Consider the following 134,683-nt stretch of genomic DNA (forward strand, 5'->3'; position numbering starts at 1 on the left):
CTCCGAGCTCCGTGTTGAGACGCCGGCCGTGGCTCGCCGTTGGTGCTCGTGTCATCCTTTGAAGCTTTGCATACGGCTAAGCTCTTCAGCATCCACTAAAAACACAGACTCTTACTTGCTCGCCCCCGTTGTGGACTCGACTGCTGCACTTTAGGCGAGGAGAGGGACCACAATCAGCTTCAAAAAGCTAAACCGCTGCAGCTGGCAAAGAAGAGCAATGCTCGCCAAGAGAAATGTCTGCCTGCCTCCAATCATCATCATCATCCTCTTGAATTTGAATGTTGGTTCACACATTCAAAAACAAGGAAGCCGAAAAGGCACGAGGTTCACTCACAGAGTGTCCATTTACGTAAACCAGAATGACCCAACTCGACAGGAATAAGATTATCATCTTACGCCGTGACCACGGAACGCAGCTCATCTGAGGCGACACTGAAGTTTGGGACGCCAAACATCACCATGAGCACATTTGTAGGTTTTCCTTTTCATTTCCGGGACATATTCTGCAGATATACGTCGCTGATGGAATATACATCAATGTCTCCGCCAAGGAAGGCAAGTTTTTGATGTCGTTTGTTTGCAGGATTAAGAAGAAACTGCTGGATCTGCTTGGTCTAATGTAGATCCATCATATTTTGAGAGCGATCCAGATACCCGTCTGGATACAAAATAAAAATCTGGTCTTTCTAGTAAAATGTGCATTCAATTCATTCACTAAAAATCTGTCATAAAGGGGTTCGATGTGAACCATCATGCAAAATGTCAGGATAAAATATTACATTTTTAACATTAAAACTCCATTTATGGATTCAAAAATGGGTTAAAAATACACAAACTCCGATTAACTTTTACTTTTCATGTTTGCTGTATAAAGATATCAAAAACTTTTTAGAACCTTTTGATCCAGATCACCATGTGGAGCCGGGTTATTTCTTATTTAATCACCCTTTTTTGTGCCTTGGTAGTGTTTTTGTAGTTTTTAGATCTCTACGTGAGGCGACCTGCCGCTGCTCCAGCCCGTTAGCAGGAGAGCCGCAGTGACGAGCAGCAGGTTCCGTTTGAGGCACTCTGTTCACGCAGCCTCGTTGTCTTCGCAGTTTGAACCGGCTGACTCTTCAGACAAATAACTTTATGTCAGCTGCTGGTATTTGGACGAGGAGCTTTGCACGCTAATGAGGTAAGGAGGATAATGAGGTAAGGAGGACATGACTAGAGGGAAACCGGTGCAATATTAGCTCAGGGAAATAAATTAGCAAATGAAGTCACAAGATTAATGGATTCAGTCAGACGATTATTGATCGCTGGCACTGAAAATTAAATTCTGCAGAAGTCCCACCTTGCAGCCATTTTTACAGGAACAAAGCAACACAAACATCGGGCGGGGCCGAAATATGAGCTTGTTGAAGTCGAGCTGTTTAAAGAAGGCAGAAGTTCCTGATTGATCGCTCATTATATAATCCTCTTGAAGTTCTGAACAATTTAAACATTAATTTTAAGAGCTGAACAAAACCCAAAATAAACCCCAAGGACATTTTAATTGTAAAATAGGGCTGCGCAAGTCATCTGACTTTATTTGGAATTATAATTTTGGCTTCCAACCGTGAGAACAAGCCGATCACAAGATAAAGTTACTAAATGTGCCAAATGCAGTTTGACATGATCGTTTTGAATATCTTAAAATCCACAGCAGGAGCCCCCCCCCCCCCCCCCCCCCCCGACCCAAATCTGTTTCCAAAGTGATTAATCGCATTAAATTTATCATGTTCTCATTAAACAGGATTCCAATTTGTCAAAATGAAGCAGCTCTAATCAAGCGTTCGATTGATGACCTATGGCCAAGCTGTAAAACTAAAACTCAAAGCATTTATGCACAGAAATGACCAGACAGTGTTTGGAAATCAGAATATTTACAATGTTACGCAAGATCATAAGACTCATTTGCTCGAAACTACTTTAAACCCACATGCAGTGTTTCACATAGGTTTAAGGTGAAATATAAGCTTCAGAATAAGCAGAGAACGTTTGCAGCGCGCAGAGACCACATACTAAAGCCGTGCGCCTTAATCTGTGCAGGAGAAATTACAACCTTGAAATCCAAACAGCCCCTGAGCGCCGAGTTGTATTATTATTATTATTATTATTACAGAGCTGAGCTAACGCACAGGTGAGAGGTGGAAGTGGCTTTTCCACACACCAGCCCTGGGACCGGCAGAGGAACGATGGGGGGGGCACGCGAAGCAAAAGGCAATTGTTTACTACAGGCCGTCTCCTAGCAACAGCTCAGGCACGCGCCGCATAAGGTGAGGCCAACCACGGCATCTTGGCTTCAGTCTTTGGTTCCGCGAGCGCGTGTCCATAGACCTCCAGCATTAAGCCGGCTGCAGTTGACGAATCGGTATCTTTATAAAGAAGCAAGATGGTGAGACGGGCGGCGACGTTCCAGTAGCGCGTTGCATACGGGAACACAAGCCATTAGAGCTCGAAGAGGAAAATCAAGATGAAAGCTCTTCATACGTGGCGGGTGATGCCCAGTCTAAACTCTTCACCTGCCTACAAGACAAGTAAAAGGGATGAGAAATGATGGGCTTCGACAATAAGAGAATATATTCTCCACAGAAGTGCGATCAAGAGCAACGTCATGAGAACACCCTTCAATTTTCTGAATTGGCACTTAAATTATCTCTCAAAGGGAAGGACTCATCTTCCAGTCAAGTGCAGCGAAGCTCCAATAGTAAAAACGTAGCCCACTTATTGAGGAAGCGCTTCTTCCGTGGAGACGCCGCCAACTCATCATTACGCCAGTGTGACGTAACCCCGGACGGCTGATTAAACCCGCATCGCGTGATGCTGAAAGGCTTCCAGCGATTCTCCAGCTCAGTAAAGTGACTATTGACCCCGACGCCACCCACGGCGCTCAGCCTGCGCTCGGCGTTCCCCTGCAGGCGCGACATCTTACCTGAAACTGACCTGAGGCCTACGCCCACGCCAACGGGACCGCGAGACCTGCATAGCTGTCACATTAGCATAGCTAAATTTAAACACAGCCTATATTTCCCTGAAGAAGCACACATTTCTGTTTTTAAATGTCAACTTGTGTCGCATGAAGCAAAATAAAGACACAAACTACCGCGATATGTTATGTCCTGCCGCCACAGAGGACATTCCCGGAGGACATGGCTGTCCTATGGAAGCTACAGACGAGCGTCCATGCCGTTCCTCTATGAAATTACCACCAATTTCTTCCAGCAGTCAGCTGACTAAGCCGAGGCCTAGTTCATCCACTTAAGGGGCGGGAAGGACACGTCTCACTTCCATTTGACCACTAATTAAATTCCCCCCCCAGATCAGCCGGACTTCCGTCTCATGTGAACCTGTAACTGAATCTGCAGCAGACCTCCCTCGGCTAGTAAATACATGCAGGTAGTCGGACCTGTAGCCGACGGCAACCACATCAGGAATCTTACCTGAGAAGCTCGAGCGGCCTTTGTCCAACTGGAAACTGACGTCTCATTATTCCATTGGGCATTCAAGACAATCTTAACCCCCCCCGATGAAGTGCGTGTGGCAGGTTTGTTTGAACCGGCGCCGCTGTTGGATCTGGATGATCTCATCATTGACATTTAGATGATGCATTTATGTGCACAGACCTGCTCGAGATCGTTTCTCTTGGAACTCTCATGCAGCTCTGGGCACGTTTCAGTCAAAGGTACCGTGTTGCTGCTGTCCTCTTATTGTTTTGTTGTGTGCTGCTAATGGTTCCGCAGGTCTCGTCCCTCTCGGACAGGTCTCCAAGTCCGGGTCTTAAACTTTAGCTTAGCAAAATGCGGAACGCTTGGGACAAGCCTGAAGCCGGAAATATTTAGAGCTGAAGGATTGAATGAAATGATTGGGTTCAGAACGCCGGGACAACGGCGGTTTCCACGTGGCTTAACAGCCAATAATACGCTGCTTTTGTTTATCCATCGATGGAAGTGACAACGCCACTGCAGCGCGGTCTCGTCACATCTGGAATAGTTATCGGTTATCGCGTAACAGAGAGGCAACGCACCAGAATAGCCCCCCGCCACCTCCCGGTGTCAGGCAAAAAAGGGTCTCGGAGTGGGACAGCAAACTTTAACCACGTCACATTTTACATTCAAGTATCCTCCGAGGCCAGACTTTGATGGTTTGGACATGTCCAGAGGAGAGACGGGGACTATATTGGTATTAGGATGCTGAGGATGGCACTGCCAGGGGGACGGAGGCTAGAGGACGACCTCGGAGACGTAGTGAGGGAGGACATGAGAGTGGCTGGTGTTGGGGAGGACGCTGCAAAGGACAGGGTGAAGTGGAGAAGGGTGCCTTTCTGTGGTGCCCCCCGGATGGGATGAACCAAAAGTACAGCAGTAGATCAACATGCTTCTGGAAGTGGGAGGAAACCGGAAAAAACTGATGAGGCATTTTATCTTTACTCGAAGGTGAGGCTCACCAAACAATTGTAGAAGATAGGATTTAGAAGGTTGAATCCTAATCCAGGGGCAGCTCCCTTTTCTTTACATGGTGCAAATCAACAAAAAAAACAACAACAACAACAACAAAAGGGTTCATTCACGAACTACAGGTTCCTCGTAACACAATCGCCTTCAAGCGTTGCTAGTGCTGTAGAACTAGTTTTTGAAATGGCATGCACACCCTTAATCCGGCAACTAGCCCATCAACTATTACTCATCCGCAGGCAGGAGAGTTTAATTGCCCCGGCGGCGCCACAAGGGGCCACCTGGCACCCACAGCAGGAGTGGGGGGGGGGGGTCAAAACCAGCCAGCGCTGAACCACTGCCATTGGAGAATCCCCCCCCCCTAATTGCCCCATCATGGCCTTGGCAGGTGCATGCTGGTGGAACTGGAACAAAGCCAAAACCTCGTGCACATCAGGACAACTTTTAAAAGATGGCCCAGATGACGAATGTCTAGAGCCTTGGGATGGATGCAAGCATTTATCCATGATGAGTTCCAAGAACCATAAAGAGAGGGGCCTGCTCAGAGCCCCCCCCCCCCAAGATAACCTTATTCTGAAGGTGTAAACTTCTATCCAGACGAGGACTGAAGTGGCAGAATCTCACATCAATATTTGATTTTTATTACCCACATTTCAATGACCTCAGCTGGGAAAAGAGAAAAGAGAAAAGAGAAAAGAGAAAAGTGAAAAGCGAACTCACCGGCCAGGCGAACTGGAAGGGGATCAGCATCCTGCCGGCGGCGGTGATTCTATTCGGGTTATTCGCGCTCTTAAAATAAATCGTATTCCCACCCAGGACTCGTGTCGACCCGGCTCCGAACGTGCAGGTGCCGGTGGGGGCGACCTCGTTCTGGTACTCCTTCAGGCAGATCTTGAAGTAAGTGTCGCACTCGTTGGTGCAGCTGGGGGGGTCCCGGGGGCCCCCGGAGCCCCCGTCGCAGCAGCGCCCGTCCGCCAGCTCGCCGTTCACGTTCTCCACGGAGATCAGCTGCAGCTCGAAATAGCCGGTTGACCGGGACACCTGGAGAAGAGCGTTTTAACAAAAGACCGGAATTATTATAGAGGGGGCTGAATTAAGAGGCTGCGCAGTGGGGTGGGTGGGGGGGGGGGGGGGTAGCCGCTCAATTAGAATCCTCTATAAATAAAAAGCCTGAATCTGATTGGGTGAAAATACCCAGAAAATAATCGCCGCACCATGCGGGGAAGCGCGTGCGCGGCGCGGCGTTTGGGCAAATTAAGCGCCGCAGTCGCTAATTGACGCAACGCAAGTTGCAACTTCTCGAATCAGGCCTAATTGTGCCCCCCCCCCCCCCAAAAAAAACACGAGACACGCACGGAATTCTCGGCATTGCAGCCAAAATGGAGAGTATCAATTCCTCAATCTTCCCCATCCACGACGCCTGAAGACGCTACGTCATTTCAATTATCGATTAATGTGACGCGAATATGTAACCCAGGGTGGGGGGGAGCAAATTATGCAACCCCCCCCCACGCCCACCAACTTTTGACATAGGTCAATTTCTTTTCCTTTTGTAACACGGACCGAAATAAAATACCTAAAAAGAGAAAAAATATATATATATTTTAAATATAAGAGCCGCCTTACCTGCGTCCACAAGGCCAACAACAGGCACGCGATTTGGAAGCGATTCCGAATCCTGGTGCGATTCCACATGCCTCCGATCAATTAGAGTGACATGAGAGAGAAGCGACGTGGAAAAGACAAAACAGCCGCGGAGCCGGCGAGCAGCTGCACCTCTCCTGACATGCACAAAAAAAAAATACTAAATAAAAATAAAAAATATTCACACGCGTGTTCGCTCCGGCGTGTGCATCCACATTTCTCCGACGTACATGTGCGTGAGCGGGCGGTGGTGATGGTCCATGAACAGGAGTGTGCGTGTGTGTGTGTTTCCACCTCCCCCCCCCTTCGCCAAATCTCTCCACGCAGCAACTGAGACGCTCCGCGCGGCCGCGGCCGGAGGAGAGGACGCGCGCTTTGATTGGCAGCTCCACAAACCACTGACAAATTGGCCTGCGGGCAGTCTCCGAGCCAACCCGAGTGAAGAAGGCGGACAATAGTATAATACCCTCCTCCTCCTCCTCCTCCTCCTCCTCCTCCTCCGAAAACTTGGATTATAGCAGGGTTTGTGTTGAGCTTCATTACAGCATGGGAACAAAGCTGAGGACGACTTTAATTAAATGCACCCGCAAGGATTTTTTTTTTTTTTTATATAAAGAGCAGGGCCATTAAACGTGGCGCTGTCTTCAATTTGACTCTCTTTATATGGAATACATTTAATTAGATTGTTTGCTTTGATTTCATTCCAAGCATTGAGAAGAATTTCGAACCGAAAGTTTAAAAAAAAGAAATAAAATAGCCCAGCACATGGGTTACATTTCCGGGATTAATGTAATTTCATCATGATAGCAGTTTATATAACAATATCTCTATTAGTATATTTTATTTTATTATGATTTATTATTTTATCTTTTAATCTAGTTGTCATTTATAATGATATGTGGAAAAAAAACATTTGCGTCGGCCTCGTTTGTCCTTTTGTTTGAAAGTGGCCAAAAATTAAAATTACCCCAGAACAAATAGCTTCTGGGGGCATTAAACCCTGCAGACCCCCCCCCCCACCCCCACCCCCACGTTAACCCCATACAGGGCATTGCAGCAGGTTAGAGCGCCCTCTACCGTCCAAAATGTACGAAAAATAGGTTTCATAATAATATTCAGGTGACCAGAACCCTGAAGCACAATTCTGACATCCAAATTATGATAAAGGAGAGAAATATAAAGTTGCGTAAAATATTCAAATGAAGAAGAAATAGGTCAGAACTGTTCTTCAGTGGAGGACATGAGAGAACAAACCTTTTTTACACCCTCATCAGTTCCACCTGCGTTACCTGCACCCATCTCGGGTTCCTATTAGTAAAGAACATGCAGCACATTTCATTAATGGCGTGCCAGTTTATCTCCGTACTGTATTTGTTTTGACAAGTGCCTTACTTCCTTCAATCTGGTCACGCCCCCCCCACATAGCACACACAAATACCGTTCACGCTGCACTGTGTGCGTGTCATCATCGCACACAGAAACAAACATTTACATGAGGAGCCACGTTTGTCTACAATTTAGGATATCTGCTTCACCTGACATAGAGGTCAGGTGACCTGATCCCTCTGGACAGATGGTGCAATGGTCACCGGGGGTCGTCCTACTTTAAAGGACCATCCCAGCTAATGTTTAAATAAGTGATAACAATTGCTGCAAAGCACCTTTATAGTCATCAATACTTATAATACACGCAGCAGAATATGTAACCGTGACAGCTGCGCTACGCATGGCTTGTTTTAAGGGCTTTAGTTAGTATGGTGACAAAGGACTTTTTTTTTGTCTCCTTCTAGGACTGGACTTCTTTCTTTTCCGTGCAGTGAGGAGATCATCTGTTGTTGGATCTTTTTACACAGGGCCTAGCAGCACACTGTGTCAGTGTCGCCATGGTGACTCTGCTACAATACCACCTAAAAGCATGGAACAATGAAACCTGCTTCATCAATGAGAATCCATTTGACTTGAAGCAAATCTGCGTCTTCTCCTCCCCCCCACCTCACGGCCGACCTATTGTGACCTGAAAACATTGGACCCGATGTCAAATTTATGTATTTGAATCCCCCATATTTAAACATTTTTCATTTTTAATTTGCTAAATATATATATTTAAAAAAAAGGCCTCATTTCACAATCCTGAAGAATGAAAGGCGATCCAGAAACTACATCAATCAGTCGATTCCTGGACCAATGAGCTGCCTTGAAACCAGATAAACAAACAAATATGAGTGATCCTATAACCTCCACATTTTGTTCCCATGAATGAAGCTTCGGTGTTAGCTACACACGCCATGCTAACGTCAAAGTTACACAGGACAACAAGAAGCTGCCAATCAGTCTGCATATGAACCCCCCCCCCCGTGCATCCACCCCCCTCTCATCAGGCAACTGCCAGCCTGTCAGATAGGCCTTAAAGGAGGCCGCCGATAGCCTGAGCAGCTGCAGCCGCTCTGACTGGAACACTTCACACGCTGTCACGAGTGTGTGAGTGCCTTAAGTCGAATGACACCTTGTAAAGAGCCTCGGGTGGTGAAGCAGCCGTGTGTCACACAGTGTGTGTGTGTGTTGTTTGACCACTACGGGGTCTTAGAGATGCTGATTGGTCAGCAGGTCTTATATACAAAGGTGGATTGTAAAAATAGCCCAGAAACTCACATCCCCCTTGGTTATGAAGTGCATAATTTACTTCTGATAGCAACAGCATTTTGTGGCACCACCGGCTTAAAATGCATGAAAAAATGCATTAAAAAAAAGTAATTAAATACAATTAAAAACGAATCCAAGCAACAAGAGGATGTGGTGCAAAATGCTAACAGTTTTAGCTTCCAGGCTGTTTTAAAAAGCTGCGTCTCCACACATCAGCCATGAATACCGTGTCCCGTCATTTGCATACATCACCTAAGTGTGTGAGGGACGGAGCGAGGAGTGTGTGTGCAGGAGGAGAGAGGATTATGAGTAGGCGCACTGTGGGGGGTTTGTTGGCCTCCAGGGGGGAGGTGAAGTGGATTTCTTCTCTCATCCATTTTTCATGGCTTTTCCCCTTTCAGATCTCCAGTCTCTGTACATACGGCTAACCGGTCGATTCTCTTTTATCTCTAAAGCATCTTTTTGGGACTCAGTGTGTGCGTTTTTGTGTGTGTCTGTAATGACAGCAGGGGTCAAGGTTGTGGCATGCTGTTTTTCATCATGCCTTAATGACGATCTCACCGCTTCGCTTCGACGCTCATTTGCCGGAGTCCTGTGTTTTCTTTTTAACTCCCTAGCAGGTGTATTTATGCAGTGCATATATATGAAAGAATCAGCTCTCACATAATATGGAGATCAGTTCACATAAACCACACATCACCGGTAGTGTTCAATAGCAATTTATTTCCCTAGAGAATTCATTCAAGCTCCTTTGTCATTGGCCAAACTTCAATCTAAGAAAGCCTTGAACTGCCAACATTGAAAGTTCTTCAGCATAAAGCGGAAACAGAAATAGCTAATGTTTGTTTGTTTTGCTAAAACAACAAAAGCAGCTAATTTATTAGTATTCTTGTGTGGAGTGGTAGCTACCTGTGGACAGGTGGTACACTTAGTCTCATCTCCACTGATAACCATTATGTTTTATCTTAATTATTTACAAGAAGGGCTTTCATACTGGAATGCTCTGTAGTTCAAGACCGTGCATAGAGCATTGAATGCTCTACTACATAACGCGCGTCTTCAAATGCAGTTGTTAGGCACCTGTAGGGCAAATAAAACCATGCCTTCCCCAACACATTCAAAATGTTGCCGCTAAAGATTTATTTGTGCAGCTTTAGAAAGAATGGGGAAACTACAATACGCCCTGCACCGAGGCCAGGAGAGGAATGCAGCTTTTCCTGCAGATAACCAGACAATAGCCGACCCTTAGTTAATACTGTATGGCAGTTATGCAAATCCTGGTGAGCACTGCCTCGCAAATTATTAAAATGAGTAGACAGCTGTCATAAGATGCTGGCATTAGCAGAAGAGGCCCAGATTGAAGTCCCAGCAGAAAGGAGATATTTAGCGAGCTAGCTAAAAAAAAGATGGTTTTAATATTGTGTATCTTTGATACTTCAAGACTAGAATGAGCTAACTTGTCCGATATTTAAGATAACTATCTAGAAATAGTTATCTTGGGACGCACATGATATAGTACTACAAACACCCGACTGCAAGAAGATGAAGACGCATATTCCCACGGTTGGGTGAGCTATGGAGTGCGTGGATGCATTTCCGCCGCGATAAGACGGGACACGTATTCACCCGGCGCAGTGGTAAGCACTGTTGCCTCACAGCGAGATGGTCGCAGGTTCGTCTCCGGCTTGTGGCCATTCTGTGAGGAGTTTGCATGTTCTCCCCGTGTCTGCGTGGGTTCTCTCCGGGTTCTCCGGCTTCCTCCCACCACCAAAAACATGCAGCCTAGGCTGATTGGTGACACTAAATTGCCCGTAGGTGTGAGTGTGTGTGTGGCTGATTGTCTGTCTCTGTGTTGCCCTGCGATGAACTGGCGGCTTGTCCAGGGTGTCCCCTGCCTCTCGCCCATTGACTGCTGGGATTGGCTCCAGCTTGGCCCGCGACCCGATTACGGAATAAGCGGTTAGAAAATGAAATGAAATGAAACGTATTCACCCCTGATGCTGGAGTGCAACCCTCTCATGCCCTCATGTTCTGCTCTGCTGATAGAGCTGCATGCAGAGAGCTCGGTCTGACACGTTACTGCTCCGAGGAGCGATGAAGTGACATTTCCAAACTGACTGGAAAAGCACAAAGTAGTTTCAATACCACTGGGCAAAACAGGGAACAGTCCATATGAACGCACAAACACACACACTTTTTTGTGAATGATCTATTGTGCAGCAAAAAACACAGTTCCGATGCTAACCAGTTCAGCAAGTTAATGCCACTTTCTTCTGTGTCTTGCTCTTCCTGTTTAAAGTTTGGAACGGATTTTTTTTTTTGTAACGGCAGTTCCAGCTTAAGCTTTTAAATCTCAAATGACAATAGAATTGAAAGGTAGCACCCTTTAGGTTTTTTTTTACTTCCTCTGATGGACTTTTGATTATTGTTTTGCTCGCTTCCTCTCGTCTGTCATCTCCCTGCTGTAGGAGATGAAAGGTTTTCTGTCTGATGATGAATCGCTGATTCATAAAATAATCAGCATTGATTAATTCTTTCCCCCCATTTTCTGCATTTTTTATGGAGGTCAGGTATTTAAACAATCTTGTATGTTGATTATTAGTTATCGCAAAACCCTTAATATGTTTTACAATAGAGGAAAGCTTGATAATTTGATTTAAACTATCAAAAAACTGTCAATTCAAAGTTATAAACTTTTGCCCAGAAATGCAGCATGTATTGTGGGTTTGTTGTGTGTCTGTGTGTCTGTATAACACTGCAAATTGTATTCACATTTCTTTATTTAAACCATAGGGAAATAATTTCAGTGAGTTAAGCAGAACATTAACAATACTGAGTAATGTCTAAATTGTTAGACTATAATCTGATTTTCAAACTAATAACTACCAGGACGTGCAGGAGATTTGTTATGACACAGGTTAGCAGAGGTTAGAAAAACATATTTTCTTTTGTGCGAGATCTAATTTGCATACAAATGGAGAGCGTGCTGGAAACAGTCGGGCCGGGCGTAGAGCACTTTAGCGTGTCCGAGCTCAAACTTCGGTGACGGATCTCGTCTTGTCCTCTGAATGAATGGACTGCATTCAAAAAGAGGGGTGGCGATCCATCTGCTGCAGTAACACAGATGGTCTCTGGAGGACAGGGACGTCCCATGTGTCCAGTTACAACATGAAAGCAATAGGGATGCAATTTAAGCACCCGTCCCATCCACCCAGGCTCACCACCCTCTCACAGATGAATGGATGGGGTGTGGGTGCATTTAGAGAATAGACCTTCATACACACAGTTTCTGTCGGAGAATTCTTAAAAACATTTCTGAGGCTAGAAGGAAAAAAAAGCAGCAAGCATCTATTGTCGGTTTCAGTTTCTTGCAGACTACTCGGTAGCCAATTAGCTGAATATGTTAGCCTGAAATGTTGCGTTTTTGATTATTATCGGACAAAAAAAAAAGAAGTCATTTTTGGGATCAAACCCATTTATTTCAACTTAATGCAATTAAATCCAATACAGATAGTGCACATGCAAAGTATCATGTTTCTTTGTACCAAGTGTTTCAAAAGTTAAATATTTTAACATTTAGGTAATAAATAAATAAAATAAAAAACTTAAACATTACTGAAAACACTGCCCACAATATGTATACACTTAATAAAGCAGATAATACATGATAAAGTTGTGAAACTGCAACGTTCGAGCATGTACGCCCCCCCCCCACCCAAAGAATATATTTGTAAACACAAATTTAAAAAAAACGAAAACATTTTTTTTGTCTCGACCATATCTTCTATCACATACCGGCTTTATGTGCAGTATTTTCAGTACATATTACACTTGCTAACAGAATATAATATGTGCTATACTTTAAAGTCACCATGAAGCAGCTAATCCGAGTACTCAGCTGCTGCTGCTAGCAACTTTACCCGAAATAATAATTCCTTTTTTCCCAGGCTTAAATGTTTAATGAAACCAAAGGAATTCTGGGCAGATCAGCGGCGGTGATGCGTGATCCATCACAACAGCGATTCTGGTTATAATTGGTCAATAATACATCTTTGATTTGAGAATACTACACACATTTCCCCCTGATAATCAAACATACAAACCATGAACAGAAGACAAAAAAATAAAAACACAACCACAGTTGAAGAAGCAATCACAGCATAGCTATGGGAGTATCTATAATAATAAAAAGAAAATGTAAATCCCGGACCTATGGATCAAATATTCTGCTGTAGAGAAGTTTTGACATTTCTGACATGTTGCAGAGGAGCTGATGTGTCCTCGTCTTAGAAGCAAACACACACGCACACACACACACAATGTTTTTCCTTATGTGCCTGAGTGATGGAGGTAGAAATGTCCAATGCTGAGCTAATTGGAAAAAATCTCCAGCAGAGGCAAGCACAAAACACACAGCCGTTTAAAAACCTTGAACATTTGTGTCAGTATTCAGTAGAAGTAGCATATGGCTAACCGGAGGCACAGTCTGCAACCTCACTCCGGACTGTCAAAGTGCATTTACCTTGTCATCGAGGACAAGATCAGGCATGTTACGCTGGAGACTTAAAGGACTAGTACAAAACATCAGGACATATTTTTGAGCCAGATTTTCAGGATTGATGACATTCTAACGGCCGTACAGCAAAAAGAAGAAAAAAAAAAAAAAGGAGGATCTCACCTGCAGCCATTAGGATATCTTAACGGACAGGGATCGCGTTGAAAGCTGGTAGCTAAACGTAGCCGCTAACAGCTAAAGAGCATCGATTATCCCATTGTTATTGCTTGTTTCGCGGCTTCTCAGAGGATTATTTTCCTGATTGTATTTTATTAATCAAACCAAACGGAGCAGAATATAATTATTAGCTGCAGTTTAAATATAATCTGGTAAGAAACCCGAATAAAAATGTACCTTTTAAAGGTAAGATGTAACTTAATGATGAATAGAAGCGCAATCCGTTGCCCCGGTTTTAAGCAACAATGCTAAGCTAACCGTCAACACTACGAGGGCGAAAGCTTAAACTGTAGCATTTAAAGCACGAAAAACGCACACTGGATTTGAACAGAGTTTATAAAAACAGAGCTGCTAAACCTGAATAGCCTATTAAAGTAATAAGAAAGGGTTGAATATAAAAAGACAGGAGATCTGACAATAGATCAACTTTTGTGTTTCGACTTCACAGGGCTGAACGAAGGTGAAACGCAGGTCTCGCATATTTCATTTCCCTTCAGACGCTCCAACTGCCTATATATAAAGACGGTGATCGACCAGCCGAACCTGAAGGGCTTGTGTCCCTATTGGCACTTCTATTTTCCTCATGTCAATCATTTAAGGCATCTGTTTGCCCTGTGTGATGCTCGCTAAATGAACTCCACTCTCAGATAATTGAGAAGTCGAGGGGAATTGTGTGCTGGTGGTTTGGCTTGCCGGTTGACGAAGCCTACGGGCGAGGAGAAGAAAAAAAAACCCAGTTCTTTTAGAATAGCGCCTACAAGAAAAATAAATCCAGCCAATAGAGAAGTCACATGGTCGTTCTCCACATTTGACAGGCACATAAAGTTACAGACTGGCCTTAAACCTTAAAAAGGGCTCGACGCACATCATCGGACCGACGCCGACAGGCGGTCCAGTGCTCGTTTCATAGCTGAAAATCTTGCATCCATAATTTAGGCTCAATGAGTTCTATTCATCAGGTTTCATTTCTTCCTTTAAGAGAACAATTACTAAATCAAATCAATAAAATAACCCCGCCTTCAAGCAGCGATCAATACAATCCCGCATCGAGGATAAGAGCTTTGATGACGAGGACAATGAATGGGTGTAAATATGGCTTAAAAGGTTCTGCATATATTCCTACAGTCCGCGTGGAAATCCTTCCACACTCCAAGTGTGAGAAGCCAAACGTTTCAGATTCTGTCTACTTGATTTAATGCGAAAAAAGGGAGACAAATGCTCACATTTGATTGTCTGGCTCAGAAAGCCAAAGACTGGGAGTGATGCTCATGTTTACTAGGCTGCAGCTCGGACGTTCGGGATTTGTGTAAAATAAATGACTTTACAAAACAGCTTATTCCATTTCATTTTTCTGTCAGCAAAAGATCAAATTGCGACGACAGCGTAACCGTTAAATTCCACCCCGCCGTACCCGTTCGACTTGTCGCGTTGCGCCTCTCGAGGGCTGAACTCTGGCACGCAGAGTCGTCGCAGCTGCACACCTGCGGTGCACTTCCTCCTCACCTGGTTTTAAATTGGGTGGGGGGGGGGGTTCTGCAGACAACAATGCTCATCATCCGGCGAGGGAGTTAATTAACAATAGAAGTACCAGCCCTTTTCAGAATAAAACAACAAACAACCTAAAATATAGAACAAAGGTGTTCCTTGAAGTGTGATTTTTAAATGTGACACTATTACTACACACTGTCGTCGTCACATCCAGAGATCCGGCCTGATTCCACCTGAGATCTGGGTGAACTGCTGCAGAGACTCGCCTCGTGCAAACGGGTTTGTTTGTTGATGTCCAGCTAAGATTTACTACAATGAGCCTCCAGAATGAATTATGATTAAAAAATAAATTAAAAAAACATTATTTAAAGTTGCTTTAAATAATCTAATTTATGCCCAAAACTGCAACCTGAACATGCCAGGTATCTTATGAACTACCTATGGATGTTAGGATTATGAGGATCAAAAAAAAGTTTTTTAAATGAATTAAATCAACTCCATGTCAATCGCTTGTCCTCCAAAATGACATATTAAATAAAATCCAATTCATATCGTCTGCTAATAGAATAAAGAATCATGTCGACTTGGGGGGGGGGGGGGGGATATTTTGGGTGTACTATGATGGTGTCGAACTCAAGTGAGGCATTCTTGAACTGGTGGCAGTTGAAACGCATCCAATACGAGGCCCCTCCATTTACTAGCGTCGTTTTTGCATTACTGGATCTTAGATTAAATGAATATTCCACTTTTTAGCGTCGTCTCTAATGGTTGAAGTGATGATTGACAGGTAAAAACTAAAATGGTGCCGATGGAAAAAGAATACTCCGGATTGGGCTGGCAGATATGTTTGCATAAAGGGAAGCCCGGTGTTAGCACGCTAGGTGGGCAATTAAATGAGACTGCACAGGCTACATCCTGATGCTACGCTAACAGCAGTGGAGTATTCCTTTAATCGAGGGCAGGCAAGTGAAATCGGTGAGGAGCAGCCGTTTGAAACAGATGGCACGTAAATAAATGACGAGATAATTCAAGAACAAACAAAAAAAAAAATGCCAGAAGCTGCGGCAAAATGTGTTTTTGAGACCACATTGTATTTTTGTTAAGACCACATATAATGAAAAAGGAGGTAAAACATGGACGAAACTTAAGGGTAACCTGTTCATCGTGTACCAATAAGCAAAAGAAAAGGCAATACAGGATGACGCGCCGCTGGGTGGACGTGTTGGGCCAGTGCTTGACTCCATTTGGACTAAACGGTATAAAGAGGGTCGCCTGACGTCAGTTACACATTGGTGGAGATCTTGTACTTGGGAGACATGTTATTATGGAACCAGATAAAACTAAAGATGACGCCCACGGTTTTGGGCACGCGCTCGTTGTACGCAAAAGTCATGGCCTCGTGCAGCGGGACTTTCACCACCTCGATGAGCTCGCCCTCGCGTGGCTCACCTCCGCCGGCGCTCACGCAGTTGTCGTCGGACACCTCGGCGTAGAACATGGTCTGCTTGCAGCCCGTGACGCCTACGCCCGACCTGCGCGTGGGGAAAGTGGACAGAAATGATCATCACCACAGTCATTCTTCAAGTTAGGAAGTTAGCATTGAGCACAATGTGACTCAAACTAATGCCTCCCCCCCCCCTCAGGAGGTTATTAGATTAGCTTAGCTTAAGGACCAAAATATAGAGACCAAAAGCTTTTTATGCTAAGCTAGGCTAACTTCTCAACACATCCTTAAATGGCCTTCCTTTCCAGAATTTTTTTTCCCCCCCTGAGGTTCAAAACTACACCACCATCGATACAAATCCAGAACTACATTAGGAATCTCCTGTGCCTTGTTAGTTAAATACTTATTTTATATATATATATATATAGCTTTAAAGTAAATGCAAACACACACACAAAGCTTAACATGACATGCAGGACTTTGTGCAGTCTTTTCCAGTGCCACCAACACAGAAAATATACAGTAGACACAGAACACGCCGGCTATTTGTGAGGGAATTCTTTGTAATTGAAACCTCAAGCTGCCACTAACGACGCAGAAATCCGCCAGACGGTTAAACTACATCCTCATAGGGGTCATGAGGGTTAAGACGATACCTGGTGCATTTAATGGAAGCAAGCCCACACATAACAACAGTGCATAGACGACACTAACAAATCTGGAGGATGTGTCCAAGTCAAATCAAATGCAGCCTCATCAGTCATAGCGGCCCAGGTGCTGCTCCGCGTTAGCCACGCTAATTTAAAGAAGTCTCACCTGTAAGAAGTGATCCTCTTCAGTTTGGAGGCGGGCACGTCGTAGCCGCATTCCTCCAGCACCTCCTGCCGGGCGATCTCCTCCAGGGAGAGGCCGGGCTTGTCCACCAGTCCGGCGCAGAGCTCGTAGGTGACCCCCGCTGACGCCGGGGGCCACTGAGACGAGCTGCCCCCCTCTAAGGCCGGCTGGCCCTCCTGGGACTCGGGCCCGGCGGCCTCGGCGGCGCCCTCCTCGGCCTTCTCGACGGACTGGGACGGCTGCGTTTTGGCCCTTTCCCACTCACACATGAATACAGCTGGCGGAAGCGAAGGACAGAGACGTGAGATTTTCGGTCAGTGTCGCAGACGATCAACCAATCAGGTCTCATCTTTCAGATGTTAAACGTATTTACACTGGCGTGAACCCGCCGAAGGATCCCTTAACTTTATTGTTCGTCACAAATGAGCCGACTCCACAACGGTCCACTCCCTGTATGAAAACAAATGTCTCATGTCTCGTTCGGTTGCCTACCAACAAGATTCCTTTTCAAGATAAGGGACAACAGCAATGAAGGAGGAGAGGAAATAAATATATCAATGCCCAGACTTCCTCCAATTTAGCTCAGCGCGGTGTGGAACGGTCCCAGGAGCGTCGGACAAAGGGGCTTAAGGGCTGCTTCGCAACCGCGGCTCTATTTAGGAGTCTGCATTGTTACTCAGATCCAGTTGAAAGAACAGGGATTGCAATCGACTGGTTTCCTTTCTTGAAGCAGAATAAACACTTCTCTCGAGCCACGTTAGCGGCGCGCGTAGCTGTACGCTACGGACCCATACATTCCAAACATAGCTGGAATTCCACCGAGCCAGCCTTGTGTGTTTCGTACGGTGAAAACTCACCAGGACGGAATTGCTTGACGAGAACAAAACAGTGCGAGGTCGTGTTGAAGATCAGCACCGATACACTGAAAAGAAAAAGAACCTTCGTTAACTCAGACAGCTTCTTCTGCTTCCCGTGATGCCCCCCCCCCCACCCCCAATCCGACCCCAAAGGTGGACACGAGGCAGAAACTAGCTCTAAAAACAACCAGGTGTCCGGGGGTCAATTAAATAAAAATAAAAAACAAGGTCGGGGAGGATTTTGAATTTTTTGTGTTTTGCTTGTGAATCTGAAACAGAATCTTTAAAAAAAACTAAAGATCCTTCCTTCCATCATTAATAATGAGATGGAATAGAAAACCCTTATAGAATAGAAAGCCTTTATTGTCATTGCATAGTGGATATACAACGAGATTAGGAGTCATTAGGACACATTGACAAGTCAATCCTCTCATTTAACCGACGACTGCTCCGCTCAAACACTCAGATTATCTGCAGCCAATCGTTTCTCCATATCGATTTACGCCTCGATCTTATTTCCAAGCGACGCCACAGAGGAGGACGCCATCCCAGCGACCCCAGCGCAACAGCAAGTCCAGAGTGCGCTAAGGACACGGAAATGATGCTGGTTTGAGCTCAAAAAAACGAGAGACCATTTGGATATAAAAGGATTGGATTACTCCAGATTCAAACGACGGACTCCAGAGCACCGGCGTCGGGTGTGATGTCCTGCACGTGGGAGACTGGAGACCCGGGAAAGCGGATGCATAAGAGGCAGCAGGAAACCCTGCCCTGCCTTTCCCATGGGGAGAGGGAACAAGGACATCGCCGATAGAACTTGCCTCCCAATGGCGCCGGGACCGACGCCAATTTAATATCACAGATATTTCAAGTGGAAGTCCAACATCTATTCTAAAAAAAAAAAAAGCAGGGCAATGTAAGAGCAGCAGGGATATTTGTGACAGGATGAAAATGTCCCACTGGAGTGAACGAGTGTGGATCGGTCTAAAAGTGGGACGCTCGGGGGGGGGCAGTAGATGGGAAACTGTCCCCTAAGGCCGGTCCAGGTCTTGTGGTGCTGTTCCACATCATTACTGCTACTCTAAAGCTTCCCGCTGAAAAAAGAAAACCTTTAATGGTTAAACCGAGAAGCTAAACGGGCACTCAGGAATGTTCACGCACCGTTAAGCCTCCCCTCTGCGGGGGCTTGTGAGCCGGACGGCGGGGACAACCGAGTTACCGGAGACGGAAGAGGAGCAGGGCGAAGGTGACTAATGATTGGAGTATGAAAACATCATCATCATCATCATCACCAGGCGTGAGGAGGACAGAAACAGGTTCTGCTGTGTGGAATGTGTCCTCCATTATCGGGAATAAAACGTCTTCTTGTAGATTCAGTAGGAATTAAGCATCACTGTCCAAGACGCTTGGGACGCTACTTGGTTACTATAGGACAGTTCTGCAACCACCTTCTTCAAATTCCACCGGAGATCTTCTATGAGTCAATCAGACGACTGTGATGGACTCCAGAATTGAGCCGGGACTTCTGAAGTCTGAGGGGGTCGTTGCCCGAAAAGGAACGTCCCACTGATGCCCAAGATTTACCTTCCTCACTTCTAGGCTTTCCTGATTCTTGATGGAATCCATCGAAGCCGGTCCAGAATGTAGAAACAGCTTGCACGGAATTTACATTTATTCGCTTCAGGAGGAGGAAAAAGGACCAAAACTGCACATTTACATATTTTACAGGACATTACCCACAGACCCGTCTCTCGTGTTTTTCCACAGGGCACCTGAAACGTGACGATAGTCCCACCGAGAAGAGAATGTTCTGCCCGCTTTAACAAAAATTCAAAACAACACTCGGTCTTGGTTTGAGGTTTACCGCCGGCGTCTCAGTGGGACCATTTCTCACAAGGACCTCTCTTTGGGTAAAGAGTGGAGGAAAGGAGGTTTAAATGACCCAGGACTTCCCTCAGGGCATTACCCTAAAACAGGAAGTAGGAGCTGGGTGGGTGAGGGGGGGGGGGGTTATCACAAAGGTGTGACATTTCTTTACAGTGGCCCCGTGGAGCTCAGACATTTAGAAACAGTAGAATAACACGTCACAAAAAAAAAAAACAGGTCTGCTTTGGTTTGTCCGGGACACAAAAAGCAGAGGCAGAAACGCTTAGATGAACGATTCAGAGACGGAAAAGGTCAGAACCGGAGCAAACCGAGCGCCTTACCGCTCGGATCGTGTGTGTCCAGAAATGAATGGTCTTTTTACCTGTCATGGGTTCGCATGAAGTCCCAGGATTTCTTTGTGCCGTTCTGTGAACAAATACAAAAAAACAGGGTAAACAAGCGCGTCAAAGGACGACGGCTCGCCTCGGATTCGTTTCAGCGCCGAAACAGACGCTCGCTCGGGCCCGTCGAAACACCCCGCGCGTGTGCAGACGCGAAGCATCACGCACGGCGCAGTTCAGCTTTATCACCCGGAAGTTATCAATCAACTGAATTAAAAACATTATCTGATGATTAACGGCCACACAAACAGTTGGGGTTGAAGAGTTACTTGTGCTTTATCACATAATTATAGCAGACGTGTAATAACAGTGTAACAACACAAATACACAACATGGCGTGTGGACAGGGATGTCCGCCATAAACTGGTCGGGGGGGGCTTCAGCCTCTCTGCAACAAACTCAGGGAACAGAAACACAAAGAGAATGACCCGGAGACCAGTGCGTGACCTCGCGGGCCGCAGCCCCCGGGCCTCGGTGTGAAGCCAAGCCCGCATAATGCACCATCACGCACCGTTAGCCATCGCGCTGTGGCGTTAAAGTACATTTAGACGTTGCCGTGGCGTCCCCTGCACAACAGCGGTCGTGTCACGTCCTTCCTGTGCACGCATGAGACATTCGAGCAGGGAAAGACGCTCTGGGAAGGCCGTCCCCGCGACTCCTCAGCGGCTCGAGCGCACCGCCTGTTTTCTCAGCATGCCCACGAACGCAGGAACCCGCGCGTCCGCTGCGAGTTCGTTTTTGGGCATCATCCAAGACTCTGAAGCCTCGTCACGGAAGGCGCGGCTTCCAGGTGTAATCGCTTCGCTCGTGTCAACAGAAGCGTGCGCGTCTCACATGCCTCCATTCCTCCCAGAGACCCACCCCGTGCGTGATGAATCACCTGTCGCGGCTCAGGTGGAGACACGCTTCTTATGTTGGTAATTGGATGAGACAAAAGACTTTTCCTCGTGGCGAATCTTCGGAGCTCGACTGTGAGCGGTTTGTTCGGGTCGGTGTCATTCAGACTCAGTCAGATCCAAAACAGGAAAAAAAACTAGAGCCGGCATATAAATGGGAATTTGCTGGTAATCCTGCTCCGAACAGGAAAACAGATCAAATAAATCATCGATTAATAACTTCCTGAATTGAGCAAGTTTGAAGAAATTCAAATCATCAAAATAAGTCAAGAGTGAGTCAGCTTGATTCCTTTTACAAACTCAATGCCCGGGCTGCGTGATTCTTGAAAAAAACCCAGGCGTCGAATGAATGGAAAAGACAAAACGGAGGACAAAAAGACGCCTTTTCAAATTTAGACTCCTTCGGCGTGATGTGAAATAGCTTTTCGGCGCAAATAGAAAAGGTGTGAAAATGAAGGGGGGGGGGGGGGGGGGTTTAAAAGCTGATGATAAACATCACTTCCAAGCTGGTCTTTCAGAGAAGGGAAGAGCAAGTCAGATCAAAGTCTCTTCGGGGTTAAGGAAGTGTGGAGCAGCGAGAGAAGAAGGAAGAAACATCTGGATTATGAGATCAGACAGGAAAAAGATGACACATCACCTTTCCAAACCAAATACTTTAAAACTGAACACACACACACACTTATATCCTGCCACCGCTCACAGATGGCAGGGTTCCCCTCATTACCCGGGCCACTTGCTGAGAAAAAGGGGGCGGGGACATCTTGAATGGCCCAGGGGAGACAGAGGATCATGGCCGACATGGATTACAACAGAGAGATTAGCCCGTTGGGAGGGAGCGACCCGAGGGGGGGCAAAAGACAGAGAGGAAGGAACGCAGGAACGGGCGACACCGGGCCTTGAAATGAATGTGGTGCCTCTGGCTATCGGCATCAGAAATGACAGACCCTCGTGTGAATGGCTATTGTAAGGAGGGATGTATGGTCTTGATCTTTTAGGTGCTTAAAGTCTAACGACTATCACACACACACACACACACACGCACACACACACCTCCTATGCACAGACTGCACTATAAAGCTGGCAGCTGCAGCAGGAAGAAAAAAAAAACTCCACTCCCACTCTCATGTACAAAAGCACGCTTAGAATCTCCACATGCGCTCGCCATTTATTTATTTTTTTAATCGTCTTGTCGCCAACCTCCACAAAAAGGTAGCAGAGCTGTCACACGCTCGCTGCCACAGGTGAACTAATGATCGGCACCTGCAACCACCGATTGGCTAATAATGAGTGAAACGATGGATCCACAGTGTTAAAACATTCTGGTTAGCAACGCCTAGCCGCAAGCGCCAAAAGCCAGGATCAGGCACGCACACTCTGCCAGGATATAAAGTTAGCTTAGCACTGAGTTGAGTCGAAGTTGAGTTACAATGAAACATAATAAATAATATTCCCTGAAGGTGTTTTGGGGGGGCCAGATGAATAATTCAAGTAATAATAATGAATGAATTGAAGGTAATTATCCTGCTTTGACTGAACGGGAGCACGAGGAAACGGGGACGAGAGGCGTCTCCTGGCGTCAGTGAGAGACGAATGAACAGAGCCTCTCATGTATGACGTGATCAACATGTCGAAGTCGTGTCTGTGAGGGTGACCAGGATGCAGGTTGGTGACCAGAGGCCGGCCCGCAGATGTACCGGTGAGCAATACAAAGGTTTTTTTTGGGGGGGGGGGTAGAGATGCTCCCCGAGTGCGATTGAAAAGCCTTTGTGTGGGAGTCCCAGAGCAGCCATTCCCCGGCTGCACCAGGAGCGGTGGTGAGGATGAAAGGGAGGACAGAACCGAGAGGGAGTCCACCACCGTCCCCCGTCCCCCCCCCCTCCCCCTTTGTTGTCCATCTGCTGTCTTAGCCGTTCCGCTATTCTCTTGATAAGATTAACTCCCACCTCTTCTGACAAAGGTGTGAACCCCGAATGGGGGAAAAACCCTCCTCAGTGACTCCTCTCCACACGAGGACTTGGGTTTTCTAAATTGAAGCGCAACACCACAAAAAAAAAGCCCCTTGGATTTTTAGAGCAATCAAATCTCTTTATGCAATATTTCAATTACCAAGATTGTTTTAATTTTTGCCAGGATCATTTAAAATGAGTTTTGCTTCAAACCCAGACTTAGTCAGACGAGCTACAACAGCCCGTTTTCATCTGCAGTTTACAGACATCATCGTTTTAGTCCGTTTGAATAACATCTACTCTGCACCACGGCGCCTATTTTAGATCCCCACATAGCAGCTGCCAGGAAGAGAGAAAGAATAGCACAAATATTTTTAAAATCTAAAAATACATCCATCCTGGAGTGAAGGCGATGTTTTGGGGGCGGGCGGTGGGGGGGGGGTCCTTTCAGAACACACAGAAGAGGAAGACTCGGATAAACAATAACAGAATGTCAGTCAAAGATGGATGGACATCATAACGGAGAAAATGTTCCCATTACTGATTCCACTTTCACTTCCACCGCCGCTTTCGAATGGCTTCATCCGGTCACGTTTATTTTGTGACGAGTGGAAAAATTAAACGTGTGCTTCAAGGCAGTCGAGGTTTTCGTGTTATCAGCAGACAGACGTGCAAAGTGATGCAAAAAAAGACTCGTCTGAAACCATTTTCCATTGAATTCTTTAAACAACAACGCATTTGTTAACATCAGGCGTTATGATCACCGCTGTGAGACAAAGAGACACGCTAAAACTGCACTTTTAAATTATTCGACAACTATTATTATGCCAAATAAGCTGTGCTGGCTTTATACACATTTCCCTGTAGTATTTCTGAAATACACAGACTTTTATAAAAAAAAAAATTCTATTTAAATAAAAGATTTAAATACAAATACCAAATAGTACTTGAACAATCTCCACAATGCAGCATTTAGCATTTAGCTAAACTGACACCACACACACACACACACACACACACACACACACACAACAAGCCTTGCGTTCACACGGCGGGATTCGATCTGAATATTAGCGCGATCAACGAGTCACGTGACCTGCCGCCCTCCGTCACGCACCGGCGCGTTATCTGCATCTCATTAAAGCTGATGCGAAGCATGGAGCTAACGAAAAGAGCGAGCGACCTAGCCTTAGCATGCTAGCTTTTAGCCGCTTTTGGCTAAAGAAAAAAAACAATCGAGCAACAACTGCCCGTCCGCGAAAACGCAGCGGACGCGTCGGTTTATTAAACCGCGTTCGATGCGGATCCGATTATTTGCTGTTGCCGTTTATGGCTTAAGTTTTAAATTAGCTTCTTGTTATGCTAGCATGTTTGAATAGGGAGGAGGGGGGGGTTGGGCTAGCCTGGAGCATCCCGCATCCTGTCAGCGGTTATTAGACAACAACTCACCTGGTTGTAGTTCACCCGGAACGGCTTTAAGTAGTTGGATTCTGTGCACGGAACGACTTCAATGTTATTGATCTCTTCCATAGTTTGCAGCTGGATTTCTTTTTTTGCGGCTCGGCGATGATCGTCTGTCACCGCGCACACTGACAGCGAAGGAATGTCTACGGAGTCCGGGAGAGGACATGTGACAAGAAAAGCGCGACAGCGGCCAGGAGCGCGTTTCCCTCATGATGACCATTAAAGCCTGAACGCTAATGGAAGTGGTCAAAAGTATTGCGTGTATGAACTATTAATAATTGAACTCTAATTAGAATTATAAAGAATCTTTATCTTTACATGAATTGAATCATTCAGGCAGAAGTGTACAATATAGAAAGTAAACATTGATTAGGGAACAGTGGAGTTGATGATGATGAATATATTTATTAGATAGAATGTTAGAGTACAAGTACAGTCAAAGAATAGTATGTATTACAGTATAAGTACAGTCAAACATCCTGTCTAAGAGGAGTATTTCAAAAAAGCCCTTGCGGTCTTGTTTCCGTTGAAAGTCCTTAGTACATAAATCATCGACATTTAACAATACCAATAAAACTAATATTAAATTACTCAATTGATGCAAAATAACAATAAATTAAAAAAGACACATAATATGTACAACGTAGGTGGACAAAAAAAGGGGGGGGGGGGGGGATTGAGCCGGAGAGAGTTGTGATGACTATCTCCGTTTCTGCCCCCCTCAAGGGATAGACGTAAAGAAGGGAGAGGACTTCCAAGTACTGAGGGTCAAAAGTGCAGAGTGATGGAGAATGTGGAAGTGAAGAATCTGGGACGGGCGGAGGAAAGGATCAGGCGCGCTCTGTGACAGGAGAGTGTCAGCGTTGGGGAGGGAAAGTACAAATCATGATGAGAAATCCAGCCTCCTCCACTGTGCAGAATAATCAATGAAAAGAATGGGTGTGGAGGCTTTTTCTCACCGGCCCCCGCCCTGATGCCAAGAGGCTGCATGATGTCACGCCTCACATCAACAACAGCCTCATAATGGCAAAACAATCTACGGCGCTCCAATCCCGGTGGGTTTGACTTCCTCCAGCAGCAGCACATGTCTCAGCCCACCGGCCGACCACACAAGGGCAGGACGTAACACTCGCTGCAAGCTGATTTACACCTAAATAAATACACGACCCAGACGAAACAATGCTCCAACCCAAAAGCGGAACCGGCCCGTCCCTCCTCTGGGGCAGGTCCCATTTATATTGCCCGATCCAGGCAAGCTGCAGGGTACGATAAGACGCTGGGCAAGTGGGTGGGGGGGGGGGCATCATTGAGCATCATCACCCTGCACTGGTTTGTTGCAACACTCAGAAGGAGCATGTAGAATCTATTACAGCAGACGGATGGAAATGAAATAATGAGGAGAAAATAATTATAAAGTCTGTACAGTTTTGTATTTGTCAGTATTCCCGACAACCTTTACGGTTATTTAAATCCAAAAGAAGGTGTATTATTAATCCGTTTGCTGAAGGAACATGGAGGAGCGTACTTCCTCGTGGAACAACTTTGAACACTTTTATAGCTCGATTAATTACCGTGTTTCATCAACGTAGAGGTCGTGAACTCTAGAAATGCATCTCTCAACTACTTCACAACCCAGTCGTGCTTAATCCTCTACGGGGGGCCTCATGCGAGCGTCACCCAACCAGAATGCCTCCCAAAAATCTAATCAACCGGTTCTGAGGCGCCCAGGATGTGTTAATCCCGTCCTTCCACAGACATGCTGGTCCAGGATCAGTCACGGCCGGTTGGTGTCTGAGGATGGGTGATGGAATCCAACCTTAACACCAAACCTGGAGCCTCATGACGCTGGCCAAACCTTCACTTCCTGTCTGTCTGTAGTTCTTGGGTTCGAACCCGTCGTACACAGTGCATGGGCTGGAGAAGTCCACCGGTTCAAGTCCCAGCCTGGGCGAAATGAGGGATGTGACTAGAGAGGGGCCAGTTTTACCCTCAGAGCACTGCTGAGGTGCCCTTGAGCAAATGCAATTTCATGAATACGTTTCAATGTGTTCTTGTCCAGTTTGAGAAGATACGATGATATTATTGGCTGATATAAATGTAGGATTCTGGTTACAGCACATGGGTCTTATGGGACTCCATAAACGCTTAGCCTCCACGTTAGCATCGTCCCCTGGAGGACCATTTGTGGCGGTGGAAAGTTCATATTAACCCTTATTTTGAGGGGGTCTATCCATAGCTTGGTTTATCAGCCAGGGTCAAGCGGGGATTTAGGACGACGGCTCGAGGAATGCTCTTAGTAAAGGCGGCTGCCGCACCTCTGTGAGCAGAATCAGGTGGGGGTCAAGATGGTCAGTATCCCCCCGACCGGGAGTCTGGACAAGGAGCCGCCGTATAAAGAATATTAATCTCTCAAGTTTAAAAAATAAATAAATCGACAAAAAGCAGCAGAGCAGCCACACACCAGTAATACTTAATGCATTGGAATACTGCATAAAATACACAACAGTGTAGCGATGCAGCAAGGTGTGTGTGTGTGGCACGGAGCTCATCCTCTGTCGGCCTCAGGATGAGCTCCACCAAACAAGGTCAGAATTATTGTCCCGGTCATTATTATTATTCTCTGAAAGAACAGGCAAGCTTACCCACAATGCCATCTGTCAGCTGGGATTCTTGGTGCTTGCTCATGGTTACAAATAGAACCTGGATGGAATGCGGCCGAAAGGAGGTGAAGCTCCTGTGGCAAAATGCGCCGGTCGTCTGAATTCAGATGGGAGTCACATCTCAGTCATTTGATAAAGATGAAGGAGTGATGCAACAATAATCACTTATTAATAACATTTCAGATGTTTTAGACATAAATGTTTTATAGGGGGGGGGGGTAGCGATAAGACTCAAACAGCACTAAATATATATATTTAATGCCAAAATCTCAGTTGATTGTTTTGAAGCCATCAACACAGATTTTAATTCATGTATTTTAAGGTGTCATCTAAGAAGTGTCTACAAGCTCTGGGGGGGGGGGGGGGGGGCGTCCTCGCTCAGAGATTAAGGGTTCAAAGCAGCACTTCTGCCGTATTCTGCTGCTAATGAGATGTAGACGTGTCCCGATGAGAGTTTAAAAAAGCTGGACTGGATGAGCGGCTTGGACCATTGAAGTCTGATACTATGGGACAGCTGCTGCCCCCCCCCCCCCCCCCCCCCTGCGGAGAGGGAGTCTATTTTAACAAGGCAGACACACCATTGTCTTTTGCTGGGGAGAATACCGCGACTCCTTGGACCACATGCAGCCTTTGCTTGGATCGGTGTGTATGTGCAGGTGTGTGTGTATGTGTGTGTGTGTGTGTGTGTTGGTGATTGGGGTGAGGGGGGGGCTGTGGCCCCGTCATTCGCATCTGTATAGGAGTACATGCCATCAGAGCTAATCACCTACCTGGAAGAACCAATTAAGATGCTACCTCGATGCCCCCAGCAAGGCTTACGATGGAGCGACATCTGAAGTGTGTGTGTGTGTGTGTGTGTGTGTGTGTGTGGACAGGGCTCATGTTTCACTATCAATACAAAATCAATATCCAGATATCCACCACCCAGCAGAAGAGTGGAAATAGGGGTATGAGAGCTTCTATTTTTAAATATCCACCCATGTGGAGAACTTTAAAAAGCACTTATTTACTGTTTCTGTAACTTTACAGGCTTAAATTTAATTCTCTCTTCTTGATCTTTCATTGTCTATTCGCTCCTGCAGCAGTTTAAGACACTAAATTAAGTGGACGCGTGTTTTTTTTGTTTTTTTTATCGCCCTATTTTCTATGTCACACAGTGGCTGATTCGGTGAACAATGGTGCTCAACACTTCCCCGAGTCCCGCCTACCACGGGATCCGTTTCATTCTTGTCCTCCAGCCACGTTGTGGTTCTGCGTGAACCTAACGCTTTAGGGATAAACCCATTGTGCGGCGGCTCAATGGGATCTCGTGGGATGGTCTGTAAAACGGCTTTTAACGACATTTCCCATTAACGTTTTGTTTTTTTATGGTGTCACTGTTCACGTAATTTTGGTTTTTGGAAACCTTCACCCTCTCATGACCTACAAACTCAGATCTAAGCTTAAATTAAATATGCATCTTTGATGGCGTCCGGGTTGATCCATGACTTCAATACATCAGGAAACACCTAAGGCATGTTTCCATCTTCCAAAACTAATCCTACCACCTTCAACCCCCCCCCCCCCCACTGATGGGTCATTAGGCTGAAATACTGCTCCTGGATCTGTGCCTAAACAGATTTGAACAAGGTTGCCTGAGGCCAAATGTTCCTCTTTACAGAATTAGACATTTGGAGCGTTGACAATAGGTGACCATTTAATTTCATCTAAATCCCAATTAACAGCCACGTTTGTCCAGAAGAGAAGGTTTTCATCGAGCCCCATCACACGAAAGCTCCGTTTTGTGTCAGTAGGAAATGGTCTTTATGTTATTGGTCAATACATTTTAAAGACAAAGCTAAACTGAAGCCTGCACACAAATATATTTTATGTTCATGCTTGCTTTGTAAAGATTTCTGCTTTAGTTTGTGAATTTTCCTTTGGACTATTATATTTATTGTATATTGGTGTTTACAAAAATGATAATATTACTAGGAAAATTAAATATTCAATAAACAATTCTCATGTCGTCATTCGTCATCTCTTTATAAAGCGTTTGACCTTGTTCATACCAGACCTACAATAAAAGTGTTTTTGATGACGGGATTTACAAGAGAAAAACATCAGACGAATTTCCGGTTTGTTTTTTCTCATTACAATTTAATGAAGGATTCATTTTTGGATGTGTGAATCGATTGAAATCAAATTGAGTTGACCCCCAGGCGAAGGTCAGGAGGCCCAAATGCAGATTCAACCAATCTTAACCCATCCTGAAATCTCTGGTGGAGGGGGGGGGGGGGGGGGGGGGTTGTCCTCATGTCCCCTGATGGCTCACTCAGGGGTGACGGTTTGGAAAAGTCCACTTTGACCTTTGACCTCCAGGACATTCAGGAGTGACATTTGTCACCCCCCCCCCCCCCCCACCCAGCGCATCTACCTTTTAAATGACCTCTGGATCCTTCTCATTCATCTCAGTTCAAGACAGCAAAAAGAAGCTACGCTAACGCTACAAAATGCTGTTAAGCAAACATAAAACCATCATTGTACGCGGCACAAATGTATTCGTCAATAATATGTCGATCCAGGCCAAAGTGCTCCAACATGAGCCCGTTGGGGGGGGGGGGTTTAGACACCCTAAACTCTATAGCAATAAAACTAATAGCTCTGTCCTCCATTTATATTTCATCATTACTAAAATAATGTGACGAGAATTTGACAAGGATACCAGTTTCTGTCACATGGTAGCTATTGCATTAGACCACAGCGCCCTCTAAAGGTTGAGTAGGGCACAGCAGGAACAAAGAAGAAACTGGTTTGTGGTCTATGACCAGCCTTTAAATTGGATTTTTATTGCGACATATTTGAACAAATAGTGATACAAACATAATGAAAAAAAGCCCCAAATCATTTATTTTTTACAATTGCTACTTTTTTCAAACATTCAAAAAAGCTGGAAAGACAGAGAAAAACACGTCCGCATATTAAACTGTGGCTATCACAACTGAGACACACAACTGTTGCTGTCAGACATTTAATGTAATGGATCAAAGCGTGTGTCTAAGTCCCTCAGCAGAGAACATCAATGAAACTACATTTTCTTATTAAATGATAACACAACTGATCACAGATCGAATAATCTCAAATGATCAAAAGAGCCATCACATATGCCAAAAAAACCCCAAATTGTTCGAGTTGTTCGGACATCTAATTGCAGATGTGCGACCTCTGGCTAGATCTGATGAAACCAAAGGCAATACTTTAACATGCTTTAGCAAGGTGAAAGACGAACACAATCGGCTGTCAACAGAGTAGCTTTTCATGAATCTTCTTGATCATCTTCGTCAAGACGTTCCTGCCGGGGCTAAACGATGCTACGATCTCTTCAACCTGTTGGCTCCTGCAAATATTTGAAAATGACAAGTGTTTTTAAAAGAGCAGTTCTCTCCAAACAAAAGCTGAAAGAGCGACGCCCTGCGTGTCTTAAGAATTTAGGCAAACTTACGTTGCATTTCCGATGATATTTTTGAAGTCCTCCAGCTGAAGGACACAGAGGAGGTTGGTCAAACTAACCGAGAGGGTCACTTCAAACTTGGAGAATTTCTCCAGGCTGCTGAAGACGATGTGCACTCTAAAAAAAAAAAAAAAAGAAGAAATGATTCCATTAAATGTGTCTTTGGAACAAACTAGCTACCCTTTAAATGACATCATCTCTCTCCATCACGCTACAATCGTTTATTTTATTCCTTTGGTCGGGTTTTCGATAAACATGTCAAGCACTTTGCTTTCTTTAGTGCAGAGGCGGTCTTACCGGGTGTCCGTGCAGCTCACGCTGAGAATGTCCAACTTCATGCATCCCCACATTTTCAGCAGACGCAACTCCTCCCCCAGCAGACGACAGCGACCGACCACCAGACCCACGTCATGAAGCAGCTGCGAGCAGGAGACAAAATGCAACGCGTATAAATCTGGGACGGAGCGCTTAAAACCATTCAGGATCGGAATATTCAGAATAAACGAAGAACATTTCGCTGGGGGTCTCCACCGGCACCGACCTTTGGAGCGTATCTGCTGGTCGGATACTTCTCCACCCAGGCGGCTTCCCCCTCTACGTACCGGGCGATCAGTTTGTGAACAAGGCGGGCCTGATCCTGAGACGTCTCTGCTGGTTAGACGGCGAGATGTGTAGAAATGAAATGCAAACGCACACTTTACAGACGACAACAAACGATTCAGCACTGCTGATGCGTTCCGTTTTCTCACCATCCAGTTGATGCTTGAACGTGATCTGCGATATTTTCCTCTCAGACTGACCGTCGGCATCTTTTCCTTCAAAAACAATACAAAAAGTAATAATTATTATTTACTGAATAAAGTCTTTCACCAAATAGAAGTTTTGTCAAAGTGTCGTTTTAAGTGCGAAGTTGCAGGTTCTGTGAATATTTAGCCGCTAGCTGCACGTAAGTCCTACAAAATCAAATCTTACCTTCCGATTCTTGGTAAAGCAACTGCAGATGGAAGGTATCATAGAGGAAGGTGTAGACCACGCAGTTGTTGACCTTCCCTCCAAACTTCCATTCATTCACTCTGAAATATAAGAGATTTATAAAAAATAAATTAAAGAAAATCGTGAACAATCAAGCAGGGCTCATGTCTGGGGATGTGAAACTGACAAATTCAGCGCGTCGACGTGGTTCTCCAGGTTCCTCGTCTCGGCTTTCAGTTGCTTCAGTCTTTGGGAATTCCGCTCATTCTGCACTTCCAGCTCGGATGTTTGTCTGTGGCAGGAACAAATAAACGAATAAGGAACAAACAGAAACCATTCTTTGTGTTTATCCGACTGAAGTGTCATCGGCACGCTCGGCTCACCGCTCTTGCTCTGCTAACGTCTCAGAGACCGTCTTCATTTCTGTCGGGGGGAAAAAAAAACAAAAACATAAGAGTGACTTTTTTTTTAATTTCAAGCACATAAAAAATAAATAAGTAGATTTGTATTTTTTTTAATTTCATGGGGGGATTTACCTTCCTGGAGGGATTTCAGGCTTGGTGCATCTTCGGAACCTTCTTCTTCGACTGCAGCAAGTTCTAAACAACGAGACAGACGTGTTTGACACAACGCGGTGCCTTCAGGCAGCGTCTGCCCCGAACCGTTACTGCATGCATGCAGAGGCGGCGGCGGCTTCATCGAGTGTAGCTCTCCCCCTCCGGCAGTCATACCTGCTTCTAATCCCTGAATGCAGTCGTCCAAACTCCGAAGCATCTCGTCGGCTTTTTCAACGGTTCCTCTCAACCTTTTCTGCTCGTCCTGCAAAAGGAAAAAAAAAAAAAAGGTCCGTTCATCCCGCTTGTGTTGAAAACATTCAAGTCCTATTATGTATTTCATTGTGTGAAAGTTACCAGATTAGCCTGCGCAAGTTTGGAGTACAACGCCTCCTTCAGTTCATGCGACTGAACTTTGCTGCTCTTTCTGAACAGGTTGTTTCGCTCTTTCAGTTTCGCACCGAAAGACTTGAGCTGTGAATGTTTCCCCAAACACAAACGGGGTGAAGGAATCATCTCGAGCCGACTGACACTCGTGAAGCCGTCTCTAAATACCTCCGTCTCCGATGAATTCCTCATGTCCTCCCACAAAGCTTTGTTGACCGTCTTCAGCGGTTTGTTCAAATCCCTCATTCGGAGCTTCAACCTAAGGAGGTAAAAAGGCATCTTTGATCTCCGCGGCACAGTTTTTATTGTCGTGAACGTCGTGTGAACGTGCAGCAGGCGTACTCCTCCACTCTTTCTGCCAGGGCCTGGACGTCCGTCTCGTACACCATCCGTTTGGGACGGTCGATGTGTCGGTCTCTCAATAAATCCATCGGTGTGAGATCCGTGTCCGACAGAAGCTGCGAAAAACAAAACACAAAGTGACCTTTTCGCAACATTTGGCCGCCGCGCAAACACGAGTTCGGATTTGAACTCACTTGATTGGGACGGACGCTTTGCCGAGGATTGAGGATGACGAAGTCTATGTTGAAGAGCTTGAAGAACTCCGACACCGTGACGGTGCCGTCGTTAAACTTCTGCAATCGGGAAATATTGACGGTAATGAATAACCGAGACAAACGAGCGAATGCGTCCGACGTGCCGCCCGGACGTCGACGTACCCTCCGCACATCGCTGGCGTAATCTTCGAGCATGGATTCCAGCTGGGACTCGAACAGGCTCTGTTTGCAAGCTGGATAACGAAAACCCGTCGTTTTAGGAATCCGGGGAAAAGCAATCACGAAATGTTCAGCTTCACTCTGAATCCGCGGCGACCTACTGGACTCGAACGCGGCGGCGCATCGGACGCTGGCGGCCTGGCCGCCGCTGGAGTCGTCTGTTCCCCGACTCGCCGTGCACGGAATGTCCTGGTCACGCTGCAGGAGACGAGGCGGGGATCCCTGGCGAACGACGGCGAGGACAAACACAGTTAAACTAAAACTAAAGCAAGGATTACTTTGCAAGACTTTGATGAACCTGCTTCCTCTTTCACCATTTCGAAGTCGGTCGTCTCAGTGGACGGTCGACTCCTCTTCTCGTTCTCCGTGTGGATTTCATCTTCTGGCCGCCGTCTCTTTCTTCCAGGCTCCTCGTCAGACACATTGCCCCCCGAAGACCCGTCCGTGCAGCACTCAGGCGGGGGGGTCCGCTTCTCAGCGGGGCTCTGAGGACTCGCATCCAGCATTTCTGAAATATCCTCGCAGCTGCCGAGCTCCTCGTCAAAGATGTCGCTCACGTCGGTGTCGAAGTCGCCCAGTTCCTTCGTGGCGCCGCCGATTATCGCCCTCGAACTTTCTCCTCCTGAATTCGCCGTCTTGCGAGAGTCGGCTTTGCCTCTTCCGGGGAGCTTCGGCTTAAACCCTCCGACCGAGAGTCTAGACATGAGTTGAACAGTTTTGGAGCTGAAGGCCGGCTGCCCCCCCGCGAGCGACTGGGCGTGCGTGTCATCAGCAGATGGTTGTTCTCTTTCTGGATTTATTTCAACGTTACCGCAAGCCGTTTCAGGTTCAGGCTCCGGCACAGGAGGAGAAGCGCTTTTGTCATCCGTGTCTCTGTCTACGGCGTGTTCTGGACCCGGTAACGGTGCCGTGCAGCTTTCTGCAACAACCGGATCGGGAGCTGCAGTTATCATGTGGCTCAAACGGCGTATTTTTGAATGCAGAACGGCTAAACTAGCTCGTCTGGATTTCCTTGAGGGTGAAGGCGCCGCTTCCACGTCGACAGCCTCCTTTTTGCCGGCTTCAGCCGAGTCAAGCTCATCGGCGTGGTTTGGGATTTCTACACCCGCAAGGACGGATGTTTCCAAAGCGACGCCGCTCTGTTGCGGCTCGTCCAGAGGTTGGCCTGTTTGTGCTTCAGCCGAAGCGTTTCTTTCATCCTCCAGGAGGCCGACCGTCGTGGCATTATCTGGATCCTCCGGGACAGCCGAAACCGAGCCTGGAGCTTCCTCTCTCGCATCGACATCACGCTCCCGTGTTGCTTTGGTAAAGACGGGATCTGTCCGGAGCTCGGTCACCCCGGAGAGAGAGATTCCCAAACCTGGATTTGCAGATGAAGATCGCTTCCCTTGTAGATGAAGAGCCTCACTTCGGTGCGCGGCGTGACTTTGGGTCACGTCCATGCAGGCCTCGCTCGCCGTCTTCTCTCCACAAACTGGTAAACAGTCCACATTATGGAGCGACTGCGGTCCCAACGCAGGGGCAGCGTTAGGGAGACGCTGACTCGCGTCCGTGGCCGCATCGTGACGGATGATGTTTACGGTGTGCGTCCGTGTCATGTCCATGCACGCCGCGTCAGCGGTGAAAGTCACCGTTTTATCCCTGCAGTCGTCTCCAGCGACAGCCGTGACCTGAGAGACACAGACACCGAGTTTATCAGAGCTTTTCTACTTGCTTCAGCAACAAAGCTCTGGAGAACACGAGACCTCCCCGCCAGCGCTGAGCAGCTAAACCCCCTTTTTGTCAGTCGACAGAGCTTTAATGTGAAAAACAAAAAGGCAGAATACATTTTAAACAGGCAGAAGGTTAACGCTCACCTTTCTTTGCAGCTTCTCTCCAGATGCCGCCTCTGCTCTCCCGAGCTTCTCAGGGAGGCGCTTTGTGTCCTGAATTAACTGAAAGGGGTCATCAGAGCCGCCGAGTCCAACGATGCGGCCTGTTTGACATTCCGTCATGTCCATGAACTCGTCGCCTGCTGTGAACAGTATAGTTTTCTCCCTGCGCTCGTCTTTTGCATCAAGGTTGACCTGAAATAAAGAGCCAAGCCGAAATTACACAGATGTCATAAACATGAGCTATAAAGGCTCATATTTTTAACATGTTGGCAAGAAAGGAAACGATCACAACAAAAATGAAAGAAATACATAAAGCTCACCGTGTGACTTTGACGCTGTTGCGTGGCCTTCACTGCCGGCTGGAACAGCCTGTTACCGGGGCGATAGGAGGCATCTAGTGTGGGATACAGGCTGTGCAAGGGAGCGCCGTCATTGGTGAATCCCTGAATGAGGCCTGTCTGACTTTCAGTCATATCCATGACCGTGTCTTCCTTTGGACAGAACGCACTTCCAGAAGACGGTCCTCCAACCTTTCCGGATGGATTTATTGACCTCTCTGTCCGAGCCGACAGAAAAGTCAGAGGCTGGTTTTCTTTATCCACGTCAGCCTCGTGTGTGTTAATGCGGGCCGAGGAGCCGTTTGATCCTTCAGCGGAAGCTCCAGCAGGAAGCGTCGTGGGATTCACGCTCGGACCGCTTGGCTTAAAGAACCTCGCAAGGACGTTTTCAAAATCGGGAAGCACGGGGGGCACCAAAGAGTTTGTGTCACTCTTCTCCACCTTTAAATCCTTGCTCCTGGGTAATGATACAGATCTACCGATGTTGGCAGTACGACTTGGACTTGTAGTACTTGCAGTAAACATCATAGATTTCGCTCCTCTGTTGGGTAAAGTGTTGTAGTTTTGAAGGGAACGTATTTCTTTATCGCTGGCGATGCGCGTCACGTCCATGCAGGCCTCGCTCGCCGTCTTCTCTCCACAAACTGGTAAACAGTCCACATGATGGAGCGACTGCGGTCCCAACGCAGGGGCAACGTTAGGGAGACGCTGACTCACGTCCGTGGCCGCATCGTGACGGATGATGTTTACGGTGTGCGTCCGTGTAATGTCCATGCACGCCGCGTCAGCGGTGAAAGTCACCGTTTTATCCCTGCAGTCGTCTCCAGCGACGGCCGTGACCTGAGAGACACAGACACCGAGTTTCAGAGCTTTTCTACTTGCTTCAGCAACGAAGCTCTGGAGAACACGAGACCTCCCCGCCAGCGCTGAGCAGCTAAACCCCCTTTTTGTCAGTCGACAGAGCTTTAATGTGAAAAACAAAAAGGCAGAATACATTTTAAACAGGCAGAAGGTTAATGCTCACCTTTCTTTGCAGCTTCTCTCCAGATGCCGCCTCTGCTCTCTCGAGCTTCTCAGGGAGGCGCTTTGTGTCCTGAATTAACTGAAAGGGGTCATCAGAGCCGCCGAGTCCAACGATGCGGCCTGTTTGACATTCCGTCATGTCCATGAACTCGTCGCCTGCTGTGAACAGTATAGTTTTCTCCCTGCGCTCGTCTTTTGCATCAAGGTTGACCTGAAATAAAGAGCCAAGCCGAAATTACACAGATGTCATAAACATGAGCTATAAAGGCTCATATTTTTAACATGTTGGCAAGAAAGGAAACGATCACAACAAAAATGAAAGAAATACATAAAGCTCACCGTGTGACTTTGACGCTGTTGCGTGGCCTTCACTGCCGGCTGGGACAGCCTGTTACCGGGGCGATAGGAGGCATCTAGTGTGGGATACAGGCTGTGCAAGGGAGCGCCGTCATTGGTGAATCCCTGAATGAGGCCTGTCTGACTTTCAGTCATATCCATGACCGTGTCTTCCTTTGGACAGAACGCACTTCCAGAAGACGGTCCTCCAACCTTTCCGGATGGATTTATTGACCTCTCTGTCCGAGCCGACAGAAAAGTCAGAGGCTGGTTTTCTTTATCCACGTCAGCCTCGTGTGTGTTAATGCGGGCCGAGGAGCCGTTTGATCCTTCAGCGGAAGCTCCAGCAGGAAGCGTCGTGGGATTCACGCTCGGACCGCCTGGCTTAAAGAACCTCGCAAGGACGTTTTCAAAATCGGGAAGCACGGGGGGCACCAAAGAGTTTGTGTTACTCTTCTCCACCTTTAAATCCTTGCTCCTGGGTAATGATACAGATCTACCGATGTTGGCAGTACGACTTGGACTTGTAGTACTTGCAGTAAACATCATAGATTTCGCTCCTCTGTTGGGTAAAGTGTCGTAGTTTTGAAGGGAACGTATTTCTTTATCGCTGGCGATGCGCGTCACGTCCATGCAGGCCTCGCTCGCCGTCTTCTCTCCACAAACTGGTAAACAGTCCACATTATGGAGCGACTGTTGTCCCAACGCAGGGGCAACGTTAGGGAGATGCTGACTCACGTCCGTGGCCGCATCGTGACGGATGATGTTTACGGTGTGCGTCCGTGTCATGTCCATGCACGCCGCGGCAGCGGTGAAAGTCACCGTTTTATCCCTGCAGTCGTCTCCAGCGACGGCCGTGACCTGAGAGACACAGACACCGAGTTTATCAGAGCTTTTCTACTTGCTTCAGCAACGAAGCTCTGGAGAACACGAGACCTCCCCGCCAGCGCTGAGGAGTTAAACCCCCTTTTCGTCAGTCGACAGAGCTTTAATGTGAAAAACAAAAAGGCAGAATACATTTTAAACAGGCAGAAGGTTAACGCTCACCTTTCTTTGCAGCTTCGTCTTTAAGGACGCAGGTTCCACACCTAAAGATGGACGCGGACGCGTTTTCTCTCCAGACGCCGCCTCTGCTCTCTCGAGCTTCTCAGGGTGGCGCTTTGTGTCCTGAATTAACTGAAAGGGGTCACCAGAGCCGCCGAGTCCAACGATGCGGCCTGTTTGACATTCCGTCATGTCCATGATCACGTCACTTTCTGGACAAATTGCGTCTCCGTGAAATAATTCCCCAAACGCCTCGGCTGCATTTTGCGAACGATGTTCGTTTCCCAAATCCGTTTCGCGCTGGGATCCACGGCGGCTTCCGTCGACAGCTTCCTGTGAAGAGGCTGCAGGAGGAGGCGGTGCCCCTCTGACACGCTCAGGATTACCACTTGTTCTGAAACGACCCGAAAGGACGTTTATACATGTTGGATCCAGATCCTTTCCTGACGAGACGGGAGGACCGCAAGTTTCACGTCGTCTCCCGTCCGGCGATGGAGCGCTGCTCATCTTCACAGACGTGCCCGACGCTCCGGAGACACTGGAAATGTTTGCCGTGTGACTCAGAGTCATGTCCATGAACTCGCCGCCTGCTGTGAACAGTATAGTTTTCTCTCTGCGCTCGTCTTTTGCATCAAAGTTGACCTGAAAAAAAGAGCCACGCCTATATATTACACAGATGTCATAAACATGAGCTAAAGGCTCATATTTTTTAACAAGAAAGGAAACGACCACAACAAAAAAGAAAGAAATACATAAAGCTCACCGTGTGACTTTGACGCTGTTGCGTGGCCTTCACTGCCGGCTGGGACAGCCTGTTACCGGGGCGATAGGAGGCGTCTAGTGTGGGATACAGGCTGTGCAAGGGAGCGCCGTCATTGGTGAATCCCTGAATGAGGCCTGTCTGACTTTCAGTCATATCCATGACCGTGTCTTCCTTTGGACAGAACGCACTTCCAGAAGACGGTCCTCCAACCTTTCCGGATGGATTTATTGACCTCTCCGTCCGAGCCGACAGAAAAGTCAGAGGCTGGTTTTCTTTATCCACGTCAGCCTCGTGTGTGTTAATGCGGGCCGAGGAGCCGTTTGATCCTTCAGCGGAAGCTCCAGCAGGAAGCGTCGTGGGATTCACGCTCGGACCGCCTGGCTTAAAGAGCCTTGCAAGGAAGTTTTCAAAATCGGGAAGCACGGGGGGCACCAAAGAGTTTGTGTTACTCTTCTCCACCTTTAAATCCTTGCTCCTGGGTAATGATACAGATCTACCGATGTTGGCAGTACGACTTGGACTTGTATTACTTGCAGTAAACATCATAGATTTCGCTCCTCTGTTGGGTAAAGTGTCGTAGTTTTGAAGGGAACGTATTTCTTTATCGTTGGCGATGTGCGTCATGTCCATGAAGCCATCGTCTGTAGAAAACATCACCGTTTTCTCCACAAAGTCACCGCCAATATCAAAGTTGACCTGGAGAAGAGGAGCATTCGTGTTAATGAACGGTCCCTAAATGTGCTGAGAACCTTTTACGTTACCTTTTCCCTTTGTTGAGAGGCGTGAAGAGGAGCACTGAACAGGGTTTCCATTCCTAGAGACGGGGAAACGTCAACTCAGTCAGAACGATCCGACAGTCATATTTCATCTGGACCCGTGGTCGTAGCTGAGTTGTGTCTAAAACGCATTCCTACCTGTCATTTGTTGAATTCCATCTTCAGCGAACCCCTCCTGGACCCTTGGGAAAGAAATAATTTTTATTAAGTGAAATTTGCCAAGTTAGTTTATCACAAAAGTTAAAGTTAAATTATCACGGGTGGCTCAGTCGGTTGGGACTCGGGCACCCTCACCCTGTGCCCTTTCTGCAGGTTACGTATTTACATATATGCAGAAAATAAGATCGCGTTCTTACCTATTTGTAGTCGGTCCCGCTGCTGTGAAAGGGAACAGGACAAGATTACAAAGCTGCGTAGAACAAAATAACAAAATGCAGCAGACACTGTAAAGCTTACTTGTCATTAAATCTTGTAAGGGACTTCGGGCTGGCAAAGTCTGTTTTACTTCACTGTAAAAATAAAATGAATGTAAAATATTGATGAATGGCGAGTGCCCCATGTGAAAAATGAAGAGATTTCTTTTTTCGTCGCTTCTCACTTTGACAGCAGGAATACGTCGTCGGCCGGAGCAAAACTGACTCTTCTTGAAGCCCTCTTTTCTACCGGTTTGACCGCTTCCACCTTAGCAGTATAAAAATAACACGTGGAATGAAATACGAAACCAAAAACAAACTTTTAAATCTATCCTCCTCAGGGTGAAAGTCGAGACAAGACTGACAAAACAGAAAGGTTAAGAATGATTTTAATAACGCCACAATAAAATGGAAGAAAATTAACTCACCACATTCTCCTGTTCCTCTGAATTCTGGAATATGATTGATTTTCGTGGTGCTTTTAAAATCTGTAAAGAATAAATAGCAGAGAATACGGCAGCTATTTATTTTGCTGATTGTCAAAAAGAAAAGAAAACTTTAATCAGCTTTTACCGGTGCTTGCAGCACTTACCGAAGAAATACGGCGCTTGGAGAATCCACCACATTCACTGTAATATAAAAAATATGAACAGGCAAAATTGAGCCACACATAGGAAGTGTTTTTGTGATGTAAAACAAACACAACTTCATGTCAACACCAAGTACAAGATGGCCTTTAGCTCAGTGTAATGCATAAGAACCCATTGCTTTTCTCTCTCTCGCTACATTAAATTCATTTTAAAGTTACACTCACGCAGGTTTGGCTGGATCCAGAGGCTCCATTTTCAACTGTGAGCAAATGAAAAACAATGTTTGTGTAAGTAAATGATAGCTTCTGCATTATTACACTTGAGCTGAAAAACCAATGAGCTTCATTTGTCATACAAGGGTGAGCTTTAAAATTACTAATAACTAAGAGAACATTACATATTTCTCGACATTTCCGATTAACATTAATTCGAGGGGGGGAAAGGGTGCTAACTTCGCTTACCGATGCTAGGAAGGACAAAATCATACATTGTAGCGCACGTATTTAGCTAACGAGGACATTACAGCATTATTCTTCGTGCGTCATCAACAAAATGGAGAAATGGCCTGAAAAACACAATAAAGCGCATACCTTGTTCGCTAATTCCTTAAATTCTGTTGCGGATACGGTCCCGTTGTTATTGTTAATCTGTTTTTATTTCCCGCTAGCTCTGCAACGCAAAGCTAACGCCGAACAAATCCCGACGATAACGTCGAGGTTTGAATTTAGCCGCCCACGCGCATGCGCAGTGCAGTTTATCGTGTGAGTTTTGTCGACCTTTTTTTTGGTCGCTTCCGGTGGTTATTTATATTGCTGTATTTAAATACATCAAACAATGTTCTTAAACAACAATTACCGTTTTCAATAAATAATACACATATAATAATAATAATAATAATAAAAAAATACTTATACCGGCATATACGCAATGTTTTGCCTATAAAGGAACTGACGTAGGCACCGGAATTGAACGTGAGGGCGGGACGGTTTTAAATTCGTCTGCGGAGTCTAGTTTTGAATGTTGACAAGTCTTACATTTGCGGTTCCACGAAGGTAGGCATAATGCGGTGTTGTTAATCCATCTCAGACATATTAGATTATGTTCAACGCTAAACGTTAAAAATTAAGAAGTAGACTGGATCTTTCGAAGTCCTGATATTTGGGAATTCAGTTTTAACTCCAATTAAAATCTGTCAAATTGTATGCTTCGCGTAATAGTTGAACCCCAAGCCATATGTGTAATAATACGTTTTTATGTGTTCGGCAAATTGTACGGGATTATAAATCCTACGGCAATACCCGCTCTCTGATTGGTTAAAATGTCCTTACTCTCACCCTAACTACCCATCGTGGCTTATTCTAACCAGGGCAACAATAACTAGTAGTAAGGTGGATCGTGCTTGCACCATGGCAGGAATGTTATTCTGTTGTTTGTATTTTATTTCGCAGGCATTACTTTCATCGCAGATTGATCAATGTGTTCTAAAATCCCAAGGAGTACCGGTAAGTATAATTGTTAGATTTGTTTGTTTTTATCATTCTTTGCTGGCTGATTAATAATTCTTTTCCAGGTGTGCGTTTACCTGCAGAAGCAAAGATGAGCCATAAAAATGAACCCAAAGAAACTGCGACGGCAAACGTTGTCCACAGGACTGATGGTGTTCTTAAATCTCAAAAAGAAAGTGTAACAAGGTAAGGGGGGAAATAAATCAGCAATTAATGCAGAATACTGCAGATTATTAGTTGTAATGTAGTAAATTGAAAGATTTAGAAGCGTTTTTAGAATTCATCTTACCTCCAGAATGTCTGGAGGATGAAAAAATGAGTGTCAAAGCCTAAAGTGAAATGGAAATTAAAATGATTCCATTCTCAGTCCAGAGACGCATGTACAACTCGACCTAAGAAACAAACCTCAGGCTCCACGTGTTTGCGTCACACCTCTCAAATTCCCTTTTTATTCAATTGTCTTCCAGAAAAAATGCTGCTGCTAAAGTTCACAAGGGGTAAGTCGTGTGTTTCTTATCCCCAACGAGCAGTGGGCTTCATTCCACAGCTTCACGTTGCACCTTTTCATAGGGTTTCCACCAGGTATGAACAACAGACGGAGCTCAAGGAGCAGAAGCAACATTTGATTGCTACTAATGTGGAGCTGCAGAAAAATCTTTCCGATGCACAGGTGAGGGAAAATAAAATTACCTTAATAAGGTTCTTGTGGGGCTATAATAGAACAAAGTACCGGTGCTCTAATTTATGGTCGGGTCTTATTTTGTGTAAAACACAAATTTTGTGTTTTTATATTGCAGCAAAAGGTAGCTGAGATGAAGTTGCAGTTCAGTGACCTTGAAAAGGAGAACACAGGGTTACACAAAACCCTGAAGGACTGTCATGTACTCCTGGTGGCAGCCAAAATAGACCCAGGTGAATATGAGTATTCCCATTTTTAAAATGTGTAAGAGTCTAATTTTTGTTGCTTGATTACTAAAAAAATAAGTAAAAATACAACAACCAGCCGATCTATCTTCATTCTTAGTCTCGGGTGAAAATGTTGGAGAGGCTGTACAACAAAAGGAAGATCAAAGAAAAGAAATTATGGTATCGTATTTTAATGAAGTTCATTTCTCATCACGTTTGTTCATCCCGTTTTTTTTTTTTTATCAAAATACAAATGAATGCATACAAATTTTCATACATCAAATTATAGTATTTGTTCAAATAGATAAAACATTGATTATGTTTGTATTCTATAGCCATCTAATAAAAACAATTCTCTACTTCAGAGCGTCTCTACAGAACTCCTGCAGGAATTAAAATCATTCGGAGATGTTGCATCACAGCAGCGTGCTCGGCTACAGGTGAATCAAACTAGAATCAAATGCAACTTTTCTTGTTATCGACCTTTTTGAACTTGTGGACTGTTTTACACGTCTACAGGACATCCAAGCCGCAATGACGGACCTCACTAAATCACGAGAAGCAATGTTGGAACAAAGGGAGAGCTTCACTCTGGAGGCTGCAGAAATGGAAAAGGCTCTGGAGGAAGCGGAGGCTCTGTTGATGTGAAAAGTGTTTGATAATTGCTCAGTTAAATTTTAAGCAAAAAGTCTGTTGATGCGTAAACTGTGTTTTATGATTGTTAATGTGTCTGAAACTTTATTAAAAATTCATATTTCCTCATTTCTTCTTGTACTCTGAACAATCTGAAGAAGCCTTTTCACACAACCTGGTGGTTCATTCACTGTAGAGAAGAACATTTCACATATATATTGGAATAAATATTTGATTCCTCTTTAAAGAAGGATACATGTATACATTCAACAAACGTGTATTAATTTGTAGATTGCAGATTAATCAACTAATAAAACTGATTTTCTCTTTTTAATCCGGTTATATGGAACATTTCATTGTGAAATGACATAAGTACGAATGCACAACAATTGCTGTATTGCTGTCAGTCGTTACTCACGCTCTCCAGGAGGGGCCGCCATCGTAATCTTTTGCATCTGTTCTGACGGAAATGAAAAATAAGACCGAAGAAGAAGACGGAACACTTCCGTTCGTGACGTAGGCAGAGGGAATGGACGGACGGCAGTGATGTAAAGTAAGTAAACAAGCACAACAGAAGACGAGAGGGTTTTATTAAGTAGCGCTCCTGTTTGATTATTTATGTCAGCGCGGGTGTTTCAATCAGAGGGATCAGATCGATTTGTGTGATTGGAAATCATTGGCGGATATTGAGGACAACCTGTGCAATGTGTCAATGTCAAGTTTTTAAAATCACACGCGATCCCTGCAACATGATGCCGTTCTGTCGGTCATTCTTGCACGGATGCACAGCTTTATATATATATATCTAAATATCTAATAATATCTAAATAAAAGCATGGGGTTTTACATTTAAAAATATATATTTTGATCTTTAAATAATAAATAAGTAGTTCTGAGAAGAAATGGGAATAAATGTGTGAACCAGATTGAATAGTTCCGTTTAAAAATCCTAAAACTCTCTTGAAGGACGACGTCCACGTAATCCGTATCTGACGGCACCATCTTCGCTCTTTTCGTCTAGATCATGTCTGCAGGTTTCGTGAGATGGTTGCTGAGTCGGACCGTGAGAACCGCGCGCGACGTGAACCCCGGACATTGGGCGCCAGCCTCGAGATCCGCCGCAAGGTGTAACATTTCTGCTCTCCCCTGGAGATGCTCTCCATTCACCACCGCTGAAGGCAACACAGAAGAAACAACTCCTGCACCCGAGAAGAAAAAGAAGGATCCCAGAGCGCAGGACACAATCAGCAACGCCGGCCGCATGATCCCACATCCCACGATTCACGTGTTCAGTGACGCAGGCGAGAACCTGGGCATCATGCGCCGGGCGCAAGCCGTTAAAATCATGGACCAGAAGAATCTCAAGTTGGTGTTGCTGGACAAAGACAAAGTTCCTCCCATCTATAAGCTGATGGACGGCAAGCGGATCCACGAAGAGCAGATGAAGCTGTTGGCGAAACGGAAAGCTAAACCAGGTTTGTGGTTTCCTGTTTCGGGTCGTTTATTCCAAAATATGAAATTACTTAAACCATTCTCGACTTGAAATGGTCTCATTTTATAAAAAGTCCACTCATGAGACCGACTTTCCTTTTCATGACAAGCTAAGACCTTCGGTAGTGACAGTTTTTCAAAAAAAATTGGAACGCATCCCCCCCCCCCCCCCAGTTCATAAATCTCCACAGGCTGAACGCTGCTTCAAATTAGTAGTTGAATTAGCTGCTGTTGTTTTTTGATGCCGTTCCTGTGTTGGTAACATCTGCCCGACCTTGCAGTGACCCTTTGACCCCCCCCCCCCCCCCCCCAGCTGTTGTGCAGGAGAAAGAAGTCACCCTTCTGTGTGGCATCGCGGCTCATGACGTCAACACCAAGATGAAGCAAGTGGAGAGCTGGCTGGAGAAGAAGTATCACGTCAGGATTACCTTGCGAGCCAAAAAAAAGGACCCTGCAGCCAACCTGGTGAGGAGGAGAACCTTTTTCTTCCTCTTTTTTTTTTTTATTTAGACGGGGCGGGTCGGGAGGTGAGGGGGGGGGGGCAGCCGGGGGCTTGTAACACAAAATGAACAACATGAAACGTACTTGTGTCTTTTGTGTTTTTTTGCGTCCGACATCACTGGGAGTTTCGCCGTGATGTTGTTGCACCTACAACCTTTTTTTACGCATTAACATTTCTGACTTTCCTTTCCTTAGGATCGAACTCTGGAGCAGATGGTGCAGCAAATGGACGTGATGGTGGGATACGTTTCCACGCCCAAGGTCATACGCGACGGCAAAGCGGCCATGTGCGTCCTCCGACAGCCGACGGCGAAGGACCTTTGTAAAAAGAACCACAGTAAAGCTGCGGCGCTGCCGTCCCCCGACAAGAGCGCCAACGCCACCCCGAAGGAGAGGGTGAACGCCTCGGACGCGACCCAAAGGTCGGCGGAGGAGTGAGACGGGAATTTGTTTTGATTTTATTGATTACATGAAGGGTTAACGTGACACTGGGTGGGCGGAACCGGACCATTTCCAAGCGGAACCGAATAAAGAGATAACTTTTGTTTTTTTTCTGATTTTATTCTTTCTTTCGTAGCTTCATTTTCATCAAAAACCTGTTGGGTCAGGATAATAACTGGAATGACACCGTTTATCCGCTGCTACAATGCGTTTGTCATCACACTGATGATCCAGACTCAATGAGGGTTGATTTCTGTCCACCTAGATTTGATTTTAGAACCTGAGGATCACGAAAAAGAAAAAAAAAAATCACCTGAAGAAGAGATTTTTCCCCGTGAAGACAACGGAGACATGGAACAAACACCGCCGAACTTCCTTCTCTGCTTTATTTGAGCTTCTCAATGTCGGTAAAAAATAAAAGCGATTTTGGCTTACAGATACATTCACTCGTCACAGATAAACGTGTTGGCATGACCGGAGTGTCCGTTTAACACCTTCCTCTAAACAACAGAGATACTTTGCCACTTTTTTTTTTTTTTGTTAAACTAGGGCCAAACTTTTCCTTTTTACATATAAAATGAATCAACAGAGAGAATTTAGGATCATAGAACCACCGAGCAAGAAAAATAAAATCTTTACTATATTTGTGTTAGAAAAAAAAAAAAAGAGTAGCTTAACTAACAAATGCAACGAACAGCATTTGTCAATAAGCCTCGAGTACTTTGTAGGAGGAGAACGGTTTAACAAAGTGATAGTCCAGGTTGCCGCAGTGAGGGCACTGCTGGACGTTGCTGTACTCGGAGAAATACTGCATCCCGACTCGGACGTCCACCACCGGCTTCCCGCAGTGTTTGCAGTTGAGACGGGCCTGAGGACACAGGAGACAAGAGGTCGGTCAGCGGGACGCCGGAGTGAAGCATGGAGGGAATGAAACGGGTTTCCCGAGTGGCTCTGAAGGCGTCATTCAGCTGCTAAATGTCACCCCTTGGTGAGTAGATATCGGAGGAATAAACTTTAATAGTTATTACAAGTGCATAATATAAGGTTTAGTGGTTACATTTATTTATTTTTAATCATCCCTGGTCCTCGGAAAAATGTGCCCGTCGTGAAAAGGTCGGGGACCGCTGGCGTTCAGCAGGTGCGTTACCTGTGCCCTAAAAGCTGCAGGCTGGAAAAACAGAAACTTGCTAAAGTGATCCCTAGTTCTGATTGGTTCACACGAACGGTTTCTACCTGGCAACAGGGCGACGCAGCCAGTATATCGTAGGTGTACATGGTGCCCAGCTGGTGCCAGCTCCCGTCCCAGCGCGACTTGCATTTGATGCAGACGATCTTGTGGACGCCTTCTAAACAGTCCACGCAGATGGCGTAGAGGTGCATCAGCCTGCCTGTGGAGACGGGGGAGGACAAGGGTCAGGGGTTCACGTCGATGACATCACGACCTCTGGAAAACGGGCCGTGAACCAAGAACAGAAACACAACAGTGCTTGGGAAACTAACGCAGCTAGTTTGGCTTCGGTATCAAGAATAAATAAATACAAATCAGCGCGGGACAACGTCTTAGAGAGACCTTGGAGGTGGCAGGGGACGTCGTACTCGATCTCGTCGTGGCGCGAGGGGCTGAGGAACAGCGTCCCGTCCACCAGGGGGAACTGCTCGAACACGGGCAGCACTCTGTGGCACAGCGCACAGTTGACCACGTTTCTCTGGCTCGCGCTGAGGGCCGACAGGATGAACCTACAGCGGGGGGGGGGGAGGAGACATCTTTGAACAACAGATATACGGTGACAGACTTTTCAGAACTGACCCTGAAAGTTTGTTTTCAAGCAGTTGAAGTTTTACGTCTAACGATACCGATTACTCCCAGGTGTATTTGAACTCGTCCTGCTTCAGGGACAGCCCACCTCTGACTTTAATAATAATAATAATAAAGCTAGTGCGCAACGCTGGAGCTTCATGCTAGCACCAGCTTGCGGCTGGGCGGAGTGAATGATCTCGCCCTCACGGCGAACTCTTTGACTCTCCGAGGCATCGGTCGGACCGCCTACCTGCGCAGCTCTTCTCCCTGGCCCGCCTGGGCGTCGTCCTCCATGCGGACGTGGTAGGTGTTGAGTTTGTGTCGGGGGACGTGGGTGAGGAGCTCCGAGAGGTCCAGCCTCCTCAGGAACTGCACAGGGTGGGGGTGGCCGCCGTCCCCCCCCGCGCTGCCGGCGGTCAGCCTGTGATGCAGCGGGAGGGCAAAGGAGAGCTGCAGGGGCAGAACGGCGCCGGGGTCGAGGTGCGCTCCTCCGCCGGAGGCGCCCAGGGGGCAGCCCCCGCCGCGGCCCAGCGCTCCTCCGATCAGGAGGTGCTTCCTCTGCGGGTCCATGTGGACGGCCGACTTGAAGAACTCCCCCAGCTGGCGCGAGCCTCGTAACGCCGCCCCGGCGCCCCCCGGTCCGAGGACGGCGGCGGGGGGGAATGGGAAGCCGGTCGGAGGAGACTGCCCTGGGGAGTCGCACGGAGACTTTTGAGGAGCCCCGAGACCGAAAGGCACCGCCGCAGCTGCCCCCCGCTCAAAAGAGTTCTGACGTTCCACCGATTGTCTCCGAGGGAACTCCTGACAAGACGCTCTGTTGGGAAGTTTGGCTCCTCCTACTGTGCCTCCCGTCTGCTTGCTCTTCTTGGGCTCCTCGAAAAGCCCGTCGCCAGGCCCCGCGGCCCCCCCGCCGGACCCGTTCCTGCCCGCGCTCCTCTCGGACGGCTTCTTCTTGCGCTCGTCGGGGACGCGTTTCACCTGATACCAGTCGGTGTCCTTCTTCAGGTGACCCTGGCCGCAGCGGCAGGAGCAGAACCTGAAGGCCAGGTCGTAGCCCTTCTTGGTCCACATGTTCTGCCGGCACTGCTTCTCGTTCCAGGAGCGGGCGCGGCCGATGCAGTTGAACTGGACCAGGATGGAGCTCTCCCACTCGTAGAAGCACTGCAGGTGCATCCAGTTGCCGTACGGGCAGAGCTCGTTGTTGCAGAGCACGCGCTGGTAGTCGTCCTTCTCCAGGTCGATGGGCCGGGCCAGGCTGCAGCAGAGGGGAGTCGCGCACTGGTCCTCTGGACGGAGGAGGAGGAGGAGAGAGGAGGAGGAGAGGAGGATCATTTGACTGATTCTAGGTCAGCAGCTAACATTGCATTTCTTTCTATTACCATTAGCTCATTCAAATTGCAATTTTTTTTTTACAGCTGTCGTCAAAGATCCAAATTTATTTTATTTTTGTATTTATTTATCATTCTATAGAATAATTAGTTTAGTATTGTGTTAAACAATTAGAAAACTTAAAGTTCAAAATAAATCCACAGTAATATGAGATGTAAAAAATATGTAAAACTACACGATGAACTTCATTGATTTTATAAAAAATAAAACATTTGACTGTTTGGAAGACAAATACATCAGGACGCAGCGACTGTATTATCCACTCAGCGCGTCTTGGACCGGATGTGACGCCAGAACGCAAAACTTTTTTCGCAGCTGTTTTACGCCTGGGATGAAGCTGAACTTGAGTCGCTGCGCAGACAAGCGGCGAGGAGGTGTTAGAATTACCCTGGAGGAAGGCCAGAGAGATAGATAGAGAGAGATAGAGACAGAGAGAGAGAGAGAAACAGAGACAGAGAGAGAGAGGGAGAGAGAGAGAGAAACACAGAGACAGAGAGAGAGATAGAAACAGAGACAGACAGAGAGAGAAACACAGAGAGATAGAAACAGAGAGAGAGAGAGAGAGAGAGAGAAACAAAGAGAGATAGAAACAGAGAGACAGAGAGAGAGAGAGAGAGAGAGAAACACAGAGACAGAGAGACAGAGAGAGAGAGAGAGAGAGAGAGAGAGGCCTGCTGCAGCCCACAGACCAAATGCAATCGATCAGTCACGTGCCTGTATCGATCACAAGGACCGGGCGGGCACGAGTGGCGCGAGGCTCCGTTTGACCACGAAGAAGAAATCGTATTTCATAGCTTTACTTTTTCGAAGAAGATCTCGAGGCACCAGCCTCAATTCGCAAATCTACCGATTTAAAAATGCATTGCTTGTCAGGCGCGCTAAAAACGAGCTGGGGCAATAAAAAACTATTTAGGGGTAAATATAAACACCCCTCTAACATTCGGCTAACACCCCACGGAGCAGGTCTCACGCGGAGCGGTGATATCCTAACATTCCCCCCCCCCCGCACGGGTCTTCCTGCGGCCGAGATTTCACCGCCGCTGGGCGCTGAGCTCCACGCTGCACGCGCCGGATCCACGCGGAGGCCTCGCGTCGTGACCGGCCCGCCGCAGCCCGTATTAGCCGATAATTAACGAGCTATTAAAATCGACGCGTCCTTAAAGTCTCGCTTTTCGCTCCGGAGAGACGCGATTTGCAACGTCGCGGCGCGTGCACGTCTCAGTCGCAATAGAAAGCGGCATCGCGAAACGTCCACATCCACGTCCACGTCTCTCCCCTTTCTTCTTACCGCTGGAGCGCTCGCGTCCGGGCGCCGCCGCCGCCGCCGCCGCCGTGGCCGCGGCCGCCGCGCCCCCCGTCGCCCCCGCGCAGGCTCCATTTTCCTGCTCGTCTCCGCTGCTGTTGTTGCGTCTGCTCTTCTTTCCCTTGCTGCTCTTCTGGTTGGGCATTTTACGGGATGTCGGTGCTGCTGCGTCGGCCTCTATCAGCGGCTGCTGTCGGTGCTAGCTGGCGTTTCTGCGGACTCCATTGCTGCGGCGCTTTTGCATTCTCTCACGGCGTCCTCGTGGACGTCCTCGTGGGCTGAAGTGTCCGCCGTGACAGCGCTAGTTAATGGCAATAAGCTGCTATAACCTTTAAGGGCGAAGGCGTGTCCGTTGCTTGTTTTGATTCCTGCTCCGCTGTTTTCTTTCACCCCTGACGTCACGAGGCCCCGCCCCTCGAATTGACCGTCGACTAATTATGCTGCATTCCCGGGCCGTGGGAATGTTTTTATCTCCCCCTCAGCCTGTCTCTCCTGAGAACCAAGGAAAATGGTACCTTGCAATTTAACGATATTTTGGAAAAATATATTTAATATTTAATTTCTCCCAGTCTTAAAACAAAATCTCGTTTCCCTGATGACTGTGATTAATCTTCGTCGTTATCTTCATCACATCAACAAATCAGATGCGGTTTAAACTTCGAGTTAATTCCTTCATGTAACCATTAAAGGCTTCTTTTTTTCCCAGCCGTGTGCATAGCAAGATATAGGTCATATAAAAACGACATTCTGGAGGTCTTTTTGCCTCTGAAACTCTTGGCAGGTTGAAATTTAGAAATGTCATTCTAACTTCACTGACTTCAGAATAGGATCACGGTGGCTGCCTCAGATGTGTCTCGGGAACAAGGTGAGCAATGTCTGTAACCTGCAACTGGTTCAGACCAGTTTCCAGACTGGATCAAAACATAATTATGAGCGCAAAGCCCGTGTGTCATTTCATTGTTCCGTAATGTTTACTATTTGCTCATATTTTTACTTTTCTCAGGCGAGAATGTTGTGGAGAAAAAGCATTAGAAGGCCGACATAAGGGCCCCCAGGGGCCAAAGCACCGCTGGGGCTTGTGATCTTTGTATTTGTGTACATATAATCTGGATGAATAAATATATTAATAAAACAAGTGTCCAACATTTCAAGTCTGCAGTCTGTACCTGCATGACATTTTATTTATGTCTCCTTATTCAACATGATGAATTTAACAGGGGATATTACTGGATGTTTAAAGCTCAACACGTAATGAACAAAACAAGGATGTGTGCTGCTTCTAGTAAAGGCAAACATTCTCAGCTAAATAATTAGAATATAGAAATCCATCACAAAATATTTGATGCAATAGACAACCATTAATGTTTCATTTGTCATGACTTGAACCTGCTCTTTTAGAAACTTTGGTAAAATAACCAAAGTTAAATCTGCTGTGTAAAATCTTTCTTTTCAGAACATATCCAGCATCCGCCACTTCTCCCTCCATGTTTACTACTGGAGCTACCATCATACCCCCATGATGCCTTGCGAGAACTGGACTTCCGGTTATTGAACGGAGCTGGCGTTTTCCGTGGTAGCGTGACGCTAAAGCTGAGTCCTGAAAAGAGGGGGAGATCACGGTTCTCCAAATATCCTTCCGTTGCTGAGGCACCGCTCATAAAATATTATCTTGCACTAACATCTTGCATTCCCCGGTTTGAGCATTTTTGTTGTTGCGCTTCACCTAATTCCGTCGTAGCAATACAAGCGATAGCAAACAAGGTTCCGGATGTACTCAAGATACGGGCTCGTGAACGCGCTATCGAAATAATTCATGAAAGAAAGATTGTATTTATTGCAAATGAATCAGAATAACACAATTAACTCTTAAGTAACATTTACAATATTATTAAACATTTAAATAGCACTTACAATAATTCTGACGGACGATTTACTGTTGAAATCAGGTCCAGCGGATGAGATTGCTGCGTTCACTGTCTGCTCAGAAACTTTTATTATAGAAAACGGGTTGGTCAAGCCACGAAGAGTAAAAACGAAGAATGAACTGGGATTGTGCAAGTTCGATTGAATAAGTTTCACTTCTCTTCTAATAGGCTTCTTCAGTTCTAAATGACTGGTAGAGGGTCCAGATACTTCTACTCCCGTTGGAACAGAAAACAAACAACGGTGAAGGTGTTTTAATTTGAAAACGGTAACCGGAAGTTGACTTTAGCTCTGCGGCGCTTGACACTTGTGGTAGGAATGGCGGCTAAGATTACTAGAGGAAGAAACCCCAAGACCATGAAACTTTACTTGTAACGACCCGGCAGAGGAATTTGTGTCCGGAGACACGGAGAGACGCCATCCTGTTGCGGATCAAAGGGAGAAGAAGCGCTACATCGCGAGATTAGCGCGATAGATGTCAAGGCTGAGGAGGTGGACGGCACTTTGCGACTTGCTAGTTAGCTTAGTGTCAATTGACTTTCAAGGTAGCTGTTAGCTCCGCTCGTAGCTAGCCAGCTGTTGGCTACTTGACTTGGCTGGCCCCAACAAGTTCACTAAGTCGTTGCTTGCATGAAAGCATTCATTGTTTGATTTTTTTTTTCATGGTTATTAACACTCTTTATCAGCAGATAGCATTTGAGATTCGTTACTAGTTTACATTTAACATTATTACTGCTATCCCCCAACGTTAGCTCAACGCTAGCTAACTTGGGAGCTGAAGTCTCGCCCAATCTCGGATCCAGTGGCTCAGAGTTAATCAACAGCTCGCTGTTCTGGATTTCAGGTTCGATCGGGTGCTACGATGGAGAGTCTGACGTTGAGTGACATCGAGCAGAAATATTACTCGGATCTGTTCGTCTATTGCGACACGGATAACACCAAAAAAGTGGCTTCCAATGGGAGAGTTCTCGACCTTTTCCGGGCGGCCCAGCTACCCAGCGAAGTTGTCCTGCAGGTAAGCTAGCGCTAAGCTAGTGCCGGTCCTAAAGTGTCCCCGTCGTGTTGGGTAGAGTACCGGTAGTCCACGAAATGTGTGTCCACTGTTTGATATTTCACGGACTTGTTGTGGTAGCGCCGGCTAGCCTTAGTGGAGTTAGCACTAGTGCTGCGCAGGAAAAAAACCAGACACACCTTCTTCTGGCTAATATTAGCCAGATAAAAGGGATCTCTGTTTTAGCTTTTAGCTGAGAGTTCTGTCTGTAATAAGCATGTAATAACATTTCTTATCTTAGAGCTGGAGGCTGGCATGTTTGCCCTCAAGCGTGTCTTCCAACGTTATGCCTCGCATTAATGCTGAATATGCTCTGTTTGCTCCCTCCATTACATCTTTCTCTGTGGTCGAGCTGAAGTGGAAATCCAGGTTTACGATCTGGATCTGAGATGATGCATATATGTATAATATATATAGCTCAAGCTACTGGTGTAGCGTGACTTAAAATGCCCGGAGTCTACGGTAGATGGATTAGATTTTTGTTACTACGGTATATTTATTGTCGTGCGCTGCGTTCAGGACATGATGGCATCTTATTTTCCCATTGTCCCGCGTTGACTGACAGTCGCTCTGAGTGCATTCTAACGCATTCACGTGGCAATCACTCCAACTGTCATTCATTCCATCGAGACCGCAGCTGCTCTGTCTGCTAGCTTTGAGCTACGAGCAGCCGGTTGGAACCTCTGCAAGCTCATTGTTGTGACCGCAGAGTATGACTTCTTCTCAAGGTCAACAAGGGGGGGAGGGGGGGGGGGGCAGGGTGGCGGTGGCGTACGCCTTCGACTCTCAAAATGTCCTCTGTCGTGGCGCGCGAGACGCGAGGGAATTCACCGAATTCACGTCAATGTTGCTAACTGTTCATCCTTTGCGTGCGCGCGTAGATCACGGAGTTATGCGGAGCCACTCGACTCGGCCACTTTGGCCGCAGCCAGTTCTACATCGCCCTGAAGCTTATTGCCGTCGCCCAGTCCGGGCTGCCCCTGAGGGTGGAGAGCCTCAACTCGGGTGAGTCCGCCTGTCCGAATCCCGGCTCGCACAGGGGAAGCGCAGATTCCAGGGCCCAGCGCTTCCTGTTCAAACCTAACAGCGATTAGAAGAAAGTTTGTGTTTGTGGTTCACCCATATGTGTTTGTAGGGGCAAATATGAGTGGAATACCCCCCCCCCCCCCCCTGCTGTGTGTGTGTGTTGCCACTGTAGATACAAATGCAGTATCATCAGAGGTGATCTGCATCGTTGGCGGCGGGAACAGCTGCTTGTGTTTACCCGACCTCGAACACAAGCGGCTCGTTCTCACTGGATCATTGCAACACGAATTCATCATTTATATATAGTTTAAAAAAAAAAGTAGAAGGAAGTTTAGGGGATGGTTCCTCTTAGCGAAAGACGGCTCCACGTGCGCGCGCGTGTGTGTGTGTGTGTGTGTGTGTTGTACGGCGGCAGCTGATTACTGGTTTACAATCACTTTCTTTATCATTGAGGATTTTACAAACACACACAACAATGGGTTCAGTATGTGGCAGCTACCCCCCCCCGCCCCCCACTCTAAAGGCTGCTTGCGCTAATCTGATGCCATGCGCTCCTTATTTATTTCTGTTCTGAGGATTTCGTTTTACACATTTCAATCTCTACACAAGCATGAAATAAGTGATTGTGTCCGGGGGGGGGGGGGGTGTCCGTCGTCCGTCGCCCCGTCGCCTCATGCTGTGGGCGGATTCCTCTCTCCAGTCAAAGACCTGCCGCTGCCCAGGTTTGTGGTGGGAAAGAACGAGGCGGAGGCGAGGCACGCCGCTCTGTACCAGGACACGGACAGCCAGGGGCTGTACCCGCCGACCGCCGCAGCAGTAATACCCCGACCGCCAGGCAGGGGGCTCCAGAACAAGAAAGCCCCCCCGGCATCCACCTCGCATCCCGTCCACGAGGTCGTCCAGCCCGCTGCGCCCAGCACAGAGCCTCAGGTCAGCAAATTGGAGCTCAGTTCTGACTTTTGTGCTGTTTATCTTAAAAGTATGTGTCACATAATATCATTAAAATATATATACACACACACACACAATAAATGCAGATGAAAGTACAAACTTTGTGCGACACTAAATGGATTAAATATGGACGTATTGATCAGGGCGTTTGATCTGTCGCGCCGTGTTTCATTTCCTCCCGCGGCTGAACCCGACCTTTGGCTACGCTGCTGGAGGAGGGACGTGCTTCCTGTGTTATTTCCCGCTGAATGTTTCCCCCTGAATGTTTCCAGCTGAAGGCAGCCATGTCGGATGTTCAGACGTCGCTCTCTGGTTTTTAATCTATAGGAATAAATCGTTTGCTGCTTGCGTGTGAAACTGCTGAAAAAAAAAAGGGTTTCCGAATGCGCGTCTCTCGTGTCTGATTGTATTTTCTGCCGACCTAGCCTGAGCCGACGTCCCCGGTCGTCTCCCCTCGCCAGTCTCCCCCGGCCTCCCCTCCCTCGTGGAGGAAACACAAGCGGCAGCACAGCGGGGGGAACGCAGACAGGCAGCCGGTGGCGACTGCACCCGGAGCCGTGTGGACGCAGTTCAGAGAACCGCAAGCGGGTAACGTCCGCCTTTAATAAAATGCATCAGCAACTCACCGATGAATCCGTCTTTGTGCCACTTCCTTTTTTTAATTTTATTATTAAACATTTGCTGAGAGTGACTCAAAGCTGCTGCCGGTTATTAGAGGAACGTAGAAGTCATGTGATCCACGCTGTGCTTTCATCAGCACAAAATGCGGCTCAAAATAAAAAGAATCCTCGCACATTATGGGATCTCTGTCCTCTCCTCCAGCTCCAGCTCCAGTTCCCGGGGAGGGAATGTGGTCTTCCCACTCGCCGCCGCCTCCGAGTCAGGAAAGCTGGGTCAGTTTCACAGCGGACACGCCACCATCCAGCACACTCCCAGCAATGCACCCCTCATCTGTCCAGGTAGGGGGCGCTGCTGCGACAAACGCCGCTAGTAGCGTTAACGTCTTCGATCTGACGACACAAAACTGCGCCTTCTGTACCCCAAAGACAAAGTGTTGTCATTGGAATCTGGTCTTCGAACCCTATTTTAAATCCGGATTCTGCGTTTGTCCCTCGCGGCTCCCCGTAGGAAAGCACGCCGGCTCAAACTGTGGCCTCGGCAGCGACGACCAACGAGATCCAGCGGCAGTCCAGCGGCTACGACGACCCGTGGAAGATCACGGACGAGCAGAGACAGTATTACGTTAACCAGTTTAAAACCATCCAGCCGGACCTCGGCGGCTTCATACCCGGTAAAGACGCGGCGGCGGCGCCGCTGCTGCTGGCGAAGTGGCTCCGTGACATCACCAGCGGCTGCTTCTTTGTCTTCCAGGTTCCGCCGCAAAAGAGTTCTTCACCAAATCCAAGCTACCCATTTTAGAGTTGTCGCATATTTGGTGAGTCGGCATCGTCGGGCTTTTTCCCCCCGAGTTGGGAGAGTTGTTTTATTTTTTTCGAGGAATAACTCGCCCTTCTGTCGTGTGTTTTTTTAAAAAAGGGAGCTGTCGGACTTCGATAAAGACGGCGCGCTGACCCTGGACGAGTTCTGCGCCGCCTTCCACTTGGTGGTGGCGAGGAAGAATGGCTACGACCTCCCCGAGAAGCTGCCCGAGAGCCTGATGCCGAAGCTGATTGACCTCGATGACTCAGCAGGTAGCGCGCTCTCTCTCTCTCTCGCTCTCTCTCTCTCTCTCGCGCTCTCTCTCCCTCCTTCGCTCTGACGAACCTCAGGTGTCGTAAAAACCCGATGCTAACCCGTGACCCAACGTTTCCCCCTCAGGGGTCCCAGAAACGGCCGTTGACGTGGGATACTCGGGATCCCCGGTGGAGGTGGCCCCCAACAAGTCCCCCTCCATGCCGTCGCTCAACCAGGCCTGGCCCGAGATCAACCAGAGCAACGAGGTTCCGACCCGCCATCTTGAATTGTATTGTCACCCGAAGCCGTGAGCTTTCGTGTTTGCGTTTCAGCAGCGTAAAAAAAACGCTCCGGGCCGGTTAGACGAAGTCTTTCTTCGTCCGTCCATCGTGACTGATTGTCACGCCGTCCTCTTCGTCATCCAGCATAATTGTCCAACGCCCGTCCTCCCACTACTCGGGACTCGTGGCGCTAGCTTGCCCCCATTCCCATCGGCGACGCCGGCTCGGCCCGATGATGTAAATGTGTGATGTCACTGCACTTGGGCTGACTGTCCTGTTTTTTTTTTTTTCTCACTTGTCTGTCTGTCTCCTGCAGCAGTGGGAGACGTTTAGCGAGCGCTCCTCCAGCTCACAAACTCTGACCCAATTTGACTCTAACATTGCACCAGCTGATCCTGTAAGTCAATCACGTAATCAATCACGCAGGGTTTCACATTAACCCTCGCTGGACTTCTGTCTCTTCCTGCATGGTGTTCCCTTTTAAAAACGCGCTCTGTTGCATCGGTTTGTGCTGTGATGTGGCTAGCTTAGCATCGATTGGGACACCCCCCCCCCCCGCCGCAGTAACATCCACCAATCACGAGCGCTTCCGCAAATGTGACGGATAACTTCCAAGTTGGAACCGCAAAACGATGATGTAGCGTTTGCGACACAGGTCGGCTCTTTGCTTGAGCTAATTTAGCTAGCAGTGTGTAAAAAAAACAAACCCCCAAAAAAACCCATACGCGTCTCCGTTTGTGAAGTTAGTCTATCTTTCGTCATAAATCCATCTCTGTTGTCCCCCCCCCCTTCAGGACACGGCCATCGTCCACCCGGTCCCCATCCGGATGACTCCCAGCAAGATCCACCTGCAGGAGATGGAGCTGAAGAGGACCGGCAGCGGTGAGGCTGAGGGACGGTTTAGTTTAGGGGGCGGGGTTTAAATCACTTAGGAATGTGGGACGTCTTGGTGCCGTGTCTCCAGGACGCTGTGTCCTTCCGCTCCTCGTCAGGGGCGAGGACGGTAATGACAACCCTCAAAAGCAGAACGCAAAGCGTGTCATTAAACACGCTCGGCGCCGGTTTGCTTTTGTCTTAGAGACGGCGGGGACGTAATCTATTCTCACGCTTTCAGACCACAACCACCCGGCCAGTCCGCTGGAACCGCCGGAACTGTCCGAAGAAGTCAAGCTACCTGCTTCCATGAAGTTTGTGGCCGTCGCCACCGCAGGTGAGTCGAGGCGCGCGACGGACGGACGAACGAGCGCTCACTTTAGTTTCTTTCCGTTTTTGTACTGTGAGCCGATAAGTTGATCTCATGGCGACCGTGTTTGTGTCCGCCGTCAAGGCGATGGCTACAGCAGCTCGGACTCCTTCACCTCCGATCAGGAGCCAATCACAAGACAGAGGTGGGTCTCGTTTGATTCGCCGCTCGCCGTCGCCCTTTCACGCTCACGCCGCGCGATGCTTCTGCTCAGGTCTCAGTCCGGTACGTCTCCAGAGGCCCTAAAGGTGGTAGCCCCGCCTCCACCTCCACCCCGCCCCCACCCGTCGCACTCTCGCTCCTCGTCTCTCGACATGAACCGCACCTTCGCCGCCACGTCTGCGGCGGGACAGCCCTCGCAGCCGTCTGCGATAGCGTTCCCGCCTGCCGTGCCCCCTCGGCCGCTGCCCACCCAGGTAAGAGCGGCGGCAATCGATGTGCGATGACATCATCATCATCATCATCATCATCAAACCTGCATTAAGCCGGCGTCCCTCTCCTCTAGTCGTCGGCGCCACACGCCAGCCATCGTGCCGAGGTGGAGTGCGCGCCGGGAGGAGCGGCGCTCAACGCCGCCTCCCCCCAGCAGCTTCCTCAGCAGCCCAATTTCGCCGACTTCAGTCAGTTCCAGGCCTTCGCCGCGTCCGAACAGCCGTCCAGTCTGCCGGAGGCGGACGTGCACAGCGAGCCGGGACAGGTAGGCTCCTCCCCCTGGAGCGACGTCGCTACTGAGCCGTTCGGAGTGCAGAGTCGACAGTTTGACCAGGCGCGTTTTCGATCTACAGGCGGAGAAGTCTTCGGAGGGAGCCGGCCCTTTAAGAACGGTGAAGAGCGACGGCCAATCCGACGAAAGGTCCTCGGCGGCCGTCAACTCCGTGAGTCGGCGTCCTCTGAAGGGCCGCTCTGAATCGAGTGTAATTATTATAATGTTTTCCTTCACGGTCTGTTTTGTTTACTCGTCTTCCCGTCAGGTCAAGGGTCAGTCCGGGCCCCTGGCTCCTCCCCCGAAGCCCGTACGACGAAGGTTGAAGTCTGAAGACGAGCTTCGGCCGGAGGACGAGCAACACGGTCTGCAGAAATCAAACATCACAGCCGCTGTTCTTGCGTCTCAGCCGTCCGTCCCCCGGTAGAAAAAGACTTTTTATAACGTGCTGGTTTTTGTTTTTTCTTTTCCTTTCGTGTGTTTTGAGTAAAAACGGTTATTTGTGACGCTTTCAGGTCGGTAGGAAAGGACAAAAAGTCGATTCAGGCTTCGATCAGAAGAAATAAAGAGACAAACACGGTGTTGGCGCGACTGAACAGTGAGCTGCAGCAGCAGCTGAAGGTATGCGGCCGCCATTTTAGATTTCTACTTTGACATATTTCACATTTCTCCTCTGACTCTGGAATATTCCTTTTTCCAGGACCTGCTGGAAGAGAGGATATCCCTGGAAGTCCAGCTGGAACAGCTCAGACCCTTCTCTCATCTTTAACCAGCGTGAGGAGAACGATTTGAGATGCTGTGGATCTCAGCGTGGCGTCCCCCCCCCCCCCCCCCTCGCTTCCTCCATCCGTCCTTCCACCGCCTCGGCTTTTCCCGGAGGCCTCGATCAGCTCCAGGGAGCGCTCTGTTAAAACGCTTAATCTCAATCGTACACTTACTAATCACAAACCGGAAGGAGCGGCGAGGCTTACCGAGAGGAGATGACGGGAGCGTTGGGGGGGGGGGGGGGCTGCTAGGATGGCGAGGACGGCAGCAGACCGGGAGGGGACTGGGGGGGACAAGATGCCAGAACTACTTGCGGTCTCGAGAGGAGCCGCTGGCGTCCGATGCGTCGCTCTGGGTGACTGAAGACAAGGCGAGGCGTGTTTGTTGCGCTCAACGAGCTACTTAAAGCTAGCGCCTTCATGTTGATATCAAGACCTCCCCCCCCCCCCCCCCCCCCAACTCCTGTCCAAGGAAACAGACGAAGTACATTCAGGAGAATTGGCGGATTAGCCCTTTATTAGCCGTTACTGTAATGTAGCATAAACGGCTAACTCTGTTGAAAGCTCAAAAACTACAAACGGGACGTTGTCTCTTCTTGTGAAGATTAAACAAGAGACAAAGTCCCGCCCGGTCTCCTGCCTCCGCCTGCTTTTTATCTGGATCCACTCCAGAATCCAGCGGGCTTCTTCCCCGTTTGGCGTTCCCACCTCCCAAATCTGTGAAAGTCCTGCTCAAACCTGAACACTTAATCTGCGGAGGGAGACAAGAATCCGTAAGAACGATGAGACAAAGACTGGGGACGAGTCGGAAGCTTTAAAGGGTCAAAGGGGACGTCCTTTCGATGGGAGTCGGTGCCGTCGGATTCTGCGTTGAACATAACGGGCTGCTCCTGGACGGGCCCACCTCGTGGCTGAATCATCCCGGTGACATGAATTGACTCGTCTTCTCTTCCTGCCCCTTGAAGTCGAAGTGTGTGCGTGTGTGTGTGTGTGTGTGTGAGTTTGAGCTGCAGTGATTGGTTAACGTCTGAGCCGTGACTCCTCTTTCCTGCAGGTTCCACCGGATTGTTTTTCTGCATCAACGTTTCTGCTTTCTTTGGTTAATTTCACCCGGTTTAAAAGCAACAACAAAAACAACAACGGCGGCTTCGCCTGAAGGAATTTGAATTTGAATTCCAGCTGCTGGACGGCGTGAAGCGGCAGATGTGAAGAATGGCGTCGCCTTTGGGGGGGGAGGGTTTGCTGTGATTTTTCCAGGGGATTCTGCACTATGCAAGTACGGCCGACTGGACTCAGCTGTTGCTATGGTAGCAGCGGCGTGTCTTAGATCTTCCAGAAACATCTGCTGTTACGTTTTCTGATCCATTTTTGCCTTTTCTGTTTGGTGCTGATGAGCAGCGTCTCTCCTGCTCCCGGACCGGATCAGTGTTTTATCAGGGTGCTGGCTGTAAACAGACGGAGACCAGTCAGGAGGCCTGAATGGCCCGAATGCACTTTGACCCCCACCACCATCTTTTATTTGTCATGTCCGTCTCTTATTATTTCTTTAAAGGATGCTTTAAGGTCACCTTGGAAACAGTCAGGTTTTTGTGCCATTACCCTAAAAGTCTTCTTTCTTTTATACGTGTTTTCTCTCGTGTGTGTGTGTGTGTTTGTGTGTGTGTGTGTGTGTGTGCGCGTGCGCGTGCGCTAAAGCCTTACTCCACTGGCGTTCAGGTTTCCACCGTGGCTGACTGACCTCTCCTCCTCCTTGTTCTACTCAAGGCTCGCCTTCTCTAAGTTTCTCTCACAATAAGTCTTTAAACCCAAAACGCGATCTTGGCAGACAGAAGCAATCAATCACAGATTCATCTTTGATGCCCCCCCCCCCCCCCCTCCCAGATTTGTGCTGTATATTGTATATGATACACACTTTTTGGACTCGTATGTAAATTTGCATTACTTGCTGACTAATTATTCTATTTAATTCCTTCTGGCTTGGCTGTGGGATCCTCGATGTTTAACTGCATGGATGTACCGTATCTCTGCAGAGTCGACTAGCAGCTGTGTGATTTTTACACAAAAGAATAAAAATGGCACAATATTTTAAACACCGGTGTTTCTTTTCAATGGGCTTAAAACACCTCCTGATCTTTGTTGCGAATCTCTAATTTTGATTATTACCGTTAGTTCAGGGGAAAATAAAAGGACGAAGCCTGAAAGGATTTGCGCAGATTTTTAATAGATCTTTAGAGTTATCGTCGACATTAATCAACTTTCAGAGCATTTTTCGTTTCCTGGATGATCGGCGAGTTTCAACTCCTGCAAATCGACCGCTTCGGTCTGAAGAAGCAGAACTTTGGTTTCCTACTCGTCAAATCTGACTGAACTATCGTGGATGAAGAACAAGTTAGATCCTGCTGCGTGAGGAAGCCTGGATGATCCAGCGTATATTGTTTCAGTGCAATGGTACCTTTTTTTTTTTTTTTAATGCTAAAGCTGCTATCTCTGGTCGGAGGTTCTACATCTACTGGACATCTCATGCAGCAGAGCCCAGAGCTCTGATCACAACACGGACGTCTGAGGTTAAACTGTCAGCTTGCAGAAGCAGGACTAACTAGATGATGCCTTCAGGTGCGCTTCGATGGATCCAGGTCAGGAGGTTTATTTGACGACGCTAGAGAAGCAAACGGAAGGTAATCAGATATTTGCGGCACTTTCTTTTTATCGCTCATCTTCCTCGACATGATAAATATTTCGAGGCATTTGTCGTTCCGTCACATTTTAAACATCTCGGCTACCGTTTCTTCCGTCGCGCTTACAGGCTGCTTTCCTTGTAGCGGTCCAGCGCCCGCTGAGCCACCACCTCGGAGAACTTGGGATCGGTCCATGGGATGTCGCCCGGCACGCTGAGGCTCATAGTCGGGGAGTTGAACAGCTGCACGGAGACGCTGGTGTCCGCAGGCGGCTTCTCCTCCCCGGCGGGATTCTGCTCCGTCTCCCCGAAGGTCACCTGGAGTACATTTACAACCACACGAAACCTCGTCAGTAGCCCCGGACGCCCACCAGGCGTGCAGGTCCGGCAGCCCGAGCGGGACGATGGGATCCGTACCGTCTGAACCTGGAAGAGCTTGTCCTCTGTGCCGTTGGCCAGAGACGACACCCAGCCGAACCGCCTGTCCAGCACGTCCAGGATGGAGGAGGTGTTGGACACGTGCTCCTCGAACTTCTTCAGGAGGCCGCTGTACCGTTGGGTGAAGCGTTCGGCCGAGGCCAGCGCCTCCTCCAGCGCCTCCTTCAGGGGGCCCTCCAGGGGTTTCTTGCCGGCGCAGTCTGCATAAAAAAAGGAAGGCGGGGCCGGAATGACAAAGTCAAGGCCGCAGCCGCTGAAGCGGGACGGGACACAAACGAAACGTCTCTCACCGACATGCTGGATGTCTCTGCATTTCTCACACGCTTCACGGAACTTGAGGCAACCGGCCGAGTTGCGGCGGATCTCCCGGCACGTCATCTCGCCGTTGCCGAAAGGTTTGGTGATGACGACGTCTTCGTTCACGGCGCCGTCTGCAAACCGGCGCAGTCCGTCCGAATGGCAAGCAAGGAAGGGGGGGGGGTGAAGTGTTGTGATTCGCTTACCCTCGTCGGGAGGCGTGTCCAGATCGAGGTCCATCACGGCATCCATGGAGCTGAAGAAGCTCGCGTCGCTCACGGGGGAGAACCAGTTGTGGATGTCGAGGAAAGGCGAGCGGAAGAGCGAGCCCAGGCTTCTGGTCCGGCGGCTGAACGGTCCCAGGAAGCTCGGCAGGAAGAACGCCGGCGGGCTGAAGTGAATGTGATCCGCCACCTGAGGAACACGGGGGAGAGACGCCGCGCCCGTCCGTATCCAAGCAACGACGCACCGGGATGATTTAAAATCCTCCACCCACACCTTCATGCTGTCGGCGAACATGCCGTCCACGCCGTCGGCCATCTCCACGTATTTCTCCTCCAGCTCCCTGAAATGTTGGCTCTGCCGCTGCGCCTCCCGCTGCAGGACGCCCGTGTTCTCGCCGTCGATCCAGATGGAGATGGGCGACGTTCTGTTCAGCACGTCCTCCAGCTGCAGACGCAAAGGACAAAAATGGGTGGGCCATCGACGCAGCCAAGAGGAGAGTTGGTGGGGGGGGGGGGGGGGGGGGGGCGGAGCTAAACTCTGACCTGGCGTCCCACCAATCCGGAGCCGCTGCTGCAGGTGCGGGAGTAGTATTTAACGCAGGTGTTCTTCAGGCACGGCTTGCACTCCTCCCACAGAGCCCTGACGGTCTCGTTGCAGACCTCCTCCTCCTGCTCCAGCTTCGCCTCCATCTCCCGCGCCGCGAGCATGGCGCCCTGCGGAACGACACGGGAGCCACCGTTAAGCCACCATCATCGGCGGCGCAGCGGAAGACGCCGCGTCGAAACGATTCCTCGTCCGACCTCCTTCTGCTCCTTGGTCTTCTCCAGGGCGTCCAAAAGCTTCTGGTGGTTTTCGGAAGATTTCTTCATCACGGTCTTCATCTCCTTCACGCCGCTGACGGCATTTTCAATATGCTTGTCCAGATACTTCTCCCCCTGGAGGGAGATCTCTGTAAAAAAAATAAATGAATAAAGACCACGTATTTACTGCATCGACCCTGAATGCGGTTCAGTTTTAACTTGACTAAAACTCACGGGTAAGATCCTCTTTCGTTGGTTGAAGGATGCAATCGACCGAGGCCAGAAGAAGGGCAATCACGGCTAGAGAGCCCTTCTTCTTCATCATCATCATCAGCATCCTCTCTGCCTCTTATGGGTCCAGCAGGCAATGATGAGGGGGAAAAAAAAAATCTGGACCAACACTCCTTAGTGGAGATGTTGTTGTAATGTCTCCTAGCGTCCGCTAGAGGGCGACAGAAGCAGTGACCACACCAGTTCAAATTACTGCACTGATCAATATTGATGAATCATTCAAAGTGAGGACTGATGGAGGGATCTTCGTCTCCATTTTAATCCACCGAACCAAAACTGGCCTCATGTAAGTGTTTCCTGTGACTTTGGTTATAAGTAAAGCGCGTCAGAGCTGGGATGTTTCTGGTATTAGAACATTTTCTAAAAAAGTGAAAAACGAAATGAGTCGAAATGCCTGGAAAAGATGAGCGAAACAGAGGAGGAGAAAAATGAAAGAAAAACAGCGGCTGGTGGGCAGGAAATCAGGAGGGATTGAAAAACGCATAAAAAGAAGGGTGTGAAATGAAATAATGGAGAAAGCAGAGAACTGGCTGAAGCGTTTGCCAAAGAGACGGCTGAAAGGAGCGACTGTTCCGGATTCAATAACCTTTATAAATAGAACTTTATAAAAACGCTTCCTTTATGCTAATTTAATGTGCAATAAAATAATTTCGTTCCAACCAACTGAAATGAGAATTAGAACCAATGAACCACCCTGCGTCATGAACACGCACGCCGCCGCGTGACCTCATTCTAAGGGTTTGGGGAGTTGCGCGCTCAAAGAGCTCGTTGTCACGTGGTCGGGAGGAATTCGGGTCACTTCTAATGAAATGAAATCTTTTGCTGCGTCCATCCTCCGTTCTCTCAGGCAACCGTAAACAAGGTCACCTTGGCTAACAAGCGCAGTCTGATTGGTCGGTCGCGTTTAAAGCAGTGTGAAGCTGAACCAACCGGACAATGACGTCATCTAGCATAATCCGGTTGTTTTGATCCCATAATAGAGGCCTCACCCTCCAGTAAGGAGGATGAGGTCAGCTTTTCTGCAAGTAAATATGAATAAACCAAATAAGATGAGATAAAAAAAAACGTAAATAAACTAATAAATAATATTAATAATTTAAAAAAAGGAGAAAAATAATTTCAACCTAAAATGACTTTCTCGTTTATTCCAATTAATTTATAATTATGAATAGAAATGTGGCAGAAATAGAAACTCTCACGTTTCTAATCTGAAATTAAATGTAAAAAACAACAACAACAACACACAAACAAACAAACAATTTTTTTTTGACTCACCCCCTTTTCCTTCCTGAGACTCCAGACCGCCTGAAGCTGCGTCAGTCTCTCCTGCTGCTCCTTTTTATACCAGCTGGGACGGAGGCGCTGCAGTCACGTGATCCGCTGATGAAGCACGCCGCCCTCCTCTAATGTCCGGTGACACACTTCAAAATAAACGCATCATTATAATTTTTTTCCAAGGCAGGAAACAAGCACAATATATCGGGGTAAAATATGACATCCCGATAGTTAATGTTACCATGGCAACAATCTGTCTCTCCGGGCTTTCTGGCTTCTTTCCAACAGAAACATGCAGCAGAGGTGAAATAGTGACTCCAAGTTGATTTTCCATGAATCAGCTGGTTGTTTTTTTTAGTAAGACTACAAAACAGTGCCATTTTATTTCTTATTTCTTAATTTCCAAGTATTATTTTTTTTAAATTAATTACTTAATTTATCACAAATATTTGCAGTCAAAGAGCAGCCGTTGCCTACACTTTGTTAGTGTCAGTCCTGACCAAATACATTACATCCTTTGGACAAATGCAAAAGAAAAATTTAAGTAAGTAAATGTTTTGTTTAAACTAATGCTCAGATATGAGCCTCCCGTGTGCTCTTATTTTGAAATCCCGGTGACTTTGCCCGGCTCTACTGCATTATAATCTCGGTGTCTTTATGCTTCAGAAGACTTTTCCAGAAGTTTTAAGGCAAATGTGACACTAGGTGGCAGGAATTCCATTCTTAAACAGTCAACTCTCCTTATTTCCCAGACATCCCAACACTGAATACACAAAAAAACAAACATATTTCTGTTCTGTTATCGTGTCCTCGTCTTTAAAAATCCAAATACCAGCATCCTGGATTTCATTATTTCAAAGAGTTTCTTCTGGAAGAAGGGATTCTACATCCGGTTCCCCTGACCTCGCTGTCGGGGAGGGAAGATGTATGGATGGATGGATGTAAGGATGGATGGATGGTCATTTTTAATTAATAGACACATCACGTACCTACATTAAGCATGCAGGCAATATTAAGCTCATTCGAATTCCAACTGAATGTTTTTATTTACATACTTTTATTTTAAATGTAAATTTTCAAATCATGTCTTGTAGAAAAATTGATTATTTTATCAGATTTCTAGAAAAGATCTCCTGGCCTCCACTTTGTGATTAAAATGTCATTTGTGTCCCAGAAAGTCCAAGTAAAATCACAACATAAAAAAAGGTGATTGAATGTTTTTCACTGAGATCCTCCGAGCTACTGAGAGGCTTAAACCACGTGGCTTTGAATGTTTAGAACTAGAAAAGTTGCTTTGTTTATTCCACACATTCCTTTCCTTGGGCTGGCGCCGGCACTGGGATCAGGCAGGCAATGAGAGCAACTGGCTAGGTTGCTAACTTTGAGCTACATTAACCTTTAGCCTGCCTCCCAGGGGCCAAGCAAGTTGGAGCCGGATTCAATCCGACTTCAGTCCAATTAAAGTTCTCACATTATTCGAAACACACATTTCCAGACATGAAAAACTTGAATTTTGTTTCCCCAACTATCAGACTGGTTGGAATTGTCCAACCAGTGAATTGAAACCATGAGGCTCTGCAGCCAGATCTCAACCTGAGGGATAAAGGGAGAGCAAAAGAGAGAGAGAGTGCTTTTATAAATGGATGGGTGGGAGAGCAGGAGTCTGTTGGACGGTGCACGAACCAAATGTACGAGGAAGATAAAACGTCCCTTTCAAAGGTCCCGGGATCAAAGACATTGGCCATCGGACACTCGTTTTGTAAAATGAGGCACACAAGCTTCCAATAACCTGTAAGGGGAAAAGAGGAAATCAAAGGATGCGGCTTCAAGATCATTCAGAACTCAACAACCAGCCATCGATCCTATAATCTAATCCTCGGGAGCCAGTTCTTCAGATTAACTTCGTCTAACTGCTGTCGTGATGTGGTACTATCACAGGACGGCAGGGAGGGGGTTCGAACCCCCCCAAGGGCGAGCTTCGGACACAGACCCCACATTCCTCATAAAAGCGAGAGAATTATAACTCAAACCATACCCGCCAAGCTCTGCGTCAGATGTCTTTGTGCCCCCCCCCCCCCCCCCGATGAGAAATGGAACGCTGGAACAGGGACGAGGAACGGGAACATGAAGAGGTGGAGGGCAAACGTGCTGCGTCAGCAGGATGGCAGGATGTGTGTTGAGTTACACCTGCCGGTGTGTGTGTGTGCGTGTGCGTGTGCGTGTGCATGTGCGTGTGAATGCATGTTCACAGAAACCCTTTTATGTCTCACAAGTCAAGGCCACAGATATTGAAGCTGCTCGCTCCACAATGTTCAAACATTTGTTAGCAATTAGCCTCAGCCACAAAACTGACTTTCAACAAAACACACGGACCCTCCCCCCCTCCCTCCTCTTCTTTTCTCCCCTCTGTCCCTTTTCCAGTCCCTCCCTCATTTTCCAGATTCTTTGTTCCCCTCCCTTCTCTCTCTCTCTCTCTCTCTCTCTAACGTTGCACATGGTTCCTGACCGAGGCGCTTCAGTCTCCTCAGACGGTGGATGGGCGAGGGATGATACCATGTGTGCACGCTCAGAGCCCGATGGGAGCTTTGACCCGTTTCCTTTAGCTCTGGCAGCGTTCTGGATCCCGGAGAAGTTTCACTTTGCACATGGAATAACATTCAATGTGTCCAAATCCTGAAAGTGTTCCCTTTGCCGGTCACCAATTTTCACAGATGTGGAAGAAAACACGTTTTGGGAAAATTTTCCTCTCCAAACTGGGAAGTATTCCAGAGTCCAGCAGCACCGCGGAGGTAAACGGCTGACTCCTCTTGTTGTTCCTGGACACTTGCATTGTGGGGGGTGGGACAAAAAAAAAAAGAAAAAGACAAGAGGACTGCGAAACTTCCACCATCGAGTTGAGAAATCATGAAAGGTAGAGTCGTTTCTCTGATCGTCTCCAGATGTTTTCATGAACCTTGTTTTGAGTGCATTTGCGAGTGTGAACATAACTTCTGTAGACACCTGCACAGGCGACATGACCTCCTCGTCAATAAGCCTGAGAAATTGCCGGTTTATTGACCTTTGATTCTTGGATGATCTTTTTTTTTTTTTTTGTGCATGCACCACATACATGTTTCTTGAAACATGAATTGCATTTCCTTCAAAAATGGGGAGAGTGAATAGAAAATATTTGAGCTGGAAGCTGTTTCAAAACCTCGCATGAGAGAGGAGCTGGCTTTGAGGAGGGCGATGGAGGGTGAGGAGTCAACGGCTGCCAGAGATGGAGGGATGCGGTGGGAAGGAGAGAATAACAGAAGGAGAGGGAGCCAGGAAAAGTGCAACAGTGGCGTTTAAAGATGTTGTTGCAAGCGTTCATGTATTTATTTACAGATATCATTCAAATGTCTTGCATTAGTTATTGTTGAAAGATTATTTCCTTCCGTTTAAAGCTTTTGACGGGTTTCGTTATCTTTGCATTTATATTTATGCAGCCCCGCTTCAATCGCTGGTAAGATCTTGGAATTCAGCCGAGCTGAAACAGGAAGTAGATTTTGGAATCCAATTAAAATCATGAATATAAAGATAAAGGCTTAAGATAAATAGATGTTCTATATTTGTGTCTTTGTTTTTGTCTAGAATCGTAGCATCTTTGAAACAAAAATGTCTCAGTAAAGTGACTGGACCTGGAAAAAAGTTGATAAAAGGACATAGAAAATGAAAGCAGCCAAAAGTGTTTAAATTAAATGATCAATTAAGGAAAGGACTTTTTTTAAGAGGCAACCTCGGAGCTCCTGCCGAGCCTGCGGGGCGATAATTTGACTCCATTTAGAACATTTACAGAACTCCTCTCAGCCGAACGGTGCAGGACGTCTGTTATGTGGTCCCGTTTCGCTGAGACCAGGTCCAGCACTGCCAGACCAGAACTAAACATGCTGCCTCATACATTCCTAATGGAGCCGGAGAGCAGGAGGGAGGGAGCGAGGAGGAGAAGGGAGAAAGGGAGGGGGAGGGCAGGAGACAGGTGGATGGTTGGCAGAGTAGAAGGAAAGACTGAGAGAGAAGGAGAGAGAACGGTTTCATTGTTTCATAAAGAAGACGAACAGATTTGCTTCTATCTTCTGTATCAATCCTCTTTTCTTTTTTGCTTACGGGCAGACAAACTCGAGAATAGTTGAAGAATTTAATCAAATAAAATAACAAAAATACTTTCTATACAGAATGAATGATAATAATTGATGGGGGGGGGGGGGGGGGGTACGGGATAGACTGAGGACCGAGGAGGCCTGAACGAAGCAGAGAGGACGTTCTGGTAACAGAACCGTAGAGAGTCGGGTCCAAAGAGGCCGGAGCTGATCGGGTGAGACGTGTAACGGGTGCGTCTCGTTCAGTGCCACGATGCCTCCGCACCTCTAAGCACCCAGAGACCTGCAAATGATGCACTGGAGAATATTGTGAACGCCCTTTGACCTCGACGGCCTGTAAAGTCGACCGGGCTCGAGCCTCTGCTTTGGCCTCACAGTCCAGATAAAAACCGGTGCGTTCCAAAAGCTCTGGAAGTCCGCATCTTCCTCTTCCACTGCCAAACCCCAATAAAAGAACAATCTCTTGTTTTGGCCCGCCTATAACTTCAGCAACACAGTCCATTCCAAGCATTCAGGGTTTTGTGAGGGGGGGGGGGGGGGGGGGGGGCACGCATTCCAGTCAGAGGGCCGCAAACGGCCCGGAGGCCAACGGCCGCTTGGAAGGACTCATTTGTGGGTGGAGGTCCACGATCTGCAGGAGCATCTTGGGATTTTCATTTCAGGCTGAGATTTTGCACTCAAATGAATAAAACGCCGGAAAGCATGTACGTTATCCTGCTGGTGGAATTGGGTATCGCAGCGATGCCATGAGGTCAAAGGACACTCGGCTCACATCACTGACCAAAGACAGCGTTCTGCATGGTCCCCCCCCGGCAGAGGGAAAGTCTAGAGAAGGAAAGAAGGAAGAGGGTGGCTGGGTTTGGAAAGTCCAAAACCTCTTCAGAGGAACCAGAGGAAGCCTCTCGAGGTGTGACCTGGGAGGATTCTGCTGAGCTGATTCGGTTCAGCTCTGTGAGTGTTGGACAGGTTGACGTCCTCCCATTGAGACCGGGGGGGGGGGGGGGGGGGACTAAAGGGAGAGAAGTTAAAGAGGAGAGTCATGCACCGGGAACCAGCAGATATTTTAGGGATGGGTACTGATTTTGATAGTTTGGTATTTCAGCCTTAATTTGGACCAATTTCCTGAGAAAAATGCCCCCCCCCGCCCCCCAAAAAAACAGATTTACCTCAGAAATGTGTTTTAACAGTGTCTCAGAAACAGGATTTAGGAATGAGACATCTCCACAAACCGAGGATAATAATAGCATCCGACGTTACCCCGTGTCCACGTTAATCAGCGACACGTCCGTGAAACACGGAGCAACGCCGGCGTCCATGTTGCTATATCAGGACACGACTCGGCGTAACCCCGGAGGAGCCCCTGCAGGCCGGGCCCTCCTTTTGTCCGGTGCAGAGCAACAAATGACTTTGCTAATATTTCTGCTACAGACAAACCTTCCTTTGCTTTTTCACTTTCTATCTTTAGCGTTCTGTCTTTATTCCCTCCCACACCTCTACTCCTGTTTTCCTCTCCTTCCACATGATGTCATCCACCCAGACCTGAGGTCAGCTGTTCCACCGCTGACTCGCATAAACATCCACCTCATCATGGCGTTAGCACACGGTCTGCAAATGCACGGCCATTTAGCATGCACCGAGTCCAGACAATGTATTGGCTTGTTTAAACCCGAACATTAAATTGTGTCACCACCACCACCACCTATCCCATAATGCTGACTGCTGTTTTCTTCTCATGAGCAGGACATGAACTCTTCTACCTTCGGAAACATTACAAATGTGCAGGTTTAATTTTAATATTTTCATTTAAATCAATTGTCGAAATCATATGAAACAAAAATATTTCAAGCGGTTAAAAAAGAATATTCAAATGTAGGTTTTTGACCCTTTGACATTAAACTGCTCCTGGTTTTATTCATTTTGCAGCATTTTTTTTCTCCTCCTGGTCTTTTGCAATTACAGTCCAGACTTGTCTTCATTTTGAGCCCATTATGTGGATAACCACAGAAAATGATCCAGAGCAAACACAGCAGAATTTAGAAATGGGCCGATATTCAGTAGAAAAATGAAATCTTTTTTTTTTGTTACTATTCAAAACAATCATCCTGGTTTCACCAAATTGGGCATGAATGACATGCCAATGTCACCGGTCGGAATGTTCTAAAAGGAAAATAAATAAATAATCATTTGACACAAAGGCATGCGTGAGGTGGCGGTGGTGGATGGTTCAAACAAACCAGTGTTAAGCCTATTTACACCAACATATAGCTGAATTGGCATCTTTAATTTATGGCTAGCATGCTATTATATAGTGAGATGTGTTTGTCAATAAGCATAAATAAAAGATAAATCGCGGCAGTGCAAACAATCCTTCAGCCCTGAGCTTCAGCTACTGCATTCATGTGCAGCAATCAGAAACATGACTACAAAGTCTTTTAGCTTAGCGCTGATTTATTCAAACGTCTGTTTTGTGTTTCTCTGTCTCTTTTCTCAGACAGCTATGGTGGATATGAGAACCAGCTTTTCAAAGGTAAGGTTCTGAGCTCACAAGCGTGAATCGGTTCATGACATTTCGCCACCAGCAAAAATAAATTTCTGATTTCTGCATTTATGCTTGTATAAGGAATAAACAAAATACGAAGCAGTTTGTGGTGTCAGAAAAAAAAAGGTTCTTTGCTAGCGGCCTCCTCGTGTGTCTAGGCTTCATGCTAAGCTAAGTGAATTATCTCCGGCTCCTAAAGGAGACATTTATTTAAGGCTACATAACATGAGGTTTTTGCTTCAACTTCTCAGAGGAGGATTTCACTGGAGAGGAGGAAATGCCTTCGTATAGAGGTGAGGGTCACACGCACGCACGTGCACACACACACACATGCACACACAATCTGTGTTGTGCCCTACATGCATGGCTTCTTGCTTAGTTACTTCTGCCAAGGAGGTTATGTTTGTTTGTTTGTTTGTTAGCAGGATTACGGAAAAACCACTGGATGGGTCTTGATGAAAAATAAATCTGAAGATGGGTTTTGGTCTAATTTAGATCCCATAAAGTTTTGAGAGCGATCCGGATACCTGTCTAGATTGGAGATGCAAGCCAGTGTTCCTTTACAGCATTTCAGAAATAAATGTCACCATTTCTACTCAATTGATTAGCTGGCCTGATTTATGGCCTCACATATTCATCCTCCTTTATGTTCCTGCAGGGCGTGGCAGAGGCGGCTGCGTCAGGTGTCAGCAGAGCCACTCCCTCCAGCTGGCCGTCAAAGTTCTCTTTGGATTTGTTGCGTTTCTCATCATCACCGTTGCAGTGCTGGCGTCACTCGGTGAGCGCCGTTTGGCATTTAAGTCCGATTTTATTTTATTAAACGTGTGTTTGTGTTCAATTCTATTTATTTATTGTATTATTATTATATATTATTCAGTTTATTATGCTATGAGAGCTGTGATTTTATTCAATTTTATGAACATTGTTATTTTATTTTACAATATAGTCCTACTCCATGAATCATGCTCGGTTTATTAGGGCCATAAATACTCCAGATATGATCCCTGAGCCCCCACCCACACACACACACACACACACACACACACACACACACACAGATGCTCTTCTCTCAGTGTGGGTGAAGTTAGTGGATAAAACAGCTGTTTTCAGCAGCTCTGTGATTTATCACACACTTCCACTGATGGCTGCCGACACTATGAGCGGGCCCGTTCTGGGTAAAGATCGGACCCATTGATCACTTGAAGCCGGTTCTGGGTCCTGCGGGTCGGGGTTTACCTGACAGCTGCTCAGCAGCAGCAGATGCTGTTCGCCTTAGCGTCACCGTTTATTGGGTCTGAAAGCCCGTAAATCTTCATCTTTCACTGCATCTTTGGAGTCTTCAGAACTGAGAGAGAAAGTGCGGCCTGGGACAGTGAAGTAAAATCCAACAACGCACGCGAGCTTTGGATTGGAATACGTTTTCATTTTGGGGTCTGCTGTGGGTTGTGGGTACTGGAAAAACATATTTTATACGTCCATTAAAGTTTGTGTTCGGTCACTGGCAGTGGTTTTCATTCCATATTGTTGTGCTCAGGGGTTTTTGCATGAGAAAAGAGTTGCAGCTCCCCCCGTGGATGGCGAGCGGACCCCCGTTGACACAGCCGCCATGCGTCAGCATTTTTCTTACCATCAGTTCACTAGTTTATGAAACTTAGTAGTTTTTGTTTCGGGGCTTTTCCTGTTTTCATTCATTTAAATCCTTCCGGTGTCTTGTCCAAGTTCTCATAATTGTTAATCACATCTTCTCCTCCAGCGCTCTGGACTGTCACTTATTTCCTCTTTCCTTTCCCAATAAATCATCCGGCAGTGTCGGAGCGTTTGTTTGTCCAAAGCTAACGGTTTAATTCCCTATTTTTCTGTCCTTTGCTGAGGAAATAATTCCTGAATTTGGATCAATTAAACTATTTTGTGTGTGTCTCCAGTGTTCAGGAGGGTTGACAGGCTGGCAGAGGAGGAGTCCGTCTACCACAAGAAGATATCCGTGATTCAGCAGGGAATGGAGGGTAAAGTAGCCCGAATGAAAAGGAATCTTTGTCTTTGTTATCCTGGTTTTCCTCGACATGATGCACGAGTTCGTCAAGATCTGACGGAATTTAAAGAACATTTTATCACATTCTGAGGGCTCCATGCATTTATTGTTATTTTATTTAAAAGAAAAGGGTGTTTTAAGGTTATTTCATAAAGGGTGGTATCAATGATTATTTATTTCTCTCTCTCCGCGTCTCAGATCTGAGCTCCACCTCTAACTGCACAGGATGTCTGGACCTGAATCTGTACAGCAAGGAGACCAGCAGGCTGAAGAGAGAGTTTGAAGACATCCAGAAATTGATCCTGGGCCAGGAGCAGGTGCTGACATCTTCAAGTCAAAGCCCAAAATGCTCATTTAAGATATAGATATTTAAGACATGAAAACTCCATCACCCTCCAGGTCCTGGACCAGGTCTCCCAGACCCAGGCCAGGCTAAAGGCCACCAGCAACCAGCTGACTCGTGACATGCAAAATCACCGGATGTCAATCAAGCTCCTCAACCAATCGCTGGAGAGGTACCTGGATCGGGTGGAGGGCTGGAAGGATGTGATCGAGGAGACGGAGGAAAGAATGACGACTCTGATGGAGGATCAGTATAACATCAAAGGAGCAGCGCAGCAAGTGAACACGACAGTGGCACTAAGGTGAACGGTCGGGTCAGGGAAGAGAAATGTATGTTCTGATGACCGGTAAAAGATGCATCAGAACTTTTACAATTTTGAAACAATCAGTAAAGGGATTTAACACGCAGCCATTCTTTCGGCTCGACCCCGTTAAAAGTAACGTGAACGCAGCCTGACGCTTCACACGTCTCCGATCTCCAGCACGGTGTGGATCGATGCCCTGCAGAGGAAAGCAGACGAGGAGACTCTGGTCCTCCAGAAGCTGACCACCGACTGGCAGAACTACAGCCAGAGCCTGAGCGTCATCAAGTCCAACCTGAGCAGCACGACGCAAAGCATGCGCGTCCTCCAGAACAGCATCGCAGCGGACCACCAGAGAATAGCCATGTCAAACGAGATCTACTACGACCTCACCCAGCAGGTGCGGTCGTGTCTGCGCTACAGTGCACCCACACACGGCTCACGTTCAATGATCAGGGCAGCGTCATTGATTTCTATTTTCTATGAAAAATGATTTCCCGGCCTGTTTTCCCAGGTGATGAACCTGCAGATGCAGCTTGACAACGCGACCTCGTTTATGGACGAGCATGAGGAGAACATGCATGACCTTAATTACCATTCCAGGTAACATTTGCGACACACGTGCACACATGGAGGACTTGCTGGCTCGATATCCAGCGCTAGCCAGGAGATGACCTAACCCTAACCCGCTTTCAGGTACTATGAGAACCGGACAAGTGAGCGTTTCTCCGCCCTGGACGGTCGTTTGAACTCGGTCTCCATGGAGATTGACACCATCTCCTCCAGCATCAATGCCACCGTTAGCCACGTTCAGAGCATGTACAAGTACATCAACGTCGAGAGCTCGTCCTGCCAGAGTCGCATGGGGAGACACACAGAAGACCTCCAGGTATTGACCTTTTCTCAAGCGTGTATCTAGCCACAAAGGCAGATACGCACGTGAAATGTGGCCGAGAGGCAAGTCCCTGCAGCTTACCTGACTTCTTCATCCCCTTCTCCGTCGCACCCTCCTCCTCTCCTTTGGTCCAGAACATGAACAACACGGTCCTGCTGCTCCTCCACTTGGCCGACACACTGAGACAACAAAGCGTGCTTTTGAACGTGCGACTGGACATGGACGTGAGGAACCTGTCCATGGTGATGGAGGAGATGAAACTTGTGGACGTTCACCACACACACCTTATAAAGAACTTCACCATAGTAAAAGGTTCATAACTTTAATATAAAAAAAATAGTTTAGCAATATCTATATAGACGTTTGTTAAAGCTTCGCTTCGATATCATCTCCTAACAGGTGCTCCTGGACCGCCAGGGCCGAAAGGCACTCGGGGCGATAGCGGCTCAAGAGGAGGCGCCGGACCGATCGGGAAAAAGGGCGAGCGAGGCCCCACGGGAAGCCGTGGCGCGTTGGGAGACAGGGGTTCTGTTGGGATTAAAGGAGCGGCAGGTCCAACAGGTTCTAGTGGCAACAGGGGGGCAGTCGGCATCAAAGGAAACAAAGGAGGCGTTGGAGTTCTGGGAATACGTGGTGAGAAAGGCCAGAAAGGTGACATGGGCCTCAGAGGTATGGACGGCATAATGGGACCTGCAGGTCCTCCAGGGATCCAGGGTCAGTCAGGACTACCGGGTATCATTGGGCCACCGGGACCCAAGGGAAAACCAGGACCAGGAGGGCCACCTGGACCACCTGGAACGCCTGGACCTCCAGGTTTGCCATATCCTCATGAGCGAATTAACACCCAGCAGCAAACTGCGACGCCTGCCGCTGGATCCAAGAGACACTAAAAAGAGGACTTGTCCAACAGGAGGACAGATCAGTGATCACAACTGGAGATACTATGTAGTCCCTGAGATGGAGCAGCACCCCCGTGTGCGCCACCACAACCACAAGAGGTGGGCTGCTGCGAACGTCCACCATTAATCCAGGGGAACATGATTTACTGATGGACATATTCTGAATGAGATGATTGGAGGTCACTTCAAACGAGATGGGACTGCAGTAAGGGAGCTCAGAAAGCCTCCGGTTGCATCATCGTCGGGTATGTTTGCCTCAAAATGCTCCATCGCTCGCATCGCTGCACGTTAGGCGCAAGGACAAAAGTCAGCATTGGATTCCATTGAGAGTGATATAGAAGAAATAGAACATTAAAACGCTAACATTTAGCCGTCGCCATTTCCAAAGGGAAGGGTTGACACTGTCCCGACTGGCATTGGAACGTGTTGCAAGGCATCAAATCCAGAGTGACCCAGTTGTTGCGCCGTTTTCAATTCTACAAAGGTCCAAAAAGATTTGGGAATGATTGAATTGAGGTTTTTCCATCTTCATTTCATCGGCCCGGTTATGACGAGGTTTTTTAACTTGCACCCGGAGGCCGACTTTTAGAGACGTTTCTAGAGATTTAGCTTTGAAGTTCATTGTTCAAAAGGAGCAGAGGAGCAGGTGAAGGCCGGAGTCCAGTTGAGGATCGAGCCGTCGGAAGGCAGCGGTTAATGAGACAGGAAGGAAGAGCCCAGACAGAGACGAGAAGACGACAAATCACAAACCAAAGCCTTGCTTCATTTCCACACATTCCATGCTGGACGGATCTTCTCCGGTTCCTGTAGTGCAAATAATAAATTTGCTTTTCTTTTTGGCATTTCAGAGCAGGTACTCTGAATATTTTTTACTTCATTTACTGCACAAAATCGTGATAGATAGTCCCCGTCTCTCCTCTGGACATGTCCAAACCATCAAAGGCTGGTCTCTCTGACCTTGTCTCCAGAACGTCTAACCTTCACTGTCCCTCTTGTTGTCTCATTTCTGGTCACTCCCAAGGAGAACCTCAGCATCTGCATCTCAGGCGAGCTAGTTTCCTGCCGGCAGCACTTCTGCTGGAATAAGTCAAACAAAACCAAGCTGAGAGCAGGACAAGTCGTCCCATGCAAGTATATGAAGTATATGTGAAGTATAAAGACGCCGATAAGCTCATCTAAAAGGTAAAGAGATCTTAAGTTGTGATGATAAAAATGATTGTTTTTCACGTGACATTTTCCACAGTTTCAACTATTGTGATGAGAGAAAGGTTTGGATCCTATAATACATAAATACTCATATATTTTATATATCTGGATTTAAAAAAAACGCACAAAAAAGGAAGCATACTATTTTTGTAAACCTCTATGTTGTAATGAAATGCGACTGGCTTGCATCGAACTTCAATAAAAGATTTTTTCCAACAGTCTCTGTCTTGTCGATATCCTCTGATGCTGTTTGCTGTTTTTCACCGTTATTATTGCCTCGTGGAGCAAAGGGAGCGGCGGCCTTAATTCCAAACACATGGCTTCCCTTAACGCCACATTTCTGAGGTTTGCTGCCACTGACTCGGAAGATATTAGATTATGGAGATTAACTGCGTTGTTTTGAAACAGGCCGAGTGTAGGGTACGTCTGCCCTGAAATAAGAGTTAAAAAAAATAAAAACAGGGTGGAAAACAGGCCTGATCTGCTGCAGAATGAGCTTGTTATAGTGTTGGCCACTCTTTTCAATGGGCCCTTTGGGATGTTAAGATCTTGATCTCCCACAAAAACACAAAAACGTAGTTCTCTAATCCATCCAAGACTTTTATTCATGCGATCCCTGCAGCTGTTACTTATGAGCATCGACCATCAGCTCTAAATCAGCGCTTTCATCTCAGAAACATGAAGCGACATTGGGAATTCTGTCCTGCTTCTGATCTGAAGTCAGCTTGCCCTGCAGACGACGATCTCTCGCAATATATATATCATCAGTTTGACCTTTAATTCTGGCAGACATGCCTTAAATCTCTCGTTCTGCTCTGTCGTGAGGACGGAGACATATTGAAACTATTCCCACATGTGGAGCCGTAAATCTCCAGGATTGTTGCTGCGTGGATGGAGAAGCATTTCGCAGGGAACGCTGTGTCATCACGTCCAGCCACACACACGCACACACACACACACACAAAAGTAGGGATGGCGGCGGTGCTTCTTCAACCTGGTTTGGATGTTTAACTATGACGCCTGTTACCATGACGATCTATTACGCAGGTTTATTTAGCTCGTTTGCTTGTTTAGCCAAAAAGCAAACAATGTCAACGTCACTTCAAAGTTTCTTTGTTCAAATGGAACTTTTCACCTCTGTGGTGTTTAAAACATTACATGAACATCGACAGAATGGAAATTCATTCTTTCTCTCTGGCGTTTGAGGTGGATAAGATTAAAATATAGTAAAAACAACAACGACAACAACATCTCGCAGTCATGTTAAACCCATTTACAATAATACTACACATGTGTGTGTGTTAGCTAATAGTTGATTTCACAGGTCCACCAACTCAGACAGCATTACCCAGACAGCTGTAAAAACACACTTCACCTTTCCGTCTGGCTCAAGTGTGTGTGTGTGTGTGTGTTTGTGTGAGTCTGAGAGAGAGAAAGAGAGAGAGAGAGTGAGAGAGAGAGAGAGAGAGAGAGAAGAAATGGGAGTCATAAGTGAGAAATGTGTGCAGAAGGTGAGCAACAAATTAATGACTCTTTGTACTGTGAAATGCCCAAATAAGGCAACAGGAAGAGCCAATGGGAGCTGAGAGCACAGGTGCACAGGTGTCACCGTTACCTCAGTCTACCTGCAGACGCTTGTTGTGGGGGAAATGTCCTGGACAGAGCTTATGAATTTGCCTTTGAGTTATTCAGTGTGAAGCTCTATTTCGGTTCAGGAGGGGGTCGCTCTGCGGCGGAGCATCGCTAAAGGCACAACAAGAAGTTTGGGAACTCTGTGTTCCCTGTCTTTGTCCCAACACAGAAGAGTTGGGAGTTGTTTTGTCACTTCAAAGCAATACAGATGCATTAAATCCACATGTGGGATACATTTCTTTGCTTAAGTGCATTTTTAGGAAATATGCTTTTTCACTCTCCTGCAGGGATTTAGATAATTGAGTTGGCTAAACATGCTACAGAGCTGAATAAACCATTTTGTGTGTGTGTGTTTTTATTTTATTTTATTGAAGCTAATTCTAATAAAATGCTTTGTCCCTATAATTAAAGTTGGGTAAAAGAGGCTGAATTCTCCTCCACGGCCCCCCCACATGGTGGACAGCTGTCGTGCGTGACCCATCGGCCAAATCTAGTCCTTTGATTACTGCAATAGAAACATTTCTCTTCTGCTTTGCCATCTCATCTCTGTTTTTATTATTAAAATACTCTCCTCCTTTCCCTCCCTGCGTTTAGAATAACCGGAGCGCAGCTGCTCCGAATGGAAACTGCTGCTTCCAGACCCTTTGCTCTTTGCACTTTCTACCTCTCTGCTTTATTTCAGGGGGGAAGCGGCGCCGTGTTGATTTGGCACAGCAGCTCCTCCATAGGAGGGATGCTAACTTAAGTGGCCTCTCCTCTGCGTTGCGCAATTCCTCTCTGTCCATCTGTGTTTTTCCATACATCCTACACACTCCTTACAAAAACATTAGCAGGGAGATATACTTTGTTTGTTTTTTTTGGGGGGGGGGGGGTTACATGTGGACATACTCTGGGGAGAAAAGACAGGATTTGAACATTTTATGCAAACAAATCCAGCCCAGTTTAATAATCTCTACGGGGAACATATTATAGTCCAGCTGTAAATGTGACGAGGCCTAAAATGCTCTTTTACTCTGTGCTCGTAGGAGTTGGGCTATCCCTAAATCAATCCTCGGTAATTATGGGATGTTAGGATGTCATTGCATGAAAAAGCAAACATGCACACATATGCAATCACACCCACACGGGGGGGGGGGGGTTGCACACTCATGTAAAAGTGTTGACATCCAGAAGACGCTTTCATTCCCTGCAGTGACAGTTTCCTTCACTAAAAAGGCACATTTCCTCCCACGCTCTACTTTCGCGTGCGCGGAATTCACATTTTCCTTCTTTATATTCGGACTTTTCCTGCAGCATTCCTCCTACAAGCGCAGGAGCCTCTCCTGTCAGGCGAGTCCTCTGCAGACCTGACTCTCGTTAAGAGTCTGGAAAGCATCCAGATATTTGTCGCTGCGATTGATCCAGACGGCCTGTTTACCCTGGAGCCTGCTGAGAAGTCACAAGTAGAAGCCGACATTTCCTCCAAGCTCCAAGGGGATTAACGGAGACGTTGGACAGACGCCGCCTGACCCACAGAGGCTTCTCGCCCGTGTTAAGAAGAGGAGGTAAAGAAGTCAAGTGTCACTCTTGTCATGTCAGAGGTGGCTGACATGATGCTCATTAGTGAGGCGTTCGAGTGCCAAAAACAAAAGGGGATAAATATGTCTTTTTAAAAACATCTCCTCCGACCTCCAAGCCTCTTTCATCCTGTTTGCGTGAATCTGTTGCCGGTCCGTGAGGTGAACGCGGGTTCAACAACGTCTCCTCGCACTTGTTCCGTAAACAACCAGGAATCACAAACATGTTGTGCAAAAAAAAAAAAAACTTGTTCATGCCGACAAACCGACGTAAAACACAAGCAGCTGTCGGCTGGAGCAGCAGGCGAGCAGCAGGCTAGCAGATGCTCGTTTCATCACCTGGCACGGGTTTTTCTGCACATTCCCGACGCGCCTCTCATCTGTGCATCGACAAAGAGGATCCGATCGAGATGCGGAGAACGGAGAACGCCGCTGACCCAGCGGTGCCTCTGCAGGGGAGCTGAAACGGAACAATGGTTTTTACAAGGATGATGTTCTCTGTGAAGGTTTAATGGAAATGGCAGATTCAACCCAAGTGCTGGAGAAAACGCTTTCATCCCGGTGTTTTACCTTGCAGGTCGTACATGTAGCTACGACGGGAGTTGATCCAGGTTAAGAGGAGTATTTGAGAACCCCCCCCCCCCTACTTGGCAGATTTTCATGCAACTTGATGGAAAAGAAAAATAGAGATCCAGAAACAACCTTGGATCCATTATTTATTTTTTTATGCTAATTTTGCTTTCACCATGCACAATTCAGTTGCAGACCCAATGCGTAGGATATCCATCCATTTTCTTCCATACACTTTTCCACCTTGCCGGTCACGGGTGTTGTTGGAGCTTATTCCAGCTTGCTATGGGCGAGAGGCGGGGTACACCTCGGACGTGTCGCCAGCGGGGGCCCACACAAAGACAGACAAGCACACTTTAGAGCGATCAATTCACCTAAATTCCTTCCTGCTCCTGGTTAACCTGACATAACAGCGGCGGAAGGAATTCCAACCTGAAGCAGTCGTCCTCCCGGTTGTTCCCTCCTCATAAGCTTCACTCTCAGGCCAGCTAATGAAATCAGACACATTTTGAAGCTCGTTTACAGAAACCTCTTTAGGCTCTGTAGAATCTCCGGTTGGCTGTTTATAACCCATCGTGGTAATTATTATTGTATCCTGGTTGCAGGTCTTTAATCTGCAACATCATTTGGGAAATGACCAAAACCACATCAAAACCAGAGACATTTTGGTCTTGGAAATGTTTGAATCAAATGAAGGTGATCCCTCTGGACTCGCGCGCACACACACACGCACACACACACACGATCATCCAACAAAAGCAAACACAGCTTGGTCAAATGTGAATACAAGAACATGTGACCTATGCCCCGGTGTGAGGTAGGCCAATATGGCCGACACGTGAGGTCGTACCACAATGAGACGCACCGAGATGGTTCACTCCACCTCCAATGTCCACATGCATCCATTGTGTGTGTGTGTGTGTGTGGTCCCATTCAACCACCAGCAGATGTCAGGGTGACCACCACGGGGGTGGCATCTGCTATTTCCCTCACGTGACCACCGCAAGGGTGGTGGAGGTTATTGTGACTGGAAGTCTAGCAGGTAAAACAACATGGCTAACTGACACCACGCACACACACACACACACACTGATTTAGAATTATTATTCTGTGTTTTCCAGTCAATTAATTACAATCAATGACTAAGAAGTTGAGTCCTTCAAGGTTAAATTATTTTGGAGCTTTCCAAAAATTATTAAAAAATGTCCCCACTGCTTTATGACACATGATCAACGTGGACCGAATTAACCGGCTGGAGAAAACAATCAAGGGCGGCACCAGTTAGCCACAGAAAAGCCTAAAAAGAATTATTCAAATCGAGACTGTCTATATTAGAACTTCTACTGGTGTAGGTGTTTGTTCTAATCCAGTATAATGGCAAAACAAGAACTAATTGAATGACTGACTAAGGGGCTGGCGGACTTCGGGTTCCAGTAAAAGCTTTAACAACACACCCACACATATTAGACAAGAATTATAGTAACACTGGGAGTTTGGCAGGACATTTTGTAATTTCCCCCCATAAATATGGAACTGAATGTCACTGACGGAGCTGGACCTGCTCCCTTGAGTTGAGTCTGAATTAAAGCCCGGGACCTTTATTTTATAGAGATGCGCTAATCCCACAGCTGCAGAGATTCAGGGTTAGGGTTATGCAGCTTTAATAACCTAGAAAATATATTTTTTTTACCATTTGTCATGGTCAGGCCCTGAACGTAAAGCGACTGTGTGACAGGAGGAGTTTCTTTCATGATTTCTTCTCCACATGAGGAACTTCTAATTGGCTGTTGGGCAGTTTCTCAAACTCCAGACTGATTTAAGTATCCTCAACAAGGCGACACATAATCTTCTACCATTTCGAGCATCAGAACAAAGGCCTTCTTCACAGCCAGACTAATTTGGTGAAAGCACTTGGTGAGAGACAAGACTCTTAGACTTTCGGTGGTTCTCCTAAAACCACAACTCTATTGTCTCTAACAGTAGACTATATGGCGCTCCTCTCGAGTTTAGAGTTATGCCTGCGCCCCCTGGTGTTCAAAAAGCAGATTGTAATAAACGATTCACGTGACATGAATTAAAAAGGCAATAGGAATAGAGTGAATCTTCTTCTTCTTTTTTTTTATAAATTTTAACGCTGTCACGCCTCCAAGTAAAGGACCCTTGGGCTAAGACTGTTGCGGTTTCGTGCTGCTGCACGGCGTAAGACCAGAATTGTCACGCTTCTTCCAGTAAGAGCTGACTTTACAAAAACAGTGGGAGCTGAGTCACAGAGCAAGTGGGTGGATCTGTAATGAGTGGAAACCAGTTCGGACCTAAATAAAAGGTGATTCAGCGACTGAAGTTACTTTAAAACCACAAACAAGGACTTTGAACCAGATGCTTTATTTACATAAACGCTCTAAACTGATATATAACAACACACTCATGTTGTAATAAGATGCTTTGATATTGACTTTGAGTGTGTAACACATCATTTCACAATCAGCTGCACGGTGACCTTTCCTCATCAGGCTGGTTCCTGGCTGTTCCTCAGGAGATATTCAGCCTGCAGAGACAGAACCAAACGACTCTATCGGTTCAGATTGGACAAAGCCTCAAATGTTCTTTAAGGAGGTCCGGGATTAAACTACCACGAAGTTGACGGGATCCTCAGGCTTGATCTTGCAGCAGTCCGATAAAGCCTGAGTGAGTGTCGGCATCACGTACGTCATCAGGAAGTTCCTCAAAGGAAGCGAGCGCGCCTCCAGCAGCTCGCGCTCCTGCCTCTTCAGCTCGGACAGATTCTCCCGCTAATGAACGGTAAAATGATTGAGCTGACTGTTAGTGTTGTTAAAGTTAAACATGTGTTTTCAACATGGTTTTTTTCCACCTCTACTCACCCACTCCTCATACTGAGCGGCCATCTCAGCAAGAGCAGCTTCTTTCCTCCGTTTCTTGTCAGCAGCCTCTGCAGCCAGGTTCTGCTTCCTCCTTTCTTCTCTCTTTCTGTCCTCCTCCTCCTCCTCCTCTGGGCTCAGGCCATAGTTCTTGGGAATCCCCACCGTCTCAGTGATCTTCTTCATGACATCTGTGTACTCTGGATCAGCAGTAGTGACCTCTGGAGAAGAATAATTCATATCATTTTTCTTTCTAAATTAGATTTTTGTGTCACTTCATGGTCAGGATCTTTGATAAATGTTCCCCTTTGGGATGATAATGTCACTTTTTTTGCTTTTTGTGTGTGTGATTGTACCGATGTGCTCCGGGTGAATCTCCAGCTCGTCGAAGTAGTCCAGCAGGGTTTCCTCTGCAGAGCTGAGCTGTCTGTATCTTGTCAGGCGAGGGATAAATTCCTCCTGGGTGCACCGCATGTTCTCCGCCTTGCGCTGCGGGAGTCCCTGAACTCTCTTTGTTAGGAAATCGTCTGCGGCGTTCAGTGCAAAAACGTGCTCTGCGATGCGTAAACCAAGAACCGTAAGAACACGCTGCAACCAGAATGTTGTGGCGCGACACACGTGCTGTTAAACTGAATAAGGAGTGACCTGGAGCGATGTTCTTGTTGCATTCGGGTTGTTTTAAGGTAAAATCCTGATTTTCTGTGTCGTCCTCTGTATAACAAAACCGTGAGATTAATCAGTGTAATAAATAGAAGAAACTGAATGGGGTGAAACTTACCAGAGAAAATCAGCTTTGCTTGCTCATAAGTCTCAGGGAAGCCGTCAAGGACAAATCCTTGGTTGCTGCAGGGCTTTGAATTCAGCTTCTCATGCAAAATGTCAGCGAGCAGACGGTCGTCCGGTCGAGCTGATGGAGCGACACGGCGGTTTAAATGTGGACCTAAATGAATACATGATGTTTAAATAGAGAAACTTGATGGCTCTCTCAGCCAGAGAAGAAGCCCGATGCGTGTCTGAGGTTCCTTTTACTAACCTGCATTCATCTCCATGACTTTGTTCAGGTCTTCCAGTTGTTTGTGGGCAGCAGACACTTCCTCAGCGCCAACATGTTCCAGCTGAGATCCACTCACGATCTCCTCCTAAAAAAAGGAAGAAACATGGGAAGAAGAAAGCCTCCACAAGGGGGCAGCATCAAGCACAACTCAAATCCAATGCTTGGATTCAACTGACCAGCTGTGTGACTTTTTCCTCCATGACCTCTTTGATCTTGATGTGGTGAATTCGATAATGACTGCAGAGCTTCTGTGCAACTGTGGTTTTACCCACTGCTGGAGGTCCAACCAGGAAGATTCTGATTGGCTAAGGAATTGGAAAAATAATCTCTATAAACACAAGAACAGTTTCAGCAAGTTGGATTTAAATGTCTTCATCTGAGGGACTTGAACACACACCAGTAGCTGCCTGGTGTCTTTATATTCATCCACAATTCTCTCCATGTTTTCCACCATCCCTGCATCGGACGTCCAGGAGAGACTGAAGGAGTCTCTTATGATGAAAGCATCCAGGCAGAGGTTGATACTCAGGTACTCCAGTTCCTCTGGCTGAAAAGAAAACATGGAATAAATGATATGGACAATTTTTATTTTTTAAATATTTGAATATTAGGCAAGTATATGAGACGCCCGACCTTGAAAGCCTTCATGACGCTGGCTTCCAGCTCTGGTAGCTTCTTCATTTTTCCTGGCCCGAGCGTATTGCTTATCGTCTGAAGGGTTAAGAGACAAAGAATGAGGATAATTATTTGTTTGTTTTTCTGCATTTTGTTCCACTTGTGTCATTTATCTTTGCAGCCCAAAGCAGAAACCTCAAACAAATGTTTTTAAAAGTGTAGAATATCCGGGTCATAATATAATTTACCTTTACAATGTCCTCTAAAGTGTTCTTGGAGTCATCAACAGCAAGAATGTACCTCGTCTTTGGCTTCAGTTCAATTATCTGTTGGAGCACACTGAGAAGGAAACAGAGTTCAGTCAAGCAGACGCGACGTCTCAAATGACGCAGAGCGACCTAAAACCCACCTTCCAAGGTCACACACGTGAATCACGGGGACGAAATTTGTGCCCTGTCCAAATAAAGGAACTTCTGGAAACTGCATCAACCAAGACGTCTGTTGAAAAATGATACAATTATTCACAAAACATAATAATGCAAATGATGCATCCAAGTACACCGTGTTCAGTCATCAAACCAATATCCACCTTGAAAAAGTAGTGAAAGAGGCTTTCTCCTTTTCCATACTGAAGCCCACAGGCGACAACGTAGCCTCGAAATGTGGATTTCTTCTGTAAGATTATGAGACCGAACAGAATGCATAAGACTTGCAGGTATTTTCCCAGTGTGTATTTTATTTTTTTTTATTGTTTTTCCGCATGCACAGCTTTATACCTACACCCAACCGAAGCACAAGTTTCTCTAGATCATAGTGGCTTTTGAAACTGGGATGCGGCCGTCTTCTTTTAAAGTCCTCCTCTCTAATCAGAACATCCGTTTTATCCTGAAAATAAAATACGATAATGTCTGCTGCATTGCTAAAAAAACGACTTAATAGTTTGCCTTTTCCTGCAGGCGAACCAGATTGTGTGGTTTGGTCATGGCCCACGTCATCACAGTGGAGACCAGGATGAACATTTTCTGTGACTTGTAGTTCTCCATCTCTGCATGAAGGGCTGATGGCAGAAGGGAGAAGGCATTAAGGCAATAATAATGGGTTTAGCTCGTTACATCCATCCGGTGCTCGGTCTCACCTGTGACTGCCCACGTTGCTTCTTCAATCTCGCGTTGTGTACATTTCTCCGAGATGTTGTACACGACGACGTCACACTCCAGAAGCTGCTTCAAAAGCTCATCCCGAGTTGGGGACTACAAAACGCAGCATTTTAGTCTCGTTAATTTTCTGTCGTCATCATTCTGACGTCATTTCTCTCGGACTCACCGGATGCCGTTCCAACAGGAAGCTTTCTTCATCACCGCTGGTGGACGCCGACGAAGTTCCCACTACGTGAAAAGCGGTTTCGCCTGGAGGGGAGGACGGCGGCTGTGCTTCGGCCTGCTCGGGCCTCCCTCCGGAACCACACGTCGATAAAAACTGTCACGTTAATGTAAAGTGTGAGCTAGCCGCTAGCGAATGTAGCACAACATCACAAAGCTGTTTGTTTATTTACCTTAGCGATGTGTCTGGAAGAATACCTATCGACGTCGTTGATAAAAATACGTTTGGGACGACTTTGTTGTTTTGTGTCCGCCATTTTAGGTCGTGCAGTTGGTAAGTCCTTGATTTTTATTAACAATTTTTCAAATATAAGGTTTTGAAACTAGTATAACTAGTTGTTTATTTATTGAGAATAGCTGATGCGTTGAGTTGCGACTACTTCCTTGTTTCCGTTGCTATGGACTGGCTGCTGTGGATTTCCATTGGTGGAAAAAAGTAAGTAGTTGCTATGGACTCTGGTTGCTGTGGCTCAGCCAATGGAAAGCCACAGCAACCAGAGTCCATAGCAACTACTTACTTTTTTCCACCAATGGAAAGCCACAGCAACCAGTCCATAGCAACTACTTACTTTTTTCCGTTGCTATGGACTCTGGTTGCTGTGGCCCAGCCAATGAAATGTTCCCATTGGGATGCGTAAGGGTTGCGTACGCGTTACGTCATCAAGTTCGCGCGACCGCCTGGCGGCATAAATAGATGTTGATAAATTATGGAAGCCCAAAAGATTGAAAATAAGTATTTATTAAATATTTCATAATGATTATTTTAACAATGTCATACTTTTTAAAAGATTGATTTTTTAAATTAATTTTACAAGATTTTATAACAAAAAAAGTTTTTACAAAGTACATTTTTTATTTTATAATGTCCTTTTCCACAAGTGCTCTTGTCTTGTTTCTTTGGAGCTTTTCACATGCCGTTGCTAATATTAATTCAATGCCGCTGTCGTTTTAGGGACAACAAACGTAAAGCCCATCCATACACATACCCACGGGCCCTAGATCATGGCAGAAGCTATGGCACAGGACAATGGAGTGCTGACATGGAAACTTGCAATGCGGCCCTTATATTTATAGTGCTGACATTATCTGAGAAGCTTCTGGCAGTGCTTGATGGTGTCTGCTCAACAGAGGTCTCAGCACTCAGTAAAACACACCCTAAGCACACTGGCACTTGGAGACGAATGGTTGCTTTTTGTTTATCAATTTGGAAAAAGGGAACTATTTCTTCCACTTCTTCTTCTCTTTCTTATTAGTATAGTCTGAGGTGTGGCGCTCGAGATTTTCCAGCTGGTGCATGCCTCCTGGCTCCCGTCTCCGCTCTCCACCTCTGCTCCATGTTCAATCTCAATAATATCCGCAATCCTGAGCCGATCTGATGAAATTCAGTGGTGAGATAGAAGTCCCTGCCCTACATGACTGTCTCAAATCCCATAAACAATAATCGGCCAATAATCAACCGAGATGTTGAAGAACAAATTTTGAAGCTCCAATTGACTGCAATGTTAAGTCATCGAGAATCAGAGCTCTTTTCTGGATCTTCACCAAAATTAAATTAATTCATTCCTGGCAAAAACATAACCTTGATTGCCGGCGGTAATAATGATTCTATCAGCAATACTGGACTGTGCTCAAACACCAATTGTTGCTAACAGCTGCAGAGGTTTAACCCTGTGTGTGTTGGGGGAGGTGGGCTGAATGACACAGGGGGGGCAGCTGTCAGGACAGGCTAACCGTCTGCTTCCTACATGCCCTTATAAGGACAAATGTCTTTCAGTGCCCGTTAAAGAGCGTTCTGCTTTACACTGATAAGGACTCGCCGATAACAACAGGTCTCTGCAGGGAGCCGCTGACAGAACGCAGCATCAGTCCTGCTGAGGAAACCTCGGACGCTGGGTTTTCCAGTCTGGCCTCATCGTTCGTCAGAATATTTCTCTTTTGTCAGGGGGGGGGGGTTGGTCCTTCAGATTTCAGGGTAACGCTGTTCCAGAACATCCTCAGAACTTTGTGTCTCTTATGTAAGGAATGCTATGATATAAATCCTGCGCTGACTTGTGATGAATTTCAGCCACAAATGATGACACGGCACATTCTGTTCTTCATCCACATTGTGTCGCTATTTAAAAAAGATGCAATAAAAAAACAGGGCCCCTCAGTGTTGGTCTCTATTTCATTCCTCACTAACTGTAACATAAATGCAATGAAGAATTCATCCTACAGTCTCATCTCATTTCACAGAATGCATTCACGTTTGTGCCTGGACATACACACTTTTTGTATGTAAAAAAAAACCCAAAAACATTGAAGTATTAAAATGTCTCAAAACAAATCAAACTATCATTTTATATATAGAACATCCCATGAAGTGTTTGCAGTAATATTTTATGCGTGAAAGCCCAACTACTAATAATCCACTGTAGCCAATAAAGGAATAAAATCGTCGCAGCATCTGTTCCGATGACTCGACAATAATTTCAAGTTTCCCGTGTGAAAATCATCATCGCAGCTTTTCTTCATCTTCTTCGGAAGCTTCCATGCTTAATATCTGACCTGGCTCTCAATGCCACTGAGATTGTTACATGAAAGCATGAATGAGTGAATATGAAACCCACTCAGGAGTCTCAGCTACGTAAACGCTCGGAATAGAAGCGGCTCGGTGGCGTTGCTCTCTGAGGTACGCTGCAGCACATGACTACAAATGGAATAGTTCACGCCGTCGATGTGCGGGGGGGTATTTACATTCTTCTTGCACTGATAGTGCTCCAGCAGGGGGGGGGGTGTATGGACTGGATGGGCGACGAATAAGGCGCCTGAGCTCTTGCTGCAGTTTGTGGCTGCTGCAAACCTGCTTGACTCCACTTCCCTAAAAGGAAAACACTGGAGCCAATCAGAGCTCAGAACCGCTGTTCCTCGCCGCCTGCACAGGACGTCCCAGGGATCTGTCGTCTGCTGGAGGTCCGGGTTCCCTCCCGCCTCTCAGCTGTCTGGCATGTGTTTGTTCGCCTTCCCTCGTCCTCCTGTGGGGGGGGGGGGGGGGGGGCACCGTCAAATAGTCGCGAGCCGGTTTCCTCAGACGGCTCCTTGACCAGATTGAGATCTTAGATGATTCCGATCGCCCCCCCCCCCCAGCGTGACCTGCTTGAGCTGTGTCATCTTAGCCCTGAAGAGCAGCTCCCCTCAGCCCGAGTGTAAGAAAGATGCTGCTGTGTAGGAATTCAAACTCATCAGTCCTCATGTCTTACAAATAAAACCCAATGAAACAAGCAGGTTGACCCCGACAACAATCTGAAATCTGGATTTAATTCAAATGTGAATCTTAGCGCACCAAAGCCACACTGAAATGAAATGAAATAAAACAACAACCACAACAAAATGTGTATTTTTCTCTCCTAAAGATGATTCTACTCCTTGCCTTTCATTTCTAAGGCCACATCCCTGACACAGGATCCACTTTAACAAACCATCCTGCCAACCAGCACTTAATTTGGGCTTGTGTGCACTCCTGAGCCCGCCCACCGGCCCCCCAGCCTCAGGATGCTGGGACATATTTAAGGACCCCCGTCCCACCATCGCCCTTTGTCCCAGTGGAAACTCCAGCCTTGTGATTACAACTTGGTGAGTCCCTTCACACGCTTCTTGAATTTTTTTCAGCTGTTAGTTTTTGCGGATCAGGGGGGGGACGAAAGGACACCGCTTCTGTCCCGACACGGCTAAAAGACACATGTATGTCCGCGTCTGTCTCTGTGATGAGCGCTGATGATGACTTGTTGCACAGGAGAACGGGAAGGAACAGAGAGACGGAATAGGAGAATAAGGAAAGATAGTTTAGGCTTCACTGAGAGGAGTCGCAGACAGGAAGTTGTAAGACCGATGAGACGTACATTAAAACGTTGGCGAAAAGATCAATTCAAATGTGAGTGAATTCCAAGCAGAGCCACGGAGGGTGAAAATCTGCTGCTAAAAAGTCACAAGGATTTTAGTTCAAATTATGATATTGATCATTTTGAGGATTGATTAAAACATTTCTACAAAGAAGAAGAAGGGACGCGTGTTTGGTTTTCAGCAGAATTTTTCCACTGAAGCTGATTTCCATGGAATGCCAGAGCAGCCGTGCACGCTAAACTGACAGCTGTCGGTTTGAAGCCCGGAGCCCATGTGAAGGACGGGACCCCAGAGCCGGGACGTATCCGAGCGCCTGGTCCTGCCCCAAAGCAAGCGGCCTAGCATGTGGTGACAGCCGGGGTGAGACACAGGCGTCTGGTGTCACCTGCTAAAAGACACACCGCCTCAGCTGTTAACTGGCTCTGGCTTAACAACGGGACCCAGATAGGGGGAGGGGGGGGGGGGGGCAGGACAGGGCCCCCGAGGCTGAAAATAGAACTGCGGGAGCGCGTGGCGGGGTCGAGACGTGTCCTCTTTGGGCTTTTCGGACAGCCTTGGGACTCAGAGGGGAGATTAGCGCCTTCATAGGTGTCTTCGTCCTCCCAAAAGTGGCACGATTGTTTCTCAGAACGGCGTCGTTTATTCCGAGTAGACATTACTGGATGACATTACTGTCCTGAATCTCTGACAGAAAACCCAGCCAGGAAAAGCCCAAACATGTGTGACGACGACGAGACCACCGCCCTCGTGTGCGACAACGGCTCTGGCCTGGTGAAGGCTGGCTTCGCCGGTGACGATGCCCCCCGCGCCGTCTTCCCGTCCATTGTTGGACGCCCCCGTCACCAGGTACGAAAACCGCCACATGGTGAAATTGTCTCTACAGGAATCAGCTTTCTGTCCTTTTTTTTCTTTGCAAAGACCCTGAGGCGTGTTTGTTTTCTCCTCAGGGTGTGATGGTGGGCATGGGTCAGAAGGACAGCTACGTGGGGGACGAGGCCCAGAGCAAGAGGGGCATCCTGACTCTGAAGTACCCCATCGAGCACGGCATCATCACCAACTGGGACGACATGGAGAAGGTGAGATTCTAAGACACGATGGAAAAACAGAAATGCGTCTCTGAAGCCGGCCCCTAACGCTCCGCACCCGTCGCTGCTGTCGCAGATCTGGCACCACACGTTCTACAACGAGCTCCGTGTGGCCCCGGAGGAGCACCCCACCCTGTTGACGGAGGCCCCCCTCAACCCCAAAGCCAACAGAGAGAAGATGACCCAGATCATGTTTGAGACCTTCAACGTCCCGGCCATGTACGTGGCTATCCAGGCTGTGCTGTCCCTCTACGCCTCCGGCCGTACCACCGGTGAGTCTCTGCCGGATTGAAAAATGCCTTCGCCGCGCATCATCGCGGGTTGACGGCGATACGACGCTGCCGTTCGTTCTGACCAGGCATCGTGCTGGATTCCGGTGACGGCGTGACCCACAACGTGCCCATCTACGAGGGCTACGCTCTGCCCCACGCCATCATGCGCCTGGACTTGGCTGGCCGTGATCTGACGGACTACTTGATGAAGATCCTGACAGAGCGTGGCTACTCCTTCGTCACCACCGGTAAGAAGCAACCCCGACGGCGTCATGGTTTCACGGTAGAAGTCAAAACTGGATGATCCGTTGGGAAAACAAAGGTATTACCGTAGGCGGTCGCCATGGCAACAGATGCAAGTTGGATAAATAACAACAGCGAAAATTGCCTGTAGGTCTTACATCTATCAAAGACTCGGCGTCTAACCTCTGACCTCTTCTCCTGCCAGCCGAGCGGGAGATCGTGCGCGACATCAAGGAGAAGCTGTGCTACGTCGCCCTGGACTTCGAGAACGAGATGGCCACCGCCGCCTCCTCCTCCTCCCTGGAGAAGAGCTACGAGTTGCCCGATGGCCAAGTCATCACCATCGGCAACGAGCGCTTCCGTTGCCCCGAGACCCTGTTCCAGCCCTCCTTCATCGGTGAGTCCTGGCAGCGGATCTGACCCTTCGGATTCGTCAGTGCTTTGAAACGACTATAAACGTTGGACACATGGACTGATCCCCCCCCCCTCCCCCCCTCACCTGTCCAGGTATGGAGTCTGCCGGCATCCACGAGACCGCATACAACAGCATCATGAAGTGCGACATCGACATCCGTAAGGACCTGTATGCTAACAACGTGCTCTCCGGCGGCACCACGATGTACCCTGGGATCGCTGACCGCATGCAGAAGGAGATCACCGCCCTGGCCCCCAGCACCATGAAGATCAAGGTGAGACCTCAGGGGGACGACGCAGAGCGTATACGGTAAAACTGTTCTCGCCACCAACACGCGCCTCCTTCCCTGCCTCCCCGCAGATCATCGCCCCCCCTGAGAGGAAGTACTCCGTCTGGATCGGCGGCTCCATCTTGGCCTCCTTGTCCACCTTCCAGCAGATGTGGATCAGCAAGCAGGAGTACGATGAGGCGGGCCCTTCCATCGTCCACAGGAAGTGCTTCTAAATCTCCACGCGCGCACACACACACGCACACACACACACACACACACAAAGAGAAAGCCGAGAAAGCAGCTTCACCAGCGCTCCTTCCAAACCTGTATTTCTAATGTGCCTTTTGTTGTATATACATGAATTGTTTTAATAAAAAAAGAGTTGCTTTTTACCAATGATGATGAGTGTTGGTTTCTCACTGACAGTGTGTACATAACTAGAAAACAACCATGACGTCATCCGATGACATCAAAAGGGCCAAAGACACAAGAGACTAATTTAAGTAGAAGTACCTTCGGAAGTAAAAGTACACAATCATCTCCCACCGTCCCCGTGCGACCTGAACACAACACGTGACGTCACGTCCGCCACACAGGTGACACCAATCAGCGTAATGAGGCCGCCCTCCTTCGCTCGCCTGTGAAGTTAAACCCGAGTCGTCGTCGCCCGGCGCGGCTCCTCCAGCCATGAAGGTGACCGACGGCAGCGTGATCCGGTTCCACCTGCACGTCCTCCACGGGATCACCGTGAGGAGCTCCGAGAAGAGGCGGGAGAGACTCTTCATCTGCGGGACGAAGACCTTCGGGGTTCCTCTGGAGAACGTCCCCAGGCGGTACATGCCGGAGTTCGGGCTGGTTCCGTGGTGCGTGAGGGCCGCGGGGGCGGCCTTTGATGTTTCTCAGCAGTCTAGAGATTAATTCTGGTTTTTATTTTATTTTATTTCACCTTTACGTCTCCCAGCTTTCTGGTGGATGCCTGCTCATTTCTGCTGGAGCGAGCTGCGACTGTCGGCCTGTTCAGAAAGCCAGGCTCCCTTCCCCGCATCAGGACCCTCAGGGTAAGACCTCGCTCGGGAGCAACGGCGCCACCTGGTGGAGCGAGAAAGAACTGGCGGGACAGAGCCTTTCAAATGCAACAAAGGTGTGTGTGGTGATTATCTTAACGTTCTGGTAAATAAAACTACCCCCCCCCCCCATCTGCTCCAGACTAAGCTGAACGGTGGAGAGGGATGTCTGTCCACGGCCTCTCCCTACGACGTGGCGACGCTCATCAAGCAGTTCTGCAGGGAGCTTCCAGAACCTTTGCTGCCCTCCGAGCTCCACATGGCTCTGCTCAAGGCCCAGAGGCTGCCCAGCCTGGAGGACAGGACCTCAGCCCTCCAGCTGCTGTCCTGTCTGGTGCCTGCAAGGAACGCCTCCTGTCTGCATTACTTGTTCGACTTCCTCTCCAAAGTATCCCGGAGGTTCGATTCGTCTCCGGATGTGGTTCCTTTGCTTTCGCTTCGCTCGCGGGATGTTGTTCTTGAAACGCGCCGTTTGTCTTTCCTTCTCTTCCCTCTTGGATCTGGCAGGTGTGCCGAGAACTTGATGCCCACCTCCAACATCGCCGTCGTCTTTGCTCCTTGTCTTTTACCGCCTCCCAACAAGGCGGAGATGTCTGAAGGGCGGCTGGAGCTCCGAGTTCTGGTCCTGCGGGCCTTCATCGAAAACCCTCACCTGTTCGGTGCGACGGGCTGACCGCCGAATTGGGTGCTGTGTCTTTTATTTAAGCATTTTACTGACATCTACTGATTTATATTTGCCAAAGGTGTGATTCCTAGAGCCGTCATGGACAGTACGGAGTTCCTGATGAACTTCCGTCTCGCGAAGAATGAAAAATGGCACCAGAAACGAAGACACAGCTTCAAAGGTGATTTATTTTGTGTGAATTTTGGTAATGTGACATAAAACGTTATAGATGGATCTTGATGGCATTTTCAGGGAATGACCCGTTTCTTATCTGGAGACCTTCAATGCACTCATAAATTTACTTTCCTCAAATGCATAAAGTAACGAGGCCCACAACGATGGTGCCTCAGATTCAAGAGAGGTCAAAGGTCATGCCGAAAGTCTGTGAGCCGGCGCGTGGATCCACTGCAGGAACTGGAAAGACCCTGAGGAGAAGCCTCGGCCTGGAGGCTTTCCCCAGCGTCCTGCTGTTCCGGACCTGCTTGCCCTACGCAGGTGAGCACATCGGGTTCAAAGGAATGTTTCTTTGTACAAAATGTAATTATATTTAAACTGCTGACAGACGAAGGTGTCAAAGCCGAGACGGCTTCGTCGGACGGTCCCAGACATGCTGTCAAAGAGGCGTTCAGGAGCCCACAGGAGAGGCTGAGAGGGTGAGTTTAGGACCAGCGGAGGATGGGGGGGGGGGGGGGTCAAAGAAAGGCTGAACGGTGGAAAATTATGTACTGCAGCAAAATTTCATGCTGATGTGCAAAAGCAACCAATTCAAGAAATGTGCATCACTTCCTGTTTTTCACTTCCAGAGGTCTACGATTGGGTCGTTGGTCCAGACTCGGCGGCGGTGAACGCAGCTCGCCTGCTTCCACTGGTGACGGGAAACGGCAGCGCACGCCTTGGAGGAGGAGTACATCGCTGTAAAGCGGCGCTTTCAGCTCGTATTCTCTAATTGACCTGTTTTTAGTGGTTTAAGTTATGTCACTCCATTTTAATTTCCTATTTGTCCTGATTTTTTAGTGTATTTATTTCATGTGTGAATAAAGCCGTTTCCTCGTCTTTTAAATTCTCTTCCCCAGATATTCCCTTCCTTCTGTTCTTCCTCTCTTTTCCAAATTTGCTCCCATGCCTCTGGAACCATGAAAGTAATTTACACAGGAGATGAACATAGTGATGATGAGGCCCGTCTTAAATAATTGGTAAGGTGTGGGCAGGGAGGCTTCTGGGGAAGCAGCTGCTTGTGAACCGTGAAATGAGGCGGATTCTGTCCTGCAAGGTTGTGTAACGAACAGCTCCCCGGTGACGATGGAAAGTACGAGTTCCCTTCAAAATAAAACTGAAGCAAAAAACGTCACACCTTCAGACAATTGTTCGAGAACGGCGGGAAAGCAATGACGTGAATATTTGCACTGAATCTATTTGAACTAGAACGAACGAACCAAAAAAGCATTTACGCGAGAGACTCGTTTGAGGCTCATTTCTCGTCGCGTTGATGAAGAAAGCTTTTATTTTGGTAACAGGAAATATGCATGTTATTGTGGCCGGTGGAACAGATCTGGCGCGTTCGGGCAGGTGTGAACGTCAGCGCTGAAATGGTAAGAAAAATGGAGCAAAAGTCCCTCTTTGGCTAATTGTGATGATTTCTATAATATTACCACATATTTAAACTATTATAATAAAAATGTTTTGTCCCTTATAATAGACACCGAGATCATTTAGATCGGCCTGAGCGCTATTGACGCACAAGGCTTTATTCCAATTACGTGTATTATAGTATTAATTCTAACCGATGACGGAAACAAACGTCGCATGAAGTCTTGTTTTATTCTCTAGTCTCTTTGCGCGTCGTGCGCCGTTGCGCCGTGCGTCGTTATTCCTCTGCTGCGTTCTGCAGGTGACCGACATGGCTTCAGCTGCGCGGCTGTCGTTGCTCGGCTTCCTCCTGTGCCTGCAGCTCCACGGGGCTCCAGCCCGCAGCCCCCGCACGGCCGACCAGGTGTCTGAGGCCGACATCCAGCGGCTCCTGCACGGCGTCATGGAGCAGCTGGGCATCGCCCGTCCGCGGGTGGAGTATCCGGCCCATCAGGCCACCAACGTTGTCGGGCCGCAGAGCATCCAGGGTATGAGTGTACAGAGACAAGCAGCTATTCTCATATGATGTAATCTGTTATACATTTCAGTTTGACGTTTAATTTATAGACTTGTATCATAAACATGGTTCATTTCATTGGGAAATATATATTTTTCAATTGCAAAATGTTAAAGTAATAAAATATTTTACTGTCATACACGGCCCAATAGGACACCTTAAAATGTTTTGGTTGTTCTAACAGTTCAAAAGTATTCAGTTTTCTATCACGCAGAAAGAAAAGATCTAGAACGTTCTGTCCTCCTTCCTTCCATCATGCAGGAGACCAGAGCTTCCTTTAAATATGTTTTAACCTGTTTTTAAATGTGTAAATGTTCTTTTTTTTTTCGTAAATGGCACAAAAGCTTTTTCTTGTTGTTGCTGTTGTTGTGTTGATGGCCGTGTTCCTTTTTCTCCACAAGGCGGTGCTCACGAGGGGCTGCAGCACCTCGGCCCCTTCGGCAACATCCCCAACATTGTGGCCGAGCTGACCGGCGACAATGTTCCCAAAGACTTCAGCGATGACCACGGGTACCCGGACCCTCCGAACCCCTGTCCTCTCGGAAAGAACGGTAGAAGCTCGTGTTCTAAGCAGATCCTTTACCAACCTGCTGTCCCAGAATGCAAAGCAGGAATGATGCTGCCTCAAACCGATTATCCCTCTGTTGTTTCATCATATATATATATATATATATTGCACTTGAACTGGCAGCCGCATTAACCACGCACTTTGATTTTACCGCAAGCATAAAGAAGTGCAATTCTTCTTCTCCACCTTCGCAGCAGCAGACGGCTGTTTGGAAAACGCTCCGGACACAGCCGAGTTCAGCAGGGAGTTCCAGAAACACCAGCACCTCTTTGACCCGGAGCACGACTACGCTGCCTTGGCGAAGTGGGTGAGTGCAAAGTAGGACTGGAACTAATTAGTCGTTTTATCACCGATCAATCAAGTGGTGAAAAGTGCTTCCTCCGATCCCTCAGGACTTCAAATGGCTCGTTTTGCCCGGAAAAACACTCGAACCGCAAAGAGAAAAGCACCAAATCCTCATCGAGATAGATAGAAACGTGAGATTCTCCAAGCAGGCGGCCGCAGCTATCGCTTCTCTTACTGGAAAATGCACAAAAAATAAAATGAAGACTTTTACTCGTTGCAAGATCAAAGAAAATTCGCTCCTCTGTTGAGCCAGACTGAAAAGTCTTTCAGGTCATTTGTTGACTGTAATTTCACATGATTCCAGCGTCTGACAACGTTTTTTCTTCTTCTTGCATTTCTTCTCAGAACAAGGAGCTTTTGTACCAGAAACTGAAGGGAGGGCCGAAAAGAAGAAAAAGGGTATAATGAAGTCTTTTCCTGCTTCCTTTATAATATCATGCCACATCAACAGCACCAAACTGTGCGTCTAAAGGGAGCTGTGTTACCCCTAAACGCTCCGATTTCAATTTGAAGTGTTATTTTGTGTAACTAAAATCTGGATTTTTTTTTTGTGAGGAAATAAAACATTTTAGATTTCATTCCCTTTGCTATTTGAAGCATTTATGTACGTGTTCTTTTATTTTTAGAGTCTCAACCCATATCTAATGGGCCAGAAGCTGGACAACGTGGTCGCCAAAAAATCCGTGCCCCACTTCCCTGAGGAAGAGGAGGAGGAAGCATCAACTGTCTCTGCTGCCAACAAACCCCCAGTTTAAACTTTGCCCCCCTGAACCTGATGGTAATATCAATGTGCACTCAGGTAAACGTTTTTAACGTGTCCTATTTAAGCATTTTGGCTCTCAAATAAGAGAATTGTGATTTCTTTTTTTTTGCAGTCACTGTAAAATAAGAGCATTTCTATTGTTCTAATTGAAATTATGAGGATTAATATTAATCGTTATTAATTAATTAATGTAGGCAGAACTGTGCTCTCAATTTTTAGCATTTTTAATCGAAGCCTCTGATCAGTCATCCCATTTTTAAACCACGCAGAATGGTGACACCCAAAGCTTCAATCATTTAATTCAAAATGCTCAAACAGAAGGAGCTAAAAACATTTACTGGACGTGCGCGGTGTGTCTAACAGCGGGGTGTTCTCCAGACTGTAATTTAGATGGATGCTGAAATCAGAACGTTATTGTCACTCCTGACTTCACAGGTGAACATGCTATGAACTTTCCTTTTTTTCGTGTGTCTTGATATAAGATGATCACCTTTGTGTTTTGAAGAAAACATTCATAGTAATTATATATTACGCTGTTAAATGCTTCACTGTGCCGTGGCGTCTACTTGTGGCAGAAACAAGACTCTGCAGGCGGTATCGAATTCATCTTTGTCATGTTTATGTTCCTTAAACTCAAATAAACGTTTTATCTGCATTGGCGATGTTTGGACTTGGATCTGTTCCCCCCCCCCCCCCCCCCACCCCTGAGAAATCAGGGATTTGTGGGCGTGTTCTACTCAAACCCTGTCCTGAAAACACTCTGGGAAAGCCCTCGGTGCGTCTTTTGGTCGAGTAACTCCAGATGTGGCAGAACCCAAGAGAGGAACAGACGCTCTAAACTGTCTGGCTGGACGACGTTTTCTTCTGAGGACAAAACAAAAAGGTAAATCAAAGTAGACTGCTGACTTTGTTGAATTGCTAATTGCAATTAAAAGCTGTGCACATCTGGCTGTTTTGGCGCGTAAAAGTCTCTGCTTAAAATCCGTCCACTAAATGGAGCACAATTCTGTCCATCCAAAAAAAAAGAATTGACTCTTTCTTTGTCTTTCTCAGCTTCAGCGATGAAGACAACATCTGCCCTGATCTCCACAGCAGTTTTGGCGCTGCTGCTCGGCCCGCAGAGCAGAACGCGTGCCGACACGTTTCGAGGCGCGTTCCCGCATCCCATCAAGAACAATATTCACCAATCGGATCGATGCACCCAACCGGCCGTCGGCGGGCTCGCGTCCCGCCGGGCCGGCCCTGTGACCTCCGCCGACGAGGTGCTGGAGTCCAGTCAGGAGGCGCTGCACGTCACCGAGGGCCGGTACCTGCGGCTGGACTGGTGCAAGACGCAGCCGCTCAAGCAGAGCATCCGCGAGCAGGGCTGCCTGAGCCGCGTCATCGTCAACCGGTTTTGCTACGGCCAGTGCAACTCCTTCTACATCCCGAGACACAACTACCGGGACGGGGACGTCTTCCAGTCGTGCTCTGCCTGCAGGCCCAAAGCCTTCAGCACGGTCACCTACACCCTCTTCTGTCCGGGCCAGACGCCCAGCACGCGGAAGAAGCGCATCCAGCGCGTGAAGCAGTGCCGCTGCGCAACGATAGATACGGATTAGACTCGAGCCAAAGACGCCCAGGTCCAACGTGTCCTCTGCCGTGAGAGGACAGGTGCGAAAAGTAAAGACAGGAGGACAAAAGTGGGACGTTTAAGGGCCTATCTGAACCTATTTTTTTTATCATCTTATAAAAGGAACAGTTTGATAAAGTCAAAGCCTGCATGTTTCAGCCTTGAACGCTTCATATGTCACGTTTTATCAGACACTCATGGGAGTGTGTGAGGACTCAAAGGACTGGGATTGGACTGGTTGTGTTGTTTCCACTGTGTGGGATTTGAAGCTGAAGGCATTCATGATAAATATATTTTGTTTTATTTTACTTACAACCTGCACTGCTAAATGCCACTTCATATTATAATGAATATATATAATGTGTGTACTACACGAAAGATAAATAAAACCAGCTCTGAAATCGCATTTTTTTTTTTCATTTGTGGGGACGTCTTGAAAAGATTATACCTGAAGCATCTGGAATCGATGCAAAACGTTTATCCAGTACAAGAATTATATTCCATGCACTCCGGGAACATTTGAGAGCAGGAGACAGAAAGGTGAAATATTAACATGTGATGCACAGCAGGGAAATAAAGGTTCGATGCCACGTCCAGTCTGATCCAGTTTAGTGAGGGTGCAGCATTCTAATTCCTCCTCAGTCTCTTAAGATGAAGACGTGTCGGCTTCTTTTTGACGCAGTCGCTCTTTCTGTGTGTGTGTGTGGGGGGGGAGAAGAGAACTTCCTGTTACTTAAACCACAAAGCAGCAAATCGGGGGGGCATTTCTCACCAGGCTGTTGGGTTGGAGCTTTCTGGTCTCCACCTTCTTCTCTGTGATCCTCTTCAGTGACAGTTGAGCCTCCTTTAACCTACAAAAAAAATAAAAATAAAAGCCTACATGTATTTCCTGCTTTTCTAGTATCCTTCTAGTTTAGAATAAATAAATAATAACATTCCTGCATTTTGCAACCAGTGTCCAATACGGGATCTATTCATGTTACAGGGCTGCGGGATACCTCGCTTTGGAAATGTTCTTGTTCTCCTTCTTCCACCTGACCTTGAAGTCAGCGCAAAACTCAAACCACAGCATGAAGATGTACCCGGCGGCCTCTTCTTTCTGCCCCACCTGGGGCTTTACTCCAAAGTACACAGACAAGTCCTGAAAACTAAAGACAGGAGGAATTAATAAGGCGAGAATTGACTTGCAAACATCTTCGGTCTTCGGTGTTGCTCATGCTTGCAGTGAAACAGGATAAATCAAATTTGCAGGGCGTTTATTGTGTCGCTCATTTGTAGATAAACACAGATAACAACTAAATAATAATAATGATGATGACTAGTTTTCCAACCTTTTCTGCACAGTCATCAACTGACAGGAGGCGTCTGCGTGTTCTTTACACGCTGCAGAGAAACAGACGTGGAAGCCGCTTAGCTGCATCTAGATTTTAGTTTCAACAGTCATATCGAATGAAACACGCACACACACACACACACACACACACACACACACGCCCCACAAACTTCTATTAGCCGTGCCTCACCACTGAAGACAAAAGTCTCCATCTTGTCCTTGAACGGCTGCAGGTGTTCCTCAGGAGAATCCGAGCAGACCTTCTGCACGTCTTTCTCACACCCTGCAAAAAACAGGAAAAGGTGAACCTTTAGAAAATCATGAGTAAGATGTAATAAAAGAAAAGGTAAAGTGCCGGGGAAGAAAGGACAGCCGGTCGTTGTGATGGCGGTATTAATGTAAAACGTCGTGGATGTTGTTTACACCTTTTTTTTGTTGCTCTTTCTAAGGCTCGATTCTTTCGTTATGAAAGGACAAGGTAGGGAAAGTATTTATTTTTGAACATTACATTTCCTATCTCGGGATCCTACACTTCTCCTCCTGCATGCTCACGGCCCTGATAACGCGTCCCTTTAACCCCCCCCCCTGTGCCGCATCCTCTTCAGATGTTACTCGCTGAGATGTGCCCGTTGATGGCGACGGCACGCTCCCTCACTCTCCCTTCCTGTGCCAGTCTGGGGCTCCACACGGTTCTGCTGCATCCAATCAGTGGATCAGAGGAGCCGGTCTGAGGACGCAGTCATAATAGAGGCTGCAGAGGGAGCCGAGCCCCCGGGCCCCCCGCCCCCCAGGAGCCCCCTGACGCTCGATCAACATCTCTCAGATAAGATTACAAAAGAATACTGTTTTCATTCAGGATTTCTGTAAACTGTGGGGGCGGGTATCTCGTTCTGCACGGCGTTCCTTCTTCTGTTTGCTTATTTTATCCTGAAGAGGGTCACTGTCCAAACAGGAGGCCGATGGAGAGCGGTGGTTTAATCGTGTGTGTGTGTGTGTGTGTGTGTGTGATGACACAGCCTGGACCGAAGCGGCGACCCGGCTTCAGAAGAAGGGCTCGATGCTTTCAAATTAAAAAATATATATTTATAAAACTTCAATTTCGAATCTCCAGATTTCAAACTTCTCTGCGGCAGAATGTTCCATTTGGATGGACAATGCATCTGCTAGAGTTGCAATGATGCAGCTTGTATTTTTGTTTTTTTACTTTTAGCAGAATGAAATCATCTTGTTTTAATTTAGAGCTTTTTTTTAATGCATTAAAATCCATTAAAACAAGCCAGATTTAAACATGTAACATTTGAAAGTGATCAGAATGCTTTGTGTGTTTTTTGTTTGCTTCTGCTTTCATGTCAAATCCATTTTTTTGGTAGATTGTCTGCAGATCGATTCGTAGAAAGTCTAAAGGCAGCGAAAAACCCACATGAAAAACCCCCTTTGAATCTCATCCAGAGCACATTTGGACGTGGTTTGAAGCGTCCTTCAAAGCGGTGCGCTTCAGTCGGGACCGTCTGGCCACTAAGAACCCGATTCCAAAGTGTCTTTTGTGTCACGTGCAAAGTAACACACACACACGCACACACACACACACGGATAATGTGAATCCAGAATGCCAGGCGTGCAGCAGAGTAGCTAAGTAACGCCTGCCTAGTTATTCCAGCTAATTCCACAAAGTCTATTTAAGTCGGCACAGACGTGGATGACCTAAGAGAAACTGCGGTTGCCCCCGCCGGCAAACACAGCGATGAGGGCGGTCCAAACAGGCCGAACAAAAAGAACCAGCGCCCCAGGTTGCACGGGTGTTTAGGCAGACGGGCCGATAAGATAACGCTGTGCTGAGAGGTAAAGAAAGCTATCTGTGGCTGGAATCTGGGGGGGGCTGGAGGGCCACGCTGGAGACCAGGTGATATTCGGGGGGGATCGGTGCATCATCCCGTGCAGATACAGGCGGTCTGGAGATTACGCAAGTGGGTCGAGCTGCGTGCACAAAGGCACGACAATGGGAGCTCTGATGGGCGGGAGGATTAGGAGCTGGGTCTGCAAGGCGCCAGGCCAGTATCAGCGGCGAGACTCCCGCTCGTCTGAATACACGCACACGTCTGAGGCAAAACGATGCCAGACCGGCCCGAGGTTGGGTCTGTGGGAAGCGCTGAAAATCAGAGTGATTGAGTTACACAGGCTGGCTGAGGTTCGCCAAACAAAAGCGCACAACAAAATGACCACAAGGAGACTCGTCCAGTCGACACGGACGCCTGAGCGAGAGAGAGACAGAGAGAGAGAGAGAGAGAGAGGCTGGTGTGGACATTTCAGAGAGGAGCTGGAACGGGTGGAGGTCGCGGCGGCGGCGGCGGCCTCGCCTACTTGTCAGATCCCGTCCGAGCTGCTTCAGGTCTCTGGCGAGGTCGTCGAACTTGACCCGCGTGGCGAGGAAGACGTCCTGGGGTTCGGGAAGCGGGAACGTGCTCTTTTCTGTGCCGGCGTTCTGGTGGAGTGGTGAAATATCCCTGTTCGATCAGGGACTGAGGAAAGACTTGACGAGAAAGCAATTGAAACGTTTGCCCGAGCTTCAGGCTCAATCCCAGACGTGGCCGCGCCCTACCTGATCCACATGATGCAGGTAGTAGGACACCACGTAGTCCACCAGGCTGATGCCATTGTCCTGAGACAGGAGACGAGAAGCTTCGTTCACTAGCGGAATGTCCGGTGTGGATATCCTTTTACCCTCCGGTTAGCCTTTCAGGCTGCATAACTGTGATTCTGGCACGTTAAATCGAAACAAAGGTCTCACCCTGCTCTTCACATCCTTCAGTTTCGGCAGGATCTCCAGACCGAAGCCGTCGGCCTGACCTCTGACCCTGCTGCCGCCGTTCATGCGGTTCCCCAGAGCCAGAACCAGCCCCACCACCGTCCTCACGCCGTCACCCCCCATCAGACCCTAAAAATAAAAATAATAAAAAAAACACAATCAATGACTGTCATCATAAATGTGTTACGATACCTGGTGACCTTCTTCCTACCTCGCAGACACCGGAGACCGTGTTGATCTTGCTTCGGATGGACGCGATCCCATCTTTGAACGTCGATCGGAAGATGATGCAGCGGGCTCGGCCGGCGAAGTCTGGGATCTGAGCCAGCTCAAACAGGAACCTGGAGGCAAAGAGGACAAGGTGACGGCGCCGTCCATCCCTCTGAGAAGCGGCGGCGGAGGTTAAACGGGCTCAGCGGGCCTGATGCTGACTGTTCAGGTTTGTCCAGCAGTTTAACGTCTTCTTCCTCTGACGCCTCATGGTGCTTCCTGATTCGCTGCAGTTCCTCCGGCTGCGCTCTCTGCCAATGAAATAGTAGAAAAAAAATATCGGTTGGCAAATGCAGCAAAGCAGCAGCAGCAGCAGCAGCGGCGTCTGCTTTGATACCTACATTTTCATACAGAGCTTCGATGGCCTCCAAATCCACCGAAGAGAGGTCGAGTGTCAGGATAGCTGGGAAATGTAGGCAAGCGTGGAAGGAACACGATTCAAGGGAAACTCTAATAACAGGCTGGGATTTTCTGGATTTTGCAAAAGTTACATAAATCAGAGTAACTTTATAAAAAATAATGTTTGATAGGGAATAAACGCTGAGTCGTGGGTTCCTGCGACTCACCTCGTTGTATGCTCTTCATTTCCAGGTGAAGACTTGATATGAGGATGCCCACGGCCTGAGAGCGCTTCCCCTCCAACAGCTTAATGGTCTGCAACACACACACACACACACCCATACAAACCGTTACCATGACTACCTCACCATTAGAAACCATTAGTGATTCATTCGCTTTTGGTGAGAAGGATGGAGGAAAACAAACAATGGCCACATCGTGCCGCTCGTAATGCAAACACACACAGGAATAAAGGAGTTAACGCACACATCGGATTGAAAGGCTGAAATGACTGATCTTATTTCCTTCTCGCTAATCAATATGTTTCAGGTAAATGTAGTAAAAAAAAAAGCTTATTTTAAACTCATGATTATGTCTCTGTCTGGATTTACTCTGTATATTCTACTGAAACATCAATGATATCGCCCCCTCTAGTGGACAAACAACACATTGCAATTAATGCTGATTTAGTCGCTGACCTTCCTGGCCTTGGTTTTCTTCTCATACGCTTCTGACAGAGGCCTTTTCTTGGTCTGTGCGCTGTTTTTGGCGAAGAGTTCCTCAAACTCGCCGGTATTAATGATGTTTGTTTCCTCCAGAACGTTCCAAAGTGTGTTGCTGCCGCTGGAGAGACACTCGTTTGCTATTTAATTATGCTGCGTTATGAGAAATGTGTTTAATCCTCGATTAAACTTTACCCCAAATACAAAATGATCGTCCTGAGGAACCTACTTGCTCTCCTGGATCTGGATCCGGGTCCAGTACAGAGGCTTCATGGGTCGGGACGGCTCCACCACTGGTTTCCTGGGAGCTTTATCAACCATGAAACCCTCAACTGGAGGAGGAGGAGGAGGAGGAGGAGGGGGAGGTGGTGGTGGAGCAAAGCCTGGTGTGGAGAGAGGAGGTGGGGGTGGCGGAGGTGGAGGGACGTTTGAGTGTGGCATGCTGTTTAGGGGAGCCGGCAGTCTTGGCGGAGGAGAAGGAGGAGCAGCATCTGGCTGTTCGGATAGATGTGGAGGAGTAAGATCATGCGAGGAGGAGGGGGAGGGGGAGGAGGAGGAGGAGGACACAGCTTCATCCCTCTGCCCGCTCAGGTTGAAGCTGATGGAAGCCAGATCCAGCTTTTTGGAGGCGCCTTTCTGGGTTCTCTCTGTGACTTCAGGAGTCTTGAGAAACGTCTCGCGGTCCGTCTGGATGCAGACGGTGCGGAAGGATTTGTGTATAAAGTTGTCTCCCGCTGATACGGCGACATCTTTGAGGTCTCCATGGCGACGGACTCCAGCCTGGGACATCTGGGCCTGCAGCCCGGCCGGAGCGATCTCCGCCTCGAGCCTGGAGAGCTCCCGAACGAAATCCTCCTGAAAACAGCAGCGATACCTTTCAGCCAAAGCCCCGCCCTCACGCACGTTTTTTTTTTAGCCGGGATTGTTAGCATTTGGGCAGCGCAGCACCTCCTTCCTGCTGACCTGCAGCTTCTCCAGCTCCTCTTTGCATTCCCTCTTCAGCTGCAGAAGAGCAGCCTGGTGCTCTGACGGGAAACAGAGACGCAGCGTTTACAGCAGCTCGCTGGATTAGACGGGCGATGTGAGGAAAGAGAGGAGTGAAGGTCACACCTGCTTCCGTGTACTTCAGCCCGACCCGTTCCTCCCCGAGTGGCGGCCAGACAGCCTGCAAACGGTCGGGCGCCCTTTCTTCTCCCTCTCCTGGGGGGGCTCCCTCCGACTGCGAGGGAAATCAAGAAGACAAAAGCGTTACGATCACATTAATCACGAAAGAGAACATCTTTATCGCAGGATAGACGGAGGATGGAAGCTCCACGTCGTTTTCGAACATCAACGTCCTACTTGGTAATCTGCTGAGTCGCTCTTCTCTGGCGTCTGATTGGAGGCTCGCTCAAAAAGCGTCCTCGGTGCGTCTTTGTCTGCTCTGGTCCTCCTCCTCACGGTCTCCGGGTCGACCTCCTCCGCTGGCTCCTTCTTCAGAGGCTTCGGTGTGAAAAAAGCCTTGAAGGCATCGAATGCGGCTTCTGCGCCGGATACAGAAGGTTCCATCGGCCCGGACAAAACCTCCTTGGTTTCATGTTCTTTCCTCTTTACTCCTGTGTCCTGCTGTCCCCCGGCCTCCGTCTCCTCCGTCTCCTCCATCTCCTCCTCCTCTGTCTCGTCGTCTCTCTTTTCCCAGCTGAGGAAGTGGGAGATCTGCTCCAGGAAGCTCCCCCGGCCCTTGTCTCCTGGAGACCCGGGTTTGAACGTGGACACGGTGTCGCGCTCGGGCCCGGCCACCCCCTTCCTCAGGACCCTCAGCCCGCTGAACAGGGCCGGGAGCTGGATCTGCTTGTCCGTGGGGGGTCGCGGGGAGAAGGTGGCTCTGGTGACGGCGGATCCCGGTGGAGGATTAGCGGCTACGGCTGCAGATGTCGCGACGTCCCTCAGCGGTGTGTCTGGATGGTCGGCGCCATCCTTTGTGCCCCTCCCCTCCTCTTCATCGTCATTTTTCCAACCTGCTGAATCGCCCTGACGATGAACTTTGTCACAGAGCTTGTCAGACGGGATAGTCTCGCCTTCGCGATGGGGCAACACGATGCACGATAAAGAGTCTCTCCTGTCCTCCGGGACGTCTCCACAACTCTTCTCCCCATTTCTCTTTGCATTGAAGTTCAGATCAAAGCATCCTCGCGTTATCTCCTCATTCTGATCCTCCGAGAAGGACCTGAAGAATTTCAGGACGGCCTTTTGCGTCTCCATTCGCTACGAGTCGGACTCGCTCAGAAAGGTGTGGTGCCCCCCCCCCCCCCCTCACTATCAGCCAAAATGACAGACTGACCAAAATGCACCTGCAGAATCAGGAGTCGTGGAACAGCCAAGTTCTCGCTCCACGTCTCCAACAGCGAATCAGCTCACGGTCATTAAAGCAGATCCAAGTTCTCGCTCCTGCGTCCGGGTTCCTCCTCCTCCTCCTCCTCCTCACTCAGGTTCCTCCGCACCGTCACTGGAGCCAGAGGGCGACACCCAGATAGATCCGTGATGGTCACACCTGCTTCCGTGTAAATAAAGGTAAATAAGAACTGCCAGGGATCACTACTCGAACAATTTGGCTTGTAAATCCACACAGTGGCGAGTGTGTGGATCTTAAATCATCATGAGACGCAGTCTCTACAGCGAGGAGGTCTGTCACCCCCGACCCCCACACACTCACGCACACACACACAAATTACTGCATAACACACAGCTAATCAGAGCACATTTGTGGGTCTAACCCCCACCGACACTGCAATCAGCTCCCTTGTAGTATGTTGTGTGTTGTGTGCTGTGTGTTGTGCGTTGTGTGTAGTGTGTAGTGTGTAGTGTGTAGTGTGTAGTGTGTTGTGTGCTGTGTGCTGTGTGCTGTGTGTTGTGAGTTGTGTGTTGTGCGTTGTGAGTTGTGCGTAGTGTGTAGTGGGTTGTGCGTTGTGTGTTGTGCGTTGTGCGTTGTGTGTTGTGCGTTGTGAGTTGTGCGTTCTCCGGCTGTAGTCGTGCTCTTCTCTGGTCTCACCCTTGTTTGCTTGGCTGCAGCCGGCCGGTGACAGATCAGAGATCATGTTTTTACTGCACGCCGTCGTGTTGTGTAATTTACCTTTCCCTGACAGCGATGGAATTGTTTCCCAGCTGGGTTGTGTGAGTGTGTGTGCGGGGGGGGGGGGGGGGGGGGGGTTAGGGCTAACCCCCAGGGCAGGTAAATCACATCTGCCCTGCTGCCACCCGCTCACGATGAGGTCTATTGAGGACAGATGGGGGGGCCACACTGGGCTAATAAGGGCTAATCTCACCCCTGGGGGGTGTCCGTCAGGCCCCACAGTGTAGATGAAGTTCACCTGACCAACAGATGTCAGCAATGTCTTTGTAGGGTCTGTCGGGCGTTCAGACGGACGTTGATAATCCGCTGTAAAGTTAAAACCAGTGTGTTTTAACATGATTTTCAAGTCTAACTCATTTTAATTTAATTTCAGTCTGAATAGACTGGTTTGACTGGTTAGTGAATAAATATCAGGCTGGTGCCTGTTTTACTAAATCAAGATGCATCCATCACCTGCGGGAGCTGCAGCATCACCCCCGCCGCGGGTGCGTGCCCTCCTCCCCCGGTGCGCCTGGGAGGAGAGGATGGCCGGGGTGAGGAGGAGGAGGAGGGGGAGAAAGGGGAGATGGATTGGAAAGGGGGGGGGGCTCGGTCGGGATGCCCTATATGGCTGTGGACAAGCTCCACGCTAATATCGGCTCGGGAGGCAGAGCATCGCGTTTCCGCCGGCAGTCAGCGGCGGCTCCCCGAGTCTGAGGCTCCTTCGCAGGCATGGCTGAGGGAGAAGGAGAAGATGAGATCCAGTTCTTGAGAACTGTAAGTAAAGAGCAACTCACCGGAGCCGGTTCGGTTTGGGTCGGACGGTGCGTTAATTAAGCCACCGATCCAACTTGGATCATTGCGCGGAAGTTTTGCGGGAGGGGGGGGGGGGTCATTTCGGGCCTCGCTCGCGCATGAGCGATTTTCATTGGAAGTTGCCGCAGGTTTTGCGCGCTGCGCCTCGCAGCCACGACGCACCTGTCGGCGGGGACTCTCTGTGGTGGGGGGGGGGGGGGGGGGGGGGGGGGCGCTCTGTGCGCGCACGGCAGGAATGACACTTGACAGGCTGTGTCCATCTGATCGAACACGCCCCCCCCCCCCCTCTTATTCCCTTCATTCCTGATCTCTCATCCTCGCGTTGTGCACAAACATTACACCTCTTCTAACCCGCCCATTGCTTTTTTTTGTGCTTAACTTTGCATAATCGCATTCTCCACCTTGTGTTATTTATTTTTTATTTTTGGAGTGGGGGCGGGGGAGGAAGGGGGACAGTTTCAATGAGTTGTGCCCCCCCCCCCCCCTCTGCAATGGCTATTTTAGATATGATATGACAGCTATGGTGGTGTTTGCGTTCTCCCCGCGCCTGCAGGTGAACCTTTGTGTGTCTCAGGTGTTGCATGGAGAGCGATGCTGGATGAGGACGTCCACACCTGCGTCCCAGTGACGTTTATAGTTTTTTTTTTACTCACATTGAGCAAATGCAATTGATCTCTCTGTATGTCCACTTTTAACACATGTCCTCACATTCCATAGTCTGTGTTTCATGTGCGCGTATTGGTCTTGCTCAACTGAGAAAACGCCGCAATGAAAAAGCAGGAGGGGAGGCAGTACCTCTGCCTCACTGAAGGGGGCGTGTGTGAGCACACAGGCTCGTTCTGCTGTTGTTCTTCTTCACGTATCAGAGACAAAAAGTATTGTGGGTAATATGCTGGTAGAGAAGGTCAAGTATGCTGCGACAGTCCATTTGTGTATATATATATTTATTTTGTACCCTTGACTGCTAAATGGAAGATTATATATATATATATAAGTTAATAAACTTTATAGAGAAATAAATAAAAGAAGTTAAAGAGGACTTTTACACCAAAGTCACAGAGATGTTTGTCCAGAAGGCTGGGCGAATGGATCTTATTTACAAGTCGAGGTAAGACCTGCTGTACAGTCCACAACAAAATTTTAATTGCACGATCTACTTTGGCCAAATATTTACCTTACGTGTGTGTGTGTGTGTGTGTGTGTGTGCGCGTGGGGGTGTGCGTGTGTAGGTGTGTGTGTGTGTGTGTGTAAAGAATGCTGATAAGGGATATAAAACATAAGCAGGAGACAATATCCAAGCAGCTGGTTGGTGAATTCATATACAGTATTTGTAAATCTGACTCCTTTGATTCTAGCATGTCAATGCTTAGAATCTATATATCCCATCATGCAACGCTCATTAGACGAGCCTTTCTTGCATAATTGCAAAAAAGTGGTTCTAAAATGTCGTTAATCCCCCCCGAAGGCTCCGGCTTGTCGTTTGTGGCGGGCTGAATGTAACCAGCCCGACTATGCCAGTGATGTGCCGACCCTCGCCTCTCAGATTCTATACTGCCACAAAGGCATCCCGGGCTGTATGGTGACAACAGCAATCTGAGAGGAGGGGGGCGGGGGGGCTTTCCCCAGAGGTCCCTTAATTGTTGTCAAACCACACTGCTGAGTGAAACATGTATTGGAGGAAATCCTAGCCTGAACTGCCATGTCTTTCGTGTACATTTGTGCCATTTATTTTGGCAGCAGCTGTTTTTGTTGGTACATTTCAGGAGAAACATGTGATGGGATGAAAAGTGTTGTTGTTACTGGACACGCCTCGCTGTTAATGTGTAACTTTGGGTGTAGCTCCTCACCTCCCCTGCAAAGATTAACTCGGCAGCCCCTTCTGCAACCTCAGAGACCCCCCCCCCCGGCGAGGCCTTCCGAGATTACCAAAGGTCAAATAATGGCAAAAGTGCTTTGCTCCATGATTAGAAGTCATCTAAGCCGGTTGGCTCATGACAGATTTAAAACGTGCCTTAAATATAGTTTTTTCATTCTGCAGAAAAGAAATGTGCAGAAATATGAAATACCTTGTAAAACAGAACAGGACGCTGAAGGTCTAAGTAGCATCGTGTGATTTGGGATTCCATCATAAGAACGCGTTTCTGTTGGGTCCGTCTGAAGATGAGCAGACGTGTGATGTCTGGCCAGCTTTGAGGTGTAGCCTTTAGAATGAATCGACAACTTAAGAGGAATTAAAAGGGACGCTAGCCGTCCAGGTGAGCTGCCATTTTACCTTTAAAACCAGGTGATCCAGGCACGCCGGCCTGCGAGCAGCTCCCCTGGGCTTATTTGGAGTTCCTGATGATCTGGAAGGCTCCTGCATACCAAGGCAGGGACTCTGGGGGGGGGTTTAAATTTAGCCTTTTTAAAGCCGATGCTTCCACAGCACATACAGCTATGCTCTCCTGGCACAGAACGGCTCCCGGGGCAGGACTTGAGTCAGCGCAGACCTGTGACACTTTTAACACCATTTTAATAAGGGATAAAGTAGAATTTATCCTAATGCCACCCAGTCATATGCAGCATGTTGTAAATGTTGGCTCGTAAAAGTGGCGGCGGGTGTCAATAAGCCCCCCTAAGTGGAGTTCAGCAACTGTTGCGCTGGATCTGGCGATTCTAAAAATGAATGTCGATTCTAATGTGTCTGACGTGAAGCCAGGAGCTCAAACGCAACTCAGTGCGACTGTTCGTTTTCATCTTGGTGCAATGCGTGAAGTTTATTCAGTCCAAACCCGAGTGTATTAGGGGGTAAAATGATCTTTTCTAATTCCCTTTTAGAGGATACATAATGTTTCATTTAATTGTCAGCGGTTTCTGGGAGCCAAAAAAGTCAACAGAAAGGTGGAAAGAAGGATTCATCTCGGTTCTCGGTCGGAGAGACGACTCATTATTCTGTCTCCAGCGTTGAACTTTATGTGTCAGAAATGGCTGCAATTTAAAAAATCGTTCCACAACTGATTTCATAAACAAACGAACAAATGTGCATTAAATTTGGTCGTCCAACCGATATGTAACTGAACCAGACGTGGATGTATCAGCCTGGTTCTGTGGCCAGTCGGCTTCAGCGGCGGTGCCGTGAGTGGACTCTCAACCAGAAAAATCCCCTTCATTCATCAGCCGGCGACAGAAAAAGGCTCCCAGTGAGCCCCGCTCTGTTTACCGTTCTTTCTTTCCTGCGAGTTTGGCTCTGTGGTTTTTGCTCTCGGGTCCGTTTAGCATCTGTTCTCACCTTTGTCACTCCTCTCAGGGCTCTGATAATGACTCTGACGCATGGTGCCTATTGGAATCCGACATGGGTATGATTGTTTTTTGCCACAGTTTGAACCTTCTGCGTTTTTTCTTCTTGGGTTTTCTGTTCTTTCTGCTGCTTTTTCTGCGACCCAAAATATGTTCCCTCATACGCAGTTACTTTTAGAACTTAAAAAAAGTTTTACTTATTGTTCATAATTGACCAGCCTCAGTAAAAGAAAAATTAATAATTGAAAATCGCATTTTAAAAAGGTCAATTTTTCATTTGTGAAATCTTTATGAAATCATCATTTTACTGTTTTAGGTGATGCCTTGATTAAAAAGCCAGAACGTCCCACGTGAAACATTGTGGCTCCCGGAAGGAGAGCTGAGGACGAAGATGAAGATGGAGTTTTCCCTGGGTAATCAAATATTGGCTCCAGATTGTCTCAGGTTGTTCTCTCCCTCACCGCTCTACTGGTTGTGCTCAGGGTGAATGACCTCCAGGGCATTTAGAACCCGACATAATTATCAGAACCCTGGAAGAATTCTGGAAGCAGCCTGCAGGCCGGACCGAACTAGCTCATAGCTAAAACACTAACAGTTTCCCCGCCTTTCTCACCTGCTCGTTTGTATTTCACTCCTTCCGCTCTATTTCTCACTGCTGCTCTCATTTTCGCCAACTTTTATCATGAGGCTGACACTTTGTGAAAACGCTGTGAGAATGAACGCATTCTGTGCGTGAATGCAGCCGTTGAACAGCGAGACGCGTACCAGCCTTTGCCCCAATCAGCTCTTTCTCTGGTCCGCACGTTTGCTAGCGCCGCAGGAACTCGCAGCTCGACCTGTACTTAGCAACCCATCTGACATTTACGGGAAACACGACTCCTGAGCAGCGAGGCCGTGCGAATGAGGAGACAAACGGGATTCCCTCCAGTTTTTAACCTTTTCTCTTGTTCCTTCCCGGCCGGCCCATCGGTCTCCACCTGTCAAAGTAACACCGATGAGGGGTCGGCAGATTCCCCTTTTCTCAGTTTCACATCGGTGGCAGCACCGGGTGTGAGCCGTTGGCAGGTTATTTGGCGTGCTGGAGCATCTGCCGCTCTCAGGTTTCGGTCGGTGGATGCGTTGTGCCACATGCAAACGCACACGCACACGCACACACACACACACACACACACACACACACACACACACCTGTTGCTGTCTATTAAGTTAGAGTGTTGCTGCTCGGTGAAGGAAGGAATAGGAAGAAGAAAGCAAAAGACGAGCAGGAGACGATGTGTGTCTGATAAACGCTTCCAGCAGTTGCAATGAGATCAACACTGAAGGTCTGGACTTGCAGGATCCAGAGGGACCTGCAGGATCCAGAGGGACCTGTGGGGTCGGGTTGGGAGAAATCAACATCAAATTCCCACTCTGCACTTGGAGAGCACGGTGGGGGGGCAGCACCTAAACATAGTACCGGTGCTGTTCCTTAGCGGTTTAGCAGATGGTCCCGCTGCAGATTCTCTGGCTGGAGATCAAGTCGAGGTTGCAGAGACAGTGTCCTGGTAGTGGGGACACATGGTTTGAGCTTCAGTCCCGGAGACACAGCAGTTGTTTGAGCGAGAGCACCATGTAACTCGTGACATCGGTCCCGGGTGGAACTTTTATTGCCCGACCTGCGACTATGGCGGAAAATGAAAAGTCGAACGTCCGAACCGAACCACGCAGATCCAGTGCGCCTCCTGGTTTCAACAGAATTCCAAACACCCGAGGAGGCGCATTTACTCGATTTTAAAGATGCGATAAGTCTTTGGCCATCCTGCGGCCATATTCAGCTTCGCCGTCCACGGCGCCGTCACTTTGCCTCACGACTGAATCGGAGCGGCCGTGGAGTCTCGCCACTGGTTTCTTTTCTAATCTTCTCCCCGAAGCATCAAAGTCAATTTGTGGGACATTTCATCATTGCTCGAGTGGACGTCTGTGCCAGCTCAGGCCCTCATTCGCTTCACCAGAACACTTAATTGCTGCGCTGTTAAAATAGATGGTTATTATTGCTGTGAAACATAAACCGGCCGCAGTATATTATCAGGCTCGTATCAGCGGAGACCGGCTGGGCCACCAAACGAGGGCCCGATTTGTTGATAAGAATATTTTATTCTGGACTGTGATCAATCACACACAGACAGTCGTCTAAAAGGCGGACCGGGCCCGTTATTTCTCTGTCTGACTCTGCGGATGCTGCAGCCTCTGTCTAAATCCATTGAATTAATACTGCTGTGAAGGAGGTGGGGGCCAGAACCATGGCAACCATCACCACAGATTAGTGTGGGACGTGAGCTGGAGGGAGACATGTGTCCACAGACGCACACGCACACATACACACATCTTTCCTCTACTCTCCTGTGCCTCCTTTGGCCTGATCGCTCCCCCCTCTGCTCCGGCAGGACGACGAGGTGGTGCTCCAGTGTGTCGCCACCATACAGAAGGAGCATCGGAAGTTCTGCCTGGCCGCCGAGGGACTCGGGAACCGCCTGTGTTACCTGGAACCCACATCGGAAGCTAAGGTGAGAGCGGCAACACAGGATTTAGAATTCGACGTGGATGTTTGAAACGGACACAGGCTAAAATACAACGAAAGAAAAAGTAGTTCCTCCCCAACAGGTCGTATTAATACTATAAGACTTATAAGCAATGCCCGATTTAATTGGGCCGTTGAGAATAACGCTCAGACTAATAAGCAGGGATGCGAGGGCTAGGTTCTGTTTCCCACTATGCCCGCCTCCTCGCACCCAAGGAGCCCCCCAGTGCTTTGGGGCTCCTGGGTGTGAAAGGCCATTTAGCGCGGCGTTGACACGTCATTTCTTTGCGTCTAACGAAGCCTGGCAAACCGCCGGCGCCGGTGGAGGAGGAAGAGAGGGAGGGCGGAGGCCAGGATCTAATTACAGATGGGTTGTGGGGCGCCGTTTTAAATGTGATGGCGCTCACAATACGTTTTGTTTCGAGCAGAAGGCTGGTGATATTCAGCTTCACCTCATGTCACCCCAGCAGGCGGCAGCGAAAATCTCTCCCACTGAAAGTAAAAGCATGAGTGTGTTTTTCTGGATTTGGGATTGACAGAAAACCTGTAACTCTAGTTTTTAAAGAGGTTCATAGGCTGATTTTGTATTTTTCATCTTTTTGCTACACTCACTTCTGGCTTGATTTGTAGATTTTAATCTCATATATTCTAGTAAATGAGCATGAAGTAGATAATATTACAGTCATTCATTGGGCTTTTGCTCATTTGTTTACATGTTGTTGTTTACACAGCAGTATATGCTGATCAACAGTGCCATCTAGCACATTGGAGTAGAACATAATGTTTGCATTTTGTTGTTTACGTGAACGGTAAAAATAAAATACACGGCGTTTATGCACTGAAATAACATTTTAGGGGGGTGGCATGGTGGCGCAGGGGTTAGCGCTGTCGCCTCACAGCAAGAAGGTACCAGGTTTGAGTCCTATCTGTACAGAGTTTGTATGTTCTCCCCACGTCTGTGTGGGTTCTCGCCGGGTTCTCCGGTTTCCTTCCACCTCCTCAAACATGGGACGTGTGTGCGGAATGGTTGTTTGACTCTGTGTGACCCCGCGAAGGGCTGGCGGCGTCCTCCGTCCCCGCGCTCCCTTCTTACCTCCTCGTCTTTCTCTCCCTCCTTCCTGCAGTATGTTCCTCCGGACCTGTGTATTTGTGACTTCGTGTTAGAGCAGGCGCTCTCAGTGCGAGCCCTGCAGGAGATGCTGGCGAACACTGGGCCGAACAGCGAAGGGGTGAGCAGCGCCTTCCTCCCTCGGATTGAAGCCACGCATGCACACAAACCGTCTACACGTGCACAAATCATTCTGTGGCCTGTTAGGATCACGCGCTTTCAACCCCCCCCCCCCCCCCCGAGCAAAATCCAACATCATGACTTTGCCGTCTCGTTTTGTTCTCTGGAACATATTCCAAGTTTTTGCAAAAAAAAAAAGCGATCAGAAGTTTCTGAAAATGAAAAGGCCACCAGGGCTCGAAGGGAAGAGAGGGATTATTGCTGCATCCTCCGACTCCCATCTCCTCGACCTCCACCTCCTCTCTTGATTTACTTTATGACTTGGCATGTTTATTAGCACAGGTGTGCACTTTTCTATCTATGTTTTTGGCAAGAATGAAGAGGAAACAGCGCTTTACTCAAATAGGTCCGAGCGTTAATGTTGAATAAAGGAACGCCTACTCATGAGAAACGGCTTCTGAGTGTTCATCGCTGTTCCTGTCGGATGAAGGCGGCCTGAGAGCATATTGATAGCCCCGTGCTATCCTGACATAGTGGCATGAATCATTGTGCAGCACGGCCAACTGAACCGAACAAACGGCCGGTCGCGAGATGAATGGAGAACAAATCAAACCCCTCGTTACTAATGCAAGTAATGAGGTAAGTAATTAAGAAATTACAATGCCGGATGTCTCTGGCTGTCGCTGCAAACCGATGCAAAGCGCAGCTTTCTGGCACAGACGGCATCGTTTGTGCAGCGCTCGGGTCATCTCCCATCCCGTGGGTAGCACGTTTGTCTTGTCTCCAAAAGTGCAACGTTGTCGGCTCACCCTTTTTCTTTTCTCTTTTCTGGCAAGACAATACCATGTTGGCAGGAATGCAAACTCCTTGATAGCGAGGCTAATAAGCCCGCAGCCCGCAGAGACCTACTTTGATGCCATAACATTAATTTTGTGGTTATTGACACAAGGAAATGCGCTGAAATCAGTTTGGATGTCAGAATATCCTCACGCACAACTGTTACACCTGAAATCACTTTTTTTCTTTTCCCACCTTTTTGTCGTTTTTTTTCACCCTGTCTATTTTCATATTGTACATTATTTCGTGACTGACTTTTATGAGGTAAATGTAAATCATACAAAGCCCGATCTCGGGGCACATTATCCGGATGATTTTCTGGAGAGGTCATGAAATGCATACACGAGAGTCGATGGTACTCAGCAGATGGATCTGGCGTGACTCCCTCCGTTATTAGAGTGCTCCATCGAGGATGCTGCATTGCGTGTATAAAGGTTGGCTGCTGGATGGAGCGAACGTTTAAGCGAACTGCTTAATCACCATTTGGCTTCGTCAGGGTTTAGCAAAGAGAAGACCGGCCAGGAAAATTAACGATCAGTCAGCAAAGCGCGGTTAGTCAATGAATGAATGAAATTACACTTTTAAGGCACTTGATTTTAGTCATCTGCTTCACTTCAGAGGAATCATTTAGAATATCATCGCAAAATTAAATTGGCCCCAAACCTCTATGTCTGCCCACATCAGCAATAAATGATAGAATTAAACACGGCTGAATCAATAATTTATTGCATTTTGAATAAAATCCATTCAAAGCTTTTCCAGTAATTCTGCCATTGTACTGGCAAACAAGCCAACGATAATATAAAGCCCTGATAATGGGAATTTCCGTCATTATTATGAGATATTGTTGTGGGGAAATTAATATGATTCAGAGTTATGTGACTATTTGGGCTAATTTACCCTTTAAGTTTGACCACGTTTCCAATGCAAAGTTTAAACCCGTTAAAAACGACACTTACAGAAACGTATTCCCACCTCGTAATGGGAAACGGTGAACTTTACGCTCATTCATTACTGCTGGAGGCCTTGAAGCCGACGCCTCATTAAGAGCGTTGCTACGGAGAAGGTGTCAGACTCGACTCTTATATCGTCCTCTGTCTTCCATCCGCCGCTAGAGGCTGATTAGGAGGGTAAGTAGAAGCTCTTTATTTGCCTCGGCCGTGGAGCAGAAATCACCTTTATTTTATTTTTTCTGGGGGGGTGGGGGGGCTCAACTGTTTTATTTTCTGCCTGTCTCCACCTGCTTTTTGCTCCAAATGTTCGTGACCGTCTCGACAATGAGCTCGTCGTGTACTGGGTGTGGTTTGTGTTTGTTTGGTTTGTCCGTTTCCTGCCCGCACTTTGAATGGAAGGTGACGACGGCGGATGAAACGGAAAACACGGGCCGCTGGTGAGGATGTTGTGGATCGATGGGAAGGTAATCTGTTTCCCGTGTGCTCCCTGGCAGGCGGGTCAGGGCGGCGGACACCGGACCCTGCTCTACGGTCACGCCATTCTCCTTCGCCACTCCTTCAGTAGTATGGTGAGAGCCAAGCAGAGCAGATCCCTCGACTTCCAACCTGCTTTAACACTCCCGTCACTTTCGATGCTTGATCATTTCTCACCCACCAGTACCTGACGTGTTTGAAGACGTCGAGGTCGCTGACAGACAAGCTGTCCTTCGACGTGGGACTACAGGAGGACTCGATAGGTACGGATGCTTTTAATCAAATTCAGCCCAAATATATATATATTCTTATTTACCAGTGGTTTGTATATTTGCGTCCACAGGAGAGGCCTGCTGGTGGACCATCCATCCCGCATCCAAGCAGAGGTCCGAGGGCGAGAAGGTCCGCATCGGGGACGATCTGATCCTCGTCAGCGTGTCGACGGAGCGATACCTGGTAGGCGGAGTCCTTCCCGAGTCACGCGGGGCTGAGATGAAAATTAAATTAATGTTCAAACATATCTAATAGAAAACCACATAAAATTAAACTTTGTGAAGAAGTTACTTCAGCAGTTCTGATTCATCTTTGAGTTTGTCCCTTGACCCCCCCCCCCCCCCCCCATGTACTGCCTGAAAGTGCGTAACCCTCCTCTGCATCTTGCAGCACCTCTCCGTCTGCAATGGCAGCAGCCAGGTGGACGCCTCCTTCATGCAGACCCTGTGGAACATCCAGACCACCTGCTCGTCCGGCAACATGGCTGTCGGCAAGTTCACCAAGATCTCAAAAGTGCCGCGTCCACGTTTTGCAAACGAACGTTCAGCATTACTCCTGCTTTAATTAACCGTATTGTTCCGTCTCTGGGTGTTTTCAGGGTATTTAATTGGCGGACATGTGATGCGTCTTTGCCACGGCCACGACGAGAGCTTGACCATCCCGGGCGCCGACAAGAGCGAGGAGGAGCAGAGGTCAGCGGATTTGTCCCGGGATTCTTGACGATGTGACATCTGGATGCTTGAAATCAAAGACGTCCAAACTTTTGTCTTTTGTGTCCTCAGGATAGTGAACTATGAGGCGGGTAAAGGGGCGTCGAAGGCCCGCTCTCTTTGGAGACTGGAGCCTCTGAGGATCAGGTGAGATCAGACAAAGACACACACAGAGAATAAGAAAACGGATTTGTTCCCTATGGAAAGGATCTGTCTTTGGGGGACGAGTCAGTGCTTTATGTGCAGACGCGTTGCTGCTGTAGGTTATATATAGACCTCGCCTCTCTCTACTCTCAACTGTCCTTCAGAGGGTGAGTTTCCCATTTGCATTCGCTCTCGATCTCCTTCTCTTCCTCCGTCTATCGCCCACTTTAACCGGCCCGCCCACGCAGTCGGGTCATTCGCCAGCTCCCGGGGACGGCCTGTCAAAGTCGGGACACTTTAAAAAGCTGCAGGCGTATCTATCAAAGCGCATCTTCTTCTGTTCAGTGTTAAACATACAAAGGAAGTTAAGCACTGACGGAAGCCAACTTAACTCTCGGGTATAAACTAATCTAAGCTGATTTCTAGCCATTACTTCAAATAATCTAGTATAGTAGTAGTTGTTTTTTTTAAAGTATTAAATTGTGAAAAGTCCAAATATTGTGTATTGCTCACTGTTTCTTTAAATCTGAAATGTTTGAGAAATCTAAATTCTTCGTAAGATTTGATAATGACGGCTCTGGACCTTTCATTGACACGACAGGTTGTACCACTTTCGCACAAACAAAATTATCTTTCAGGAAGCTGCACTTTAAAAAGCGTCTTCTATTAGTGTTTCTGTCACTTACAAACTTAAAATAAAATAAAAAAAGTGAGACACGCCTCTCTGTGTTTAGCTGGAGCAGTAGCCACATCCGCTGGGGTCAGGCTTTCCGACTACGCCACCTCTCGACCGGCCACTACCTGGCCCTGACCGAGGACCGTGGGCTGGTTCTGCAGGACAGGGAGAAGTGCGACACCACGGCCACCGCCTTCTGCTTCAGGCCCACTAAGGTGGGTCCTCCCTCTAGCTGCCTTTCATCTCCTCGGTTCTGGTGATTGATTGATAATTAGAATTCACATTTACACCAGTGGCTCCATGTCTAGAGCTAACAAAAGCGCGCAGCATCTACGCACAAATCCTCTTCCTTTCACACAACAGGAAAAGGGCGACTTGGGCCCCAAGAGGGACCTCGACGGCATGGGGGTGCCTGAGATCAAGTACGGTGACTCCGTCTGCTTCATCATGCACATGGCCACGGGACTCTGGTTGTCCTACCTAGCGCCCGACGCCAAATCGTCTCGCCTGGGACCCCTGAAGAGGAGGGTAAATGGTTTTAAACCTCCAGATTTCACACCCCCCGGACGCTCTACATAAAATGATTGTCTACCCTGGATACCCAGCCCCTCCTCTTTGACACCTCCTGCATATTTAATGTAGCAGCTCATTTGAATGTGATAATCGGCGATGGCAAGTTGTAGGTGAGACGGGGGGGGGGGGGATATTAGGGCAAACCTGCAAGGTATGCCAAACGCCAGTTGTGCCGCTGCCAGGCGGTCCGTGCGGGCTTGGAGGCGAGCCAGTGCAGCTGAAGCGACGGCCGGTCCACGCTCGGGCCGCCTGCTCTTCATTATTCTGCTGTAATTCTGAGACGCGTGTCCTGGTCTAGGCCTGCCTGCACTCTGAGGGACACATGGACGACGGGCTGATCCTGCAGCGCTGCCAGCACGAGGAGTCCAGGGCGGCACGCATCATCCGCAACACCACCTTCCTTTTCACCAACTTCATCAAGTAGAGCCACTCCTGCTTCCATCTTGGGTGGACTGGTCAGGTTCTCTTTGGGTCTAGTTCTTACCCCCCCTCATTCTCCTCAGGGCTTTGGACAGCACCGCACTGGGCGAATCCATGACGGTGGACGGGTACGTTGAGGAGGTGCTCCAGACGCTGAACGACCTGATCGAGTACTTCAAGCAGCCCGATTCAGAGCTGGAGCACGAGGAGAAACAGTGTCTCCTGCGTTCACTCATCAAACGCCAAGACCTCTTCAAAGAGGAGGTGAGAGCGCCGTCGCCTCCTGATGAAGGAGCCCTGAGGGCTGATTGGGAAGCGGCTACATGGGGAGCAGATCAATTGTCTGGAGCAGCGTCGGTTTAAATTCATCAATCAAGAGAGTTGGGAGTATTTAAATCAAGATTTTGTGACGGCTTTGCTTAAATAACACTTTTTTTTATTATTATGCATTGCTATTACAAGGCTATTACATTGCTATTACAAGGGACGGTAACAGCAATACAAGCTACAAAAGAGAAGCTCAGATAATCCGAGATGATTCTCATTGCTCACTTTTTTCCAGGGCATGCTGGCGCTCCTGTCCAAATGCATCGACCGGCTGAACCTGTACGACAGCGCCGCTCACTTTGCAGAGATGGCCGGGGAGGAGGCGGGCGCGGCGTGGAAGGACATCCTCAACCTGCTCTATGAACTCCTAGGTAAGCGCTCCTCACCGGCCGATGACATTTCCACCCCCCCATGTCGGCTGCTGACCCCGGATAGACGTTCGGTATTTATCGTCCCCCAGAGGGCTTCACTAAATCCTCCTCCTCCCCTACACCTCCCTCTTTCTCCTCCTCTTGTGCCACATCTGGAGCTCCCAGCTGTTGATTGCGTGTGACTACTTGACATCATTGCATTCTTCGTTCATTCTCTGAGATCAGCGTGACCTCATTATAAACTCTGCAGCTGCATATTTGATGAGATGATAGCATCGATAGCTAAATGCCACCCGTCTCAGGTGCTGGCCTGATCCCGCCTGCGTTGTGTTATGAATGCTAACACTGTGACCCTGAAAAGTTTCATTTTGAATATTCTTGTTGTGCTGCCATTAGAGCAATCCCATCAACAGCTTCCCCTCGGCTCACCTTGAGTCACCCTCATCACCTCCCTAGTCTGTAGTGCAGTGTAAGCGTATTAAACACCCACACGTACGCTCCTCTGCATGCTCTCCTCCTCTTCATCACATCGACAGCATTCGTGTTGAGCATCCTCGCCCTTGCCTCACGCCGTCCGCCGTTCCCTTAAAGGCAGAACTGCAAGCGATTAGGCTCCCGTCGGTATTCCTTTGGCACAAAGGGCTGTTAAATAGCTTCCGTCCGGCGTCCCCGAATCTCAACGGTGAAAAATTACACTGAAATGCTGGGAGGCGGCCTGATAATGTTGCCACGGTGATGGAGAATGGGGCGGGAGGCAAAACACCTCAACATCAAGATCCCTTCAGCCAATCACCTGAGAGTTGTCATATTGAATTGAGATGTCTGGATTCAAACTTAAACTTTATTAAACAGCACGATTTCTCACCTCCTCAGCTGCGCTGATTCGTGGGAATCGAACCAACTGCACCCAGTTTTCCCGCAAATTGGACTGGTTGGTCAGCAAGCTTGAGAGACTGGAATCTTCATCAGGTATGACCTCCCCCCCCCCCCCCCTTTTTTTTTTACAGGTGCTCTGTTAACATTTTTAAAATAACCCCAATTTATTCATGTGATTTATGGGATTTACATCCATTTAATTCTGCATCCAATGCTCCGTATGAACTGTCAGGAATCCTGGAAGTGCTGCACTGCATCTTGGTGGAGAGTCCGGAGGCTCTGAACATCATCCAGAAGGCTCACATCAAATCCATAATCTCTCTGCTCTACAAACACGGACGCAACCACAAGGTGGGCGTTGTGTCTGTGTTAGCAGAACGATGTGTGGCATGTTGGCAAGCCGCACATAGCCTACATACGATATGTGCTAACGTGCTGTGTAGCATGCTGGCGTTTATGTACTGGATTAGCACGCTATTCGTGCTCTAATCTCGCAGTACGCTGATGGAAGTGTTTCCTCTATCGGGTAATAAAGTGTTTATTTTATTTGAAGCTTTAGACAAATATCAATTGCAAACATTTCACTCTGGGCCAGAACATTTTGTCTCGTTCTGTGATGAAAGAAGTGATGAAAATGTTTGGCTGGATGTTTGTCCTTTAGATTCTGGATGTCCTGTGCTCCCTCTGTGTTTGTAATGGCGTGGCGGTGAGAGCCAATCAGAATCTGATCTGTGACAACCTGCTTCCTAAGAGGGACCTGCTGCTTCAGACCCGACTGGTCAACGACGTTCAGAGGTACTTGTGATCAGAACGACTGCTTTGCGGTCGTTGTTAATTTCCCAAATCGATCGCGCCCGTCTCCTCTCCCCCCCCCTCCAGCATGAGGCCAAACATTTTCCTCGGCGTCGCCGAAGGTTCCGCTCAGTATAAAAAGTGGTATTTCGAGCTGGTGATCGACCAGGTGGACCACTTTGTGACCGGAGAGCCGACCCACCTGAGGGTAGGCTGGGCCAACACCGGAGGCTACGCCCCGTACCCCGGGGGAGGAGAGGGATGGGGCGGCAACGGCGTAGGGGACGACCTGTACTCCTACAGCTTTGACGGACTGCATCTCTGGTCAGGTAGGACCAGAACCTCTGCAGTACTACAGCTGGTAAAGCCCATATCTGCATACCAGTCAAATGCAGGTGTTCCTAAGTCCCCCTTCCTGTTTCCTGTTCTCCTCACGCCCGTCTTTATCCTTCCTTTCCGTCTCGACGCGGCGTCGCCTAGGTCGGATCCCGAGGGCCGTGGCCTCCATCAACCAACACCTGCTGAACTCGGACGACGTGGTCAGCTGCTGCCTGGATTTGGGCGCTCCCAGCATGTCCTTCAGGATCAACGGGCAGCCCGTCCAGGGGATGTTCGAGGACTTCAACGTCGAGGGATTGTTCTTCCCCGTCGTCAGCTTCTCTGCAGGTGTCAAGTAAGGGAAAGAGTCCAAGAAATGAAATGATCCTTTCCTCTGGGAGGCCTTCCTCGCAGCCGTAACTGAACAGAAACCCCTGGTTGATCGTGTCGTCTCATCCCAGGGTCCGTTTCCTGTTGGGCGGACGCCACGGCGATTTCAAGTTCCTCCCTCCGGCCGGTTACTCCCCGTGCTACGAGGCACTGCTGCCCAAAGAGACGATGCACATAGAAGCCGTGAAGGACTATAAGAGGGACCATGAGGGGGTCCGGGACCTGCTGGGAAACACCCAGTTCCTGTCCCAGGCCTCCTACATCCCCACTCCTGTCGACACCAGCCAGGTGAGAGTGCTGCTCCCCTAAAGTGGTTTTATCATCCAGGGTTTCTGCTTCGGTTGGAATCAATACAAAAGCAATCATTTACTTGCTACTTATTGTACTTGTCACGAATACAAATGTTCCCAGTGTCCTAGGAATCAAATGATGGTGTGGACAGCAGAGAAAAGGAGAGTTTTCACTTGTTGTCCCCCCCCCCCCCCCCCACACACGTCCGTCTCTCTCTATAGATTGTTCTTCCTCCTCATTTGGACAACGTCCGGGACAAACTGGCAGAAAACATCCACGAACTGTGGGGGATGAACAAGATCGAACTCGGCTGGACGTATGGCAAGGTAACGCTGCCATCGCTCACACACACACACACACACACACACACACACACACGCATTACACACACATATTCACAAAGCCATCGAAGGCCATTTTCTCATCCTGTTGGCGCACAGTTACTGATAACAAGGAATTGCTGAGATATAGGTATTAGCCAGTCCCTTTTATGAGCGGTTAACAAAGGATTCGGAGTGATATATATATATATAAAAACCAGAACCGCCATTTCTCAAGGTGCCGTCAGACGTAGAGTAACGGCAATGCTTTTGGCCCAGATTCGTGACGACAACAAGCGGCAGCACCCTTGCCTGGTGGATTTCGCCAAGCTGCCTGAGACTGAGAGGAACTACAACGTGCAGATGTCCAGCGAGACTCTTAAGTAAGACTAAGTAATGAATGAAGACCCGTGGGACGGTCCTGCTCGCTGCTGAATGCCATGAGAGCTCAGATTATCCCTCACACTGTAATGACTCTCCGGAGTGAATTGCTGCATTGATTTCTTTTAGACTCCGCTTCTTGCCTGAGCTAAACTACCGAGTCATCTCACTGTAGCGCTGTCTGGCTCTTTAAAGCGATCTCCCGTGATCGGGTTCTGCTCTTTGATTCAGGACCTTGTTGGCTCTCGGATGCCACGTGGCTCAGGTCAACATTCATGCCGAGGACGATCTGAAGAAAGTCAAACTCCCCAAAGAGTAAGGTTTCAGGTTTTCCAACTTTCTTGCATTTCGAGAAACACGACATTTTATTGTCTTTTACTTATCAGGATCTTTTTATTTTTTTAAATGCCCTCTGCAGCTACGTGATGTCTAACGGTTATAAGCCTGCGCCACTGGAGCTTTCTGATGTGAAGCTGAATGCGGGTCAGGAGGTTCTGGTAGATAAACTGGCCGAGAATGCACACAACGTGTGGGCCAAAGACAGAATCAAACAAGGATGGACCTATGGCATCCAGCAGGTACAAGTCACCGGCCTTCCCGGTTTGAGAGGGGCTGGGGGGCGGCCTGATAATGTTGTCTTCCTGTATTGACACCAGTTTTCATTTCCGTGTCAGGATTTGAAGAGCAGACGTAATCCTCGCCTGGTGCCGTATGCGTTGCTGGATGAGCGCACAAAGAAGTCTAATAGGGACAGTTTGAGAGAAGCAATCAGGACCACGGTGGGCTATGGATACGATATTGACCCCCCGGATCAAGAGGGTGCGAGAACCACGTCACATCGCAGAATCCAGTCCAGATCCGATAAGACAGGCCATTATCGCAGAATCAAACGAAGCGATTTCACATTCAGCAGCACAGAATAAACGTGTACATGCGGAACAGTTCTCGCCATTCATTCACGTGTCGCCCAAACTCTAGGTGCCCACGTGTCGCTAGATAAAAGCATCGAGACCATCCGCCTCTTCCGGGTGGAGCAGACGTACGCGGTGAAGACCGGAAAGTGGTATTTTGAGTTTGAGGCCCTGACCGGAGGGGACATGAGGGTTGGCTGGGCCAGACCGGGCTGCAGGCCTGATGTGGAACTCGGCACAGACGACCAGGTCTTCGTCTTTGACGGATACAGGGTAAAGCAGTGGCTCCTACAGTCCAACGGCATTGTTGTTTCAGGCTTTTACGTTCAATTCACTTTAACAACCAAAGTTGTATTATAAATATGTATAATCACACACGGTTCAAACGTGCCGCCTTCCCTTTGAAGGGCCGACGGATGCACGCAGGCAGCCGCTACTTCGGCCATCCGTGGAAAAAGGGAGACGTGGTCGGTTGCATGATCAACATGGAGGACAAGTCCATGATCTTCACCCTGAACGGAGAGCTCCTGATCACCAGCAAGGGCTCGGAGCTTTGCTTCGCTGACTTTGAGACGGAGAACGGTGAGGCCTTTGAACTCTGTTGTTATTGTATCGCATTTGGCCAGTGAAAGCGAGAAATGGCGTTTGACGTTTTTTATTGAGCATGCTAAGGAAAGCTCTCCGACCTCACCCCCCCCGACTGCAGGTTTCATCCCTGTGTGCAGTCTGGGCATGTCTCAGATCGGACGTATGAACCTGGGCAAGGACGCCAGCACTTTTAAATTCTACACCATGTGCGGTCTCCAGGAAGGCTTCGAGCCTTTTGCTGTCAATATGAAGCGAGAGATTACCATGTGGTTCAGCAAGCGCCTTCCCACCTTCGTCAACGTACCACAGGACCACATGCACATCGAGGTTTGGAAGGAGTTGCGTTATTCTTGCATGTTTTTTTTTTGCATTGTCCTGCTCTCTTTATGGGAACGCGGTTTTGTGGTTCAATTCCCTCTTCTTTGACGATGGACTCCTCAGGTGACGAGGATTGACGGAACGGTGGACAGTCCTCCTTGCCTCAAGGTCACCCACAAGACATTCGGCACGCAGAACAGCAACAGCGACATGCTGTACTGCCGGCTGAGCATGCCGGTGGAGTTCTACTCTGCAGACAAGCTGCTGGATGAGTCGCTGAATCTCAGGTCAGACACCGAGTCCAGACCGCGTTGTTTAAATGTGCTTTTATTTACGACGCCTCGTATGAGAAGTAAAATCGCTTTGTGGGTTTTTTTTGTCTCTGTAGCCATCCTCCAAAAGAAGACGGATCTGTTGACTACGGAAGCATCACATCTGTAAATCGGTCAAATGCATATTTAACATTTGACAGCGTGATTGCTCTCTGACCACATTGTGCTGTGTGTGTTTTTTCCCCACAGTACTACCACTCGGTGAGAATATTGGCTGGACAGGACCCTGCGTCAGTCTGGGTCGGCTGGGTCACGCCGGACTACCATTACTACTCCAAGAACTTCAGCCTCAGCAAGACCAGGACGGTCACCGTCACCCTGGGAGACGAGAGAGGACGCGTCCACGAGAGGCAAGCGCTCTGCTTGATCTAATATCAGGAGGATGTGTTGAGACAGAGGGGGAAGAGTCAGCGGATTTACCGGGTCGGGCTGTCTCTGGGACTTTCAGAGCTCCTCCTTTATAAATGTTTTTGTTTTTGGGCTCTGTTCCGTTCTCACGCCTCCGTTTTTCTGCTTCGTATCCAGCGTCCAGCGGGGCAACTGCTACATGGTGTGTGGCGCTGACGCCGCCGGCTCTTCTTCCTCCGGCCGTTCCAACGCCGACCTGGAGATCGGATGCTTGATCGACCTCGCCACGGGCCTCGTCTCTTTCACCGCCAACGGCAAGGAGCTCCCCGCGGAATATCAGGTTAATGAGTGTGAAAGCACAGCAGAGGATGGAAGCAGAAGCCACCGATATACTGCCTTACAGTAATCGCTACGGATACGCAGGTAAAACTCATCCAGTTGGGAAATGAGGCAAATCGATTGCCGTCTGATTCCACAGCGGAGTCTCGACAGCATCGGATGTCGGCTCAGTGATCCGGTCCTCGCCTCTTTCTGCTCGAGTGGCGAAGAGGGATGCTTTTAAAGACGCAAAGCCTCTCGCGGTTTTAAAGCCTTTCGACATTTGTTTAATTTTCCGCAAGAGCGGATGTTCGAAGAGGGAGGAGACTCTCTGTGGCGTTAAATTCTTTTTTCATGTCCCATTGCCAACGTTGATGAATTAACTTGCCTTATTCAGGTGGAGCCAAACACCAAGTTGTTCCCGGCCGTGTTCGTCCGTCCCACCTGTCCAAACCTCTTCCAGTTTGAATTTGTCAAGTTCAAGGTTCGTCTCCTTTCCAGTCGAATCTAAATCCTCTATTATTACCCGTTCACTAATTACCCTGCCTGACCTTCCCCAGGATGCAATGCCGCTTTCATCTGCCATGTTTCAAAGCGAGCACAGGAACCCGGTGCCACAGTGCCCCCCGCGACTGGACGTCCAGACCATAGTGGCTGTGCTGTGGAGCCGGATGCCCAACACCTTCCTCACGGTGGAGACGGCTCGAGTCAGCGAGAGACACGGCTGGGTGGTGCAGTGTCTGGAACCGCTGCAGATGATGGCCGTGCATATCCCCGAGGAAAACAGGTACGTAAACAGGATGTGTTGCTACAGATGCCCCGCCCAGTCCGGTTGCCGTGCTGTTACCCCGACCCTTCCCCGTTCTTTCAGGTGTTTGGACATCCTGGAGTTGTCCGAGCTGGAAGACCTGAGAAAGTTCCACTACCACACCCTGAAGTTGTACTGCGCCCTCTGCGCCCTGGGGAACACCCGGGTTGCTCACACCCTCTGTAGCCACCTCGACCAATCGCAGCTCCTCTACACCATCGACAACCAGTACCTCTCCGGCATGCTGAGAGGGGGCTTCTACGACGTCCTAATCAGGTCTGACGGTTGCATCGGTGTTTGAATGGAACGCAATCGGATGAGGAAAGTAAAAAATAAAACAGAGTTCAAGTTTAAGATGTAACCCGCCGTGCATGTGGAAGAAAATCGCATTCTCAAAATGTTCTCTGATTGAGAACAAATCGTAGATGAGAGCCCTCAGAATCACAGTCATGTGATGACACCACTGGGAGCATTTAAAACCTAAATGTCTACTCTCTAAATAAGGAGCACAGCCTGTTGTCTCCGGGGCAACCGATGATTAAACTGATTCCTCTCCTAATGCTAGCATTCATCTCGAGACGGCGAAGGAGGCTCGTCTGATGATGAACAACGAATTCATCATTCCCGTGACGGATGAGACTCGCTCCATCAAGCTGTTCCCCGACGAGTCCAAGAGGCACTCCCTGCCCGGCGTGGGCCTGAGCACCTCCCTCAAACCACGGGTCCACTTCTCCCCCGTCTGCATCATCACCACAAAGCGTCAGCAGTACCTTTACAGCCCCCAGATCCCTCTGGGCATCCTGAAAGAGAAAGCCATTAGCATGCTCACCGAGGCCGTGCAGGGCGGCGGCATACACATCCGAGACCCCGTGGGAGGAAGCGTGGAGTACCAGTTTGTCCCCATCCTGAAGCTGATCGCAACCCTTCTGATCATGGGCGTCCTCACCAGCGAGGAGGTGAGGCTCATTCTCCTCATGATCGACCCCAATGTGTTCGGCGATGCCAAGGAGGGTGAGGAGGGCAAGGGCGACGAGGCAGCGGCGGCGGTCGCCGGGGAGAAAGAGGAGGCGAGCAAGAACGAGGAGAAGGATGTGGAGGCGGGAGAGGAGGAGACGAAGGAGAGCAAACCCCCAGTCAAAGGGCTTCTGGAGAAGTCGCTGCCCGAGTCGGTCAAACGGCAGGTGAAAATGATCACTAAAGCATGCGTGCACGTTTCAGCGATTAGAAAGGTGCCTCGTTCAAGATATGCAGAGTTCATTGAAATGTCCGTCTTTGCTGGACGGACCTCTTTGAACTGGGTGCTGCTCTCTCTCTCTCTCTCCAGATGTGCGAGCTGCTGCATTACTTCTGCGACTGCGAGCTGAAGCATCGCATCGAGGCCATCGCCTCCTTCTCGGACGGCTTCGTGTCCAAGCTGCAGTACAACCAGAAGTTCCGCTACGACGAGCTGATGCTGGCGCTCAACATGTCGGCGGCGGTCACGGCCAAGAAGACCAAAGAGTTCCGTTCCCCCCCGCACGAGCAGGTACGATAGCCCGGCGATGCATGAGATGGGATTTTAAAATGAGATCTTTTTTTTTCATTAGTCGGACTCTCCGTCTCTTTCCACGTCCTTTCCAAGTTTCTGGATTTCTAACCTCCTTGTTTTTTTATTTCCTCTAGATCAACATCCTGCTGAATTTTAGCGCCGGGGATGACTGCCCTTGCCCCGAGGAGATCCAAGAAGAGCTCAACTCCTTCCACGAGGAATTGCGGCTTCACTGCGGTAGAGTTCAGCTGCTGCAATAATGCGCTTACGATTGTGGTCTGTTGCGTTTCATCGAGGTCAATGATAGACTCAAGATGCTAATATGTGATTGTGAAATGATAACTACTCCTCGTGACATCGTTGCTGGACTGAATGGGTTTCTCCTCGCAGGAATCCCTGTGGAGGACGAGGAGGAAGAGCAAGACACCTCAATAAAAGGCCGCCTCCTTGCTTTAATCTACAAAATCAAAGGCCCCCCCCAGAAGACTGAAGAGGAGCCAACAGAGAAGGAGCAGGCTGCCCCCAGTAAGTAACTAGAAAATGGCCCGCTTACTCCATCGCTTGATTTACAGCCATTTAGTTTCTTTATAATGAAAGGACCTTTTGTGGCGCCTGGGGAACGGATAAAATCCATTTGGACTTTGACAGCACTTTTCCCGAGCCTCGGCGTCATTAGAATAACGTCCCACAGACGCGTAGGACTAGTCATCAGCTGTTTGAATGATGAGATGTCATTTTCCAGCCAACCTGAAGGAGCTGATCTCCCAGACCATCACCAGCTGGGCTCAGGAGTCTCACATTCAGGACCCCGAGCTGGTCAGAGTGATGTTCAGCCTTCTCCGGAGACAGTACGACTGCATCGGCGAGCTGCTCCGGGCCATGAAGAAGTCCTACACCATTAGCGCCGCCTCTGTGCAAGATGCTATCAACCTGCTGGCATCGCTGCGTCAGATCAGGTCTCTGCTGTCGGTGCGCATGGGCAAGGAGGAGGAGAAACTCATGATTGATGGACTCGGGTAAGAAGGTTTGCGTCCGCGATGCGCTCTTAATGCGTCAGAAAGGTTCAGTGCGTCGTGACCGCCGTGAATCCCGTTCTCGTGTTTGCAGCGACATCATGAACAACAAGGTTTTCTACCAGCATCCCAACTTGATGAGAGTGCTGGGCATGCATGAGACCGTCATGGAGGTGATGGTCAATGTGCTGGGAGGCGACAAGTCGCAGGTAGGACGAGTCGAATAAATGCATGTGCCAACGTTTTAGTCTCCGGTTCAGGCCCAGACCTTTGAGTTTGAGACTCTTTGATTGAAAACCCCGACAGAGGAGGCTTAGTCGGCCATAGAGACCATCAGGCCGTACGCTGCGTCTATGGATGGATCCATTCTCTATGCATCGGTGAAAAATGCTCCTCTCTGTCTGGGGTCTGCTTTGACTTTGATATCTTCGTATTTTACTTTTCTGCCTGCAGGAGATCGCCTTCCCCAAGATGGTGGCCAGCTGCTGCCGTTTCTTGTGCTACTTCTGCCGCATCAGCCGCCAGAACCAGAAAGCCATGTTCGACCACCTGAGTTACCTGCTGGAGAACAGCAGTGTCGGGCTGGGTGAGGACGGGGAGGGCAGATCTGTCCTTTTCACGCACTGATGAATGCTTTGTGTCACAGTTATTGCAGAGTATATTCGGCAGAGGAGAGAAAAGAGGTTTAGGATAAGGGCGAGAAGGAGAAGCCGAAGTTTAGGCCGAGATATTTTACAAATATGGGGATGAGACTGAACACGTCGCATTTCCGAAGGGATGCAAAAGGCCCAACGGCCGCAACAGATTGTACGGAGTATTCTGTGAGTCAGAATTAGGATCCATCACAATATTCCATATATATAAACATGACAAATCAAGGTTCTGCAATTCGGTGGAAGTCCTCTACTCCTAAATGTAGGACTGCCTTCATCATCATCATCATCATCAGTCAGCATAGAAGATGGGAGTATTATTATGTTGTTAAGCAGAGAAGTAATACGCTGTGTGCACGTGTGTGTGTGTGTGTGTGCGCGTGCAGCATCTGAAGCCATGCGCGGCTCGACTCCCCTCGATGTCGCGGCCTCCTCGGTGATGGATAACAACGGCCTGGCTCTGGCCCTGGTGGAGCCGGATCTGGAGAAGGTTTGCCACGGCGACTGCATCCCATCATAGTCGAAAAAGCAGCGGGATTCCACATCACATATGAATTCTGTTCGTTGTGACCTCAAACTATTGTTGCTCGGACAGATGCAGAATTGTGAATTTGAACCGCAAAGAAATCAAAAAAGAAATGCATCGATAAAAGCTGCAGATACTTTTGTATAGACGTGACTAGTGAAACATTTAAAAACACAC

General features: G+C 48.0%; 14 protein-coding genes across 15 annotated transcripts in view; 7 read left to right on the plus strand and 7 right to left on the minus strand.

The window, feature by feature from the left end:
• Positions 1-6,170, minus strand: part of jag2b (jagged canonical Notch ligand 2b) — a 23,871-nt gene extending 17,701 nt beyond the window's left edge. Inside the window, exons 1-2 of the mRNA XM_068753445.1 lie at positions 6,102-6,170; positions 5,196-5,516 (exon numbers count right to left, since the gene is read on the minus strand). Coding sequence (XP_068609546.1) covers positions 5,196-5,516; positions 6,102-6,170 — 390 coding nt within the window. The remainder of the gene's footprint in view (positions 1-5,195; positions 5,517-6,101) is intronic.
• A 10,091-nt stretch (positions 6,171-16,261) lies between these two features.
• On the minus strand, positions 16,262-24,801 carry nudt14 (nudix (nucleoside diphosphate linked moiety X)-type motif 14). The gene is made up of 5 exons (XM_068753988.1): positions 24,673-24,801; positions 20,363-20,406; positions 18,115-18,179; positions 17,240-17,534; positions 16,262-16,511 (listed from the first exon to the last, which is right to left on the minus strand). The coding sequence occupies exons 1-5, from the start codon at positions 24,751-24,753 to the stop codon at positions 16,262-16,264; spliced, it is 735 nt and encodes a 244-aa protein (XP_068610089.1). The 5' UTR covers positions 24,754-24,801.
• A 5,770-nt stretch (positions 24,802-30,571) lies between these two features.
• knl1 (kinetochore scaffold 1) lies at positions 30,572-40,936 on the minus strand. The gene is made up of 28 exons (XM_068754093.1): positions 40,908-40,936; positions 39,819-39,862; positions 39,666-39,718; positions 38,874-39,600; positions 38,145-38,833; positions 37,836-37,958; positions 37,101-37,271; positions 36,763-36,972; positions 36,456-36,578; positions 35,721-35,891; positions 35,383-35,592; positions 33,841-35,196; positions 33,628-33,748; positions 33,470-33,540; positions 33,287-33,385; positions 33,093-33,208; positions 32,919-33,009; positions 32,721-32,837; positions 32,541-32,628; positions 32,346-32,408; positions 32,193-32,232; positions 31,997-32,101; positions 31,810-31,910; positions 31,587-31,652; positions 31,379-31,488; positions 31,135-31,256; positions 30,829-30,954; positions 30,572-30,723 (listed from the first exon to the last, which is right to left on the minus strand). The coding sequence occupies exons 1-28, from the start codon at positions 40,934-40,936 to the stop codon at positions 30,627-30,629; spliced, it is 5,439 nt and encodes a 1,812-aa protein (XP_068610194.1). The 3' UTR covers positions 30,572-30,626.
• A 3,273-nt stretch (positions 40,937-44,209) lies between these two features.
• Positions 44,210-46,263, plus strand: mtif3 (mitochondrial translational initiation factor 3). Its single transcript, XM_068753707.1, has 4 exons — positions 44,210-44,280; positions 44,749-45,202; positions 45,532-45,683; positions 45,915-46,263. The coding sequence occupies exons 2-4, from the start codon at positions 44,752-44,754 to the stop codon at positions 46,155-46,157; spliced, it is 846 nt and encodes a 281-aa protein (XP_068609808.1). The 5' UTR covers positions 44,210-44,280; positions 44,749-44,751; the 3' UTR covers positions 46,158-46,263.
• Positions 46,264-46,402: 139 nt separating this feature from the next.
• On the minus strand, positions 46,403-50,795 carry heca (hdc homolog, cell cycle regulator). Its single transcript, XM_068753706.1, has 5 exons — positions 50,636-50,795; positions 48,209-49,244; positions 47,731-47,897; positions 47,394-47,548; positions 46,403-47,028 (listed from the first exon to the last, which is right to left on the minus strand). Exons 1-5 carry the CDS (start codon positions 50,793-50,795, stop codon positions 46,864-46,866), a joined length of 1,683 nt encoding a protein of 560 aa, XP_068609807.1. The 3' UTR covers positions 46,403-46,863.
• A 2,640-nt stretch (positions 50,796-53,435) lies between these two features.
• Positions 53,436-60,287, plus strand: reps1 (RALBP1 associated Eps domain containing 1). Its single transcript, XM_068753829.1, has 19 exons — positions 53,436-53,588; positions 54,506-54,629; positions 55,351-55,580; positions 56,027-56,189; positions 56,424-56,560; positions 56,730-56,892; positions 56,973-57,036; positions 57,138-57,292; positions 57,420-57,541; positions 57,873-57,953; positions 58,351-58,438; positions 58,671-58,766; positions 58,884-58,944; positions 59,014-59,215; positions 59,305-59,496; positions 59,585-59,674; positions 59,771-59,925; positions 60,018-60,123; positions 60,203-60,287. The coding sequence occupies exons 1-19, from the start codon at positions 53,436-53,438 to the stop codon at positions 60,269-60,271; spliced, it is 2,451 nt and encodes an 816-aa protein (XP_068609930.1). The 3' UTR covers positions 60,272-60,287.
• A 2,180-nt stretch (positions 60,288-62,467) lies between these two features.
• Positions 62,468-66,332, minus strand: clu (clusterin). 2 transcript variants are annotated; one of them, XM_068753626.1, is made up of 10 exons: positions 66,267-66,332; positions 64,935-65,142; positions 64,701-64,849; positions 64,443-64,613; positions 64,174-64,344; positions 63,882-64,089; positions 63,669-63,809; positions 63,358-63,578; positions 63,068-63,258; positions 62,468-62,922 (listed from the first exon to the last, which is right to left on the minus strand). In XM_068753626.1, exons 2-10 carry the CDS (start codon positions 65,035-65,037, stop codon positions 62,910-62,912), a joined length of 1,368 nt encoding a protein of 455 aa, XP_068609727.1. In that variant the 5' UTR covers positions 65,038-65,142; positions 66,267-66,332; the 3' UTR covers positions 62,468-62,909. The 2 variants fall into 2 exon arrangements, with proteins under 2 accessions (XP_068609727.1, XP_068609726.1); XM_068753625.1 differs by having other exon boundaries at positions 63,882-64,344.
• Positions 66,333-69,087: 2,755 nt separating this feature from the next.
• On the plus strand, positions 69,088-78,810 carry scara3 (scavenger receptor class A, member 3). The gene is made up of 12 exons (XM_068753619.1): positions 69,088-69,177; positions 72,879-72,914; positions 73,178-73,219; positions 73,585-73,704; positions 74,849-74,929; positions 75,154-75,272; positions 75,355-75,599; positions 75,780-75,999; positions 76,114-76,202; positions 76,296-76,488; positions 76,629-76,806; positions 76,894-78,810. The coding sequence occupies exons 1-12, from the start codon at positions 69,171-69,173 to the stop codon at positions 77,382-77,384; spliced, it is 1,821 nt and encodes a 606-aa protein (XP_068609720.1). The 5' UTR covers positions 69,088-69,170; the 3' UTR covers positions 77,385-78,810.
• A 5,987-nt stretch (positions 78,811-84,797) lies between these two features.
• LOC137909352 (adenylate kinase 7-like) lies at positions 84,798-88,538 on the minus strand. Its single transcript, XM_068753802.1, has 18 exons — positions 88,455-88,538; positions 88,226-88,378; positions 88,038-88,152; positions 87,865-87,959; positions 87,683-87,787; positions 87,492-87,575; positions 87,312-87,400; positions 87,151-87,241; positions 86,921-86,998; positions 86,685-86,834; positions 86,464-86,592; positions 86,267-86,372; positions 86,012-86,140; positions 85,879-85,944; positions 85,590-85,787; positions 85,237-85,454; positions 84,988-85,146; positions 84,798-84,902 (listed from the first exon to the last, which is right to left on the minus strand). Exons 1-18 carry the CDS (start codon positions 88,536-88,538, stop codon positions 84,864-84,866), a joined length of 2,088 nt encoding a protein of 695 aa, XP_068609903.1. The 3' UTR covers positions 84,798-84,863.
• A 3,324-nt stretch (positions 88,539-91,862) lies between these two features.
• On the plus strand, positions 91,863-94,845 carry actc1a (actin alpha cardiac muscle 1a). The gene is made up of 8 exons (XM_068754021.1): positions 91,863-91,893; positions 92,852-93,006; positions 93,108-93,236; positions 93,322-93,517; positions 93,604-93,765; positions 93,966-94,157; positions 94,268-94,449; positions 94,536-94,845. Exons 2-8 carry the CDS (start codon positions 92,878-92,880, stop codon positions 94,677-94,679), a joined length of 1,134 nt encoding a protein of 377 aa, XP_068610122.1. The 5' UTR covers positions 91,863-91,893; positions 92,852-92,877; the 3' UTR covers positions 94,680-94,845.
• A 3,223-nt stretch (positions 94,846-98,068) lies between these two features.
• Positions 98,069-100,583, plus strand: scg5 (secretogranin V). The gene is made up of 5 exons (XM_068754023.1): positions 98,069-98,288; positions 98,719-98,868; positions 99,080-99,192; positions 99,576-99,629; positions 99,857-100,583. Exons 1-5 carry the CDS (start codon positions 98,072-98,074, stop codon positions 99,983-99,985), a joined length of 663 nt encoding a protein of 220 aa, XP_068610124.1. The 5' UTR covers positions 98,069-98,071; the 3' UTR covers positions 99,986-100,583.
• Positions 100,584-101,054: 471 nt separating this feature from the next.
• On the plus strand, positions 101,055-101,594 carry grem1a (gremlin 1a, DAN family BMP antagonist). Its single transcript, XM_068754022.1, has one exon. The coding sequence runs from the start codon at positions 101,055-101,057 to the stop codon at positions 101,592-101,594; it is 540 nt and encodes a 179-aa protein (XP_068610123.1).
• A 626-nt stretch (positions 101,595-102,220) lies between these two features.
• Positions 102,221-109,313, minus strand: fmn1 (formin 1). The gene is made up of 17 exons (XM_068754094.1): positions 108,414-109,313; positions 108,183-108,291; positions 108,036-108,097; positions 107,302-107,927; positions 107,049-107,187; positions 106,578-106,665; positions 106,353-106,414; positions 106,174-106,262; positions 105,953-106,082; positions 105,724-105,870; positions 105,535-105,594; positions 105,297-105,417; positions 103,129-103,221; positions 102,937-102,988; positions 102,604-102,753; positions 102,378-102,456; positions 102,221-102,296 (listed from the first exon to the last, which is right to left on the minus strand). Exons 1-17 carry the CDS (start codon positions 109,311-109,313, stop codon positions 102,252-102,254), a joined length of 2,952 nt encoding a protein of 983 aa, XP_068610195.1. The 3' UTR covers positions 102,221-102,251.
• Positions 109,314-110,776: 1,463 nt separating this feature from the next.
• The window catches only part of ryr3 (ryanodine receptor 3), a 44,974-nt gene continuing 21,067 nt past the window's right edge, over positions 110,777-134,683 (plus strand). Inside the window, exons 1-43 of the mRNA XM_068753942.1 lie at positions 110,777-110,937; positions 116,676-116,795; positions 117,934-118,038; positions 120,322-120,396; positions 120,486-120,564; positions 120,645-120,757; positions 120,965-121,064; positions 121,173-121,266; positions 121,357-121,431; positions 122,163-122,319; positions 122,468-122,632; positions 122,976-123,097; positions 123,181-123,361; positions 123,660-123,795; positions 124,669-124,764; positions 124,904-125,022; positions 125,333-125,466; positions 125,551-125,792; positions 125,944-126,136; positions 126,243-126,459; positions 126,684-126,788; positions 127,062-127,165; positions 127,395-127,478; positions 127,582-127,741; positions 127,838-127,982; positions 128,142-128,347; positions 128,482-128,656; positions 128,781-128,989; positions 129,104-129,267; positions 129,369-129,417; positions 129,502-129,662; positions 129,838-130,000; positions 130,376-130,462; positions 130,539-130,765; positions 130,850-131,062; positions 131,352-131,967; positions 132,111-132,311; positions 132,449-132,551; positions 132,705-132,839; positions 133,057-133,330; positions 133,422-133,536; positions 133,781-133,913; positions 134,367-134,470. Coding sequence (XP_068610043.1) covers positions 110,893-110,937; positions 116,676-116,795; positions 117,934-118,038; positions 120,322-120,396; positions 120,486-120,564; positions 120,645-120,757; positions 120,965-121,064; positions 121,173-121,266; positions 121,357-121,431; positions 122,163-122,319; positions 122,468-122,632; positions 122,976-123,097; positions 123,181-123,361; positions 123,660-123,795; positions 124,669-124,764; positions 124,904-125,022; positions 125,333-125,466; positions 125,551-125,792; positions 125,944-126,136; positions 126,243-126,459; positions 126,684-126,788; positions 127,062-127,165; positions 127,395-127,478; positions 127,582-127,741; positions 127,838-127,982; positions 128,142-128,347; positions 128,482-128,656; positions 128,781-128,989; positions 129,104-129,267; positions 129,369-129,417; positions 129,502-129,662; positions 129,838-130,000; positions 130,376-130,462; positions 130,539-130,765; positions 130,850-131,062; positions 131,352-131,967; positions 132,111-132,311; positions 132,449-132,551; positions 132,705-132,839; positions 133,057-133,330; positions 133,422-133,536; positions 133,781-133,913; positions 134,367-134,470 — 6,501 coding nt within the window. The 5' untranslated portion in view covers positions 110,777-110,892. The remainder of the gene's footprint in view (positions 110,938-116,675; positions 116,796-117,933; positions 118,039-120,321; positions 120,397-120,485; positions 120,565-120,644; positions 120,758-120,964; positions 121,065-121,172; positions 121,267-121,356; positions 121,432-122,162; positions 122,320-122,467; positions 122,633-122,975; positions 123,098-123,180; positions 123,362-123,659; positions 123,796-124,668; positions 124,765-124,903; positions 125,023-125,332; positions 125,467-125,550; positions 125,793-125,943; positions 126,137-126,242; positions 126,460-126,683; positions 126,789-127,061; positions 127,166-127,394; positions 127,479-127,581; positions 127,742-127,837; positions 127,983-128,141; positions 128,348-128,481; positions 128,657-128,780; positions 128,990-129,103; positions 129,268-129,368; positions 129,418-129,501; positions 129,663-129,837; positions 130,001-130,375; positions 130,463-130,538; positions 130,766-130,849; positions 131,063-131,351; positions 131,968-132,110; positions 132,312-132,448; positions 132,552-132,704; positions 132,840-133,056; positions 133,331-133,421; positions 133,537-133,780; positions 133,914-134,366; positions 134,471-134,683) is intronic.

The sequence above is a fragment of the Brachionichthys hirsutus genome, chromosome 20, assembly GCF_040956055.1.
Source record: "Brachionichthys hirsutus isolate HB-005 chromosome 20, CSIRO-AGI_Bhir_v1, whole genome shotgun sequence".
Classification (NCBI taxonomy): domain Eukaryota; kingdom Metazoa; phylum Chordata; class Actinopteri; order Lophiiformes; family Brachionichthyidae; genus Brachionichthys; species Brachionichthys hirsutus.

Excerpts from the sequence above, each read along its gene's own strand:
- knl1 (XM_068754093.1), bottom strand. The coding sequence starts at position 40,936 with ATGGAGCCTCTGGATCCAGCCAAACCTGC. Across the intron at positions 32,838-32,918 it reads GGAATTCATCGGAGACGGAG|CTCAAGTCTTTCGGTGCGAA; the intron begins GTATTTAGAGAC and ends AAACATTCACAG. Across the intron at positions 32,629-32,720 it reads AACTTGCGCAGGCTAATCTG|GACGAGCAGAAAAGGTTGAG; the intron begins GTAACTTTCACA and ends TTCCTTTTGCAG.
- actc1a (XM_068754021.1), top strand. The coding sequence starts at position 92,878 with ATGTGTGACGACGACGAGACCACCGCCCTCGTGTGCGACAACGGCTCT. Across the intron at positions 93,007-93,107 it reads TTGGACGCCCCCGTCACCAG|GGTGTGATGGTGGGCATGGG; the intron begins GTACGAAAACCG and ends TTTTCTCCTCAG. Across the intron at positions 93,518-93,603 it reads CGCCTCCGGCCGTACCACCG|GCATCGTGCTGGATTCCGGT; the intron begins GTGAGTCTCTGC and ends CGTTCTGACCAG.
- scara3 (XM_068753619.1), top strand. Across the intron at positions 74,930-75,153 it reads GATTCAGCAGGGAATGGAGG|ATCTGAGCTCCACCTCTAAC; the intron begins GTAAAGTAGCCC and ends TCCGCGTCTCAG. Across the intron at positions 76,000-76,113 it reads ACTACGACCTCACCCAGCAG|GTGATGAACCTGCAGATGCA; the intron begins GTGCGGTCGTGT and ends CTGTTTTCCCAG.
- grem1a (XM_068754022.1), top strand. The coding sequence starts at position 101,055 with ATGAAGACAACATCTGCCCTGATCTCCACAGCAGTTTTGGCGCTGCTG.
- heca (XM_068753706.1), bottom strand. The coding sequence starts at position 50,795 with ATGCCCAACCAGAAGAGCAGCAAGGGAAAGAAGAGCAGACGCAACAAC. Across the intron at positions 47,898-48,208 it reads CAGGGAGAAGAGCTGCGCAG|GTTCATCCTGTCGGCCCTCA; the intron begins GTAGGCGGTCCG and ends CCCCCGCTGTAG. Across the intron at positions 47,549-47,730 it reads CGTCCCCTGCCACCTCCAAG|GCAGGCTGATGCACCTCTAC; the intron begins GTCTCTCTAAGA and ends CCGTCTCCACAG.
- fmn1 (XM_068754094.1), bottom strand. The coding sequence starts at position 109,313 with ATGGAGACGCAAAAGGCCGTCCTGAAATTCTTCAGGTCCTTCTCGGAG. Across the intron at positions 105,418-105,534 it reads ACCTGCATCATGTGGATCAG|AACGCCGGCACAGAAAAGAG; the intron begins GTAGGGCGCGGC and ends CCACTCCACCAG. Across the intron at positions 103,222-105,296 it reads GCTCGGACGGGATCTGACAA|GGTGTGAGAAAGACGTGCAG; the intron begins GTAGGCGAGGCC and ends TGTTTTTTGCAG.
- scg5 (XM_068754023.1), top strand. The coding sequence starts at position 98,072 with ATGGCTTCAGCTGCGCGGCTGTCGTTGCTCGGCTTCCTCCTGTGCCTG. Across the intron at positions 98,869-99,079 it reads CTGTCCTCTCGGAAAGAACG|CAGCAGACGGCTGTTTGGAA; the intron begins GTAGAAGCTCGT and ends CCACCTTCGCAG. Across the intron at positions 99,193-99,575 it reads ACGCTGCCTTGGCGAAGTGG|AACAAGGAGCTTTTGTACCA; the intron begins GTGAGTGCAAAG and ends ATTTCTTCTCAG.
- reps1 (XM_068753829.1), top strand. The coding sequence starts at position 53,436 with ATGGAGAGTCTGACGTTGAGTGACATCGAGCAGAAATATTACTCGGAT. Across the intron at positions 54,630-55,350 it reads GGTGGAGAGCCTCAACTCGG|TCAAAGACCTGCCGCTGCCC; the intron begins GTGAGTCCGCCT and ends TCCTCTCTCCAG. Across the intron at positions 59,497-59,584 it reads TGCACAGCGAGCCGGGACAG|GCGGAGAAGTCTTCGGAGGG; the intron begins GTAGGCTCCTCC and ends TTCGATCTACAG.
- clu (XM_068753625.1), bottom strand. The coding sequence starts at position 65,037 with ATGCTGATGATGATGATGAAGAAGAAGGGCTCTCTAGCCGTGATTGCC. Across the intron at positions 64,850-64,934 it reads AACGAAAGAGGATCTTACCC|AGATCTCCCTCCAGGGGGAG; the intron begins GTGAGTTTTAGT and ends TTTTTTTTACAG. Across the intron at positions 63,579-63,668 it reads CAGAGACATCCAGCATGTCG|ACTGCGCCGGCAAGAAACCC; the intron begins GTGAGAGACGTT and ends TTTTTTATGCAG.
- nudt14 (XM_068753988.1), bottom strand. The coding sequence starts at position 24,753 with ATGGAAGAGATCAATAACATTGAAGTCGTTCCGTGCACAGAATCCAAC. Across the intron at positions 18,180-20,362 it reads TTCATGCGAACCCATGACAG|TGTATCGGTGCTGATCTTCA; the intron begins GTAAAAAGACCA and ends TTTTCTTTTCAG. Across the intron at positions 16,512-17,239 it reads AAGAGGATCACTTCTTACAG|GTCGGGCGTAGGCGTCACGG; the intron begins GTGAGACTTCTT and ends CCCCACGCGCAG.
- LOC137909352 (XM_068753802.1), bottom strand. The coding sequence starts at position 88,538 with ATGGCGGACACAAAACAACAAAGTCGTCCCAAACGTATTTTTATCAAC. Across the intron at positions 87,242-87,311 it reads CACGTGTGTGACCTTGGAAG|TGTGCTCCAACAGATAATTG; the intron begins GTGGGTTTTAGG and ends TTTCCTTCTCAG. Across the intron at positions 85,788-85,878 it reads CAACAAGAACATCGCTCCAG|AGCACGTTTTTGCACTGAAC; the intron begins GTCACTCCTTAT and ends TACGCATCGCAG.
- mtif3 (XM_068753707.1), top strand. The coding sequence starts at position 44,752 with ATGTCTGCAGGTTTCGTGAGATGGTTGCTGAGTCGGACCGTGAGAACC. Across the intron at positions 45,203-45,531 it reads GAAACGGAAAGCTAAACCAG|CTGTTGTGCAGGAGAAAGAA; the intron begins GTTTGTGGTTTC and ends CCCCCCCCCCAG. Across the intron at positions 45,684-45,914 it reads AGGACCCTGCAGCCAACCTG|GATCGAACTCTGGAGCAGAT; the intron begins GTGAGGAGGAGA and ends TCCTTTCCTTAG.